At 41.7% G+C, this 144,179-nt stretch overlaps 1 protein-coding gene across 2 annotated transcripts; it reads right to left on the bottom strand.

Annotated features, from left to right (window-relative positions):
- Positions 1 to 23,411: 23,411 nt before the first annotated feature.
- MYRFL (myelin regulatory factor like) lies at positions 23,412 to 139,231 on the bottom strand. Of its 2 annotated transcripts, XM_036920979.2 has the most exons (25): positions 138,699 to 139,226; positions 118,190 to 118,280; positions 102,013 to 102,080; positions 101,668 to 101,914; positions 100,776 to 100,867; positions 94,822 to 94,972; positions 91,260 to 91,455; positions 89,122 to 89,198; positions 87,848 to 87,958; positions 86,097 to 86,187; positions 76,613 to 76,813; positions 63,557 to 63,665; positions 62,859 to 62,968; positions 45,291 to 45,454; positions 44,619 to 44,682; positions 40,168 to 40,253; positions 37,593 to 37,667; positions 37,463 to 37,509; positions 37,162 to 37,341; positions 30,505 to 30,567; positions 29,744 to 29,831; positions 27,773 to 27,847; positions 25,179 to 25,299; positions 24,778 to 24,852; positions 23,412 to 24,645 (listed from the first exon to the last, which is right to left on the bottom strand). In XM_036920979.2, exons 1-25 carry the CDS (start codon positions 138,742 to 138,744, stop codon positions 24,559 to 24,561), a joined length of 2,715 nt encoding a protein of 904 aa, XP_036776874.2. In that variant the 5' UTR covers positions 138,745 to 139,226; the 3' UTR covers positions 23,412 to 24,558. The 2 variants fall into 2 exon arrangements, 1 of the variants encoding a protein (XP_036776874.2); XR_005031893.2 differs by lacking the exons at positions 23,412 to 24,645; positions 29,744 to 29,831 and having other exon boundaries at positions 24,779 to 24,852; positions 138,699 to 139,231.
- Positions 139,232 to 144,179: the final 4,948 nt, after the last annotated feature.

The raw sequence follows: 144,179 nt of genomic DNA, 5'->3' as shown, positions 1-144,179 counted from the left end.
GTTCAAGAGTTTTTTGCCATGTTCTCTTCTAAGAGTTTTACAGTTTCATATCTTATATTTAGATCTTTAATACTTTTCATGTTTACTTTTGTGTATGGTGTTAGGGAGTAATCTAGTTTCATTCTCTTGCCTGTAGCTGCCCAGTTTCCCAATACCAGTTATTGAAGAGACTGTCTTTTCCCCATTTTATATTCTTGCCTTCTTTGTCATATATTAATTGACCATATATGCATGGGTTTATTTCTGGACTCTCTATTCTGTTCCATTAATCAGCATGTCTGTTCTTGTGCCAGTACCATACTGTTTTGATTATTGTAGCTTTGTAGTATAGCTTGAAGAAAGCAAGTGTGATATCCCCCAGCTTTTTCTTCTTTCTCAAGATTGCTTTTATTCAGGGTATTTTGTGGTTCCATATAAATTTTATAATTATTTGCTCTAGTTCATTGCAAAATGCCATTGGTATTTTGATAGGGATTGCATTGAGTCTGTAAATTGCTTTGGGTAGGATGGCCATTTTGGCAATATTAATTCTTCCTATGAGCATGCGATAGATTCCCATTGATTTCTGTCTTCTTCAATTTTGTCAGCATCTTATAGTTTTCAGAGTACAGCACTTTCACCTCCTTGGTTAGGTTTATTCTTAGGTATTTTATTCTTTTTGATGCAATTGTAAATGAAATTGTTTTCTTGATTTCTCTTTCTGCACATTCATTGTTAGTGTATAGGATATAACACATTTCTGCATATTAATTTTGTATCTTGAATCCTGTTATTAGTTCTAATAGTTTTTTGGTGAAGTCTTTAAGGTTTTCTTTCTTTTTTCTTTTTTTTTAAAATTTATTAATGTATCACTGATATACAAACTTTTGTTGGTTTCAATTATACAACACAGTGGTTCAACAGTTTCCCATATCATTAAATCCTCACCCCTTCTAGTGTGGTCACTAGCTATCAATGTAGAAAGATGTTATAGAATCATTAATTGTATTCTCTGTGCTGTACCACCATCCCTGTGACCAACTTTTATTGTGATTGCAAATTATTGTGCCCCTTTATCCCCATATATGAAGCCTGGCCTCTGAAATGTTTGTATGTTTTATTCCTGTTTTAAGTATCACATATATGAAGATCTGTTATGCTCCCTTTAGGTCTGTAATTTTAAGAATCTGTTACCAAAAAGAGTTTATGAATACCAACATGTCTCTGAGAGCAGTAATTATTAGGGGGTCTGATATGTTTATATTCCTCTCTCTCCTGTATTTTTTAGGATACATGTGCTATTCATGGTAGTCTAACTGCTGAAATAAACAAGACTGAACTCTCACAATGGCTTAAGACAATAAAAGGAGGGTTTTTCTGCACCCATGTCATAGTCCAATGAGAGTTAATTGGGAGTGATTTACTACACACAAGCAGGACCCAGGTTCTTCCATCTTGTGATTTCCTCATCTCCTAGGTGTTCTGAATCTTCCACTAGTTTATCGGTATTTGGCTGGTAGATTAGGGAAAATAGAGCCCAAGGAGGATTGTGAAGGAGGTTTCTACAGGTTAGGTCTAGAAGTGACATACATCATTTCCTCCCATGTTCTGCTGGCCCTGCAAATATTTTGGAAACCTGGAGCTCCTAAATCTCCTCCATTCTGCTGATGCCCGATCAGAGTTATGACATAAGATATAATCTCAGTGACTGAATCCTTTCTAGATTCTGGGAAGAGCTAGTGCTTAAAAACAGATAAAGTTTGCTCCAATGATCTACTTGACTGCAAATGATTCATTCTGCAGAAAAACAATGTAAGTTCTATTCCTTGGCTACTAAAAAAAATCAGTTCCAAATCTGTACTGTTTTGCCTTTGCTTTCTTGAGTGGCTGTCTGAAGGGTTAAATGTTGACAAAAAAACCTCATTCAAGTGAACAGACTCTGAAGAGTTTGTGGAAAGAATATTAAATCCAGATGTTCTACTAAGATGTCCTTGAGCTAATGGAAAAATAAAAAACAATATAATTTAACAGAGTCAAAATCCATATAAACAGAGAACAGAAAGGATTAAAGACTTTTAGACAATAGCCTGGGTTGTGGTCTCATTTATGCCACTTAATAAATACATGACCATACTAGGAAGGCCTACAGAATATGAGTCTTCTGATGAGAAGGAGGGCAAAATGACAACGCATGACTTCAAAGGTAGATCTACAAATAGGCTGTCTTCATAAGGGATGAGCTGACAAGATGGTAGCCTAAAGGGAAATGGCTCAAGCCAAAGATCTTTGCCTTGAACCCCCTATATTCTATTAGGGAAAATATGACACAGCCAGTAGGTGTTATATCCAGGATTGCAATGCAGGCAATCTAGCTCCAGAGTTCCCAGGCACTTCATGGCCCAAGGCATACTTGGTAAGGATTAAGAGGAGACAGTTGAGTACTAAGTGGGGGGCGGGAGGAGGGAGAGAGGCAAGCAGACACCATTCTGCCTGGAGGGCATAAGGACAGCTCAGAGAATAAGGAAGGCTTCACAGAGAGATACATTTGAGATGGGCTTAGATAATGGGAAAAATTTCAGTAGATGGAGAATAGAATGTGAATGATAGAAAAACCCTGCCTAAAATGGTTTAGGCAAAACAAAAACATTCTGGCTTACATGTCTGGAAAACCTAGGGATAGCTCTGGCTTTGAGCTCAGATTGGTCAGGGCTCTCTATTAGCACTGTAGGGAAGGAAAAGAAAGTTTTTCCCTCTATCCTCCTAGGTTCTCTAGCTGGATCCCTACAAATTAGAGTGACAAAAAAAACAGATTAACAAGAGAAAAACAAGCAGAGTTTATTAACATGTGCAGCATGCATTTACATAGGACAAACTCAGTGATGAGTAGCTTAAAGTAGTGGTTAGAACTTGGGGCTTATACAGCATCTTAACAAAGGGCAATAAATTTGTAGATAAGCGACAAGACAAAGGAAGAGGTTTTAGACCTCCAAGGGCAGCAAACTGGGAGAGTAAATACATGGGGAAAACTAACAGAGGAAGGTTTGTTTGTGCAGGTCCATCTCAGTGCCAACTCCCCATCTTCTTCATGGCCATAAAACTTACGCAGGAGAGGAGATTCACTGCAGGCCTCATTTCTTAGAAGTTTCTGTGTTTAGTTAGATAAGGGAAGCTCCAAGATGGCTTCTTTCTGCATCTGTTGATTCTTGTTTTCCTTCAACTCAAAATAATCTTTGTGGCAAAGTGGCATATTTTGGGGTGGCATATTTTGATCCCTTTACAGCATCTTCAGCACCTGGTTTCTCACTCTCTTACCTCTGCTCTCCTCCTAGTAGCAAGATGGCTGCAGCCATCCAATGGCCAGGCAGGCTGTCTTCAGAACAGCATTCTTAACCATTGCGCCAGACTTCCTCCCGTATAAAGGAGCTTAGAGTTTATCTGGAGGAAAGAAGTTTTTGTGTGGAAATAGTAAATCAATTGCGTGTGTGTTTCTGCACCCCAGTATTAGAATCTCTATATCAATTGGTCTGAATTTACCTTCATGTTTGCTCCATCCCCAAGCTACTTTGGCCCATACTCAGGTGTATGGATAGGCAGGGACTGAACCTATTTGACCAGGCATGGTTCCACAAGTGGTTCATCAACCCAGAATGGTTCCAGAGCTCCATTCCGCAAGAGGAAACCACTGGACCTGTCAGTGAATTCTGGAGGTCACTTAGTAGCAAAAGACAAGCCAAGTAATCCAAACTTGTGATAAATTTGCAGACAAATAACAGGGCCAATTGTTGGAGGATTGAATTTGATGAGTTGAAGTTAAGCTTTGGGAACTGAGATTAATACAGTTAAAAAAATAACCAAAACAAAAAGAAAACCTGTGAATGGCAGGATTCTGTAACTAGTTTCTATTTACTCATTTTGCACACACTGATTACCTAATAAAGTGAGATTACTCCACTCTGAAGGATTTTAATGGCCCTAATTGTTTTTTTCACAGTTGTGTAGAATTCTTTTTGCCTGTTCTACAGAAAGGAGCACCAATGTGTCATATTTTTCTCATTCCACAGACAGGGAGCCACCTAAATGCATCAGGACTCTTCCAAGTGCTAAAGACATAGTCCCTGACCTCCAGTGGGAACAAACCAAGGAGAAAAGAATGACTGGTCACTGTGGAACCACGGAAAGGATGATTTCAGAGGCTTAATTCAGAATTTCAGAACACACCTCCCTTCTTCCTGTAGTAAGAGTCTGTCATCTGGCATTATTTGATCAATTCCTTTAAATGATAACCAAACAGAGTCCAGGGCCCAACTCCTGAGCAAACAGTTTTCCCCCTCATCTAACAATTAGAACTAGAACTTTTTTGTAATCCTGGCTGTTTCAGGATCTCCACTACTGCTGTGTCCACAGAGAGCTTCAGGGAGAGTGATGGCTGAGGGTGCTAAGTCTGGCTTTGATTCCCAGTTCTACCACTTACCAGCTGTGTAATCATGTTAAATATCTTACCTCCTTAGACCTCAGTTTACACAAATATGAAATGGAGATTACAGTAGTGCCCAATTTATAGTGTACTGTGTGAAAGTTATTAAATAATATGAAGGTTATAAGAATTTTCCACCCAAAATACCCCACTTCAGCACAAGGATTATTTTGAGCTGAAGGCAATTGAGAAACAATAGATGCAGAACAAAGATCTCTACCTTCACCATAATTTGCCTAAAAGCAGAGCATATATTTCCCTTTGTGAAGGTATCCCCCTGCCCTGCACTCATACCAAGAAGGCAGAATGATTCTTGATCACCAGAGACAGCTCTAGACTTTTATCAGCCCAGGGATAACACTAAGAGGACTCTTCATTACAAACTTTACTATAATGAACAATCCTTACCTTCCATTAGTTTCCCCCACATATTTATGCCCACTATTTACTGCCCCTACAAGCTCAAATTCTTTTCATCTGTCATTTCTCCACATTTATTGCTTTTTGTTAAAAAGGTATGCAAGTCTCCAGATCTGATTACCTCTTCGGCATTTTCACATCATTTCTGTGAGACCTTCCATATTCACATGAAATAAACCTTTCTCTTCTGCTAATCTGTCTTTTATCAGTTTATTTTATTTTTCAAGGCCTCAGCCACTGAACCTAATAGGATAGAGAAAAAAGTTTCTTTCCCCCCAACAAATATTACATATTCAAAAAGTTTTGCTTATATCATAGCATGGTACATGCTCAATAAATGTTAGCAGTTTCTTCATGCTCAAGACATACAAAATGTTGGAAATTAGAAGCATCATCCTTGATTCATTAGCTAGAGCTAATGCCATTTTTTTCCTAAAGGTGGACTCTACATTAGCTTTAGCAACCTATGAGCCAAATTATTTTTTTTCATAACATTATTCATATTTAACCTTTATTGGGAGCTTAGTATGTGCCGAGCCCTAGTGTAACCTAAGCACCATTACTCTCCCTATTTTACAGTGGAAGAAACCAAGACTCAGAAATATGAAATAACTTCCTCAAGGTTACATGGCCTGCATGTTATGTTATACTACTTCCCTGGGATGGAGTTGAAGATGGAAAGTAGAAGATAGGAAAGGAGGCAAAGGAACAGAATACGTAGAAATGGTCTCTAGTTGAACAACACCTTGTATTTGGCCAGTGCTTAAATATTTGCTGAAGGAATGATTGATGTGAAATAAAATTAAATGAACAGCCAAGCAAGCCAGTCCTTCAGGTCATAGCTCTTTAGCCATTTCAGTATTATCAGAAAGGGCCAATTGTTCAACCCATCCAGATCTTTGTAATATTGATTTTCTATCCATTCACCTTGAAGGCATCTTCTATCAGGTAATCATATGAAATTGCTCTGTGTGTCCCATTAGGTTTTATGTCTTTCTCTGCCTCCTCCCCCTGTATAATCTAGATGATAGACCAGCTGGCTAAGTAGATTAAAATCATTTCCTGCTTCACTCTTAATGCAGCTCCGTGGCTTTGCTCTATCAGCAAGACTGGATGGAATGTTTGTGAAACAGCAGTGAAATCTCTTGGAACAAAATGCAGTCTCTTTTGCAATCATTCTGCCCCAAAGCACATTAATAAGCAAGTAAATTCCACGCTGTTCCTTTCAAATTCCTGCCTCCATCAGCCAAGCTCAGAGCTCTGGAAGATTAAACTATTTTAAAACTATTTGAACGTCATGTGCTGACATTAATGTGCTAATTTCCCTGGGCCAGATGGTCCAGGATCATTCAGATTAAAAACTTCCATTATAAATTAAGTAAAGTCTTCTCTGTTTTGACCCTATAATTAAGACAGATTAGGCTGTAACCCTGAATTGCATTTCTAGATAGGTCAGAATGCAGTCTGATTGCCTGAGGAACCTCTACAAATGTTAACAGAGAACCCCAAAGTTTCTTCCATTCTCTGGAGAGCAATTTCAACCAAGATATGACATTGCTCATGGTCCACAGGCTTGAGTCAGATCCTCTGTAGGCCACAGTCTGGCAAATGACATTCTATTACGTAGCACTGCAGTTTTAGAGAACTGAAATAGAGAGGTCATCCCAAGAGGTCATGTGGTCACCTCTGAATGTCCTCAGCATAGGGAAAAGGATGCTCATGTGGTCAGTATCACTCTGAGAACTGAGCAACTAGTCTCCTGCCCTGGGAACCACTCTGGCCTTTACTCTGGGACAACCCCTTTCCACACAGTGTAATAGCAGTGAAATCTCTTGGAACAAAATGCAATCACTTTTGCAACCATTCTGCCCCAAAGCATACTTATAAGCAAGTAAATTTCATGTTGTTCCTTTCAAATTCTGTAAAGCCAAGGAGACATGTCTGCCCCGAAGTCAGCCCCTCACCCCAAGTCCATCCTTGGCAAATGGCAGGTCCTGCTTGGGCCTCTTCCTTGGATCTGTCCTCCCAAAGGTAGTCATTGACATATACGCTCCCCTGGGCCAGTGGAGTGGCTGCTGGGCAGGTAGGGAGGGACAGACCTTGGACGTGGTGACTGAAGTGTCCTCATGGACACTCACTTAGCCCCTGGGTGAAGGTTAGAGTTGTTAGTGGGCAGAAAAAGGGGTAAGACCCAGGCTTGGGTCCTCCATTTGTACTCATACCTGGGCCTGGGCAAATGGCAGGAAGAGGCCTGTAGCGGGGAAAGGGAGTGAGATAGTTGTATCAGCTCACACTTGCAGGCTGATCAGTTTGATTTTGTTAGAACACCATAGCACACAGCTCTCAGGTAATCAGGCTTATACAAACTCACCTCTCAAGCAAGCGGTGCATAAACGAAAGACCAGTTCATTTGCATTGAGAACCAAGGCTGCCAGGCCAACTGGGATGTTTGTGCCAGTTGATCAAATATTTGCTACTTATAGGAAACTCTATATGGACAGCCATGTTATAGTCGTATATGTTCCTGGCAAATATAGAGTCTGAAGAGGGGAGTTCAAAGCAAGGCCCATGCTTCAGGTTGATATCCTCAGACACCCACCTCCAGGTGTGGTGTTGCACCTGCTCAGTAGACCCAGTGCTCACAATGCCAGCACCTCAGCGGCTCCTCTGAGAACAACGCTAAACACTCTCTGGCAATTTTTTGACCATTGGATTCTTTGTCAACCACCCCCATTTGGTTTATCACAAATTCTGCCTTCACACATATTAATTCCAACGATTAGTCAAACATTTCTTTTTACACAACCAGACTTTGTTTTTCCTGCTTGGAATTTGTGCCTTTTAAAGTGAAAGTTTCAGAAAGAAAATCTGTGTGTCATATTGGACTCAATACTGGTAAAAAGCATAAAAGAAAGTCTAGAAGGATCCACTGGCCATGAAAAGACCGACAGCTTTACAAATCTTATGAAGTTACTCCCATTCGTAGCAGGGACAGGAAACAGAGAAACTAATACAGAGACATTTTCAGTTTTTATTAAAATTACTTACCAGCATTTTTCTTTTCATTTCCTTGACTTAAAAACTGGAGTAACTTGCACCGATTATTATAAAGGATTATCTATATCCTGGGTTTGAAAGCAAAAATGCAAGCTTCCTGTCATCCCCTCCCTGCCAATTCCTCCATCTATTTATTACTTTTTCTATTTCTCTACCACAAAGAACCAGAAGAAAAGGCATTCTGGAGTGGTTCTCATCCTCATAGACAAGAATAAAAATAAAGCGAGGCACAGAATTTTTATCGTGTGATGTTTCCTCATACATGCCCATCTCAAAGTTTCACGTGTGTTCTGATGCATGTACTCAAGGCCCTAAAAGAAACAGAAAAGATTAACTAGAAGATCAATGTGCGTGTGTGGACATGCCCACAGGCATTGCATGTTTTCATTCCCTTTGGGCCTGTTACATGGGGGATGAGCATCAGTGCATGCACACCCGTGTGTGGTGGTGCAGGCACTGATTTCCTGCATGCTTGGGACTTCTGGGGATCTGCGATAGAGGCTGGAATGCAACTGCAAGCAGAGGCTTGTCTTTTCTCAACTAGTGATGAGAAAAAGAGGCAGGGGAGAGCACAGCCGAGAGGGGCCTGATGGTAACACACGGGGTGAGTGATTCCAAGTTTTGTGAGCCAAATAATCTATTTCTGAGTGAAATAGATTTTAAGGCATGACATATTTTTGAAGAGAACAGAAAACCCCCTTTGTGATTCTAAAGCTATCCCCTGACTTGTTATCCATACTCACACTGTGGTCAGATTTTACAGCACATGGCATCCAAAGAGCCCGGAAAACTCATTCTAGACAATGCCATGCTCAAGATCGCCTCTTGCCTTTATTCACATTGTTCTGTCTGTCTGCCATCTCTAAATTCTACTTAAGAATCTCAAGCCATGGTGGGGCCTCACATTTTGCTGCTCAGGGAGGTTGGGCAGAAGCCAGAAGGAATCAATCTAGATAAATGTGCTTCCTGAAGAAGTGCTGGTAAGCTGAGATATCTATCGACCACAGGGCCCAGCAAATTCTGGTTGTTGGCCTAAAGAACTAAGGGACGAGTGTGCCTGATGGAAAATGTCCCAACAGCAGGAAACAGAGCCCAGAAAACAACGACATTCACAGAACAGCAAACATTTAAGGAAAATACAATCGTCCTAGACTAAGCAATGAAAGACATTTGCATTCAGAACAATGAAAACACAGAATATGAACTGATGTAAAGTTCTGATATAAATACATTGCACGGTGGAGTAGAAGATAGGAGAGCTAACATCTTCGTTGACTTCAATGTCTGAAATTGATGAATGGTAGCAGAGTATACATAGTCTTTACAAACAAGATGGACCCTGTCCGGGAGCAGGACTCGAAAGAACAGGGAACATGGCTGTCTCCGGAGAGCAGAATGGGTGTGCATGGCAGAACTGCAACTTCCGCAGTAAGCTGACTAGTCTCACTCCACTTCTGAAATCCCATGCATGTGTTACTGTGATAAAACAACATTTTAAAAAAATTGAACTCTGTCTAATTCCACAAATCAATGCATTGAGAAGTCCATATTCCTAAGTCCTCATTCCCTGTGTAAGGGTCAAGGATCACAGCATCTCCCATTTTACACATTCCTCACTTTGAAGCCCTTTATCCTGTGCAACCCCCAAACACTGTAACTGGGACAGTGAATCCCCTGGGCTAGAGTGACTATGAAGGTCTATTTTCAACATTTCTGGGTTTTCTGCCCACATAGGCTTCATATACAGGAGATGTTGTTGATGGTATTGCTGAAGGAGGAACTATTTGGTAACATTGAAATAATTTGCAATGAGGCAAACATTTGCAATAAGAGGCTTAACTTTTAAGGGAATGTAACCCTTAAATTGTCATCAGGGGCCATAAATTTGTGTTCTAAATGAAGAGGAAAACAAAGTAGTGAAATGCTAAGCAACTCTTGGTCTGGAAGGATGGGTAATATCCCCTTAGGAGTTTATACAGTTCCTCTCTGGAATTCATTTGCACTTCTTCATTGTTTATTTGCACATACCTGGCTTCACACAAGTAATAAAAGAATTTTCTTTTTTCCTGTACTTATCCCTTAGTTACACACCAGATGGACGCCTTCCCTGAAACTTGAAGACAGGGGAGAGGCTGCCCCAAACAAAAGTACCAAAGCTCAGAGCCAGAGAGTTCTCTGGAGACAAAGACTTTTAAATCCAGTTGAAACAGAGAACTGAAAAATGCGGCAGGGGGTTTAGCTTCAAACCAGGGCCTGCCTCCCAGCCCAGGGTAACCAGATTCCCTACCAGCCATGGGGGAAGACATTCCAATAGCACTGACTTCAGCCAGGTAAACCATGCTGGTTCTGAAACCAACAATCTCTAGGCAGAGTTGGAAATGTTCCCTGGGAAGAACAGTACCAAGCACGGCTTCACGAGTATTCCTGACCCTGCCAGGCTGCCCTTCAGCTGGTGCAGGGGAACCTGCGGTGGGGCCCAGCCTCCTAATCTTCCAGTCCAAGCCCCCAGGCTCCTCCAGGCCAAGAGGACAAGGGAAGCAGGAAGGCACAGTTCACAGGCTGCTGCAGTCAGCGCCATCCACACTGCCTGTGCAACTGTTTGAAATAGCGAACAACTGTTACAGATGCAGTGTGGCAGGGAGGGTGGGAGCATACACTCACATTCATCATCACAGAAGACAGACCAGAGGGTGGGCACATACACTCATATTCGTCATCACAGAAGACAGCTCCACTACTTCCTGTATTATGCTTAATCCTCGACTAGTAAATGTCTGCTACATATAAATGCTCCATAAGTGTTTATTAAAGAATGTTGAGATCATTTAAGCTTCTGAGGCCTCTGTGGCTCTATATTGAAAATAAGGAGGTTGGCATGATTGGTAATAATGATGCTCACTAATATTTATTGAGCACTTACCATGTTATGGGCACTGCTGTGAAGTGATTCTTTTAGTTGCTGCAAAAACCATATTATCTCCTTCCAACATACAAGGAAATCAAAGCACAGAGAGGTTATGTAACTGACCTGAAATTACTTGATAAGAGGGTCAAACCAGGATTCAAAACTCCCAAGCCCATGTGTTCACCCATTTCTCTTTTGTCAACATCTAACTTAAATTAGTATTTGCTTTCTCCTTGTCTTCAGGAAGATGTTTACTCTCTTCCTCCACTAGTGTATGTACGCCCTTTCTGCTTCTCCTGCACTGGTCCCCTGTGTACTCATCACTACTTGAGCCTCCAAACACACTGAAAAGCCTGTTTTTATAACTCAAATATGAGAAACAAGGATTTTTATACCAATGTGTGGCTGAAGTATGAAGTGGAGAGGGATACTAAGTACATTGGACCGCGGGCTTGCCAGCCAAAACACGCTAGGAAGCAACGTAAGGGAGCAGATCTGGTCTAACAAGACTACAAGGGCCAGGAAACCAATGGCCGCATGCTGCCGACCCAGCCCTCGGACCTCAAAAGCCCAGCGTGCAAGTGCCCTGAGTGACATCCGGGGCCAAGGGCTCATGTTTGCAGAGAGCTGCTGTCACGTGGATGAAAAGCATAGGTCCTGGATTCAGAGGGCCCAAGGCAAGCCTGTTTCCCTCGCTGAACTCTTGTCCACTTCTGTGAAATCGGGATGTGCCAAGCAGCTCACTAGCTTGTTGTGAGGACTGAATGGGATGACAGGAAACCACCTGGCAAACTCTAAAGACGCCGCTCAAGGTCGGTCACCAGACCAGCATCAGCGTCATGCTGGAGTGTATAGAAAGGCCATTCCCAGGCCCCACCCAGAGACTTACTGGATCAGAACCTGCCCAACAGCAGGATCCCACACTAGCTGTATGCACATCAAAGTTTGAGAAGCCCTGCTTTAGGGCCCTAAACAAACTCAGCCTGTTGTAATTTTGTGTTTTCCTTTTACATACTGCCGGCAAAATAGAACATAGCCAAGCATAAAGGACTGGGCCCTCTTAGAGGTTTCCATGTCGTCCTTGCCTGGGCCTGAGTTCGACAGGTGAGGCTGAGCAGGGTCTTCCTGGGAGCAGTTCTCTTTGCTCAGGAAAGGACTGCTTGAGAGAGGCATTGCCTTATAAAACCCTTGGCCATTTCTGAGGTAGGAGAATCAGTAAAATGCAAACCCATGTATTCATTACTGTCTCAGCCCTGGGAAAGATTGTTGAATATGAGACTGAATGTAAGCAGCAGCCAAAGTAGACTTGAAGTGAATTTTAATCTTTCCCACCAGAGCCCTGAGCAATAGTGAAAGGAAGCAACTCCGAGTGATAAGGCTACTTGTCACAAATTTGTCCTTTACCAGATCCCTGTTGTGTATGAGAGACACACAGTAAGTGCTTCACAAATACCTGTTCAACTGGGCTCAGTTATCTGTCAGCTTCCTAATTGTTAAAATTCTTTAACACAATTGCAAACCTGTCAGGACACCAGGGATTGGATAAATAGAACACAAGGACCCCTTGAGGTTTGGCTAGTGATGGTGTTCAGGATGTGCAATCCCAAAAGATGGCATCTTGGATATTGAATATTTTATTTTTTCCCTTCCTTTTTTTTGTTGAGATATAATTGACATATAACACTGTATGAGTTTCAGGTGTACAATGTAATGATTTGATATTTATATATATATATATATATATATATATATGGTGAAAAGATCACCACAATAAGTCTAGTCAACATATGTCAGCCCACATAGTTACAGATTATTTTTCTTATGATGAGAACTTTTAAGATTTACTCTTTCAGCAACTTTCCAATGTGCAATATGGTATTACTAACAATAGTGCCGTGCTGTACATTCTATCCCATGGCTTATTTGTTTTATAACTGGAAGTTTGTGGCTTTGACTCTCTTCAAACATTTTGCCCAACCTCTACCCCCACCCTGCCCCCCTCCTCTGGCAACTACCAATCTGTTCTCTGTATCCTTGAACTTGTTTTTGGATTTTTTTCCTTTTTTCTTTTTTAGAGTGCACATATAAGTGAGATCACATGGTATTTGTCTTTGTCTGACTTATTTCATTCAGCATAACAGCCTCAAGGTCCATTTATGTTGTTGCAAATGACAAGACTTCATTCTGTTTTGTGGCTGAAAAATATTCTAATATTTCTTGGTCCATTCATCTGTTGATGGAAATTTAGGTTGCTCGCATAGCTTGGCTATTTGGAATAATGCAGCAGTAAATATGGGAGTGCATATATCTTTTCAAATTAGTGTTTTTGTTGTCTTTGGATAAATACCCCAAATTGGAATTGCTGGATCCTATCACAATTTTATTTTTAATCTTTTGGAGAACCTCCATACTGTTTTCCATGGTGGCTACACCAATTTATATTACCACCAACAAAATAGAAATGTTCCCTTTTCTCCACATTTGTGCCAACACTTGTTATTTCTTGTCTTTTTGATAATAGTCGTTCTAACAGCAAGAGAGGTGATGTCTCACTGTGGTTTTGATTTGCATTTCCTGGATGATTAGCGATGCTGAGTATCTTTTCATGGACCAGCTGGACATCTTTAGAAAAAATGTGTATTCATAGCCTCTGTCCATTTTTTCATTGGACTATTTGGGTTTTTTTGCTATTAAGTTGTATGAGTTCTTCAAATATTTTGGGTATTCACCCCTTTTCAGATATATGACTTGCAGTTATTCCCTTCCATTCAGTAGGTTGTCTTTTCATTTTATTGATGCTTTCATTAAGGTTTTCTTTCTGAGGATTTTTCTTGTTCTTTCATTTGGAACATATTCTTCTGTTTCTTCATTTTCCTTGACTCTCTGTGTTTGTTTTTATGCATTAGGTCAAACAACCAGTTCTCACAGACTACAAAGGTTGGCCTTAGTAGGACTTGAACCTTACTGTTCTACCCTGCCCTCACTTTTTTTGTGACTGACCAAGCAGCCTATTTTATTTTTAATAGCTTTCAGTGGTTGTGGGTATGCCAAGAGCAGTCAGGGGCTCGCAAGGGAAGATCTCGGGGAGCCCTTAGATTCAGGCTGATTGGAAGCCAAAGCCTCAGGCAACAGGAAATTCTTTCCTCGAGGGGGATACCAGAGGCGTCTTCTAATATTATAAGCAACATAAGGGGGGCCCTGGGCAGTAGGGACTATTAATCTATTTTACTTTGCTGTTTCATAGAACTTTCTTGGGAGAATGGGTTTTTCCAATGGCCCAGGTTCCCATAAATCCTTCTCTGCCAATATTCTAAAGAAGTCCTTGTTAATCATGTTTAAATTGTTACAAAAGGGAGGACAAACTCCATCTAGTTTTAAGAGAGGCCTGGGTTGTTCTTCCCCACTTATTTGTGTCAATATGCCTGGAACAGTTGGTCTCATAACACTGCTTTCATTTCCGTAATTGCTGCTTTGATAAAAATTTTGGATTATGTTATTTACTAAAGATGAATCAATCTTAGATACATAAGATTTCCCATATATGAGCCCAATCACCAACATCATAACTGCAAAAATAAGTGCGGGAATTAGCAGGGACCAGTTATGAGGTTTCCTGTTTTCAGGATTCCTCCTCGTGCCTGGACCTTGTCAAACAGCATGAGCAGCATGGCCTGCACCAGACCACTGACTGTTTCTTTAAAACATTGAGTTTGTGCTATTAAGCAAATCCTTGAAAATCAAGATGAGATAGAATCGTGATGCTCAAGATAGTGAGAAAAAAGGTGCTGTGGAAACAACTTGGGGTCTGAAATGACAAGTCTTAGGTTTAAGGGAAAAGACAGCTTCTTCAACAATTAACTGGTGTTAGCAAAACTGGACAGCTACATGTAAGAGAAAATTGGATTACTGTCTAACTCCGTACACAAAAGTAAACTTGAAATGTATAAAAGACCAGAATGTAAGTCATGAAACCAAGAAATTCTTACAAGAAAACATAGGCAAAAATCTCTTGAAAAAAACATGAACAACTTTTTCCTTAACACATCTCCTCGGGCAGGGGAAACAAAAGCAAGAATGAACAAGTGGGACTACATCAAACTAAAAAGCTTCTGCACAGCAAAGGACACCACCAGCAGAACAAAATGGCATCCTACAGTATGGGAGAATATATTTGTAAATGACATATCTGACAAGGGGTTAACATGCAAAATACATTAAGAACTTATAATACACCTCAACACCCAAAAAAACAAATAACCTGATTTTAAAAATGGGTGGAGGACCTGAACAGACACTTCTCCAAAGAATAAATTCAGATGGCCAACAGACACATGAAAAGATGCTCCACATCGCTAATCATCAGGGAAATGCAAATTAAAACCACAATGAGGTATCACCTCACACCAGTAAGGATGACCAACATCCAAAAGACAAGAAACTACAAATGCTGGTGAGGATGCAGAGAAAGGGGAATCCTCCTACTCTGTTGGTGGGAATATAAATTAGTTCAACCACTGTGGACAGCAATATGGAGGTTCCTCAAAAAACTAAAAATAGAAATACTATTTGACCCAGTCATTCCACTCCTAGGACTTTACCTTGAGAAAACAAGATCCCAGATTCAAAAAGACATATGCACCCCATGTATATTGCAGCACTATTTACAGTAGCCAAGATATGGAAGCAACCTAAGTGTCCATCAGTAGATGAATGGATAAAGAAGATGCGGCACATATGTACAATGGAATATTATTCAGCCATAAAAATAAAAGAAATCCTGCCATTTGCAAGAACATAGATGGATCTAGAAGATATTATGCTCAGTGAAATAAGCCAGGCAGAGAAAGACAAGTACCAAATGACTTCACTCATTGTGGAGAATAAAAACAAAGCAAAACTGAAGGAACAAAACAGGAGCAGACTCACAGACTTTGGGAAGGGACTAGCAGTTACCAAAGGGAAGGGGTTGGGGAAGGTGGGTGGGGAGGGAGGAAGAAGGGGATTAATGGGCACTATACTTGGCAATCACAATATAGGTACGTCACTGGAAAGGCAGTACAGCATGGATAAGACAAGTTATGACCCTATAGCATCTTACTATGCTAATGGACAGTGACTGCAGTGGGGTGTGGGGGGGACTTGATAATATGGGTGAATGTTGAAACCACAATGTTGCTCATGTGAAACTTTCAGGAGATTGTATATCAATAATACTTTAATTAAAAAAAAGTCTTGGATTTAAGATTTCACATCTATCACATACTAGTTGCATTGTCTCAGACTTACCCTAAATCTTACATGAAATGGGAATAATAATCTGTTCTGCCTTCTAGAAATATAGGCATCAAATGAGATTAAGATGCAATATTGAAGACGCTTATAGTTTCTTTCTCTCCCACATTCCCTGCTTAGAGAGTCTATGTGCCACTATCCCCAGCATGACAAGGGCAGTCATACAACCACACAGCCCTCATAGGACCTCAGCTGATTAAACCCCAGGGGGTGGCTGAGCCAGACTAGACCAGTCAGACACCCCTTTGCAGAAATTTGAGATTTGAGAGACTGAGTCATTTAACCCAGGAGAACCAAGTTGGACGCTGATGGAGGCTTGGGGTCCAAGACAATATTTTGGGGTAGCTATGATGGGTACAAGCAAATGAGTGAACAGAGAAGTTGGTCTGCAGAAAGGAGAACAGTGACCTTGAAGAGAGAAGCAGGCAAGAAGCCATGTGGTCCTCAAAAGAGAAAGAGAGATGGCAGGAGAAACATTTGGTAACTCCCCAGCTCTTGGTGCAAATGTACTTACTACATTCAGCATGTAATTCTTCCATATAGTAAACCCACTGCTCTTAAGTAAGCTTTTGTTCCTGGTTGAAGAAAATAGGAGGAGAGAAATAATCATAAGATTATAAAATGGGAAGTGCTGTACAAATATGAGACTCGATTTGTCTTTGTCACGTAGAGCGTAGCAGACTTAGAGAAAGGAGGACTGGGTAAACAGCTCCAGATATCACCTTCCAAACACTGAATAGTGACCAACACCCTCCGAAGTAAGATATCAGGATCTGAAGTCAGCCAGTTGAGTATCCTGTGTGGAAATGTTCAAAGATTCTTGAGAAGGGCTAGTGTTTATCAGAATTCTTTTGGCTATGTGGCAGAATCCAAAATCAATCTAGCTAAAGCAGAATGGAAATGTATTGGCCCACCTGGATGCCAAGTCTGGTTTGGAAATCTGTCCTCCTCACATCTTAGCTCCACCTTTGTGTTAGCTTCATTTTCAAGCAGCCAGTCCACCGTGATGGGCAGATGGCCCCCAGTCACTCCAGGCTTACTTCTACCAGTCTAGTAACTCCCAGAGAGAATATATCTTTGCTTATAGTTCCAGTCAAATTCCAAGAGACAGTTCTGATTGACCTGGTTTGTATATATGCTCACCCCTAAACAAATCACTGTTGCCAAAGGCAGGCAGGATTTTCTTTGCTCAGGCCTGGTTTACTTGCTCTTCTCTGGAGTGAGTGGTTGGTACCAACCTTACCTGTTTCATAGTGACTGAGAGCTGGGACAAGATAGTTTGCCAGATGAAAATCAGGGGGTGCTATTAGCAAAAGAAGGGGGAAAGCATGCTGGGAGCATGTTTAAGAGATCCTCCCAGGTCTTCCCATCATGAACACTGGAGACTTAAAAATGAAGTAAACTTTTTTTCGAAAGGAAAACCTGTTATTTCAAAATGGACAGTGTGACCAAAAGACTTGGAGGCATATGCATACCCAGCTGGCTCTTGCCGGCGTAAATATTTATCAAGCCCCCACCAGAGAAAGCAGGACCTGCTGGTGAGTCAGCCACTGTCCTGAGGCGCATCCTCCCCACCCATGACCTCACAGCAAGTTCCCTGAGTCACCCCATGCCCCACCCAATGTGTTTTGCTCTTCCCAGTTTCCTTGAATTGCCTGGGACTGATGGCCCATTCTTGGAGCTGAGGAACAGAAAGGGTGTCTTTCAGAAACAGGTGTGCCTCTCTAAGTAAAGCCAGCTGAAGAACTGGCTCAGGTGGGTGGGGGTGGTAATTATTCATTTTGCAGTTCAGGGTGCACTTAAAAGCAGATTCTTTCTTACAATGAATAGATTCATATGTAACTTCAACTTTTTTCCATTTCTCTGCTTAAAAACAAAACACAAAACTGAAAAACACTTACCATCCTTTTAGCCCCAGATAGCTCAGCTATCTCTTCTTGCTTGAAGCCTCCCCTTATCCCCCTTCCATCCTCTTCCTCACTTACCCAAGAGGCAGGAGGCACCACCCCTCCCGGTACTCTCAGCGCACTGTCAGTGCCACAGCTGAGACAGTTTCCCTACTGCGGGATAGTCACTGTGGGGCTGACTGGTTGGTCCCCAGCTGGGGGCTGCTGCAGAAAGATCAGGAATGAGGCCATGCCTCTCTGGTACCCTGGCACCATCTAGAGAGTCAGGCACATAGAAAAGCCTTCCACAAATGTCTGAGTGTGAGAGGGAGTGCAAAGCTTGGGGAGTGAAGATGTGAAAGATCATCAGTATTGGTGTGTTTTCTCAGAGGTAAAGGGGCCCTCCATTAAGTAAGAGCCTTTTTCTTACTTAAAATCTTGAGGAACTTCTTTACTGCAGGTAATTTCAGAGACTGTTCCTAAGAGCCAAGAATCTCCACACTGAAAGGAAATGTTTCTCAGTAGTTATATAGGATGACAGGCCTGAAGTCTCACAACTCACTTGAGGGGGAAACCAGAACAGCCTAATTACTGTCACAATGCCTTCCATGTTTGGATGTAATATGAAACACTCACTAAGTGCTTTACAGTTAATCTACAATTAATTTAGATATGCAGTTGTTCTGTATAGAATAACATTCAGCAGTATAAATGTAAATGATTAATAACAAGCTGTAGCTGACTATCAGGGGCTGGAATCCTGCAACAGGCAATAGGCTATTTGATTTTGCAGTTTTATTGGAAGTCATGTAGAGGTATTTTAAATGTGCTTGGAGAAGAGAATCACAACATCCTGTTATTCCAAATAATAGCAATAAAAATATGTGAGAGAGGATTTCAAAACTTTTAATATGGCATCTTGCCATGCTCCCTGGTTAAAAAAAAAAAGAGGAACTGTTTTTATTTACCCACTTTGCACTTAATAAACATCGACTGAACATCTTTTGTGTGCTCGGCATGTTTTGCAGGTGAGGAAGATCGTGAATGGAAAGGCAAGTAACTCAGCCTAAGCGTAATGGACTTGAACTCATTAAAAGAAGTGAGTTTTTAACTTCTTATTTACTCATTCAAAAGGATGTCTTCCCAGGGACCCTCTTAACGATTCTGTATTCAGGCAGCCCCTTCCACTTTACAAAGAGATTTCACATAAATATCTCATGTTGTTCACAATAACCCTGAGCACAGGCAGGACTAGTACGTATCCAGTTACACACCCAGGAAATTGAGGTGAAGTACCGGAGTGAACCAGGAGCACTGTGTTTCCTGGCTCCGAGTCTGGTCCTTATTTAGTTATTCTGCATTTTAGCAGGAGGTGAGACTGGTGCAGCTAAAAATGGCTTGATAACTCAACCCAGGTGGAGACACGTTATCCGACATCTTTCTCTTAGCATTTATATTTGGCGGTGGGATGGGGCATAAAGAAAGCAAAAGAGTGAGACTCTGATCTTAGGCACCCATCCTCTCCTCCAGTTATATGTCCTAAGAACTGACAAAGACTTTCTCCATTCACACAATCCAACCAAGAGAAGATGGAGTTGCACGTGGAACACTGCTGGTAACTGGAGATCTCTGAAGCTGCATTTCTATGAGCTTTAAACAACTACTCACCAAAAATGCACTAGATTCTAAATCCTTGGATACTCAAGAGCTCAACTGGCTCTTTAGAATCAGACACAAAAATCAATGACACAGGTCCTTGAAGAAATGGAAGCCAAAACACATTTAGCTCTGCCAAGGGAAGGTTTCCCTTGGTTCCTCAGAGTGAGGTTGATATTCATGCTTGAGTGAGCTGTTAAGCCCGGGTGCAATATAAATAGATGTAATTTACTGGCTGTTGACAGGAGATTCCACTCATCTTTGTCCCTCTGCCCTCTCTCCATTCTGAATCATGACTAAATGGCCTCTAATAAGTCCTTTCAGCTTACACAGCCTGGTAAGTGTAAATATCACTTACCAGAGCCATTAACGTGTTAATGCCTTTTTGGTGGATCAATACCTGAGTCTGTGGTCTTTTGCAAATTCTAAATTGTAAAGAAGGGAAAAACTTTCCAAAGGGTAAGCGATGTAATGGTATGGGCTACATTACCTCCCCTTCAAATTCCTGTGTTGAAGCCCTGGTCACCAGAGTATAGTAATTAGAGGCAGGGCCTTCGGGAGGTAATTAGTTTAGATGAAGGCATGAGGATAGCGCCCTCATGATGGGATTAGTGCCCTTATGAAAAGAGACATTCAGAGAGCTTGATTCCTTCCTCTCTCTCTCCTCCATCTGCCCGCACTGAGGAAAGGCCGCGTGCCGATACAGCGAGGGCGCAGCTGAGGCGCAGAGCCCTTACCAGACGCTGAGCCGGTCGCCAGCTTGATCTTGGACTTCCAGTCGCCAGACTGCGAGAAGTAAATTCCTGTTGTTTAGGTCACCTGGCCTTGAATTTTGTATGGCAGCCTGTGCTGAATAAATACATAGTCTAGTGGAAAGGGATGAAAATTAGCCCAGAAAACCTGGCTCACCTCTTATCCTTGCTTAGCCTTTTTTTGCCTCAGTTCCCTTATCTGTAAATGGGGAAATATGAACAACTCCCCTCACTCCGAACATCACAATGTTGTTGTGAGAATCAGTGAGAGGAGGGGTGTGAAAGTGCTTTGCAAACTGCCAACACAACTGACTTTTTGCTCTTCTCTTGAAGATCTTTGGTTTCATGACTCAATGTGTTGTTGGGAACCTGCCAGGAAAGTTGAAATCCAAGAATTGTGTATGAAAAGAAATATAAATAGAAATGGGAAAATAAATGGGTCATGAGCGCTACAAAATGCTGTTGTTTTAAAAGTGCTGGAGGGTGGGACCCTGCATGCTAATTATTTTAAGTGAATCTTTATGGTGTGGTTCATTAAAAAAAAAATCTGGCAGAGAGCTTTCACATCTTGGTGGAGTTCCTTTATTAGAACTTATGGGAAATTACTGTAATTCTTCTATTTGTTTATGTTATGCAAGTATTTATATTATATAGTATTTATGCTTTGTATTACATAGTATTCTCTATGACATTTGGGGGCAGCTGATCAAATTAAGATACAGAATCTGACAACTAATTGGCAAAGTAGGGAACTAAGATACGAATGACCTGAGATTTAAAATGGTACCCATTTTTCAGTACCTGAAAAATTATACTGTTTTCACAAATGGCACCAGTGGGCAGCATGCAATACTTCAGCCCAGCTCTTATGGACTTCTCTGACTTTATTTAAAATAATTTTTTTACTTTATAGCAGCTTTAGATTTACAGAAAAATTGTGAAGCTAGTACATAGAGTTCCCATAAACCCCATACCTTGTTTTCCCTATTATTAACATCTGTCATAATTCATGGGCCAATATTAATATATTAGTACTGGTTGATGTCCATAGTTTATTCAAATTTCCTCAGTTTTTATCTAATGTCCCTTTTCGCTTCCAGAGTCCCATCCAGGATATACATCACACTTAGTTATCATGTCTCTTTAAGCCCCTTGTAGCTGTGATCATTTCCCAGAATTCCCTTGGTTTTGAAAACCTTGACAGTCTTGTGGAATCAGTCAGGTGCTTTGTAGAGCATCCCTCAGTTGGGATTTGTCTGATGTTTTGCTCATGATTAGACTGGAGTTTTTTAGGCTTTTGAGAGGAAGGCCTTTATAGACAGTTTAATAACCTGAATTTTGGAGATGTTCCAGTAGAGAGTCAGATAATTCTCTGGAATAAGGACAAATCTAATGGCCTGAAGCAGCATGGTCTACAGTGGGCATCTCAAAACTGGGGAAGAGCTGCAAACACACAGTAAATCACCCAGCAAAGCCTCTTCTCCTACAGGCTTGCGTAACCCCAATGCACCACAGATCGCTGCAGGCGGGCTCACTACCCTAATCCTTTCTTTCGGAAGGCTTTCAACAATCTCCTGCAAGAAGCTCTCCCTGAGGAAAAGATTTTCAGCTTTTTAATGGAATTTAATGGGAAAACAGTATTCATTTTATAGAAATCTCCTTATAGGCAACATTACTGAACTACATTAGATATCTGAAACTCCCATATTGTCTCAAACATAAGTGCATGAATAAGAACATGAGGTTTATTGCCAAAAAGAACCCTTAGAACCCTACTGCTGACACGTCTTCTTCTATCAGTAGAAGGATCAAATTAAGAGTCTCTCCTTTACGGAGCACCTGGGATGCTATTAAAAAAATGGAGAGGCAAATACAGTATCTAGACATAGGTCATTCTGCGATGGGCTGATGATCCTGTAACTCAAGAGAACCAACTCTGAATCTAAGAAATTGGAGCAATCCTGAAATATTCCTCCCAAGAATTAACTACCTTATTTAATTTTCTCCAATGGCTATGCTGTTAGTAAAAGGGAAAACAATTTTCTAAATACAGAAATAATGTAAACATTATGTAAATACACAAATGCTCTATCTGCAGTTTGGTTTTTACAGCTGATGAAAATGCTTCAATGTACGTGTGAATGTTCAGTTACTCAATCCCTTTAAAATCCCACTGTAATCTTTATAATGATTCTGTTCTGTGCAGATATACCAATAATAGCTTATGTTTATTTAAAGCTCATCTATGCTTTACATGTTTTATCTCATGTAGTCTTATCTGTTGTAGATTCATTGTCCTCTTTTATAAATGAGGAAATTGAAGCTTAGGGAAGTTAACTAACTTGTCTAGATAAAGTTCACACAGATAAAGTTAGGATTTGAACTTTAGGCATGGACTGTTTGGCCCCAGAGTCTCCATTCCTACTGGACTGATCTACTTTTGTGTTAATAAATTTATTTCAAAATACTTTCTGTGAGAGCAAGGATGACGTCTTTTCTTAATAGTTGGGGTCTCACAATTAATTTCCAGCCCCATGGCGTGTATGTTTAATAATATTTGAAAATAAGGAAGGAGTATATGCTATTATTACTAACGATTATCACTGTCAAGGTACAAAATAAGACAAATTGTCTCATCCTAATTGACTCACAAGCCAATAGTAAGACAAAGTAAGGCCAGTCACTCCACAGCCCTATAACTACAGTGAGGGGCTTGAATCTTGCTGTTCCAAAATATAATCTATTTATAGAAAATTTGAGCTGTAGGTGGACCAACAGATCAGGAGACAATATCACCACCAAAAGGATAGTTCGTTAGAGCTCATAAAACCAAGGGGACATATCATGACTCGGGTCCACATTGGGAAACACTAGGGTCCATCAAGAGGCAGAGGGAGATGGAAAAATGGAGCAAGAGCCTTTATTGAAGTTTCTGCACAAAGAGGCAGGCAAACAGGCATTAGGACTGGTAAGATCACCAGGCTCTGGGTTACTGGGGCCTGGCTGTCGGTACCTGACCCTGGGGTGATTAGGGCAGAGGGTGCATGAGAATCTAACAAAGAAGGTGGTTTGGTACAGGATTTGGATTGATTGGCTTGTATTTGAAACCAACAATTTGAAGCTTGTGGGCAAGTTTACTGTCTCTAGGAACTGGCTAACCCTGGCGGGTAGTCCCACTAGCACCAGCGAGACTCTAAGATGTCAAAACATCAGAATGCAAAAAATAGAAGACATGGTTGCTATGTTCCAGCTAGAGGATTTCTGGCCATTCTAAGTTGGGAAAAGCACATAAATCTACCCCAAAGCCAGGCAGAAGTACCCAAAGCTCATTCAGCTATAAACTATGGAGACAGGTCTTAAAGCCCTGTAATAGAGAGGAAAAACAAAACAGCAAAAAATGAAAAAAGCAATGACAATGGAAAGATCAACTCTCTGGGCCTAGACTGTCTGGGTTAAAAGACTGCCACAAGCTAGTGCTTCACAAGAGGGCACAGAACATTTAGTTTAGTGTCCATCAAATATTCCAAAGTAGAATTGCTCTGTTTCTTTTAAATCCAATTCACTAGCAAGCTACATTTTATAGTGCAATGCATGTACAATGCGTGCACACATGTGCACACACACACTCCTGCAAGTACATTGTAACAGTTTGTCTAGATGTGAGCTCAGCATCAGACCCACCTACCCTGGCCCACAAGCACATGTCGTATCACACACTCCCCAGAGTCTATGGTAGGTCCCAGCTGACATCCCTGAACTGGGCCTTTTTGCTTTTTTCAAAAGCTTTGCAATACATGAAGACAAAGTTATGTTGGACCTGCCCACTTTGACCTCACAACTTCCTTAGTAGCAGAAGCAGTATTTTCAAATCCAATAGTGCTGTGTACTCCAGGAAATGTTTTCTTCACAGTTATGACAACACCAAATACCACATTATCTCAAGTTCCAGCAGACACTTTATTCTCCTCATTAATGTCTCAAAACTGTTGGATCCAAAGCCTGAAAAAGTCCTTTGCCAAAAAATGTGAATATTTTATTCACAAAAAGAAGAAAGAAGTTGCAAGAGGAAGAAAGTTTCCATCAAGCGTATTTCTTGGTATGTTTCTCTGGTAAATCCCCCACCCAAACTTGAATGAGTTAAACACAGTGCCGATGGAAGTAGAAGGAGTAATCTGTGAAGAATATTCCAGCAAAATAAGGGTCCGTTGAACAGTCCGCTAAGTCCTGTCAGAACCGAAGAAGAAAGAACAGTGTAAGAATCAACTGTAGGTCAGTGATTTGTTTATTTGTGTATTTATTTAATAGTCCATTTCTTTCTCACTAAACAGAAAAAGGAAAGAAAGAAAGCCAGCTCACCGGTGCAGCTACACGGAAGTGGTATGCACTATCAAAGAATGGGGCGACAGGGAGGCTCCAAATGTGCTGGTATCCCTAGTAATGAAGGAAAAAGACATCTGTTTCATAACCACATTTTAGACCCAATTGGAAAGAGCACAGCCTGAGAGAATATTTCCTTAACTATACTAGAAAATGACAAAAGGTGCCAACAGCTCTTGGCAGGGGGCCCTACAGTCTGCAGCTTCTGAAGAACACACAGAAGATGCTGAGCAAAGCCTTGTGACCAGGGTCAGCTAGCTAGGGGACACACTGGCATTCGGTTCGCAGCACCCGTCTTTTAGTAAGGAACTGAGGCATTGCACAATTCTAGATGCACTTCTGGAATAAGGATGGAAGGCCGAAGAGCTGGAAAACATTACCTGCGTCATCTCCTGGGAGACTTCTCCATGGCTTTGCATCCATTTGGCTTCCCTTTTGCTATGGAAACATATATTTCCAAGGGTGAATTTGCACTGGAAGACTATCAATGGTTCTGTTGTGCTTCAAGAGACAAGGGAAAGAAGGGGCAAATGGAAAAGCAGTTACCAGCTTGAACTAGGCTACACCTTGATAAGAAGAGACACTTATAGGCACCTGACTTGGAAATCCATTCCAAGTTCCAAATTTCATCACACAAAGCTCCCTGATGCCAAGATGCTAGCTCACATCTCATTACTACAAAAAGAGACTCAGTCTCAGGTGACTACTGTTCTGAACTGAAACTTCACATGTTGAAATCCTCCAACATGATGGTGTTAAGAGGGAACCTTTGGGAAGTGACGAGGTCTTGAGGATGGAGCCCTCGTGGGTGGATTACTGTCTGTATGAAAAGGACCCCAGAGAGCACTCTCTCTCCTTTTGTCACATGAGGACACAGCAAGAAGATGGTCCTCTACGAGCCAGAAAGCAGACCCTCACCAGACACCAAATCTGCCGGCACCTTGATGTTGGATTTCCCAATCTCCAGAACTATGAGAAATAAATGTTTGTTGTTTAAAACACCAGTCTACAGTATTTTTGTTATAGCAGCCCAAGTGACTAAAACAGCTATTGAAATAGCATATGAAAATCTTCGAAACCTAATATCATGACTTAAATCACCTCAACATCAGAATTTCTTATCTCTATAGATTTTAAAATAATTTTTGGATCTATCCCTTCTCTTTCCAGTGGCAGCTGAATTTGCATCCATCTGAAATTTCCAGGATTTAAGATTCTGCAAACTTCTGGTCTGGGTAGATACTGTTTGAAACAGTAAGGCAAACACAGGTAGGAATGGGGGTTGAGCCCATTCAAAACTGCCAGTCTTTAAAGCTATCAGGGAGGAAGGCCTGCCAGGAAGAAGGGCTCTTCTCTGTAGGTTGGCCCATTGATCACCATCAAGAGGATGAGATCCATCTCTCTTTGGAAATTATCTTTTTTTGCAAAAGTGGGACAACATACAATCTCAGTTGAGTGCATGTGCTATTTTTAAATCACCCATAGTAGAAAAATGGTTCTTAAACTCAAAAGACTGATTTAGTGGCTCAAGATGATCTTTTGCCACTTCAAGGGATGTGCTATTTAAGCTTATTTCCCTCCATCAAAGCTAGGAATGAATGAGGAAATGCTGTTCCAGGTTACTCAGGGAATGCTGGAGAAGGGTACATTTAGCTTTTGCTCTGCCTTGAAATATGCTGGGTTCTGAGTCATGAAATTTTAGCTGCTTGAAATAAACCTTTCCAAGGTGAGCAGGTGGGTTGAGCGTTATTTGCTCATTACAGAAGCCAAGTTGATGAGGGGAGTATGAAGCCTGGATGAAGGAGAGGAAGAGACAGAGCAGGAGACCAAGATGATGGAGGAAGAATAATGGAGCTGGGGAAGCACAGGGGGAGGGAGGTGGGCAGAGGGAAGAGCGAGAGAAGGAGAAGAGGAGAGACATGAAATAAAATCACCTATCTTCCTGGTGAGTAGCTCATTGCATAATTTTTGAGTGTAGAGGGTTGAAAGTCTTAAAATACAGTAATTATTTAAAATATCTGATAGGAATAGATTAGAATTTTGTGATTTTGGAGGAAAGGTAGGCATAATAAAAGATACCATTTATTGAGTGCCTACTAGGTGCCCAAAGGGGCAGTGGTCTCACATATCTCATCCCCCTGGGAAGGCAGAAAAGTGATGGTTGACAGGATGGGCTGAGTCTGAGGCCCAGCTCTAACACTTATTAGCTGTGAATTTGGGGACAGGTTTTTTAACCTCTCTAAACAAGTGTTCCCATCTGACAAATATACAGTAGAAAAAAAAAATCCCAGATTTACAGGGTTGTTGTGAAGATTGTATAATCCAGAGCTAAAGCGTAGCATGTCTGGCATATACTCAGAGCTCAGCAGATAGTAGTTATTAGTTTCACTGTTATTAACAGTGATTCCCACAGCAGCTCTATGTGTTCTGGTATAATGTCAAACTCACTATACAGGTAAATAGACAGCAGCTCAGACTCGATAATGGGGTTTCTCCAAAATTACAGAATTGGTAAATGACAGACAAAATTTGAACCCTGGTCTGCCCAACTCCAGACTCCCACTTCTTCTTTTAACTCCCTTGGGAAACGGGGTGGGGTCTGCATTAGCATTACTATCAGAGCTCACAAAAATGTGCAGCCCCATCCAGGGGCCACACTTGCTTGCTCTTTCTCTTATTCCCACCCCCATTCAAAGGGGCACAGCTAGGGCAATTTGCAGCTTGCATGCTTCAAACCATTTTGCAGGTGCGTATGGACAGCCTAGAGTCTCTCCACTCCACTGTGGGAGCCTGGAAGAGCCCAGCCTCCATGCTGAAAACCCCTCCCTCAAGCTGGCCCACTTCTCAACCCAACCATCACTAGTTAACATGGACAGGTAACCTCCTAACTAACGGATCAAACTGTGAAGTAAATTCAGACTTGCTATTCAAAGAACCACAAAAACAGAATTGTTTTGTACAGCTAGGTACTTACTTGATTTCCAGAGAGAATTTGACATTGGTGGGTGTGTGCTTATTAACAGGAATATTGTAATTGTAATTTCCAGACCTAATTATGGAAAAAAATAAAACTGCAAATCAAAATATGCAGCAAAGACTTCAAAAGGCTTTTTGCTACTGACTATATAATATGCAAACTGTGAAATATCATCTAATAAATCATAAATACAGAAAATACAGTCTAACACAGTATATAGTTTTATGCTTTTCAGAGACATACCTGTCATCATGCAGACCAATCTCTTTCAGGGCTTAATATAAAATATACCACAAAGAGTTACAGTTTGTTAGAACACACAGATGAAAGGATGGAGAGCCAAATCCCAGGTCAAACACATAAAACTAAACGCCCAGGAAGTGCTTCAGGTCCCCTCAAGGAGTTAACAGATTCCAGAAGACCAATGGAACAGAGGCTGAGAATTCACAATCTCTCAGGAAAGGGGGACTCGAAACGATAAATACAGCTTCTCTACCGTAAATTACTCCCTTGTAGGCTATAGTAGCAGGAAGTACCATGTACTTTCAGAACTTGAATCAACTAAAATTATTATAGTCCTAATTGCCATTTAGAAATGAAAAAAATTACAAGATGGCGATTTCCCCCCGACTCTTTAAGAAAGATATTTGGGGGGGAAGTGGGAGTTCATTTGATTCAGATTATAAGGAAAGCTCCAGCAAAAAGACATATTGTATCTAATACAAGTTCATGACCTGGACATCCCTTGGATTCTATGGAGAAACAATTTAAAACCAGATAAATGTGAAAGAGAGCCAGTCATTTTATATTCTCTTTAATGAATACTAACTAAATTGCTAAAAATGAAAAATCAGAAATCAGAAATAAAGGAAATAGATCTGAATTGGCATCAGAAAACTTTGTTCAACTGGAGGAAGCTTAGATTAATGGGACTGATTTCCTACTATGTGCCTCCCAACATCTGCTTGCTTCACAGCAACCCCACGCAGTAGACGGCATCCCCATTGCACAGAAAGGTCTGAAACGTGAACCTGAATCACCTTGATTTTCATCGTGTCACCCTACTATATTAGTTAATGTCTGTCTCTTTTACAAGCCCACTGAACCTCAGGTTCTTTAACAGAAAAATGAGGATAAATAATATGAACCTCATAGGGGTTTTGTGAGAATTCAATGAGATAATGAACGTAGAGGTCATAAAGAAATTACAAGGTGCCATACAGTTTATTTTTTAAATTCAGGACCATCAGCTTGAAGCTTAAGTTGTATCAGGTTGAAAAAGAAATAAGGCTGGAAATCTATAGGATTTGGGATACCAGTTCAAAATACAGGGCCTGGCCTTTAACCTGGTGGGTAAATATTTACCAAAGAAAGAAAAATAACTCTGCATTCATAATGCCTGCAACTTCTATTGTGCTTGCTTTAGTCTGTACTCTATGCTTCTGGGTGCATCTTTACCTCAATACAGGTGACGCAGCATACACTAGAGATGGATCTTGCTGAGAACTTGTGGAATACCCGGATTTTTTTCCTCCTAACTGAAAAAGCTAAGATAAGCTATATTCTTTCAGCAGCTAAAATAATGATATCCCTTGTTATTAAAATACACAAATGTGACTGGGAGCCATTGGTAACAATGTCTTTCTTCTCTATACAGTTAACTGGGAGCTTTGTGGCTATGGTCTGTGCCCTCAGAGTCAGCCACAGGGATGCCCCCTAAAGCTCTTTGCCTTGGACTCACCTATTCAGGAGACTGAAGTCACCAGAGCCATGGTTTATTGACATTTGCTAACATCAACTGTTTTATGATTCCCTCTTCCACCATGTGACAAATGTGTTTTCACTTAAGGAGCAATGCAAGCACATACTGATTTTACCACGTAGCTTCAGCTTTCACTCCAGGCTCAAGAACCCAGAGCCATGAGAAATTCCAGAAGCAATCAGGGTATAAAGGGGAGGCTTACCCACCTGCACTGGAGGCTTCTACTGCAATACCGACGATCTATTATTTGCTGGATTTCCATAATCTGAATAGAACTGATGGTTGTATCAATCCCTGAATTGAGAGACAATAGAGAAAAGAAAGTAAATTCTTCCACAGAGAGAAAAGTACTGTGCTCTTGTGCGGTCTCCCCATTGCAGAATGTAAAATAAGTTTCCTAGGTAAATGGATCCATTTGCATTCAAACAGAAAAAGGAGGAGAAGAAAGGGGAGAAGACTTTTGTGTCACTGTTATAGTAAATTTTAACAAAACTCATAAAAATCCAGGCTCCAACAGACAGCCCCATAACATCCAAAAGCATTTCTGGACCATGGAAGTCCTACTAAACTGAAATTTATTGAAAATGGAAAGTGCAGTGTGAAATGCTATCTGGTCAATAAAGAAAGCTTAAAAAAAAAGTCAGAAAACATAAAATGAAATAAAAATGTAGTCAGAATAGAAGAAGGAAGCAGTTCAAATAAATTATTAAAATCCATGGAGATCAACCATAACATAAAATCCATGGAGATCAAACCACAACCACAGCTTGGCTGGTAGTGAGTGATCATTTCTAATGCCTCTACATGGTTAGGCTGGTGTCAGTTAGAAAACCATAATCCCATGAGTGGCCGAGGCAGGCTGCAGCCTTTGTCCCCATCCCTCACTCCAGTGTTGCTTGTACAGCCTGCTCTTACTCTGCCTGGCCCCACAAAGCCAAAGAATAGAGTCACTTAAATGTAAACTTACAGTCGCTCCCCCAGTCTGGGCTGGACAGCACATCTCTCACCAGGAAGGATGGGCTTCCTTCTTCTGAAGAGGAAAAATGTCTGTCAGTCTTTAAGACTTGGTCAGGATGAGAAAAAAAACAGTGTGTGCCCTTGTTTTTCCCTGTCAGTTGGATGTTTCCCCACCTTGTCTCCCTGCTCCTTTCAATCCATCCAGTATCTATCCCAGTTCTCACAGACCAAGTGTATTCTCCTTCTCCAAGAAGCCATCTGGTTTGCACTGAACTGTGTCCTCCAAATCCTTATGCTGAAGCCTTAACCCCTTAGGATGTGACCATTTGGAGAGAGGGCTTTTAAAGAGGTAATTCAGTTAAATGAGGATGTTAGGGTGGGCTCTAGCCCAGGCTGACTGGGATGCTTAGAAGAGGAGGAGATTGGGACCCACGAAGGGCCACGAAGGTGTGCAGACAGAGAGGGGATAGACCTTGAAAGGTCCAGTGAGGAGGCAGCCTCTGTGAGCCAAGGAGACAGGCCTCAGAAGAAACCAACCCTGCTAACACTTTGATTTTGGACTTCTAGCCTCCAGCCCTGTGAGAAAATAAATTCCCATTGCTCAAGTCACCCAGCCTGTGCTCTTTTGTTAGGGCAGCCCTAGCAGATTAAGACACCATCCTAGATCCGATCCGTGGCACTCACAGCTCCCTCCTTTCCAGTGCTTTCCAGCAGAGTGTTTATCACGGAGTCTACGTGGTGACCACCTAGTGATACATCTGTCAGTATATCCAGGCATGTTATCTCTGTATTATTACTTAACTTTTCGTGTATTTTGGTCCTTTCTCAACAACTCCAGAATATGGAATATCTATTAAAATTCTTTGTGTCCTCTGTAACTCCTAGTATAAGACCACACAGGAAAAAAGCAAGCTTAAGGCCCAAGGTAAGGACTGACCTACAGTCAGCCAGAGAGAATTGCATCAGGGGTGTGGCCAGAACTTGCTTGTGGAAAGGAAGCTGGGAGAGTGGTTTTGCCCATCACAGCCAAAAAGGCATTTTAAAAGCAATTCTGAAAAAGGAACCATTCAGATGACTGGTGTGAAGGCTATGAAAAAAACTTGTAAGTTTTTAAAGTGGATAGTGAAAGCAGTCATTTAGTGGGTTGCTGAACAAATTTAACAAAAGAATTTGAAAGTTTTTGCAGCCATGATTTTGTCAATTTGCAGATAGTTTTCCAGTTTCTATACTCTTTATTGCATTTCTTCATTTGCATTAAACAATATACTATTTATATTTTTCAACACAGATGTGGAGAAAACACAAAGACATTAACCTCATTTAACAAGACAAGTTACTACAACGTATGCTGCTTTCATGGGAAGAAAAAGAGGCAAGATTTAAAGTAAGTTTCTGTTCAAGTTTCTGTATGGAGTTTTAGGACAGAGAGCAAAAGCAGCCGTGCGCATTGCTAGGGGACAGTCACCCCTCCATCTGTCCTGGTTAGGACTCCTCACACCAGGAGGAGGGGCTCCTTTACCTACGTGCAAACCTGACTGAGCTGGAAGGCAGCACGGCCTTCGCTGCCGTAGCCCCAGGTAAGGTGATGCCCGGCTCACTGAGGGGGCTTAGCAAGTATTTGTGCTGTTGTGGAAGGAAGAGAGGCAGGGAGAGAAGAAAGGCCCAGCACATACCCACTAGAAAAATGTTCCCTCTCACACACTCAAGGGGAAATCCGCGGTGCATGGGTGCAGAGGGTGCTGGCACGGATGGGGGAGCAGGATTCCTTCACCCGAATGGCAAACATGAATGAGACAGCACTTGAAGGACAGAAGAGTTTCCTGAGTGCATCCTGCCCAACATGATGCTTTCGGTTAAGGAGAAATGGATCTTGATAGGCGAGGATTTTCTAGACAATTGAATATTTATTTCTGTTTACATTAAGGATACATACGTATACACATACACATTTATATGTATATGTGATAACGTTGAAGCCCATCTCCTGTGAGATTTGCGTATGCTTGCTTCCACAGAAGGCTGTGATCACAAGGCCAGGGAGAGTCAAAGAGGAGGGGAAACCAGAACTTGCCTATCCTGGCTTTCTCCCCCTACCTTTTGTTCTACTTTCCTGCTGACTATGCAGGAAAAGGGCTCTTTATAAGTTCTGGCAACAGAACTACAGTGCTGCCTTCCCTCCACAGAAGCCTGTTCTCAGCTTCCTGGAGACACAGGACCCTGGGACAGGCTTTAGTACCGTGTGGGGCGAGTTTTTTTTTTTTTAAACAGTAATAGAAAGGTGAAGTTCAGAGAGAGAATCTGGCAGATTAGAATTACAAAAATGGCTTTTCAAAAGCAGGATTAGAAATAACAAATTTAAAATCTCCCATAAAACCCCTCCAATGTGTCTCTTCTCTAAGGCAAGACTATTCAATTTCATAAGGCCAGTCATTGGAAAACCATAAATTGTCCTGTAGTCATACGAGGCTGGCTCTCGTTTTACAAATGCCTTTCAGTAATATTCACTGTCAGTTCAATACATATTCCCAGTGGTTTTTCATTGTGAAGCTGGAGACATATTTCACAATCATTAGGTAAGATTTCCCAGTAAACAAAGTTAGAAACTTCTAGAGAGCAGAGATTTAAAACAGTGTCCAACCAAAGTACAGCCTGTTGTGGCAGAATGTGTACATTGCAGTACTTATAAACCTGTGCTGGAGGCTGAGTTCAAATACAGCATCTTGGATACCTTTTTATTTCCTGATTGAAATGCAAAAAAGAAAAAAAGACTCATGCCCAAAATAAGTCAACAAGCCCAACCAATGATTGAGAACCTTAAGATGGGGAACCGTTTTTTTGGCCGTTTGCTCTTCTCAGAGGTCTGAGCTCCAAAAAAATAAGCATGAATTTCAGATGCCTTTTGGCTTTGTGAAATCCTTTAAATCTTCACCCAGTCTCTAAAATCTGTAGAATTCCATATATTTTTTCCCACAAGCTCTTTGCTTTTTTAGAATCTAACTCTGCTGTCTATTCAAATCTTATTGGTTCCATAGACTAAAACCAAATTCATCACATTCAGTGGGCTCCTCAGAGTAGAAGTTCAAAACCTCCTAATACTCACCTTCTATTTCCTGATTAGTCTTACCCAAGCCTTTTCTTAAGTTGGGGAAGAGGGGTTAACCTTTCTGAGACACCTGACACAATCCGCTTAGGCTGAAAAGAAGCATAATGGCTCCACTTCAGTATGCCATGAAAATGCTGGTTTCTCTGTCCTTATTGTACTAGTAGTCTTACTTCTTAGGAAGCAGGCTTACAAATGTGTAGGGGTTTGGTGAACTTGGATATGATTATCCCACTGAGAGTTTTTCCAAGTTTTTTTTTTGTGTGTGATAAAAGATTGGCTTTTATTAAAAATATTTATTTCCCCAATTCTCAGATTACAATTCAGTGTCACCTGCCATCATGAAATCTATGTTGTTTACCTACCAGAGAGGACCCTTTGGTTCTGCTGTAGCGGAGCCTGACTATGACTCACCCTCACGACCAGAAGGACCAGAAGTCGAGTAGCTAGAGGACAGTTCTCAGTCCTGGTCAGACACTCCTGCTTCCTACCCGCCCTCCCAGTGACCTCAGGTGTTAGCCCAATGCACTGGCTTCATTTAGGGAGATCTGTTTGTGACTGTGTTCCTTCCATTTTAGATGTAAAGCCTACTTGGGGAACCCTGAGTCTTACTGAGAGAGCAAGTTTTTTTTTTTAACCCTTGAGTTTCCTTTGTATTTTTGTCCCTTTTTTGTTGGTCTTCAGTGCCTCAGAAACCTCTGCTTGGAAGGATATTTGCCTGGCTGCCTCCTCTTTGGAATTTACGAATCCCAGGGTTATACAATGCCCTGGACAGGGGGGAGGGATGGACGAGCAGCAGACGAGAAGGGCCTTTCCCTAGGCTCCTAGAAATATCCCATAATGGGGACAGCTCAGTGGCTCTAGGAAAACTTGGGAGGGGGCTGCTGAGGAGCTTTCCAGAACCATACAGTAAATACTTTCTGCATCTTCTAGAGTTAATTTCAGGTACATGTACACACTGCGCCCAAATAAATGGAGGCAGAATGGTAAATGGGAAAGAACCCAGGACAGGGAGACAGGAGACCCAGACTCCAATTCCAACTTTTCCAGTAACTCACTGCAGAACCTTCAGCAAGGTCCTCAGCCTCTACTTCACCAGCTGTAAAATGTTGGTATGAATCAGAGATTCTCCTGACCTGGGGACTCTGGAACCCAAGGTGATTACATAAAGGGGTCTGTGATGTTGCCTGCGGACTTGAAAAGTAACATCCCTCCCACAGATTTTTCAAGTGCTGCTGTTGGATTAACAAAAACAATTCAATGAAAAGCTTAACTGAGTTTACAATTACATTTTCCATGTATTTTCTCAACCAAATAATCATAAAGTAGAATGGATTAATAGTGGATTCTCAGGGTCAAGAAATCAGTGTGCCACCAGTATAGCTGGTCTCTGACATTCTGTGACTCTTAAATCCCCTGAAGTTTTCAGGCTTCCTGAAGGTGAAAGTACATAGCACATTTAAATCCTTTCCATTTTCTCCAAATGGAAGAGGGATGAGGGAACAACTTTCCCAGTATATCAGGGAACCTGGGAAGGCAGAACTTAAATTTCTATTTTTGGCCAAAGAAGCTGAAAATTGTATCTAAGACCCAGGCCCATGGAGCAGATCCTCTTCTTCAGGAGTCTTTACGGTGTCTCCCATAGTCACATAAACATAAGACACAGACCCCAGAGAACAGAGCAAGAAACCTGCACATGGTTCGGTGATGCTGCTCTCTTGATGGGAAGGGCTGGATGCTATGAGAATGAATTTGCTAAAGGGTCAAGAACCTTTCTGAAAATGAAGATTGGATCAACCTGTGACCTCTTTATGTACAGAGTCCTTGTTTCTCTCGCAGGTCTCCTCTGAGGACTGCTCTCAGGAAACGCTGCCAAGTTCTTCCACGGTGCACTCCCAGTGCAAGAAGAGGGTTCACCAGCCCCAGGGTTCCATGCGCTTTCACAGGGATGAAGGCTTTGCGGGTATTTGTGGCAGTAGTGGACTTTTCCATATTTAAAACTATGGAGACTATGATGACTGAAACTAATTCCTGTGTTCACTCAAACCTTTATCTTCACCCTTTAGTGAGGTTTCTGTTCCCAAGTTCAATCAAAAGTTGCTTTCATGAGAAAAACAGTGCAAGTATTGCCTCCTAGAGATGTGCGGGAATCTCTCTATGCCTCACCTTCCTCACTGAGAAAAATGGGGATAACAGTACCTGTCTTTTAGCCTTGTGAGGATTAAATGACTTATTCCTGTAGGCTACTTATGCCAGTGCTTTTGTGTACAATAAATGATGATGGGGATGGGGATTTGGAAAGATTGTATTTATTCAAGACTAGGATATGGAATAATACCAAAAGGAAAAAGAAATTACATTGCTATGCCAACACTTCAGCCACTGACCATCTTCTATGTGTCTGTCACTAAACCCTGTTGAAAATATTCTGGTTCATCTTCTTCCAGGTACCTGTTAGGTCTGCACTTCACCAATTGTTTTTATTTATTTGTTTTTTTGTTGGATTAAACAACAGAAATTTATTTTCTCATAGTTGGGAGGCCTGAAGTCAGAGATGAAGGTGTCAGTAGCTTCACCTACTCTTTTCAAGTTAGACATGACCAATGACACTTGCTTTGGCCAATAAAGTGCTAGCAGAAGTGACCTCTGTTACACCCCAGGGGAAGCTTTAAGCACACAATTTGCCTCCTCTTTTTCCACAACTACCAAGGTTGTGGACATATGTGTTGAGATGGCAACCCATCAGCTGGAGCATGAATGACACAAGAAGCAGGAGACCTCTTCTTACCCACATTTGATGTACAGAGAGTCAGAGTACATTTGTGCTATATGAAGCCACTGTGGTTTGGGAGTTGTTACCATAGCATACTAATGTACCTAAATACCACACCATACTAATATGCATGTATTCCTATTATTAGCATCATCGTCATTATTATTGTATATGCTTGTTAATACAAATACAAAAGGATATTTCTAAAAATAATTAGTACACATTTGGATGTATTATATTTGATCTTACAGAGGTAATCACACTTTTAGCCCTCAATCAGTGTCCATAATTTTTTCAATATGAAAATCCTGTTACTTAAAAAATGTGTGTATATGTAGGTGTATGTTTCTCCCTAAGAGGAAGAAGATAATCTGAAGTTGGATTGCTGACCTTGTATCTTTCATGGACATCCAGCTTACCCTGAACTCATTAGAGTTACCAAAGCCTTTTACATTTTGCCCTACATGGTTGGGGGAAAAGAGAGGATACTCCTTTGTTTTTTTAAGTTATAAGTGAGCCAAAAAATCTACCCATCATTCGTAATTACTTCACTTGGGCTACTATTACTATCTTCGTTAGCAGTGGACAAAGGAGACCCTTCCACTTGAATGAACCAAATTTCATACCTGGGCAGGAACTCAATTACAGATAACTGCAAGTTTGCATATTTGCGTTTTTAAAGATCCTGCCACCCCAAATAGAAGGGTGCAACCGAAGACAATGCAAGTAAATATTAACACAGAAAAGCCCCTCAGGTTTGAAGCCCTAGATGTTTCATTTGGAACATCCTTTACCTGCCCATGGCCTCTGATGCACTTCCTGCTCCCCCAACGGCCGTTGCCCAGGACTTGAGAGGACTCCTCTCTTTCCCCAGATGGGGCAGCAGTGAATCTCCTGACACGGCAGGATCTCACAGAAGGTGATTTCTGGTACTTGGAAGGAGGGCTGCGTGGTTGCCTGGGACATATTAGATGCTGCATAGCATTGGGCAGAGGGGAGAGAGGCAGCAAGGTTAACCTGAAAGGCTGGTTCTCCTGCTGACAATTCACGTGAAATGCAGGCTGGGTCTGAGGGTGAGGAATGTGAAGATCTTACCTGAGGGGGAGGCTGTGGTCGGGGGCTCCCGAGAGCATGTGACATTGCTGGAGGAGGAGATCGAAATGATTAATGAAGGGGGCCTTCAAAAACCCTTTTCCCCAGAGTAAAACAAGAACAGAACTCTCACCTCAGAGAGAGATTTGGGGCACGTTGGTCTTGACCTTTTAAGCTAAGTATGTAAAGGGAGACTATCGTCAAGGCACTGTTAAAAAAACACACAGGAAAAAAGCATTAGGGGGCAGATCTGAGTCCAGCTGTATCTCGCACAACCAGCTGGCCAGAGATACGCTCTCACAGGCCACATATATGGGAGAGGAGGGCAGGGGTGGCCATGGCTGACAGCGGCACCGTGGAAACCCGCACAGCTTCGCTTGGCTACCCTGGTGAGAAACAGCCCTCGGGGCTTCCCGGAGCTCGGAGGCCCCTGGGGCACTCTGCACTGACGGATTTTTCCACAGAGCAGCCCCCTGACCCCCGGCGAGCAGCCTCAGACGCATCCAGCACCGTGGAAGATTACAAGAGGAAGCATGTGAAGGGCCGGAGGAAAGAGTCCGAGCAGGGTCCACGTGGTGCTGGCGCAGGGCGTGGGCTAGACAGCTGTCCGTGTCATTCCCTGCAGCCGCGTCTCTGACGTCTCCAGCTGCCTGCCTTTTCAAAGCACGATACACCAAAATGGACAGAGGAAGGGGGCCTCTTGTTTTTGGTCTGTGTATTCACCTGGTGAAAGGGACATTCACCTAACCCTCAAAAAATGCTGTGTCAGTGTGGGAAAGGCCGCAATACAGCACCCATTTCCACAGCACGTGACTTCAAAATAACCAGTACGTACCTCCCCAGTTATCAGAACTTGGGTATTCAAATGGGAGCTATCCTGAAAGGACCTGCACTTAGGGAAGCCATTCCCAGCCATGCTCATGCATCCAAACCCTCAGCGTTCACTCCTTCAAGGGGTCCCTCACAAGCCCTCCGGCAGCTGATCCTCCACTGTATGCTGGGCCTGACGCAGGGTGACCTAACTTGACTTCCCACCAGCCTGACTTACTTCACCTGGCTCCCCATCAAAGGTGGTGGATTTACCATCATTAATACACACGTTCTGCCATATGTTTGAACTCCACTTATAAAGAAAGAATTCCCAGAGTGTCCTCAGCAGCAGCAGGCTACTGCCCAGCGGGCACAGTCCTGCCTGAGAAGAGTGGTGCTTTTCTGACAGAGATGCCACCAGACAGAATGTGTTGTGTCGCCCTGGTGCCCACTTGCTGCGGCCAGTCTCCCTTTGTGTTCCCATAGCCCCCACTTGCTAGCTCCCTGGTATCTTTGCATACACTTTCTGATTTGTCCCTGGAATCTGCTTTAATGCAGGGCCCAGAGAACTTATAGGATCATCGAATGAAATGGATGTCAGCTCCTTTCTTTGGGGAAAAGTCTGGTTTTGACCCTTCTCAGGTACACCACCGGCCAGAAACAAGATAATATGCCATGTATGGGCTTCACGGTCAACAGTATTGGAATTCATAAGGTCTACTAAGCATGTTTAAAAAGTAGTCTCTACATCAGAATTAGACTCCCTCTGCCTGTCTGTTGGGTGTTTGTAGGAATCTGTGTCCCTGGAGGATGTAAAGGTGGGTGCTCTGCTCTCCTGAATTGGCAGTTTCCGCAGAAGCCAAGCTCACCGAGGGGAGTGAGAAAAATGGCTCATCTTCTAATGGGAGTTCTGTGTAGTGGTGTCAGATACCCCGAGATCCTTCCTGGAGTGGGCAGTTAGAATGCAGACGGGAGAGAAGGGCACTGAGGGACCCACACTGTCAGCTGTAGCTGACAAGCTGCTTCAGATCAAGGAACTGGAAGCATCTTGACACCATCCTTTACTTTGCCTCTGAAAATGACTATCTGCCTGGAGACAAGGCCAGAAGCTGGCCTTTTCCACACTGACACAGCATTTTTTAAAGGTTAGGTGAATGTCCCTTTCACCAGGTGAATACACAGACCAAAAACAAGAGGGCCCAGAGGACACAGGCAAAATGACCAGAGCTCAATGGCTAAGGGGCCATCAGAGCAGCAGGAGTCAGAAGATCAGAAGCCTGGGGAACACCCCATCCCGGGAAGGGGTGACTCACCCCTCAGAGGAGGGGTGGTGGTGCAAAGTCACCCAGTGCCTGCATAGCAAATACTTGTGCCTTTACTGCAAGAGTTTGCTTGCTCTAAGTAAGTAAATTTGGCTACAATTTCAAATATACATTTTGGCATTACCTCATAGTCCCTTTGGTGTGAAGTCTCACTGAAGAACCCAGAAGAATCCTAATAAATAAGACTGTCCAAGGGATAGTAGATTGTATCTGATTGTTCTTCCTCTCCTTTCCCCAAGAAGACAGGAAGGAGAACAAAGAATTTGATAGTTATTTGCAAGACGGAAACACACACACACACACACACACAGACACGACAAGGCACAGTGAGCTACTTGGTTGAAAAAAGAATCATTCTTTCTCTCACATTTAAATACAAAAAGCCTGTGCCCTTTTGCTGAAAATATGAGTTTAAAAAGGGCTCTTCCATCTCTAAGCTATTCAGAAGGTCAATGTCCAGTTTAAAGAGCTCCTTGTCTTCAAAGGAAATAGGTCAGTCCCCGGTTCATATGTAAGAAAAAGAAGATGGGAAGAAAAAAGGGCTTTTGGCAAAGCATAACACCGAGGTTTTCTTACCAAAATGCCATCACAGCAATGAGAGTTATAACCAGAGTCTGGAAAACCCAGTTAGGACACAGTCGTTTTCTTCCTGAAAAATAAACCTATAAAAAGATTCAGGAATGAGCAGTGATCAATCAGTGATGCTAGCCGCGAGAAGGACTCCTGGAGACCGGCGCCCAGTGGGGACCTTCGCAGCTCCCTGGGGGTGCTGGTGTTCTCTCATCCACCTGCATCTCCCCCTCCTCTCTGCCTCGAGCAATGACGTTCTCCCAAAGCATCCTTCAAGTGCCTCCCGTTCCTTGACACTCCAGGCTATAGTAACCTCTCTGTTCCCTGACATCCTGCAGGACAGTTGTCTGTGCCATTCATTTAGCGCCTATTCTTGACATTTAATGAGAGAGGAGGACCAACTGGACGAGATACTGGAAGAACCTAGATGTCTGTCTCTTTCAACAGGATACTTTTGAAAATCAAAAGGTCTTTAAGACATGATGGAATAAATCCTAAAGGAAGAATTTCAAGCAGCATGACAAACCACGGAGAAGATTTCTGCAGCATAAAATACTACTAAGTTACTCCTTAAGTTGTACATGTTGGCATCCAATTCTGCTACCTATGTTGCAGGACAGTTCTGGGCCCCTGTCTTATTTATTCTTACATCCATTTAACAAATATTCATTAAGAACTACTATGCATAACATTATAGGGGATCTAAAAATATGTAAATTACAGTCTCTGGGAAATGAATGAGAAAGTTTTAGGACTGATACATCTTGGCATGAAAGCCTGCATGCATATGAGGAATGGGTCAAGAACTCTAAGATAGGCAGCTGTGCAGCTGGTGGGGAATCCAGTCAAAGAGACAGGAGAGGTTTGCTGCCCACTTACATAAGGTGCTTCTTAAATATGAGTTTTCCTACTAATGCATAGGGAGTATTTTATTTTGCTTCCTCTTGGGGATAAAGAGAAGGACCATGCCTTTGGTCAGAAGGGAAATGGAGGGTGCAGGTAGTTAAGAAATAGTTTCATACTGGTCTTTGAATGTCTTGGGCTGGTTGTCTGAATAAAAAACTGTTCTGCAGTGTTATATTGGAGAATGGGGGGTGTGTTTGGGGGATTAAACATACCCTTTCCAGTAAGTACATAAACCTTAGGGCTATTGTGACTGAGTCATCCGTAGGTGCAGCTGGAAGCCACTCTGAATACCAAGAAGTAAATGGTTTTTACCACTCCTACATCTCACTGGAACTGCTCTGAGGATGTCCTGATAACGTGCTGTGCAGAGAAGGGACTCAGTGACGTTTGTTGGGTTGTTTGGAATTAAGAAGCATTAGTCTCAGGACAAGAGCTTCCCCTCTAAGCTCCTCCCCTCAGAGGCTGGATGGTTTTAAACCTCCTGCTCTTACTTCAAATCCTTTGACCTACTGTAGGAAAGTAGACTAAAACCTAGAGTCAGACTTGGAGTTGAGTCCTGAACAAGTCATTTAAATGTCATTGATCCTCGTTTTCTTTATCAATAAAATAGGAATGATAAAATAATACCAGCCTACCATTCAGAGTTACTGGGTGAATCCCATTAACACGTAATGGTTCCCAAATCCAGTTTAACACGATAATGACTCTGGAGCCTGTGGAAAACCTAGATGCCCCGGAAAATTCTGATTCAGAAGGTTTTCACTTGGGGTGGGGTGGGGGCTGGGAATCTGTAAAAAGTGGGGTAATGGAAAGTATCTGTGTTTCTTCCTTCTCTCTCCCTGTCCCCCACATACTCAGTAAACTCTTACTTGAACCCTGAAAGCCTTCCAACCTCACCCCACCTACCAACACAGGGCAGGAATCCCCCACCTACCTCTGAGAGGTAGAAAAAGAGAAGGAAGAGGAACACTATGGACTGGATGACAGACCAGGAGACCTTGTCTTCTTCCAGAACAAGCCCCATCTCGGCCAGCATTGGCAGCTGTGCGGAAGTTGAGGCAGGGCCCAGCCCAGCTTCTGTCTAGTAAGGACTACCATGAGCTCACAGCCAACACTGTGCTCATGAATGCATCCACCCACCCAAGATTAGTACTCTGCCCCCACATATGCTTCAGTGACCCAAGGATCTTGAGGCTCTGGGGAACAGAGGCTACCTGGGGGGTTGGTGGCATGGAAGGGGAAAAACATCAGAGAAACAGCCAAGACCTCCTACGAAGAGCACAGAGGAGGCAAAACACCCTCATTATTCATACTTAATCAAGCTGCCTGGAAGACTGATGTATGGCAAAGTAGAGAACCACTCAAATAGTGGGTTTGAAAAATACTACTACTAATAAACACTTCCATAGCACTTCCTGTGTGCCATACTCTGAGTGTTTTACATATATTAATTTATTTAATCCTCAGCAACACTGTGAGGCAGGTATTGTCATCACCTACATTTCATAGAAAAGAGAAAACTGAAGCCCAAGAAGGCTAAGTTCCTCACCCAAGATCACACGGTTAGTAAATCACAGAGCCAGGATCTGAACCAAAAAAACATTTGGCTGCAGAATCTGTGCCCCTAACCACAGTGCTATGCTGCCTCCCTTTTTATGTCTACAAAAAAAAGGAAATACTGTACATGTTTGATGTACATTTTTGTTATTACTCAAAAGGTCTTCATGGCTTACCAAATGAACTCCTGGTGGTCCAGTAAATCTGAGCCTAAGCAATATTTTCAGCCTTATTTTCTACTCTCCTCCCTAACCCACACCCACCTAATCCTCCAATGAGGCCGGCTCCCAGGCCTGTGTTCATACCATTTCATCTGAAACCGCTCCTACAGCTCCTGTTACTACCTCGCCAAAGCTTACTCCTCCTTGAAGGGCTCGCTCCCCCAATACTCCTGCACCTTTGTCTGCCCCCCACAGGCATAGGACAGTGACCGCAAGAGGTCTCCAAGCCGATGGGTGCTCTCTGATGCCTACAGAAGTCCTTTCTCCTGTGTCCACACCCAACCCTCCCACCCGAGACACTGAACCACTAAATGTTTTTAATTTAGATTGTGAGCCTTCAGAGAATATTTTCAGACAGAGCCCTGTATTCATTTGACAAGTATTTCTTGAGTGTCTACTATGTGCCAGTCCCTGGGAACACAGAGTGAGCGAGGCAGACATGGAGCCTGCTGTCATAGCCATGCATTCTAGTTCATATTCTGAGATAACTGCAAAAATAGATTGTTTGGATGCAAGATGGGAGCTACAGAGGCTGCGTGTGGCCAGACTGCACCCATCAGGGCTGCTATGGAGGCAGCTACCACTCCCTCTGTCCCACTGCAAACAGGTCAGAACAAAGGGCACCCTCCCTCACACTGTTTGTAATGTTTTGTGTTTACTAACCAACCTGCTATGTGCTGGGCACTGTGCCTAAGGGTTTTAGCTCATTTAATCCTATCAATAATCTTTGTAAGGTAGATGCTATGATTATCTCTATTTCTCAGTGCAACTAAGTATCTTGCCCATGAACACTTCTATATATATATATTTTATGAATGTACTTCTGTTTATTAGTACACAGAGAAGCTTGTCAGCAGCATAGCATTTTAGTAGTTTTTAGTAGAACATTAAACTCTTCTGAATCTTTTTAGAACAGCTCCATGCAGTATAACATGAGGAGTAGATAGTAAACTGGGGAAATTGCCCAAACATCAGGTCAGCCCTTAAGAGGCTATAGATTCAAGGTTATGAACATCTTCTCCCGCAAAGGGCCCTTGGAAACACTGGTGGTTCAGAAGGAGCAAACTGAGTTTCACAGCTCTCTCTGAGTTGCAGCTGGGAAGGGAACACTGCAGTTTTTCCCTCCGCATGGAGGAGGGTATCCTTTAAGTTGTAAATGATTAACCTTCACTTTTTACCATAAATATTACCCTCCTTGATGAAAGTTCTCTTCATTCATTAATAAAACCATCACATTTTAACTTTTGCAAGCAAGTAAATATCTCTTTTTCCATTTGCATATACAGTACAAAAAATTAAAGTGAAAAGAGGGCTTTGGGGATTAGCTGATGTCCCTCAGGGACCTTCTGAAGCTGAGGATAAGGAAGTGGGGTGAGGGGAGCCATGCACACAGGTCTTGCAGCCCAGTGCCCTGTGGGTGTGGAGGCTGATGAATTTCACCTGATGGGGACAATGTACACACAAACTGGCAGAACAGTTTTTCTGAAATGAATATGTTCTGTGAATATACTGAAATGAATATATTCTGAAAGAAATATTTTCTGAAATGAATATGAGTATTTAGAGAAATACTCATTTCTCTAAATTTCCCTTTGAAACACCAGTTAGTATCTACTTAAGGGACAGTTCTTAAATGCCTGAAATTCATAAGGATGCAAATCAGGGTCTCTATTAACACATAAATGAAGAAAAACATTCTTGATCAATTTCTCTAAAGGCTTAAAAAAAAAAAAGAAAATATCATCTGTTCATCATAAAGTGAAGTCTACTTACCTTGTTGCTTTTTTGGGGAATGTCCTTTTTTGGAGAAGATGCACTAAGAGCTCTGCTAAATTTGCTTTAAAAAAAGAGAAAATTAATTACTACTCAAATGCATCTCCAGGGGTTACATGACAAAGGCCCAGGCTACCACTAACACAGCAGTATAACTTTTTTTTTTATAATACAGCAGTAACTTTAAAAAGGAAAAGTCAAGGCATTTGAAAGTTCCTTTGGGGAAAAGAACCTTAGTAAGCATAAATGAATGCATTAAATATTACATTTCTCTTTTCCTCAAAATTAGAACCCAGGAAATGTGCACTTACCTCATTAAGTAATAAAAAAAATTTTTTTTCCAGTTTTTCCCTGAGAACCAAACATGGTATGCTAAATTTAGAAATCCCTTGTTAAAGGAGAAGCCACCATTTTGCTAAAATGCAGCATTTCTTATAACAACTGCTCTTAAGCAGATGATTCATGTTTTATTTCATTTTTAAAGCACCAGCAGAAGAAAATAAGAAAATTATCAAGTAAGACAGCTGTGTTCCAAAACACTAAACGAAGAATAGAGACTTCATTATCAGAAAGTAATGGTTGCTGCTCAATCAGAAAGGCACCTTAGATTGATCTAGTTAGGGAGAGACCCCACTCTCCTTTCTCCAAAGTTCTGTGGCAACCCTGATATACCTGGTTGAACTTGTTTCACTGGCAGAGGACTTCAAACTGCTGAGCCGCTTTAGCCTGGCCAGCTTTCTGTTCCATATTTCTAACTCTTCTATTCTTTCTTCAAGGTTGTTGGTTAATTTGCAGAGCTGCTTCACTGCACCTACATTTTCCATAAAAATCTGGTCCTAAAAATGAAAATAATACAGAATGCATAAATTTACAGTTTGGGACCACTATGGAATGGTCTCCAGCCCATTCAAAGACAGCTGAAACACACCACTGAAAATGGTTATAGACACACACAACATCAAGACAAAGCTGGAAAGGTCTTGCTAAATTGCTGGCTGTGTAGTAAAATTGCTTATGTTCAATTTGCAATAAAATGGAATATGTCCTTGTAACCCAAGAGAAAGAATGGAGCCGAAGGACATTGTCAGGTTTGGAATCCAAAGATTTATTTTCAGTGGCCATTATGCTATATTTGAAACTCATAAAAAGAAAGTCAGAACAGGCTTATGAATGCTGATTTGTGTGTGCATCATGATATCTCGTAAGAAAAGACTCCAGTTCTCCCTGGTAAAGTGCACATCAAATTGCTCAAGAAGCAAAGGAGGGAGGAATGAAGACCCAGGCTTTTCTCTGAGTTCTGCCACTTACTGGATGTGAGACCCCAGGTAAAACACAACTTCTCTAAGCTTCAGTTTCTTCATGTGTAAATCAGAGGATAATTCTTGAGTTTTTAATTTCTGCTTTAACATACCTTGAGCTATTAATGTACAATTTATATTCTAGCCGAACTCCCAAGTAGAATTTAAAACAACAAAACACTTAATTCTCCCTGTTCAAAGAAAGTCACTGGCATGCTAGAAAGAGCAAAAAGGGGAAACCAACCACAGTCAGCATGCCAGGCAACCATTCCCACACCCACACCCTTCAGTCATCACAACAACATGTGTGTCTACCTCTCAGCCATAACAAAAACCTTGGAAAGCTCTCTTCAACTCTTACCCTGCTCCTATGGCCTCTCTGCCTTTCCCCCTCTGCTTACAAGGTCAGAACACCATAGCACTTTTGGGGGTCCATAGAGGCTGGTCTGCTATAATAAAGTGATAAGCTTGAGGCCAAAAAAGAAAGACTGTTTTGTGGTTGGGGGAAATCAAACTGAGGGGAGTGTGTCTTTGAAATTCTCATCATGCAAAATGAAGCCTTAAGAGTTTCAAACACTGTAAAAACAACCACTCAGAAAGGACTTAAAAGATGAACAATACAGATTTAAGGCTCAGTACATGCAGTTTAAAGACAAACACTCCTATAAATAAACAAACTTAAAAGGCAACCTACAGAATGGGAGAAAATATTTGGAAATCATGTATCTCATAGAGATGAACATTCAAAATATATAAAGAACTCATACGACTCAATAAGAAAAAAACAATATGATGTTAAAATGCACAGAGGACATGAATATTTTTCCAAAGAAGACATACAAATGACCAAAAAGTACATCAAAAGATACTCAACACCACAAATCATCAGGGAAACACAAATCAAAACCACAATGAGGCATCACCTCATACCTGTTAAAATGGCTATTATCAAAAAGACAAGAGATAAGTATCGGTAAGTGTATGGAGAGAAGGGAACCCTTGTGCACTCTTGGTTGGGAATGTAAAGTGCTACAGGCACTATGGAAAACAGTGTGGAGGTGTCTAAAAAAATTAAAATAGAACTACTAAGTGATTCAGCAATCCCATTTCTGGGTATATAGTTGAAGGAAATGAAATCACTATGTCAAAGAGAGAGACATCTCCACCCTTTTATTCACAGCAGCATTACTCACAATAGCCAAGATATATAAACAACCTAAGTGCCTATTGATGGATGAAGAGAGAAAACTGAATTATATATATATATATATACACATACATATAATGGAATATTATTCAGCAATAATAAAGAAGGAAATCCTGATATTTGTAGCAACATGGACAGACCTTGAGGGCATTATGCTAAGTGAAGTAAGTGAGACAGAGAAAGATAAATACTGTAAGATATCATTTATATGTGGAAACTAAACCTGATGAACTGATAGGAACAAAGAGTAGATAGATGGTTGCCAGAGGCTGAGGAAATAGGAGAAATGAGATGCTGGTAAAAGTTACATATACTTCCAGATATAAGATGAATATGTTCTGGGGATCTAATGTATAGCACAGTGACTATAGTTAACAATATTGTTTTATATACTTGGAAGTTGCTAAGAGAGTAGATCTTAAAATTCTTAGCACCCAAAAAAAGGTAATTATGTAAGATGATGGATGTGTTAACTAACCTTGTGGTAACTATTTTGCAATATATCTGTGTATCAAATCGTTATGTTGTGTATCTTAAACTTATACAGTGTTGTATGTCAACTATATCTCAATAAAGCTGAAAAACATACAGTTAGGAATATAGTTGGGGGATTTAAATAAAAATCAAATGCAAATTGATAACTGGAAATTGAAATATACATTTTTTCTCTTTAATTTTGTTTGAAATTTTTCATTAAAATATTAAAAAATAAATCACAAAACAACAAAATCAAAAGAAAAAGTCTCCTGTAAAACGCTTTTCTGAATATTCTAATTCTCCCCACAAACACATGGAGGCTAAACAACATGCTTCAATAATCAGTGGATATTCAAAATAATCAGTGTATCAATGAACAAATTAAAAGGGAAAACAAAAATTCAACAATCCAAAATATGCAGAATGCTGCAAAAGCAGTTATAAAGGTGATATACACAGCAGTACAGGCCTTTCTCAAGAAACAAGAGCAATCCCAAATAAACAGTCTAAACTCACAATTAAAGAAACTAGGAAAAGAAGAACAAATGAAACCCAAAGTTAGTGGAAGAAGGGACATAATACAGATCAGAGCAGAAATAAATAACATAGAGAAGAATAAAACAATAGAAAAAAATCAATGAAACCAACAGCTGGTTCTTTGAGAAAATAAACAAAATAGGTAAACCCCTAGCCAGACTTACCCAGAAAGAAAAATATACACACATAAACAAAATCAGAACTGAAGAAGGAATAGCCACAATGGATACCACAGAAATACAAAGAATTATTAGAGAATACTATGAAAAATTGTACGCCAATAAATTGGACAACCTAGAAGAAGTGGACAAATTCCTATAAAAATACAACCTTCCAATACTGATCCAGGAAGAAAACAGAAAATCTGAACAGATTATGTACCAGCAATGAATTTGAATTGGTGATCAAAAAAATCCCAAAAGAATCCCAATGAACAAAATCTCAACAAACAAAATCTCAACAAACAAAATTCCAGGACCAGATGTCTTCACAGCCAAATTCTACCAAACATTTAAAGAAGAGCTAATACCCACCCTTCTTAAAGTACTCCAAAAAGTAGAAGAGGAGGGAATACTTACAAACTCATTCTATGAGGTCAGCATCTCTCTAATACCAAAATAAGGCAGACACCACAAAAAAGAAAATTACAGACCAATACCCCTGATGAACACAGATGCAAAAATCCTCAACAAAATATGAGCAAACTGAATTCAAAAATACATCAAACAGATCATCCATCACAACCAAGTGGGATTTATCCCAGGAGTGCAAGTATGATATTGTATTCATAAGTCAATCAATATCATATACCACATTAACAAAAAGAAGGATAAAAACATACAATCATCTCAACAGATGCTGACAAAGCACTTGACAAAATTCAACATCATTCATGATAAAAACTCTCAACAAAATGGGTATAGAGGGTAAGTACCTCAACATAATAAAGGTACAACAAACCCACAGCTAACATCATACTGAATGGTAAAAACCTGAAAGCTTTTCCTCCAAGATCAGGAACAAAACAAGGATGTCCATTCTCACTTTTAGTCAACATAGTATTGGAGGTCCTCACCATGGCAGTCAGGCAAAACCAAGAGATGAAAGGCATCCAAATTGGTAAGGAGTAAGTTAAACTGTCACTATTTGCAAATGACATAGAAAACCCTAAAGACTCTACCAAAAACTGTTGGAAATAGTAAGTAGATACAGCAAAGTTGCAAGACACAAAATTGATACACTGAAATCTGATGTGTTCCTATATACTAACAATAAAATGTCAGAAAGAGAAATCAGGAAGATAATTCCATTTACAATTGCATCAAAATGAATAAAATACCTAGGAATAAACCTAACCAAGGAGGTGGGAGACCTATACCCTGAAAATTACAAGACACTCATGAGGGAAATTAAAGACACCAATAAATGGAAATATATCCCATGCTCATGGATAGGAAGAATTAATATTGTCAAAATGGCCATCCTGCCTAAAGCAATCTACAGATTCAATGCAATCCCTATCAAAATACCAACAGCATTCTTCAACGAACTAGAATAGTTCTAAAATTCATATGGAACCAAAAAGACTCCAAATAGCCAAAGAAATCCTGAGAAGGAAGAACAAAGCTGGGAGGATTAACACTCCCCAGCTTCAAGCTCTACTACAAAGCTACAGTAATCAAAACAGTATGGCACTGGCACAAGAACAGACCCACAGGTCAATGGAACAGACTAGAGAGACCAGATAGAAACCCACACATATATGGTCAATTAACATATGATAAAAGAACCATGAATATACGATGGGGAAAAATACAGCCTCTTCAATAACTGGTGTTGGAAAAACTGGACAGCTATTGCAAGAAAATGGATACTGCCTAACTCCATACATAAAAGTAAACTCAAAATGGATCAAAGACCTAAATGTAAGACATGAAACCATAAAACACTTAGAAGAAAACAGGCAAAAATCTCATGAATCTAAGTATAAGCCATTTTTCCCTGGACCCATCTCCTTGGGCAAGGGAAACAAAATATAAAATGAACAGTGGGACCCCATCAAACTAAAAAGCTCTTTACAGCAAAGGACACCCTCAGTAGAACAAAAAGGCAACCTAGAGCACAGGAGACTATATTCATAAACAACTCATCCAATAAGGGCTTAACATCCAAAATGTATAAAGAACTCAGACCTCAACACCATAAAAACAAATAACCTGATTCAAAAATGGGTGGAGGACCTGAACAAACACTTCTCCAAAGAAATAATGGCCAACAGGCACATGAGAAGATGCTTCACATTGCTAATCATCAGGGAAATTCAAATCAAAACTATAGGATATCACCTGTAGGGAAAATGGAATTTCCATGGCCAGGATACTCAACTGATCCTAATCTACTTGCCCATTGTGTAAGTGCAATGATGTAATACTTGGGCTACTGAGCAGGCACAGGCTTGTATATCCATTGGCAATAAGCCATCATTGCTGGTGTTGCTATATTGAGAGTTCCACCCAATGCTAAAGGGCAAGCAAGAGAGCAAGACAGCAGGAGAGTAGAAGCCGGTAGTGGAGATGAAGCCTGGAGCAGAGGCAGAGACAGAGACTTGCTGCTTGCAGACAGCTGGGTACAGATGTGATTCTAACACTCCATCTACTATCATGAGAATAAAGCTTATAATGAGCCCCTTTTTATCCCCAAAGTTCCATTGTCATTATTTGGTCTCACTGAATCCAGAGTGAACTTGCCCAGAGCTGAAATACCCTTCAGCCCAGAGCTACACATCTCACACGAGTTAGAATGGCCACTATCCAAAAGACAAAAAATAGCAAGTGTTGACAAGGATGTGGAGAAAAGGGAACTCTCCTACACTGTTGATGGGAATGTCAATTGGTACAACCATTGTGGAAAGCAGTATGGAGGGTCCTAAAAAAACTAAAAATAGAAATACCATATGACTCAGTAATTCCACTTCTAGGAATTTACCTGAAGAAAACAAAACCCCTGATTCGAAACGATATATGTACCCCTATGTTTATCACTGTATTATCTACAATAGCCAAGATATGGAAGCAACCTAAGTATCCACCAATAGATGAATAAAGAAGATGCTATGCACAATGGAATGTTATACGGCCATAAAAAGAAAAGAAACCCTGTCATTTTCAATAACATGGATGGATCTTGAAGGTATTATGCTCAGTGAAATAAGCCAGATGAAGAGAGACAAATACCAAATGATTTCACTTATTTGTGGAGTATAAAAACAAAGCAAAACAGAATGAACAAAACAGCTGTAGACTCAGAGACACTGAGAAATAACTAGTGGTTACCATGGGGGAAGGGTTAGGTTGGGTGGTAGGGGAAGAACGGGCACAAAAATTCTCAATCATAATATAAGTTGGTCACAGGGATAGTAGTACAGCATGGAGAATATAGCCAATGATTCTGTAACATCTTCCTATGTAGACAGATAGTAATTGCACTAGTGGGGGGGAGGATTTAATTATATGGGTAACTGTTGAACCAATCTGTTGTATATTTGAAATCAACAAAAGATTGTTTATTGATAATACTTCAATATAATGAAAAAAAATTTCAGATTAAAAAAAAGATTCTAGTTCTGGTACAGATTTCCCTTACTTCTAAATTTGTTTTAAATTAAAGTAAGGCAGAAATAATGAAGCTAGTAATATTCTACGGTTCTAAATCATAGTAAATGTCATATGACTACTTGGTATGTTTACACTATAAAAAGCTTTATACTATAATTATAATGATATTATTTATAGTGGATGAAATGGTTATTTGACGTCTACTGAGCAGTCTAAAAAAGGTTTCTCTGATTCTTTCACCTGTATTGCTCCTCCACAGGCAATCCATCATGCAGTGTTGTCAGTTCAATGACCTGAATCTCCTGAATCTACCCACTCCTCTCCACCCTCACCGGCACTACCATATCTAATGTTCTTTTTTCTATTTTTATTGGCAACTGACTTTCAAAGCAGATCATGGAGAATGATGCTAAGCTCCCCTTAAAGTCACAATAAATTTTTTCTGCAGTGTCTCCCCAGTGAGACTTTTAATGCTGCCTCATGAGATATGAGCAATGGATTCAATTGTCCAATTACTTGTCAGTAATGATAAAGAGCCAGCTCTGATTTCTCCAACTCAAACTTGCCAGCACCATACATCTTCCAGGTAGACCAAATAGGCAAGAAGATAATTCATGTGTTCTCCTATTTAGAGGAAATAAAGGTGGAGAGGGAATTTACTACTACTTTCCTGGTTATAATGATGGCCCTGATTTTACGGATTCAATGGAAAATTAGTAAAAAAAAATTAAATTTCTAGGACATGTTATGGGATTCGGTCTTACTAAAATACTTCTGACTTCTTCCCTCTATCATTAAAGTGAAGTGAGTATAAATATGTTCAAAAAGAAACAATCTACAATTTTCTGAAAATGTCCTTTTCTATGCAGTGACAAGTCTCCATGAATTTGATTTAACCATGAATGTGCACTTAGATGCCTGGGGAACTTTTCCTAAATAAACACATCCTAGGTCCCATGAAGAGGTTTGTATTAATTAGGACTGAGATGGGCTTAAATTGGCAGCATTTTGCAAAGCTTGCTTATCTGATGCCCATTGATGGCTGAGAACTATTTTGTGATTGAATCTAATTTTATTATTCAGCTATCCATTCACTAACCATGGTAAACGGGACCCACTACCTCAGCTGAAACATAGCTTTACAACTATGATACAAAAATGATTAAACCAGCTTGCCACCAAAAATTGCTCATGAGATTGTGGAGAAAAAGTAGAAATGCTTCAAATCACACATGGGTCTTTTTTACCCACTGTTTAGGACTTGTTTTGGGGTGATGCATGAATGTATTTTCTGAAAGGACACATGGGGCAGCTGGGCAAGTGCACATGGAAACAGCAGGAGGCATTGTGAAGTGAGAGCCATTATCTAGCTTAAAGCAAGTGCCTTACTGAAGCTTTGCCTTTAACCCCAACCCCTTCACCCTCTGCACGACAACATATGGAACCACTTCTGCTAAGCATACCATACTCTCGCTAGTCTCTGGAGCTAGCTCAGGCTGCTCCTGTTCTTGAGCCATCAGTCCTCCCTCTCTGCCCACCTTTCTTACATGTGATGTCATATTTACCTGCATTATAAGCCCCTGGAATCAGGGCCTGCATCCTGTCCACAGTTGATTCTCCAGCACAGGGCAGTAACTCAGTATATATCTGATGATTAAATCAATGAATATTCTTACAGTGGTGGCTCATGGCATGAGGCATTGAGAGGCATACCACTGCTCTCAGGGCCAAACCTCCAGTTCATTCTTTTAGCTGAGATTTCTCTCAGAAAAGCAAAAATACTAAGGTCCAAATTCCCTTTCCATGCTAGGAAATGTTCATGGGAATTTGGGGTGAATTCAGCAGAGAAACACTAGCGTTTGTCATCCTCAGTGCCATGGGCAAATTGCTGGACTATACCCAGCAAACTGGTTTCCTCTCTGGTGAGGCCCTTTCCACGTTGGGAGGGAATGGTCTCAGGAAATAGAAGTTTTTTCAGTACCCCTCACTCCCTAGGAAACCCTGGCTCTATAGCACACAGTTTCCAAGCTCCTGGAACTCTTGCAGGTCTGATGCTATGTGAGCCCACAGCACTTGGAGCAGCCAGGCAGTGGGCTGATCTCCCCTCTCCAGGAATTCTAACTTGTCCTCTGTCTAAACAACACTGAGTAAGGCTAACTAAGCCCGAACACAAAGAAAGCTTTCAGAAATTGAAATAGGCTCTTATTTCTTTCCCAGTGGAGCCATAGACTTGAGATTTTCTCCTTCTGCTATCGATGTTGGATGGGCTGATGTTTTGTAATAAATCATGGGAATAAAACAGCCTGTAATTGAGCATTGTGAAAATGATTGCCAATGGGAGAAAACTGTCTGTAGCCAATGGGTGTGCCTGGCAATTGCTTGGGCTGTGGATAAGTTCAGCGTTAGATCTTTGTCCAAGAGTTTATTTTGTGGATAGCACCAGGCCTTGACATGGATTTAAAAACACAGGCTCCCTAAACCAGAAAAGAAGGCTGCTGAGGTGTATGGAAGCTCAGACTTCCAGCTAAATTTCTAAAAGGTCTTTGGAGAAGAGATTTCCCCCTCATGCATGTTTGTCTTCGAAGAGGACAACTCCTGGGCTCATTTCCCTGGATGTTGTGTTTTGACCTCTGCCTTACATGGAAAGAGTATGAGCATAAAACTGTTTAAAATTCTGTGTTTTACTGTTGCCTATTGTTTCTTTGCTTTAGAATTCTTGCTTAGTTTCTGTCATCTCTGTTGAAGCACAAACCTTTCCATGGAAGACTTGAGCCCTTTGACTGAGGTAAGTCTCCATGTGCACCAGCACACGCCAGTTTGTTGTCAGTCTTAGGTTTCTTGTCTTTCTTGGGTGACCGATGAGTTCCTTTTGAGGGCAGTCACTATCTTGTGACTCACCAGGGCCAACTCAGTACCCAGAGCAGCTCAATATTCAATCAATGAACAGAACCCAACAGCTCTTTATCAAGCACCTATGATGTGCTAACCACTCTCCTAATGCAGGGATGAAACAATTTCATAAGGCATGCAGGGCCTTTGCCCCCACACAGCATATTTTCAAGTGGGAGAGACTGACCAATGAGTAAACCACAAATAAACAATATAGTTTTAAGTTGAAATTAGCCCTGTGGGGAGGCCAACAAGGTATTGAAATAAAAAAATAATTGACACTATCTTAAGCCACTTTTGTAGATTTGGTCTATTTGTTTTTTTCTTTTTTTTTTCAAGAGCATCAGGGAGGAATAAAATAATAAAATTATACTCTCATCCTGGAAAACACAGGTAACCCAGTGGGCCAGTGGACCAAAGAATTCACAGGAGGAGAAATCTGAATAGCTAACGTAAAGAAGACATGCGTGACTTTATTAATCATCAGAGAAAAGCAAATGAAAACAATAAGATATCACTTTATCCCAATCAGAAGTGCAAATTTTAGAAAATCTGATGTCAGGTGTTGATGAAGATACAGAGAAACAGTAAGTCTTGTGCACCGCTCTTAGGAGTTAGAGCTGCCTAGCCATTTGGCAGTAAAATTAAGGTTATGTGTATCCTATACCTCACTCTGTGTGCTATACCTCTCTCCTAGCATAGGTCCCAGAGAACACCTTCCACAGATTCACAGGGGAGCCTGTGTGAGAACGTTCATCACTGCAGAGCCTGTTGTCAGCAGAGTGAGAGGGGTCCACCACCCGAGAACATAAAGATGCATGGCAAGGAATTCCAAGCATTGGACTATGAGCAGATGGGCATACTTCAAACAAATTTAAAGCAGATTTTAAAAACAACACTAATGGTATTACAGAAAGCCCAAATATCCAAGGATATATATGAAACACATTAGAGTGGCTGCTGTTGTTATGTGGGGTTTGACGTAAGTGATGAGGATGGAGAGGGGAAAGTGCTTTAGTGAAGGAAAAGAGCAGAAAAATGAGGAGAGGGGTGGTAGGTACATCAACTCTAAAGTTCCAAGAATAAAGACAAGGGGCACAAACTTCTAGAGGAAAAAAATGAAAGGGATTTTACATCTTGAGAGACACCACTCTACTTCAGAGTTTCTTTACTCTTCTGCTCTCTTACACACTTAAGTAGCTTGAAGGTCCAGTGACAGACTCCAAATTGGTGAGACAGAGCTCAACAATGGGGTGCTTTGTGGGTAAAGCCCAAGCAAGCTGCCCCTACAGGGAGAATGTGACTGACTTTGGAGCCAGAGTTCACAGCAAAGAAAAGTTAGCATTACTCAGAAAGGGACTGAATTCTACTTAAGGACTCTACGTCTTTCAATAGTACTCAAAAATATCTCCGTGAAAACTCTGGCATATATTCAGCTGTTTTAGCTAAGTTACACTTTAGTAAAAAAAGTGTGAAATTCCAGTACCAACCATTGTTGGCTTGAATAAACAGGCCTGATTTTCAAAGCGTTGTCACCACCTGCAGACACAATATTTAAATTGCAGTTTTAGGTATCTGGAACAATGACTTCTTTGACTATTTTATTACAAAAATTTATAAGCTTGCAGAAAAACTGTACAGTAAACACCCATATACTCCCCACTTACATTCCACAACTAGTATATTGCTCTAATATAATATTCCTTTATCCTGTATCTCTTCATCTATCCAACCATTAATCTGTCTTGTTTAAATGCATTTGTTAAAATAAAAAATGAATGGGGACCAGCCTGGAAAATTCCCCAAGCAGACAAACCCAGTTTAGTTTATGCTCTGGAAATCATAAGCAAAAGTTGAACTGTTGCCCAAGGTAGATATGAAGTAACCACTGACCACTTCCCTAATATTTAAGAAAATTCTAATATTATAACCAATCTTTCTGAAGAGTAAACAGTCCCACATTTCTCACTAAATGAGTTGCTGTGTAACAAAATACCCTGAGTGTCATTCCGAGTTTTCGTTTGAGCACTTCTGCTCTGCAAACTGTCTCTCTGGTGTGTGACAGGAAACTTCCTAAGTACTACTTGAGTGATACATTAGTTTTACTTCTGTTATTTCTGAACTTTTGGCACAGGAAACAAAATAATTAAGTGAATGACAACTTTTTAAAAGAAGACATGGCTGCAAAAGGAAATTTCCCAAGAAAACAATAAATGTCCTAGTTCCCTCTAAAATTTTTATCAGAAACAAGGGAATTTTCTTCCTGCTTTCAGTGTGAGGAGCTCCTAGGAAAGAACATGATCTACAAACAGATGATCAGTTGTTAAAATATCCAGGGTTGGTTGTAATAACATTAACTCTAAAGTAGTCATTCAGCTTGGAGCAAAATCAATCATGTTGACTTACCACACCAACGAATGAATTCTACTTCCTCTGTTGATGAGAAAAGAGTGGACTTTTTAAAGAGCTAATTGTTGAGTAGGATATTTAAAAGGCCCCATTTAGATTTGGGGCTAGCTATACAAACTTAAACTAAAATAATTTTTGTAGAACTCAGTTTTTTCTATATTTAAAAATGAAAAATAATGTGTCCCTCTATTTAAAAAAATCACTTCAAAGACACCTGAGGTGGTGGCATGTCGGAAAAATTTATTAAGAGCCATTTATTAGGTTGTACTATATTGTAGACCTAAAAGTTGTGGTCCAAGAAAAGTTGCATTAATAAAAGTCATTTATAAAAGCAATTGCTTAGGTGGGAAAAAAAGTGACTGGGTTGGAATTTCAACTCGCCGTACTGAAGTAATTCTTATTGCAGAACTGTAAAGAATAAACTAGCTTGTTTTGTTTAGCTGTCAAAGTGACCTTACAATCCCCAAAACTTGCTCAGCCAAGTTGTGGACAAAGTTTCATCTGGGGCTGAAATTCATACTCTTAACCCTATGCCGTATATTTTCGGTGATTTTTCAATCATCAAAACCAATGATATTTTGGAAATGTTCATTTTCCTCATGTCCTCTCTTTCCTCCCCCTGCTCATCGCACCATCTCCTCCTGCTTTTGCCGTCCTCTCAGCCTTCCCAGGGGCTTTCCTTCCTCTGTGGGCCCTGAGTGGAAACGTTCTGCTGCTTTTAGTCCCCTTAGCTTCTCATCCTACATGACCGTGAAAGCCCACAGCGTCAGGCAGGGAACAGGAAGCAGTGATGGGAGGGCACAGGAAGCTCTTCTAGGGGGCCTCTCCTCAGCACCATGTCATTAATCTGATACCTCAAGGGAGCCAGAAATCTGGAATTTGTGTGAAGATATCCTAACTTTTAAAGAAAGGCAACAAATTTGAAAATTCTTGAACCATGATGATGGCGGGAAAAAATCAGTAGGCCAGCGTAGACCACAGGCTCCCAATCTGTGATGTGCATCCATAACCTTTCCCCTATTAAATAATATCATCACCCATGTCTGCAGCTTCCCCGTGACCCCCACCTGCTCTCTCAAGTTCCACACTCCCCATCACCTCTGGACATTTTCATCTGAATATTCAGCTGACACCTCAAACTCATAATGAACCTCATCTTTTCCCCTGGAAGAACATTTCTCCTTCAGACTGCCTTATGTGAGTAGAACCATTTCTTTCCTTGCACTGAGATTCAAAACTTCAGGCATTAACACAAACCAAGTCTTACTAAGGGCCCATGATTGTCAGATACTGTAATAAACAACACAAGAAGTGATGAGACACTTTCTCCAACCTTAAGATGCACCTAGTGCAGTGGAGACACATCATGGAGAGTGAATGACAACACAGAGGGATAAATACTCTAGAAGATGTAGGTGTGGAGGCCTAAGATGGTATAGAATGAGGTTCAGTCAAGGCACTACAGATTTCATTGATTCATTGAACCAGTATTTGTTGAATGCCTACAGTAGTCTAAGGCCTGGGGTTAAAGCCACAAATAAAGTATTGGAGAGAATTTTGAAAAACTTAGATTTTTGCTCTCACACAACTAACTGGAAAGATTTGCAAAGAACAAATAGGCAAATAACAAGATAATTTCCGTTGGGGACACAGCTCTCCAGGCCACTATGAGCACATGTGCAGTGTGTCCCCTGCACAGAGGCCCGGCTGAGGGGGTGGGAGGAGTCGGCACCAGCCAGTGGGCGCATCTTTTTCTAATTACAGCAAAGGCTCTATACACCCTCGCAGGGACCCTGAATCTTTCAAAGTGAAACGGGGTGACGTGGAGGCTGTTTTAGATGAGGTAGGCAGGGGAGGTCTTGGTGCTGAGATCCAAATGATGAGATCATCTAAGGGCAGGGTCTTCAGGGCAGAGAAAGCTCAACGGAAAAGCTGTGAGGCAGAAACAGACTCGGCCGTGAGGACCGGAAGAAAAGGCTGGAGGGGGAGGAGCTGGCAAACCGGAGGGGCCTGCACATGCACACAGGTCACACTCTGAAGGGTCGCAGCTAAGTCGAAAGGTGTTTGGGGCCAGGCATGAGTGTTAGGAAACGACTTAGAAAGAGTGGATTCCATCCAGACTGTAGAAGGTTCTAATAATAAGCCAATGAAGAGCCAAAGTGGGAGAGATTGTACGATTAGAGATTTTTTCAGTTTGTTCTTTGTTTTTAAGGAAGGTAAGTCTACTGGTGGCTCATAGGTCAGTTAGGAAGCCTTATAATGAGAGAAATGGAAAGCAGAAAGAGAACAGAGAAGATGATAGACAAAAAACAAGAACAAAGCCAGAACAATAGGACTTGGTGGCTAATCAGACACTGAGGATGGGAAGGAAGGTTTGAGAGGCTACCTGTGGTGCCCCCCACCCCACCACACACCCACACCACACCCCACACCCCCACCACACCTCAGCCTCCTGACCACCAATATCTTCTTTCATGTCTCTCAGTCTCCACCACTTCCTTCCCTCCATGGACCCCTGCCTAGTGCCAGAGACCCTCTCTCCTTCCTCTGAATTGATGTGGCTCTTTCTTTATGGATGCCAGAGGACGCCCTGTGCTGTCACTTAAAGCTTTATTACCCATGCCCCTGCCTTATCACCCTGTCTAGACTGTAAGCTACTTGAAGACAGGAACTGAGTGTTACTGATCTTTTCAGACAATCCCTGTCACATTACAGTTGGAGGAAAAATAGAATCAATGAGTAAAAAGTAGCCACATGTTAAGATATAGTGTGGTTTATAACATGCAATCTTCACACACACACACACACACACACAATTATTCCAGGACTAATTATTCACAAGATGAATCTATCTTTATATAGACTCACTTGTGAGTTCATGGAAGGTAGTTCTTACATTTATTGGGGTCACTTTTCTTACATTAAGTATACCTAATGATAATGCTCAATAAATGGCACCACCTGCTACCAAATATCATAGAAACAAATAAGGTTGCCAGGTAAAGACACAGATGAACAAGCCAAAAGGCAAAGCCCACAGGGGTCTAATGCAGGGTTAAACTCTAGTGGTTTGCTTGGCCGCCTCGCTCTCAGGATCAGCCCGGAGCCCCCCACCCCACCTCTCATCACTGAGCTTTCACGGGGGCACATGAACCATGAGGAATTTATGAGAAGAAGCAAATTACCCCAGGTGAGAGATGCATATCTTGCAAAGTAATCTCTCCTGTTAAAAAGAGAAAGAAAAGTGATTTCTGCCAACTTGGATTGACAGCACCTTCTCTCCTCCACCTTTGGTTGTATGGACAGTCTGTAAAGATCCAGCCATTTTTCCCCCCATTTTGGCATAAAGCTACAGAGTACACATGGAAATGGTAGAGCAATCATGGGGCACAACATTTCAACATTTTCATGTGCATTTCCAGTTTGCATTTTTGCGTCAGTGAAAATTTCTTTATAAAAAAAGGACATTAGGTGGAAAAGAAATGAAGGGCAGAGGGAGATGCTGTATCTTAATCTGATCTCCACCTATTACTACAGCACATGAAGCCCAGGAGGTCCTACCGAAGTTCCTTAAAACAAGTAACCCTGGATGTTGCGATCAAAGCCACCACGGTGCCCAGGTGGATGGGTAGAAAGCCAGGAAACAAGAGGCTCTCTGTACGTCTTGTATATTGTACAACTAACAGGAGCCCGGGACAACAGGCGCCACCTTCCCTGGATTCTTAATGAGCAAAAATAAAGGAGACACTCTGCAAAGTACTTACAATGGAGAGAGGGATATTCCACAGGGTTGACAATTAAACAGGCAATTGAAGTCTGTCCTCAGAAGAACCAGAAGAGAAAGCAAGGCTTCAGAGGGCAGAGGTGGTTTGCTTGGCTGCCTCACTCTCAGGACCAGCCTGGAGCCCACCTGCTGTTAGTGTTATGTGGTGTATAAATGAGTGTGGCCTTAGTGATGTCTCCATAGATGATATCACTACAAGGTCCTGTTACTAAGAGGATTGAACTGTTGCATTTGGGACCCCTGCTTCACTTGTTATAAACCAAATGCCACTTTGGCATGGATTGCTCTTCAGGAGACGAACGGGCCTGGCTGCCTGGAACAGGACTGCCACCCTCTACTTTCCCAGAGCAGGGGACTTGCCTTCCTAGGAATGGAGATGGGTTGTAGGCACTCCTGGGAACTCCTGTTCCAAATAATCCTTCCTGTTACTAGTTCAACTCAACAGAGGGGGAAGATCCTGAGCCAGAAAGAGAATGGATTATTTTGCTGAACAGTGACAGTCATGTGGCCTTATGCATGTTACCTACACAGAGAACACAGATCTTTCCTAGGTGTTCTGGGGGGGCCACAGCCAGGAATGACAGACTGCTGCCAGGTGAGCAATGCCAGGAGTTTGGTGGCACACTCCCGGGGCTGTGCTGACACTCTTTTCTCTCAGCCTTGGTAGCTTATGAAAGTGCAAGACAGAGAGGGTCACTTTGGAATAGGAATACCTCTATATATCCCTTATCTTATTTCTTTAAGTAAACAATTGGAAAACTTCAGTACTTTATTATTAGAAATCAATTTCTCATGATACACCCCTCAAGGGTTGTGATAGTCTAGGTCTGAGAGAGACCAAAGGTGATCTCTTCCGTCCAAGCGGTTGTCCTGGGAAGCAGGAGGAAGTAACTTGACTTCAGCCCTTGCAGCCCAGACCTGTTATCTAAGTATTTGTCCACAAGCCTGCAGGTAGCTGACCGTGGAAAAGTACCCTCTACCCTGCTACTCCAAGCGTGGCTTGCTGACCAGCAGGACAGGCAAAATGGGCGTCACCTGGAGGCTGGTTAGAAATGCAGAATCTTAGGTCTCATCCCATTCTTGCTGAATCAGAATCTGCCTTTTAATGAGATCGCCCAGTGATTCCTGTACACTCTGAGTGTGAGAAGCACTGCCCCTGTGAATCGGCAAATTACAAATTACAAAACAAACACCTCTCCCTACTAGCTATAAAATCCCCATGTCAATCAGTCTCTCCTCCAGCATCAAATATAACTGCAACATAACCAAATTAGCAGCGGGGAGAGTTTGTAAACATTGCAACAGCTGCAGGAGTTCACAGAATTAACAGATGTGACCTTGGAGAACTACTCAAATCCCACACAAAGCAGCAGCCAGCGAGGAAACGGCAGGCCAAAAGCCTTTAACATTTGTAGGGGAGCTAATATGTAAGGATGGTGACATTCCTTCAAAGGAGAATGATTTGAATATCAAAGAATTAAGGCATGCCTTTGGGAAAAATGACAAGTCTCATGAATATCTTCGTACAAATGACCCACTTTATGATTGTGCCATGAAAGTCAATTACACAGTTTTGTTGAAAAACTATGCTCAAAAAAATTCAACACTTCATTCAACGTGTAATCGTTTGAAACAGCACATTGTTTTGAAAACTTAAATGATACCACGAGATAAATTACACCTTCATAAGGTTTCTGGTCCATTTTTAAACACAAAGTCTAATCAAGGTTGTCGCTATGGCTTATGATGTTCAGTTCTTGTTCTATGAGCTCCCCATAAGGGGACTTTCCCAGGGCCGGTTTTCCTCCAACAAGAACCCCCACTGAACTCTCACGCTTGCTGCTGCAAAACCCGTTTTCTTTCTCCCTAGTGGGACTTCTTTCTGGTACCTTTGACCTGTGCGCCGTGACTGACGCCAGCTCCCCCGACAGCTCGGAGGAATTCTGCTCCCTGTCCTGTCCCGCTGGCTGTGTGCACCGTGCCGCCTAGCGGGGGCGCCCCGTGCGGGTGCCTTTCCGCAATTACCTTATCGACCATGAGGAAGCTCTCCAGCGTCTCTCCGTTTTCACACGTGACGTCTCCGGCCTCTCTCACGGCTCTAGGCAGGACCTCTCGAACCTCCTGGGCAATCATGCCTAGTCACAGACGTGCAAACAGGTTTAGTTAGGGAAAGACCTTTCTGGAGTGTCATTTTCTCCACTTTTCCTTGAGACTTTGGGCCAAATGTTGGGGAGAGTGAGTAAATACCTTAAAATTCCTATACATGGACGTAGGGTGGGGCATTAGTTTGACTGCCTTTCTTTTCCTGCCGGAGGACTTTGCTGCCTAGCCGGCCTTTCTTTAGGACACCTGGGTTGGCGTATAAATACCACTTTGCCCCTTCTCTGATGCAGACCCACGTACCCTGCCACGTTGTCTCTCCAATGCCAGGACTGACGGTGCTGCCGCCGAGTCCTCAGCCCATGAGCAACAGGACTCCAGGAAAGAGAGACAATACATTCAGAATACTCCACGTATGATGGGTTGCGGGAGTGGGGAAGGGGGTTTGAGAACAGATGACCCAGTGATTTAACCTTTCCTGTTCTCATGACTATAGGTTTCACACCGAATGTTAGGCCAACAAGATTTGCCAAATGCCACAGTCCACAACGTCCAGATAAAAGAAGAAATTGAATTTTTAATAGTTGACAATACAAAATGTAAAATGGAATCTGTGTGTGTACCTGTCTGATGGGCAGTGTTTATGCCCATCACAGATGCGAACTCGGGCTTGTAGTCATATTCAACGATCCTCATCTGGGCTATTCTTCTCAGCTGTTCATTTGTGTCAACCTAATTTAATTAAAGAAGAGCAGATTTCACCTGCCTTAGATATTTGCTGTTCAACACCTAAAGTGACCCAGAGAGATTAGGAATGTTGACAGTGGGACTGTCCTTTTCTCTTGCCCAAACCTTTTTAAGAGAAATTTAGGTTTTTCCTCTCGGGGAAGCCAAAGTTTCAAGGTTTATGTGAGTGACTTCCATCCCCTGACAAAGAACCCGCGGCAGAGCTGGTATGTCGAAGTTACAGGGAGAAGGCGCCCTCATCCATTGCTCTCGCCTTCTCTCCTCTGAGAGGAACCCGCCTTCTGAGAACAGAGGTTGCTCGCTTGGGAGGAAGTACTCGCTGTTCACGACTGCAAGGGATCGTTTCCAAATGAACACACAGTAGAAACACCAGACAAGTACAGGCAGTCCTTGTATTTGTCAGCTGAAAATGTGACACTTAGTTCAAGGAACCGCCTTTGAGAAGTAGGTATATTCTTGATCTTCGAATTGCTTTTGGACACCTTGCTGGAGAAATGTCCTCAAACGGCCGATGGCAAGCCCAGACTGCCCACCTACCGGACCTTCAAGACCCAGACACTGGCTTCCCCCCAGACCACTCTGGTTGGGACAGTGTGCTCCTCTGAGTTCACTTCTTACAGGTTGTTAAAGGCACTCCCAACTGTCATTGCAGATTGCTCAAAATAACTTCACTGGGGCCCAGCAAAATGATAACAATGAAGACAGAGTGAATTTTTCCTAAAGCTAAATGCATTTGATTGATGCATGATTTCCCCCTTTCATTTGAGGGTTTGTTTGAAGGAGTTATAATAGCAAGATCAAATTTTTTAATGACCTTATTCAACAAGTGAAATGTTAGCAGCCCTATGTGGGCTCCCTAAATTTTCTTCTTAGGGTATAACTGGATTATGAAACCAGTGGTCCCTTGACAATTAAAATTACACTACCTGGACAGTCATCCCTGTGCCAGAACAACCAAAAAGGCTTTAATGTTGTCGTTTTAAGAAAATGCCTGCATGGCCCTCAACTCCTCCCTTGACCCACTCGGCCAGGTGAGTGGGAACCTCCTCCAGTATTATTACAGGCTCTCTCTCTTTCACTCTGGTTGATTGGGAGAGGTTGTGGCCTGGAACTTACCTGGCTAAATGGACTAGCTTCACTTCGGGTAAAGCTCATGGTTTAATTTGGTTCAATTCATTCATTCATTGTTTTATTTTCATTTACCAATTGCTTTCAACATACTGTGCACTACACTAAGCTGAACATCCAAATGTCCAGATTTGGCCAGCGGGAGCCCCTTCAAGTTGGCTCCTGGGTCCTCCTGACACCAAACATGATTGCCTTTTAAAAGTCTGTGTTCCAGACAAGAAGGCAGACTCATCACATATGATTTTATTAACACCATGAGAATGCGGAGTATGATGGAATTATGAGCAGAGGATCATGGCAGCTCCGAGGATGCACCTGAAATATTCCTGGGGAGCATAACGGAGGCTTCCTGGAACTGATGAAGCCCAACCAAGATCTTGGCTTACTTCAGCTCTCCAACCAGTTCTGTTCCCACCATTTCAGGACCCTTGCTCCAGAACGATTCCTTGCACATAGTTGGTGCTCAACTGGTTATTTGTTAAAGAAATTAATAACCTTAAGATAGGAGTTAGTCAAGGAAGTATGTAGAGTAGGGAGAAGGGGTGGAAAGGGTTAGACTAAGACAGGGATGCTAGACAGAAAGAATACTGTGAGCCGAGATCCAAGGGAATCAATGTCCTGAACGAGGTCCGCAGAACCAAGGCAGGGTTGGGCATACGAGACCATAAAGATGAAGGGGGCCAGGGAGGGCCTGGCAAGCCATGCTAGGAAGGAGCAGTTCCAATGTCATATTGCCCTGTGCAAAATCTATCACCATGAGCTCCTTCGTTTGTTCAACAAATATTTAATGAACAGCTACTATGTGCCAGATACTCTCCTAGGCACTGGCGAGTCAATGAGCATTTCTTATTTGGAGCTTAAATTTTAAGAAAAGTTCTATTCTTAAGGATAAGACCTCTGTAAAGTTTCTCTTGGGACCTCAGGACAGTGCCTAGCAAAGTGTCTGACATACAATAGCAGTGTAGGGGCCAAGGGCAGACCGCCCTAAGGTATGCTGTTGCAGCAGGCAGATTAGGTCAGAGCTGTAAGCAGTCAAGGGCCAAAGGCTTGGAGAGAAATTTTGACCTATGCGAGTTAACTGCATAAAAAGAAGGCAGATGGAAGAATGGCCCAGGAAGAGAGGTATCACCACAGATAACCACATTATAATATGAGCTAGGTGCAGTAGACAGGGATGAATGTGGCAAAAACCTGTTAAAATCCCTTTCTGTGGCCCATTGTTTCTGTGTGGCTCATTAAGCATTTGTTTAGCAAACACTCTTTCATATCCTGTGAATTGCTTCCCTTTCCCTTTGAAGTCCCAGGCCCCTCCCCCCTTCATATATACCTCATAACAGATATACCTCATATGCACTGTCCTTGGAATCTCACAGCGGTGGACTCCCTGAATGCGCATAATCAAACTTTGTTTTTTTCTCCTGTTAATCTACCTCACATCAATTGGATTCTTAGGCCAGCTAGAAGAACCTTGAAGGGTAGAGGGAAATCCTTCCTCCCCAATGGCACCTAGAACCATCCATGAAGAAAAGGAGGAATGGAAGAATGAAGGCAGTCAGGTGGCAGAACACTCCCGATGCTGACAGAATTGAAGACAGCTCGATCAGCAGCCAGCCGGGCTGGCCCTGCACTAGCCGGGCCCTACCCTGATCCCCGTTCCTTGCACCGTGAGAGCCCTGTGCCCACTTTGCCTGCTTCCCACCATCCCCATGGCCCCCGCAAGAGCCTCATCAGTGACAAACGGGAAGTAGTGGTGGTTCCTTTGCTGCTGCTGATAAGCAGAGGAAGATGTGCATCCGCTCAGGATGTCCAGGCTAGATGGAGGGAAAATGAACCCTGATGACTACTTCGGGCCCTTGAATTCATTTTCCCCAAAGACATATTGCTAGATCCAGCAATCAGATTCCACAGAACTATTACCATTGTATTTCAGACAGATTTTTAGCCAAAGAAAAATTTGAGGGTTGGCTTGGGGATCTAAACACCATCTATAACAATGCTTCTTTAAGAAAATGCTCTTCTAATTTCCAGTGCCAGCTTGTACATGTTCCAAAGCTAAATAGAAACTGCCTGCATTGCATGTTCCCTATGCAGTTGGGAACTCGGCCTAGCAAAAGCCCTCAAGGCAAGGGCTGTGTCTTCTTGGAATTGTCTGGAGCCTACACAGGCCAGCACACACCACCACGCCTTGCTCACCAATGTATTAACCCACTGTGAGAAGCTAGGAACTGAATTCCAGTGCCTGATTGATCTTGCCCACGGGAGTTTGGCAAAGTTTTGACTATGAATGCAAATGGCTGTCACCTGTCATGTTGCCTCCTGCCCAAGGTTTCTAAATCCTTAACTCAAGATTGCACCACAGCAAAAAGATGTTCCAGCTGGTGGAACTCCAGTTCCCTCAGGGAGGGAGGTCCCTTATTCATCGGTTGGCTGTGGCCCAGAGCCCAGTTATCAACCGCGCATCAGAAGCAGCTTGGGTGGCACTGGCTCCCCCTGAGCAGAGGAACCTCGGCATCTGGATCATGGCCCTGAGGGGAGGCTTGCTCAAGCTCTTCACACTTGCATGTTTCACTAGCATGCTGCTGCTGCGGTTCAAACAATAATTGGGCATTTCATCTGAACTGATTTCTTTTCTGGCTTTTATTTTTGAGTCTTGCAGCCTTATTTTTGGCCTTCACTGCAGAATTTGATTGACATGTTCAACTTTCCACTTCCTCATTCTTTTTGCCTTGATGCTGCTGTGCTTCACGCTCTGATTTTCAGCACATCCCTTCTACCATAATTTGGCCCAGTTTCCTCTGAAAGAGCTGCATGGCCTTCTCCAGCTGCAGTCACATAAGTAAACCTAATACCGCTGTCTGGGTATGTGAAGCTGCTCTTCATGTAGGCTAAGCTCATTTTCCCAGAGCTTCAGTTTCACAGGCTTCAGTCATATCTGCTTTATCTTCTTCATGTCTTGCATTTATGTCCTGATGAATACCAGGATCTCCTCCACCAGGACTTCATGCAAAGTGCTTGCGAGCTTACTATCCACAAAACAAACTACGTCACCTTAAGGGAGGAGACACAGAGCCAGGCGAAGCAGCCACCTGCATTCATTCTCCCCAGTCACAGCACAGCGCACCAGGTTTGGCCACTACATTTTATAACAGCTCATCCAGAAGCCGGTTCTGGTGACCATGCATCCTGAGAGACTGGGACATTGCCACCAGTCCTCTGCTTGCAGTCAGATCAGCCAAGGGTCCACTTCCCAGAGCATTTGGAAGAATGGCCCTTTCTTTAAAAGCTGGAAACAACTGAGGCAGGGCGAGGTGAAGATGACATTCACAGTCTGTCAGGACCATCAGCACCATCATCTCTCTTGTCTGCAATGGTGAATGGGACAGACAAGATTTCTAGCAACATGCATTTCATGAATGTGGAAGGCCTACTAAGAATGAATATATTAATATAAAATAATTTAATAAATGAATCACACATAATTTGCATTTTATACAAGTAAATAATGATAATATCTATTTGCTTAGCCTGGCGTGGTGAAAAAGTCCTTCACATATAAAGGCTTAGAAAAAGCCCTTTCCAGAGGTAAAATGGGTATGAGCGTTCCTTGGTCATGGAAGAACAAACAGAGGCACAGGGCAGCTCTGGGCCAGCGGGTGCCAGAAGCAGGACTACAACGCCAGCCTTCCCCTGGAGGGCAGGCTTCTCTGCATTCCCTCAGGCCACTGTGAGCAGGAAGGCAGTATAGGGCTCCCACACTTGGAGCTTGGATTGCCATGACATTTCATTTACATGGAGAGGGCTCCCTAGAAGGGGCTGTGGGAGTTCTCTGGAAGCTTGCTACTTTAGAGCAATGTTTTCTTCAAACCAAGGAGCATCACTGAAGACATCTGGTAAATGAAGTTTTGGGTAGGAGGAGGGGTTGTGGAGGACTCTCCACTTGCCATCTTCCTTTTACAGCTGACCCTTGAACAGTGTGAGGTTAGGGGCACCAGCCCTCACTGCAGTGGAAAATCCCCATATAACTTTTGATGCTCCCAAAACCTAACTATTAATTACCTACTGTTGACTGGAAGCCTTACCTGTCACATAAATGTTTGAGTAACACATATTTTGTATGTTATATATATTATACATATATATTCTTACAATTAAATAAGCCAGGGACAAAAGAGTTTTTTCAAATTGCCACGAATCTTCGAAATTTTTTTAATTTTTTGAAAAAAAATTTATTGAAAAAAATCCACATATAAGTGGACCCACATAGTTCAAACCCATGTGTTCAAAGCCAATTGCATGTTTAGATAAGACCTGGTAGGGAATTGTACAGCCAGTTTCAAGTTGCTGTGATCTGAAAAGCACACAGTTTCTCTCAAAGTCAAAGGCACAATATCTAGGACTGTGATCTGAAAATGTATGTGAGAACTTTCCAGCCCTAAGAGTTCCCTTCCGGCTAGTAGGCCACAGCTCTCCTAACATGAACCACAGCTTCACAATCAGTATAAAAGTCTACAATTACAACCATTCTCTGGAATCCTCTCAGCAAAGGAGGACATTCCTTGGTTGGTTTAGAAAAACCATGCACTGGGAAAGAAATGCAGTCCAGAAGAATGGCCAATGATTTACAGATTAAGTCTCCTATTAACTGCAAAAAGAATACAAAAAGGAGGTTTAAAAACAATTCTGCCAGAACCTCAAAAATGCTTATGGGAGAAGCAGTGTGAAGGAGAAGGTGGGGAGGTGGTTGGAGCAGGGAATGGGAAACAGAACTAAACGGCAAAGAGCTGGAGCCAGGAGTGGCCTGGTGAAGGGAGCCCTTATCCCTTAGGTCTTCATGGCAGTGTGACTTTCCAAGACAATATAGTACTTATTATTTCAAAGGTTAAAAAATATAAAACCTTGACAGAGGAGGAGCCATGATGGCAGCATGAGTAGGACAGCGGAAATCTCCTCCCAAAAACATATATATTTTTGAAAATTCAATAAATACAACTATCCTAAAAGAGAGACCAGAAGATACAGGACAACAGCCAGACTACATCTACACCTGCGAGAACCCAGCACCTCATGAAGGGGATAAGATTAAAGCCGCAGCCTGGCGGGACCTGAGCACTCACCTCACCCCAGCTCCCAGCAGGAGGAGAGGAGTCAGAGCAGGGAGGGAGAGGGAGCCCAGGACTGCTAAACACCCAGCCCTAGTCATCCGCACAGGGAGCGCAGACACACAGTGTGTGGTGTGCTGGATACTAGGGAAACGGAACAGTAAAACATGCAAGTGGGTCCCCACAGCCAGCACCCCTGGGACAAAAGAAAAGTAAGTGCTTTTGAAATTCTTAAAGGGACAGGGACCCCACAGCTGGATGAAAGCATCCCGGCACACTCAGCCCAGAAGCTGGGAATCCCAGGGAACTCCAGGCACCCTAACCCTCTGGGTGGCAGGGCAGCTCTGAGGACCCTCATGGCGATAAACAGCCCCCTGCCCGTTCCCCATCCGGCACGGCCCCGCCATAGCAGAGCAGCAGCCACGCCCACAGCAGCCACGCAGAGCTTACTCCACGGCAGCCCCAGCAAGAATCAGAGACCCCATGTGGGCGCAGCTCCCCAGCACACACCACTAGGGGTCGCCATTATCCCAGGAAAGAAAGGCCAGGAGTAAGTGGAAGGGGACTTGGTTCTCCCAGCTGACACATGTGCCAACTACCTACGACTACCTCTATCACCATGAAAAGGCAGAATAATTTGATACAGACCAGACTAACCCAAACATCCTCCCCTAAGAAGGAATCTGGGGAGATAAATTTAACCAATCTTCCTGAAAAAGAATTCAAAAAAAGGTCATACCCATGCTGATGGACTTGCAGAGAAATATGCAAGAGCTAAGGAGGGAGAATACAGAAATAAAACAATCTCTGGAAGGACTTAAAAGCAGAATGGACGGGATGCAAGAGGCCATTAATGAAATAGAAATCAGAGAACAGGGACACAGAGAAGCTAATGCAGAGAGAGATAAAAGGATCTCCGGGAATGAAAGAATATTAAGAGAACTGTGTGACCAATAGAAATGGAAAAATATCTGCATTATAGGGGTACCAGAAGAAGAAGAGAGAGAAAAAGTGATAGAAAGTGTCTTTGAATAAATAATTGCTGAAAATTTCCCCAAACTGGGGGAGGAAATAGCCCTTCAGACCACAGAGGTACACAGAACTCCCAACACAAGGGACCCAAGGAGGACAACAGCAAGACACATAATAATTAAAATGGCAAAGATCAAAGACAAGGACAGAGTACTAAAGGCAGACAGAGAGAGATAAAAGGTCACCTACAAAGGAAAACCCATCGGGCTATCATCAGACTTCTCAACAGAAACCTTACAGACAAGAAGAGAATGGCATGATATATTTAATGCAATGAAGCAGAAGGGCCTTAAACCAACAATACTGTACCCAGCACGATTATCATTTAAAATGAAGAAGGGATTAAATAATTCCCAGACAAGCAAAAGTTGAGGGTATTTGCCTCCCACAAACCACCTCTACAGGGTATTTTAGAAGGACTGCTCTAGATGGAAACACTACTAAGGCTAAACAGATGTTACCAGAGAAATAAAATCACAGCAAAGAAAGCAGAACAATCAAATACTAACTAATGGCAAAAAATAAAATCAACTACCCACAAAAGCAGTCAAGGAAACACAAAAGAGCATACATACACACACAAAAAAAACCTAACATACAAAGAATGGAGGAGGAACAATAAGAAGGGAGAGAAATAAAGAATCATCACACTGTGTTTATAATAGCTCAATAAGTGAGTTCAGTTAGACAGTAAGACAGTAAAGAAGCTAACCTTGAACATTTGGTAACCACAAACCTAAAGCCTGCAATGGCAATAAGGACATATCTTTCAATAATCACCCTAAATGTAAATGGACTGAATGCACCAATCAAAAGACACAGAGTAATAGAATGGATGAAAAAGCAAGACCCATTGATATGCTGCTTATAAGAGACTCACCTCAAACCCAAAGACATACACAGACTAAAAGTGAAGGAATGGAAAAAGGTATTTCATGCAAACAACAAGGAGAAAAAAGCAGGTGTTGCAGTACTAGTATCAGACAAAATAGACTTCAAAACAAAGAAAGTCACAAGAGATAAAGAAGGACATTACATAATGATAAAGGGCTCAGTCCAACAAAAGGCTATAACCATTATAAATATATATGCACCCAATACAGAAGCACCAACATATGTGAAACAAATACTAACAGAATTAAAGGAGGAATAGAATGCAATGCATTGATTTTAGGAGACTTCAACACAACACTCACTCCAAAGGACAGATCCACCACACAAAAAATAAGTAAGGACACGGAGGCACTGAACAACACACTAGAACAGATGGACCTAATAGACATCTATAGAACTCTACATCCAAAAGCAACAGAATACACATTCTTCTCAAAGGCACATGGAACATTCTCCAGAATAGACCACATACTGGGCCACAAAAAGAGCCTCAGTAAATTCAAAAAGATGGAAATCCTACCAACCAACTTCTCAGACCACAAAGGCATAAAACTAGAAATAAATTGTACAAAGAAAGCAAAAAGGCTCACAAACGCATGGAGGCTTAACAACATGCTCCTAAATAATCAATGGATCAACAACCAAATCAAAATAGAGATCAAGCAATATATGGAAACAAATGACAAAAACAACACAAAGCCCCAGCTTCTGTGGGATGCAGTGCAAGCGGTTTTAAGAGGAAGGTATATAGCAATCCAGGCCTATTTAAAGAAGGAAGAACAATCCCAAATGAATAGTCTAAAGATACAATTATCGAAATTGGAAAAAGAAGAACAAATGAGGCCTAAAGTCAGCAGAAGGAGGGACATAATAAAGATCAGAGAAGAAATAAATAAAATGGAGAAGAATAAAACAATAGACAAAATCAATGCAAGAGCTGATTCTTTGAGAAAATAAACAAAATAGATAAGCCCCTAGCCAGACTTATAAAAAGAAAAAGAGAATCTACACACATCAACAAATTCAGAAATGAGAAAGGAAAAATCATGACAGACCCCACAGAAATACAAAGAATTATTAGAGAATACAAAAAAACGATATGCTAACAAGCTTGAAAACCTAGAAGAAATGGACAACTTCCTAGAAAAATACAACCTTCCAAGACTGACCAAGAAAGAAATAGAAAATTTAAAGAGACCAATTACCAGCAAAGAAATTGAATCGGTAATCAAAAAACTACCCGAGAGCAAAACTCCCGGGCCAGATGGATTTACTGCGGAATTTTATCAGACACACAGAGAAGACATAATACTCATTCTCCTTAAAGTTTTCTAAAAAATAGAAGAAGAGGGAATACTCCCAGACTCATTCTATGAAGCCAGCATCACCTTAATACCAAAACCAGGCAACGACCCCACCAAAAAAGAAATTTACAGACCAATATTCCTGATAAACATAGATGTAAAAATACTCAACAAAATATTAGCAAACCGAATTCAAAAGTACATTGAGAGGATGATACACCATGATCAAGTGGGATTCATCCCAGGGATGCAAAGATGGTACAACATTCAAAAACCCATCAACATCATCCACCACATCAACAAAAAGAAGGACAAAAACCACATGATCATCTCCATAGACGCTGAAAAAGCATTCCACAAAATTCAACATCCATTCATGATAAAAACTATCAGCAAAATGGGTATAAAGGGCAAGTACCTCAACATAATAAAGGCCATATATGAAAAACCCACAGCCAACATCATACTGAACAGCGGGAAGCTGAAAGCATTTCCTCTAAGATCGGGAAAAAGACAGGGATGCCCACTCTCCCCACTGTTATTCAACATAGTACTGGAGGTCCTAGCCATGGCAATCAGACAAAACAAAGAAATACAAGGAATCCAGATTGGTAAAGAAGAAGTCAAATTGTCACTATTTGCAGATGATATGATATTGTACATAAAAAACCCTAAACACTCCACTCCAAAACTACTAGAACTGATATCGGAATACAGCAAAGTTACAGGATACAAAATTAATACACAGAAATCTGAGGCTTTCCTATACACTAACAATGTACTAATAGAAAGAGAAACCAGGAAAACAATTCCATTCACAATTACATAAAAAAAACCTAAAATACCTAGGAATAAACCTAATCAAGGAAGTGAAAGACCTATACCCGGAAAACTACAAGACATTCTTAAGAGAAATTAAAGAGGTCACTAACAAATGGAAACTAATCTCATGCTCCTGGCTAGGAAGAATTAATATTGTCAAAATGGTCATCCTGCCCAAAACAATCTACACATTCAATGCAATCCCTATCAAATTACCAACACCATTCTTCAATGAACTGGAACAAATAGTTGTAAAGTTTGAAGGGCCAAAGCAATCCTGAGAAGGAAGAATAAAGTGGGAGGGATCTCACTCTCCAACTTCAAGCTCTACTACAAAGCCACAGTAATCAAGACAATATGGTACTAGCACAAGAACAGAGTCACAGACCAGTGGAACAGAATAGATCCAGACATTAACCCAAACATATGTGATCAATTAATATATGATAAAGGAGCCATGGATATACAATGGGCAAATGATAGCCTCTTCAACAGCTGGTGTTGGCAAAACTGGACAGCTACATGTAAGAGAATGAAACTGAATCACTGTCTAACCCCATACATAAAAGTAAATTTGAAATGGATCAAAGACCTGAATGTAAGCCATGAAACCATAAAACTCTTAGAAAAAAACAGAGGCAAAAATCTATTAGACATAAACATGAGTGACTTTTTCATGAACATATCTCCCTGGGCAAGGGAAACAAAAGTAAAAATGAACAAGTGGGACTATATCAAGTTGAAAAGCTTCTGTACAGCAAAGTACACCACCAAGAGAACAAAAAGGCATCCTACAGTATGGGAGAATATATTCATAAATGACAGATCCAATAAAGGGTTGACGTCCAAAACATATAAAGAGCTCAAGCACCTCAAAAAAACAAGAAGTGAACAATCCAATTAAAAAATGGACTGAGGAGCTGAACAGACAGTTCTCCAAAGAAGAAATTCAGATGGCCAACAGACACATGAAAAGATGTTCCACATCACTAATCATCAGAGAAATGCAAATTAAAACCACAATAAGATATCACCTCACACCAGTAAGGATGGCTACCATCCAAAAGACAAACAACAACAAATGTTTGTGAGGTTGTGGACAAAGGGGAACCCTCCTACACTGCTGGTGGGAATGTAAATTAGTTCAACCATTGTGGAAAGCAATATGGAGGTTCCTCAAAAAGCTCAAAATAGAAATACCATTTGACCCAGGAATCCCACGTCTAGGAATTTACCCTAAGAACACAGCAATCAAGTTTGAGAAAGACAGATGCACCCCTATGTTTATCGCAGGACTATTTACAATAGCCACTAAATGGAAGCAACCTAAGTGTCCACCAGTAGATGAATGGATAAAGAAGATGTGGTACATATACACAGTGGAACACTATTCAGCCACCAGAAGAAAACAAATCCTACCATTTTCAACAACATGGATGGAGCTAGAGGGTATTATGCTCGGTGAAATAAGCCAGGAGGAGAAAGACAAATACCAAATGATTTCACTCATATGTGGAATATAAGAATAAAGGAAAAACTGAAGGAACAAAACAGCAGCAGAATCACAGAACCCAAGAAAGGACTAACAGTTACCATAGGGAAAGGGACAGGGGAGGATGGGTGGGAAGGGAGGGATAAGGGTGGGGAAAAAGAAAGGGGACATTACGATTAGTATGTATAATGTAGGGGGGGAATGGTGAGGGCTGTGCAACACAGAGAAGACAAGTAGTGATTTTACAGCATCTTACTATGCTGATGGACAGTGAGTAAGGGGTTACGTGGGGGGAACTTGGTGAAGGGGCGAGTCTAGTAAACATAATGTTCCTCAAGTAATTGTAGATTAGTGATACCAAAGGAAAAAAAAAGCTAAACAGAAGGAACAACAACAAATATATATATATATATATATTTATTATATATATATATATATAAAACCTTGGTGGGATCTGGAAGAGGCACCATTTCCATCTATAGGGGCAGATACTGAGTCTGGGTGAGGCTGAGCATTTTATCGAGGGTCAGACAGCTGAGGGGAACGCAAAGCAGAGGAGCAGCGTCCTGATTTCTAGGCCTGATTTCTGACTTCCACTAGGTGACTGACTCTCCACAGAGGGAGAAGGTCTTGGCCCGGAGCCCTGTGCAATGGGATTGACCAAGTGAGGGCTGAGGAGCTTCTCTAACTGCTCCTGAGAGATGGGTGCTGAGTGGCCCAAGCAATGGCTGGCAGGGTGGAGCCAGGGACCCGGGGAAGAAGAGGTGGGAGAGGTCCAGGAAAAATATGGGCAGAAATGGTACTGAGATAGTGCTCAGAAGATGAACAGGGAGATGGAAGGGAACAGGCAAGCTCCAGCGGTCAACAGTGCTTGGAAGTGGGGGGGGCGCTGCCTTGTGGAAAATAACTCAGAGACTTCCAGCTTGTGAGGCCGGGGTTACGCTGTCACTGCCCGCTGCTCCTGTCAGGTAAATCCACTCTCTGGGGTAGGAGCTGCTTTACAGTTTCGACAGTGATGCCTATCAGCTCCAGCATTCGTAACTGTAAAGCATCACGCTCGTCTCACACCAACAGGTGATGCGGAGCAATGCCCTGTGTGAGGTGTGTCAGGAGGCCGGCGCACCTGACCCAGGAGATGCCCCAGGCTTGCCCTGTGCTCACCTCCTGGATGTTCTCCTTTGCCCGGCTGTCAGAGGGATGCATAATTGTCCCCATCACTTTCATGTTGCCACAGACAACCAGAGCTTCATCCGGTGCCTCTGTGTTTATTCCCACTCGACCATGACAGACAACAGCGTCTGGGACTTGGCCTCGCTGCCATAATGCATCACTGTCATTCTCAAACTGCCCAGGGTTAGAGGCCTGGAAAAAATACATAAATATGTTACACTTAAAGTCACACTAGCAGGAATAGATCATCACTTTATTCCTCGGAGCAAAGGAAAACAGAATGTTATCTCAGTCTTTCACCTGAGAATCATAGGTGGCGTGGCACATTCTGACATATCTAAATAACTGTGTGGCCAGGAGACCAGAGGGTTTCCTTAACTGCTGTGCATCCATAGCAGGAGCTCAGTATACCATGGCTTGGAACACCCAGTCTTTATTGCATCTATTTGAATGAGAATGTGTCAGTTATCCGGGTGGATGATAAGGAAAAAGGGAATTTAAATTACTATCTTTTCAGGGATGATTATTTAAAACCAGAAGTTTACACCAGAACAATATTGCAAGATTATTAAAGCCCAGATAAATAAAAATACCTTGCATTTAGCTAGCTCTTTTATACTTCAAAGCACTTTCATATGCAATTGACAAGCTAATGACAATACAAACATATTAAACATACTTCAACTATTTCCTACACACAGATGATACCAAAAGATGAGTAACAGCTCCATCTGTTGTGAACTAATCCACACCCAGTTCTATGAGATATGTACTGTCATTTTCATTTTATTGATACTGAGACTCTCAAAAGCAGAACAAATTGCTCAAGGCCACAAACCATAAAAATTTGAAGCTGGAATTATACTTCCTTTCATTATTAAGTAATGGTTCTAACTTTGTTTATGAGAAGTAGCCCTGGCCGACTGTGAGTCTTCAAAGAAAATTCAAGTGAAGCTATAGACTAGACAAAGTCCTGGAGATTTTACTCTGAAATAAAACTCTTTGCCAAAGAATTTTCCATGTACTACCTTCTCCCCTCACCACTTCCTGCAGCTACTGAACGTATTTCCAAGTATCTTCAAGTAGGGATCTCTGAATCTCTCAAAATCCTCACAACAAAATTAATCTGTTTTCAGTATGGTCTACCCTTCGACATCCGATTTTGTGTGAGGCAGGTTGTCACAAACTGAGATAAACAGTAGGGCCCTTGATCGCCTGAGAAATTGGCGCTAAAGCAGTGTCTTTGTTTTTCGCCTTTCTGGCAGTACACAGACACTGCGAAGGCAGCCCTTGAAGATGCATCATCTCCAGAGAATATCAAGAAACCAATGCTAATGGTTTCCTCAAGGGTGGGAACTGGGAGATGCACAAACTGGGGTGGGAGGGAGGGTCACTGTGCACTATCTACTCTCTTGGTATTGTTTGAATGTTTTTCCTATGTGCTACAAAATTTAAAGGAATAAAAGAAACCACAAAATTTAGTCCTTAGTTTGGGTTCAATTAAAGAGCATTTAGGTATCTTCAACTTCCTCTTTCATGCCCACCTATATGAACCCTGAGCAACTTGGAAGACTCAACCATTGACCTCTGAGAGACAAAAGCAGTTCAAGAGTATAAAGTAACAATGTTGAACATTGTTTTGCATTCATTTCAACAAGAGCTTTGCTGTAAATCCTCAGAGCCGCCTTGGTGGTGAATGTTAACTTGGTTCTGACTCAAATCCTTTCATGGGGAGCAATCAACTAAGTTCAAAGGAACACCATATAAAAGGTATTTTACCTACTCTGAGCATAATGAGCCACTTCAAGGAAACAAAACAGGACAGTGATGGATTTTCTTTTGTTTTCTTATGAGCTTTGTGGGTAATTACAACATGTTGGTAACTTGATAGGTTGGAACAGCAGATACAAGTAGATTTAATTTTTTGAAAAAATGCAACAATCTCAGTTGACTTTCATCAGATGAAAACTCAGATCCCTAAAATATGTTCAAATCATTTTGGAAAGGGCCACAGATCTACTATTTTCTAAGCATATAGCCCTATTGGGGGGTCGTCCTCATCAGTAGTGCGAAATGGTATTATAAAGTCTGTGAACTTTTTTCCCTTCTCTGGTATCCCCAATCTTAAGGTGTCAAAGCAAAGTGCAGTATACTATCTCCTTCTGGACTTATGCACATGTATTCCCATGTGGCCTAATAATGGTCTCTTGGTAGCAAACACCAAAATGAATTAAAGTTTCTGAAATATTTGTATTATTTATTCCACTGCCTCATATATTTAGGGAAGACTTGAACATTTTAGGCTGTGTTATGACACAAACAGGCTTAACCTTTCTTTCGGTACCAGTTTTCCTCTGAAAATAGAGATGACAATGACTTCTTTGCCTTTCTCACAGGGTTGTGGGCATTTAGTGAGATCACGTATGTAGGAGCATTTTGCAAAAACAAAAACGAATAGTCTCCAACTTATCGTCAGCACACACTCTTCTGTGCATAGCAACCTTGCAGCCTGTAATAGATTCATCTGCTCTCCTCAGCAAGACCCCTGCAGGGCTGCATGGTTCTGGGGGAAATTCCATTCACCAAGAATACAGTGTAAATGGTGCCCCCTGCAGGCGCCTGGAAATAGGAACCGACAATTCATAGTAATTTGATGCTTGCTCCAAGTTTGGAAAGCAAAGCTAGAATTTCTTTGCTTTACCGGTGTTCAGGCATCTCTACCATAGGAAAGCCGGAGGGGAGGAAGGCAGCTTATAAGAAATCAGCTTTTGCACCTTGTGAAAGGGCCGTGGACAATGGGCCCAGAAATGTTCTGTACCAGTGCTGCTCAAAGTGTGGTCCAAAGGTCAGCAGTATCTGCATCTCCTGGAAGCTTGTTAGAAATGCACATTCCTGAGCATCTCCAACCTACTGAATCAAAAAATGTGGGGATGGGACCCAGGTATCTGTGTTTTTACAAACTCTCCAGGGGATTCCTTATGCCATATGCACCTGGCATGAATTACTCCTTCTACAGTTGACAGAAGGTTCTGCTGAATCCCAGTTGCAGAATGAAACAAACATTGCTCCATGCACTGCTTCCTCTGGATAAATAAAAATTCATCTGAACTCCCAAAGAGGTGCGTGTGTGCGTGTGTGTGTGTGTGCTGGGGATGAAAGGGGAGGTGTGTGGTCAGAAATGGACAAGGGCCAGTGAAAATGGAGATGGTCCCTGGGATGGCTTTGCTCTACCCCCGTCCCTCACCATCCTTGGGACTGCATTATTTCTTTTGTCTTCCCTGCCCTGGATGTGGTTTCCCACTCACTGGCACACAGTAAAGGAGGAGTTACTGGGGACGTGCCCATTTCTATGATGCTGGAAAAGAAACTGGAATAATTTATTAGTTCTCAAAACTAAGAACCTTGGTGTGTCTCTGAAAGGCAGACAAAAATGTCACCCCTCCTGCATGTAACACAGCACTTCACACCAGACTTAGTCGTGTGTTTCCCGAGGAAGTGCTGCTAAGGAGACCTAGTCATTAACAAGGACAGTCTGAAGAGACTCCCCTGGAGAATGCTCCAAAAACAGGACCTGAAAAATAAACGTTCTTTTAAGTAAACCTTAATATCCATTAAATTGGTCAATTTACACTACAGAACCATATTTCTAAACTATTTTGATTGACAGCCCATAACAATTACTGGGTCTTGCCCATCATGCTCTCTCCAAAGAAAATTCTGACAAGCTTGGTATCCTGAATCCCCTCTGGGGGGCCTCAAACACATCTAGCTCAATCCTCATATAATTGCCCTTATGTGAATTTCTGCTACTTGAGAAGAATAATTCTTAGGCCTCAAAATGAACCTGGATTTGCTAAATGTAATTTTCAGTTCTCCATGTAACGCAGTCAGGTCCTGTAGTGTCTTTTCTTGCCCACTGTTTTGTCTTTCAGTTTGGAATTCAAACTAACAGACCCAGGCCATAGCCCAAGAGGGCACGTCTGACTGTTTTGTAGAACGTACGCTGGCCGACCCCTGCCCCACCCATGATGCACGTACCTCCACAGAGCCCTCTAGAACCTCAGCAGCAAGAAATTTCTGTGGACATTTAAAAAACTCACTGATTCAAACAATATCACCATTTCTGAAACCTAGTCTTTCTCTCGGTTGGTTTAAACTGTCAATGATTAAATAGATTCAAAAGTCTGCATTCATTTTCACTGCTGCATGTGGGTAAACTTGGAGTATTTCCAGAATCTCTCTCCTGGCTTTAGTGCATCTCCATAAATAGGTGTTTCCAGGGGGTGGAGAGGAGTAGCCCATCTCCTTATGAACAGGTAATTACAAAGGTGAGCAAGGGCTTATCTGGACTGGAGAGGTTGGGTGGGGGCTCTTCTTCTGCAGCTTGGTCACGAGACACATCAGGGAACAGAAGTGGAAGATTGGTTGTAAGAAATAAACTTTATTTCTCCCTTTGACTGATTTCGGTTTCAATGGTATTTGCCTGGGATTTTCCCCCCGGAGTCACATGCATTTTGCAGTTAGAATGAAATAATAGCAATAAGATAGCTCCAATTTGGGGGACAGGGAGAAGGCTAGTGCTGTTATCGCTACTACTCCTCCCATCGTTTGGATAACCCTGTGTTAGCCAGCACACCTACAGAATAGGGCATTCTCTTTAAACAAAAATTAGGGCTAGAAGAAAGCAATCAAATCACTTTTTAAAAATAAAAACTTAGTAACATGACATCCAAGCTATACAGAGTAAAATGTAATGTTTTTAGTATTCATACTTAATATGAATTGCAAAATTTTTCAACTTCTCCTTATGCTACCATTATGAGTGAAGTTATCATTTTGTTTTGGGTTTGAGGAGGTGCTAATTAACAGAGTTCTGGTAACAGAACGTTAACCGGTGGAGCTCTCCCACATTGCCCTGGTGTGCACTTACAGCAGCCTGACAACTGCCCAGCAGGAGCTGCCAGAGGAAATGCAGAAACCTGACACCAGGTGAATGATTCAAAGCATCCCTGTGACTAGCAGGCTGCCAGACGCCAGCATCAGTTACTCAGCTCAGAGCAGCACGTTCATATCTAATCTGGTAACTCTGAGAAGAATGGCATCATCTACCTTTATTCCTTCCTACAAGAAATCAGAAACAAAAAGCAACCTAGGTTTCCAGACTTTTCTTAAATCACATTTACTAGTGCAGCAAAAGCAGTCCCCAGTGGCATCGATGAGGTGTCCAAGGCCGCCCTAAACCTGCTGACGGATGGACAGGAACCTCTGCCCTTGGCTTGTGGCCGAAGGAGAAGGCCCCACTTGCCTCCACCCCAGAAGAGCCTCGTTTGCCACAGGTTAGATCAGGCCCCACAAAATGCAGCCTGTGGCTTGCCTGCTAGCAAGCACGTAGCCCAGCCCACGCCCTGGACATCTGAACACAGTGTTTTATCTCATTGTCAACATTACTTCACCTCCACTAAAACTTTGAGATGCACTTTAAGGATTTCTACTAATAGGTGGCTTATTATTTTTAACTGATTAAAAGAATTACACACAGGGCCCTTTGTTTCAGTAGCTCAAGGCAAGCAAAGAAAGACTCACTTCCTCAAATGGAAAGATCCTGTCCCCAGGCCTGAGGTTAACAGCCATATACATGGGCATGAACAATTTTCCCTATTGGAGTTAGCATGTCCTTTGCCACTTCAAAGACCCAGGGCGACACGGCCCCTCCCAGGGCTGCCCAGCCCATGGTTACCTGTTACCTCATGCCCCCAGCATTCTCGGCGGTGGCCAGCCTGCCTCACACAGCTGCAGTCCCAGCTGCCAACAGCTTTATATTTTCGTGGCTGCCAAGACTCCCGTCCACAGCTGTGACCAATCATTCATTCAGCGAAGTGTGCTGAGCCGTTACTGTGTGAGAGGCAGGGGCCCCTATGTCCTTGGGTCCTGATCACGTTTGGGCATGGAGGCCTTCTCACCACTTCCCCTGCTCTGTGAGCTTCGGGGTCTGTGAGAACTGGGCTGTAACCCAGGCTCCATGATCTACAAGCTGTGTGACCATGGATGAGTTTCCACTCTCTTGCGCCTCAGCAGTTCTGGATGTAAAGAACGTAATTAAATGTGACACACTGGGATGCTCACCTCTGGAGTGTATACTTTGTCTTATTAAACTACTCTGCCTGTACCTGCTCGACCCGCTCATGAATTCTTTCTCTATCCGAGTCAGGGTTGAGGTCTTACCAAGCGCACAGGGAGATCTCCCCACACTGGATTGCCCGACAGCAGTTTTATAGTTTCTTGATCTCCAGATTCCCTTCCCCTTTCACAGATTCTGAATTTCTTTCCTCTTTTAGCAACCAGACTTCCAGGTTCTTCTTTTCTTTTCTCTCTGCACTCAGGCTCCGCCTCCTGTCACTGAAGGCGTTTGTGCAGGGACAGATCTTTACACAGGATGACATCATGGGAAAAAACTCTTGCTTTCAGTGGAAGTCTGGAGTAAATACCCTTTAAGAATCCCAAGCAGATGAGATACCACGGAAGGAAAGCTGCACAAGAAAGGCACAGAACTACCAGCCACATTTCAAGGGACAAACAACACTTGGAGCATCTTTATTTGCTCCCCTGGTTGTTGTTTCAAAAATCAGTTTCTTACATGTTTGGCAGAGTTTAAGTTCTTTACCACAACATAGTAGTATGGTTAATATCATCCCATACTTTGCTTTCAATATTTATATTTCAAGCAGTAGACATCATTTTAAAGTACAATTTTAATTGTGTCTTGAGAGCACCATATTTCATCTTTGGAAAATAATTTCCAAACTTGTATTGAAAATCAAAGCAAGAGCCATGAAAAAATGGGCGGAGGATATGAACAGACACTTCTCCAAAGAAGAAATTCAGATGGCCAACAGGCACCCAAAAAGATGCTCCATATTGCTAATTATCATGGAAATGCAAATTAAAACCACTTTGAGATATAATCTCACACCAGTTAGGATGGCCAACATACAAAAGACTAGGAACAACAAATGCTGGTGAGGATGTGGAGAAAGGGGAACCCTCCTACACTGCTGGTGGGAATGTAAATTAGTTCAACCACTGTGGAAAGCAATATGGAGGTTCCTCAAAAAACTAAAAATAGAAGTACTATTTGACCTGGGAATTCCACTCTTAGGAATTTACCCAAAGAAAACAAGTTCTCAGATTCAAAAAGACATATGCACCCCTATGTTTATCGCAGCACTATTTACAATAGCCAAGCTATGGAAGCAACCTGAGTGTCCCTCAGTAGATGAATGGATAAAGAAGATGTGATACATATACACAATGGAATACTATTCAGCCATAAGAAGAAAACAAATCCTACCATTTGCAACAACATGGATGGTGCTAAAGGCTATAATAAGTGACATAAGCCAGGTGGAGAAAGACAGGTCCCAAATGATTTTCCTCATTTGTGGGGTGTAACAATGAAGCAAAACTGAAGGAATGAAACAGTAGCAGACTCACAGACTCCAAGAAGGGACTAGCGGTTACCAAAGGGGAGGGGTTTGGGAGGGTGGGTGGGGAGGGAGAAGGGGATTGAGGGGTATTATGATTAGTACAGATCGTGTGGGGGAGGTTCACAGGGAAGAAAGTGTAGAACAGAGAAGACAAGTAGTGACTCTGTGGCATCTTACTACACTGATGGACAGTGACTTCATTGGGGTATGGGGGGGACTTGATAATATGGGTGAATATCGTAACCACAATGTTTTTCATGTGAAACCTTCATAAGAGTGTATATCAATGGTATCTTAATTTAAAAAAAGATATTAAAAAAAAAAGAAAATCAAAGCAATATGGATTTAGTTTACAGGAATTCCATCCATTTATGGGAACTTACCAGAAAAAAGTGAAGCAGGTGTAGCAATATTACACTTAGCAAAAAGGAAAAGAGAAGTTAAAGCATAAGCAACAAAACTCAAAGAAATTGTGGAACGCAAACACAATTAAAGTACTGATAACTTTTAGGCAATTTTAATAGAAGTAGGAAAATCTTATGAAGCTGATATTGCAAAGAAGCTGGAATAGGAGCTCAGTCCACTCTCCCACAATGTCTCTCAGGAGAGCGTGTGCCTTAGAAACCAGCATATAAACTGGGGCTGAAATTAATGCCTTTATGCAGGTCCCCACATCTTCCTTCATTCACTAAAATCCCAGTTTCTAAAACTCCTTTACGGGTGACTCTTACAGAAGGAAACATTTGAAGTTCTTAACTCAGTTCAACTGGACAATTATTGGAAAACGTTTCCCATGCTTCAAGGAGAGTCAACAAAGAGCAAAACTTGACTGCTGACCTCTAAGAGTCTGACACTGAGCAGAGGAAGTCACATGCTGGGCACGGAGAGCAGTGACAGAAGGATACTGGTGAGAACCGCCGTGGGAGCCCTCAGAGGGGCCCTTGGAGCCTTGGGAAGAGCACTGAGGCTTGGGGCTGACTCCAGGGAAGCTGTGTGTTGAAGTGTTTATGGAACGTTTTCTATCATACAAGCAAATTGTCATTATCGTGTATTTGGAAAACACAGGAAAGTAGTAAGTAAATTAGAGCGTATTAAACCCTAGGTCATTGTGATGGTTAATTTTATGTGTCCTAGACCACAGTACCCAGATATTTGGTCAAACATTATTCTAGGTGTTTCTGTGAAGGCGTTTTTTAGATGAGATTAACATTTAAATCAGTAGACATTGAGTAAAGCAGATTACCCTCCCTAATGTGGATGGGCCTCTTTCAATCCCTTGAAGGCCCTAACAGAAAAGACTGACCGCCCCTAAGGAATAGAGTTCTGCCTCCAGATCGCCTCCGGACTTGGACTGCCACACCAACTTCCCCGAAGCTCCAGCCTGCCAGCCTACCCTGCAAATTTTGGACTTGTCAGCCTCCAAAACTGTGTGGGCCTATTCCTTAACCTTAAATCTCTCTCCCCAACCTCCTCTTTCTCTCTTTCATATGTAGCTCCATCCTATTGGTTCTGTTTCTCTGGAGAAGCATGAATAATACAATCATGGTTCATTAACAAACATTTTTTCTACTCAAAAAAAAAAGTGACACAATATAAAATGATATCACATATAAATTATTTAGTCCAGCGCCTAGAACACAGTGTGAAAACCAGGGTTTCTCAATGGCAGCACTATAGACATTTTAGGCAGGGTACTTCTTCATTGTGAGTCTGTCCTGCGCACTGTCTGGTGTTGAGCAGCATTCCTCACCTCTACCCACTGGATGCCGGGAGCACCCCCAGTCGTGACAACCAAAAGTGTCTGCAGACATTACCAAATGACCTTTGGGGGACCCAGGTTCTTCTGGTTGAGAGCCACTGAGTGAGAACTAGAATAATGATATCCATGGCTATCATCATCCATTGAGAAACAGCATACTTCAAGCACATCATGGAAAATGCATATGGAGAAAAGCATACGGAATCCAGAAGAGTCAAAGAACTGAGCTTACCCTCACGATGATCCGTTCAGAGATGTGGGCAGCCAACAGGTGGAACTGGTCTTGCACAGCAGCATACAGTCCAACCACCAACATGAAGTACCTGATTCAGAAACAACAGAAGATGTCAACACAGCAGGGGACAAAGACACAATCTGTGCAATCAGACACCACCCAAAAGCTAATCAATAGTGAACTGACCTAGATGGGTTTGCATGATTAAAAATTACATCTTCAAAGATTTTCCATTCTGCTCTAAGTGACTGCTCTTGGGAAATGAGAGACCAGTTGATTCAGTCGCTACTGCTCGGGTTCTGCCCTTTCCCCAATTTGAGGTATGTGTGAGCTGGTTTATAGGCCCCAAAGCAGGGGGGACCTGCTGGTTGGGTCCTGTGTCCAGCCCATCTGTGCTGACTGGGCGCTGGCCTCACCCGCTGCACACCTGGGCCCTCAACATAGCACTGCTTACAAACATGGAACAACAGAAAGCCCCTCTAGAGGTCCCTTTGCTGGGTTAACCGATGCCACACAGCCTAGGCCTTGGGAAGACAACCTAGCAGGGCTCACCCAGCCACACCGGGTCCTCCTCAGCCTGATCTGCTCCCGGCCATGTGCCCTGCACCTCCTGCATCCTCTCGCCAGGACTTTAGTCAAAGACCTGGACCCTCCCCTCCGGCTGCTCCCAAAGCAATTTCATCACTGTTATTTCATTCCTTCTTCATATGTAGCATTCATGAGACATTTTTAAAATCAGACCATTTCTTAAAACTCAAAATAAAAACTATTCCTATTAGAGAAGCTTTTGCTTTAAGAACTGCATGAAAAAACTTTGCCAACTTCCTCTATAACACTCCATAGATTTTCCAGTCATCAGAGTACAAGAGTTCTCCCTGAATAGTAATAATCATTATCATCATTATTATTGGCTATCATCTCTCAGTGCTGAAAATGTGTCACATGCTGGACTCAGCAGTTCATCTACATCATTTCTTTGGGAACCACAAAACAGCCCTATTAGAGTACGATACGGATATTGTCCCCATTCTACAGAATGGGCAAATGAGTGTCTGAGAATTACATTATGTGCTTAAGGTCACCCTGCTAGTAAATGGCAGTATTAAATTTCAAACTCAGTTTTGTCCAACTCCAAAACCTGTGTTCTAAAGCCAGACTTGAGCGTGCATCAGAGACATCTGGAGGGCTTGTTAAAATACATATTTCTGGGCTCTACCCTCAAATTACTGATTCATCAGGCCTTCAGTGAGGCCTGAGAACCTGCGTGTCTAGGAAATGCGTAGGTGGTGCTGTCTCTGCTAGTTCGTGGACACTGTGAGAACCAAAGGTCTAACTCATTAATGCAAACTTATTTTCTTCTTTAATCAAAAGAGGCCGTAACAGAGCTGCAGGACTCAGGGCCTTAAACTTATGACCAGCAAAAGTTGGAGCAATGCAGCCAATTCTCAATCCTCAGACAGGAACAAGACATAAACATATGGTCACTCCAGAGAATCACGGAGGGAAGCAAGGCAAGCGGACTTGGAGAGAGGTCGTTGTGGGGAGTAGGACGGAGGGGAAAGATGCCTGGGAGTAAGTGAGATGTGTTAATGAACTGAAAGAGTCAGAGACAGGAGGGGAGCATCTGGGGGAGGCCCAGCATGCCCGCTGGCAGGGCCCAGAGGATCAAGGGGCTCTGGACAGCTCTGCCAGTCAGTTGGAGCACCCAGCCCCCCGGGGCATGCGGGCATGTGCAGGGAGGCCAGGACCTCTGCTCAGGATTCGGTTTTCCCTTCTTCCTCATGTTATTGGCAGTGGTTTCGCTGAAGTGTAACCGGCCCAGAGTTACTTTGGAGGCCTGGTTGGCCAGCAGGTCGATTCTGAAACAAACAGAAGAAATACCAAGAGACTGTAAAAGAGACATAGAATCACTGATCGTATCTAACTCATACTTAGATTGTCAAGTATGCTCAGTCCCTGTTCTCATCACACTGTGGAGGACAGTTTATTCCTGTCACTGATTTTTAATAAACTATCCAAAGCACGGTCAGGAATGGCTGCCAGGGAAGGCCATAAAATAACTTCCGAACAGTAAGAAATGCTCAGTCAGCAGAAGTTCAGAGTTTCTGACTCATATGAGCTGTTTGCTCTGGCTACCCATGTGAGTTGTCTTACCACCGCATTTCATTCGTGCCTCTGCCAGGGTTGCTGGCATACTGGCTCCTGACTGAAGCAACTTCTCTAGACTCCTCATGACCCCGTTCCCTTCTCCTCCCCACGTCTGCTCTCTCCTGGTCTGCCTGCGGGCGCAGCTGGCATCTCAGGAGGACCACACCCAGCCTGCCGGGGTGAGGAGCACCTGGTGCGCCAAGCAGGTTTTGTGCTGGGTTTGTGCATGTGGCTCTGATTGAACGTTGGGCTGAGCTCCTTTCTGCTCTGTCAGGGCTAAAGGACCAGCTTCTTCCCAGTGCAGATGGGATTGACTCACGGTCAAAACATCTCAACTGCATCCCAGTCAAAACAGCTGAAAAGCTATAATCTCCCTCCAGGTCACTCTGCAGTGTGAATGCTCACTCTGGATGGCCATACTGGTGCGGGTAACCCCAGTCCTGTACTCTTTCTAGTTTGGAACCCATTAGGCAGTCTATCAGCATAGCTTTAAAAAATAATAAAAAACTAATTGTAAGCACACCATGCATCCAGAACCTTGAAATTAATTCAATCAGCATTGTGCCAATTTAAATGAAAAATTAAAAGGAAGATCTAACTATATTCTATCTCAAGGAACCAAAGTTGTTAGCAAGGTTGTAATAAACGATTATAAAACTAATGATGACTTTAAAATGGGAACTTTCTGTAAGGAATTTTTTTGTGCAATTATTTCAATGCATATTTTTGTTGATAAGCATATGTTCATAATATTCACATATTATTACTAATTTAGTTTCTGTAGTGGGATTCATTTTAAATAAGTAAAATAAATTGGGAAATAGGTCTTCTTCTCAAATACACTCACAAAGGAATTCAGTAAAGAATTTCTTACTTAACAGGATTGAAAATCTTTTTGCTTCTATCTGCTTGGGACTGTTCAATAGCAATTATTTGATTGGTGGCTTCTACCTGTGTGGAACAGCAAAAAGTAAATTAACCACTGAGTAAATAATTTATTAATTAAAGATGTTCATTAGTAAATAATGTTCAAGCACTTAAAATGTTTTTCAGGGCATCATAACACTGGGCAGGAGGGGCAAGTGATTGAAAGGCATGTAAGACAGTGGCCCTGACCTTAAAGCAGTGTGCTCTCCATGAGAAAGAAACACCTATAAACCTAAGCAATGAAAACACAAGGCAACAGAGTATTTCAGGGAAGCAGTGACCATAGAGTGGGCTTATAGATGACTGAAGCATCAGGAGTAAAACACAGCAGCAAAGCTCAAAGGATACATCAGTTCATTCATTCATTTATTCATCCTTTCTACAAATACTCACTGAGCACATGTTGTGCTCCAAGCATTTCTTGAAGAATTAGAGATGGGGAGTAGACAAAATTAATAGAAATCCTAGCCCTTGCAGAGCTTACATTATAATAAGAAAACACCAGTAAGCAATAAAAATAAAGTGCAGGAAATGACATTTATTCAGCACTTTCTACAAACTTTTCTTGTTGTTAGTGAACAGTGGCAAGAGTATGGTGAGACCTGACCTGTCATAGGACTTGTGGGTATTAGCAAAGTAACAATCTTTCTGGAAAGGACCTGGGCAACCTACATCAAGAGTTTTAATAATAGTCATATCTTTGATTCGTGAATTCCTCTTCTGGAATTCATCCTCATGCAAAGTTGGGTATACATGGTTGTTTCCTGCAGTTTTATGAACTACAATAAAAACTTGGAAATAAACAAAACAATAATACAGGAATTAATATGATATATCTATAAATAGAAAACTGTGTCATCTTTATAAGCAATATTTTATAGAGACTTTATTAATATCATATGATGTTATTTTCACATCATAGTAATGTTATAATATTAACAGTATGAGATTAACTTTAATAACAGAAAAAATAAGGAAAGTTAGGCTACCAAATAGTGGATCCCAAATATGAACAAATTTTATCTCTTCTTCATAACTTTTCTGTTTTGTTCCAAAGTTTTCACAATGGGTGCATATTACTTCCATAATCAGAAAAATGTTTTGTTGTTGTTTGTTTGTGTTTTATATTTGCTTTAATTTTGGTTTGGTTTGGTTTGACTTAAGAGCTCAGTTTAGAGCAAGGGCAGCAGATATGATCAGTGGTCAAGCCCCATTTTGGGAGATTCAATGCCTAAGACCAGGTTAATGATCAGAATAAAATACGCAGATCATTGACATTCCTCCCCTTTAGAAGCTGGATCTGAGGTAATAATTTAATAAGTACTTCCTGACCACACAGAAGTCATCCTGCCTGCATTCAAACCCAGCTCTACCATTTCCTACCTCAAATAAATTGTGTAACTGCACTGGGATTTGGTCTCCCTTCCATTACACTGGGAAAGAGGGGATATTCACTAGCTTAGTGGCTCCTTGGCTTTTTAAAGTCAGAGATCTCATTGAGAATTTGGTAAAAGCTATGAATTTACTGCATATAAAAATGTAGCAGCATCAAAAATAATTAAATAACTACATTTACAAAAAATTTGCAGTATTTATATACTGAAAACTTGAAACTATAGTTTGAAGGGATGTTGTGGCAGTTTGCACCAGGCTTAAGAAATTGGCAGATTCTACTTCTTATGTGTTGGAACATTTATTCTACAAATCCATCCACCACACTGTGAGGAAGCATCGGCTGACCCACAGAGAGGTCCACATGATGGAGAGCCAAGGCTTGCCAGCTACAGTCCCATTTATGCTGCTGGCCAATGGCCAGTCCAAGTTTGACAGATGTGTGAATGAGCCGTCTTGGAAACTGGACCCTGACTCAGTAGAGTTGCCCCATCTGATGACCTGAACGGAGATGAGCCATCAGAGCCAACCCCTAACCAAGCTGCAGATTTATGACCGAAATAGATACTTATTATTTTAAGTTGCCAAGTCTTTGGGAGATTTAGTTATATAGCAACAGACAGTTGGAAAACTTGATAAACATTGGTTGAATTGATAAACTATTACTTGAACATTGCTAAATAAAAGACTTACCTTAATCCCAAAAGCTTTCAAGTAAAACATCTCTATTGGCTTTAGGCCCATGTGGGTTTTGATAAATTTTGGACTTCCCCAAACTTGGATATGGACGGTTATCTGAAAATGGTTCTTCTTTTGGCAAACAAAAGCTTCATCTGCTGGTGAAAAATTAAATCCCTTATCTGTGACAACTCGGTAGCCTATATCAGGTCTATGAAAAGAGGGATCAAGAAACTGGTTTAGCAAATATTTCCTACACATTTAATTTAATTCACAATATTAACTGTATAAACATTTCTGGAAAATGTATTGTGTAAAGTGACTTTTGCTATATTTAGTCAATTTAGTGAATTTTTACTGAGGAAAAGAAAATGACATTTCAAAACACAGCTGGTTCTCTCACAGCTTTTTATATTCTCACGAGGAAGAAGCACAGCTCTTGCCAAGTGGAAGCACTGTTTCCTCAGACTGCCTCTCCACTCTGTGCTCTCCGGAGCTCTAATGTGACTCCAACATACGATGGGAAGATGTAGATTAGAAGTTGAAAAGTCACCACTTTACTTGCCCTTCAGAAATATCTGGGATAGAATTCATCTTTCCTCCTTTAAAACAAAAAAAAAAGTCTCTAAATTTCATCAGCAACACCTCATTCAAACAGTCACTCCGATGAAGGAACATTCAGCCTATTAGTGGTCAAATGAAAAAAACACACTGGTAAGAAATACCAGGAATGGTTTTAAACCAGATTAACCAGAGCCACTCAGACTACTAATTAAAAACCTCTTTTCACTAGAGTATGTTCATTTCCTTTATACCTTCCTGATCTGATAATAGTGCTGAAAACCTGCTAAGCCAGGTACTTCTGCAAAAAGGAGTGAGATAGTGGTGGTGCCTAATGAGCCTCTTGCTTTATTTGTTTTATCGAATCATCTTCAGTAGCAATGCTTTGTGTATGACATGTTTAATTAAATACTTTCAAACCATAACAAAAATAAAAACACTAAATGGGTAACATTATCAAGTAGAGAATATAAAAGTTGAAAATTCCTTTAGTGAGTTTTTCCCATACATGGTGTATATATGGAACATGACTTAATTCATCAAGGTTCTTAAATGTGAATTTTCCCTCAGGAAAGAAGCTCCTCTCCAAGACCACACATGGAGGAGAGCTACTGAGCTTGCTCTCTGCTGTGGTGTGGATCTTTGCTTCCTGGGGTCTCAGTGTGGATGGCTGCTACTATAATGAACAGCATGGAGTTTCTCAACTTTCCTCTAATTCCAGAGACAGAACATACGAGTGGGTCTCTTGGGGAAGAGTGTTCATGTTCTTTGAGAGTTAAGCACCTTCCCAGTGGGTCAGGCGTGGGTTCATTGATTACCCTCTGGTAGGCGATCAATCAGTCAAAGACTCTGCTACCACAGTGCCCACCAGCAGCAAAAGGAAAATCCACTGAATGAAGGATTTGGTAAGGATCACATGTCTTCTGCCATCTGGGAACTTTGCATTTGATCAGGTTTCTGGAACTAATCTGCTAATTTAGTCATCTAAATGTTAGATGAATTGAATTGCATAGATTTTACTGCAGAGGGTAACTGTCTTGGTTGGAAAAAGGGAAATAGTCTTTTGTGATCCTCCATGTTTCACTATCAAAATCTCTGAAAGATGAAGGTAAGGTTTACAGCTCAGTTTTGAACATTAGCCTGAAATTTAAGGTCAGCTATAAGCAGAAACTGAATCAACCAACAACTATTGAAGATTATTCTGAATTTTAAACACTAATCTCTGGTCACAGAAATCTATTTCACTAAGAATAGCACTTCTGTCTTTGATAGCAGACATTGTATAAAAAAGTCAACTAACCTGGCTTTTTAAAAACTCTTTTCAATATAGGTTTTAAAATATCATTCAGAACAAAAAAGGTATGATAAAATTTCAATCCCCTAACTTTATTGCTTTTAGGTAGCTTAGGAAACAATATTCTTGTCACAAATTAGACATAATAATCTAAGAAGCAATAAGTCATTTTCTGTCTCAGTGAAATGGCAGTGAAATCAAAACAGCTTGACTTCTAATCCAGATGAATACTGACTTCCTTTGTTGCTTAAGTAAAATGAATTATGGCTAAGCATTCAAAATAAATCTGCCTCTACACCTCTGAGTTGATACCATCTGTGTTACGTGTTCTCCTTTTTTTTTTTTTCCAGATCAGTGATGCATAGATTGGCTATTTAAATAAACTTAAAAAAAAAAAAACTACTGAAGTAAGAAGAGAGATGACAGTTATCTCAAAAGCTTGATAAGCTCAAATGCATGGAGACTAGAATGCATTAAAGGTTTCAATTAAAATACCGTGTATGAATGTGACAGTGTTATACCTTGGTCCTCTTATTTAAGATAGACTATGAAATACTCCTCAGAAAATAAAATGAAGTCTAAGACTCAAAACCAAGACTTAGGAACCCTTCCTTCCTTTTCCTAATTGTCCACAGTGGCAAAGATGCAAAGCTGCGACCTTTTAATGATAAAATTTTTTATTTGCTTCTTTCTGTCTCCTCTTAAACACACCAATTCCCAAAATCTGTTTAACTCCTTAAATTGTGTTTTAAGGAAAATATTTCTCCTTCTAGTTCATCCAACATAAAAGTCACAGTGATAAATTTTGCTCTTAGAGAAGCTATATTTGAATTTGGAAAATACCATGAAGTTTGGGACCCAGTGTTTCTCATTTCATGTTACATTTGTTGTTTGAAACTCCTATTCTTTAACCATTGACTTTTTTTAGTGTTTCAAGACAGCATTTATAGTCAACGAAAATTCTAGAAAACACCTGGGAATTGACAGGTGTTGGGCAGCAGGAGATATGTCACTAGCCCTATTTTCTCACCTATAAAAAAAGCAGCTTGGGGTCTTAATTACACCCTAAATTATATCCTAAGGAATAAAGAGAAGGTTTGAAGAACATTTAAGAACAATAATGCATAAGCCCACATTTATTTCTTGGAACTATAATGTCATAAGAATATCATGAAAATTTTCCAGTTTAAGGATATTTGTGTGGTTTGATTTCAGTCTCAATACAAACCACCAGTGACTATGATTGCTGTAGTGTAAACTGACAATGAACTTGACAACACTGAGTCACAGCAGAGATGCTGGGTGACGGGGACTGTCACTAGGTAACAGTTTAATGTGGCACCCCAAAAAAGTATTTAATGGAATTTTAAATTAACTGCAGGATTAAATGTTAGTGATTTGGGAAATCTCCATTCCCCAGCTTTTAGTTTAAACCAGGCATGTGATCTCAGAAAGATTCCCTCTCCCTCTGTCCCTTAGTGAGCAAATCATGACAACTTAGAATTACAGTCTCTGTATTCTTGAAGGCCAGAAACCTATGTTGCGATGAGTCATCAATTAGAATGCAAAACGTGGGGAGTAAGACCCACTTGCTCATTGACCCGTCCCATTTATTTGATCAGGGGTGACAGCAAAGCCCAAATCCTTGTAGACTTGAGAATTAGTCCAGCTTTTCTCTCCTCATTCTCCAGTTCACCACAAGGGGTTCCTAAGGCCACTTACAGTTTTTCGTAATGACCGTTGAATAAACTATGCCAAGGAAGACTCTGGTAGGGCTGCCACTTCAGAGGAGGAGGGCACTGGTCCGCAAGCATCACATTCTGTCCCTCACTATCATGGTCCTGCACTTCACTGTTGTGATTCCTACTTGACACTGCAAAGAAATAAGTATGTTAGATCCTTTCTCCAAGGCTGTCTTTCCTAGACTCACATACCACTGCATGGAACAAATGAAGAGGCCACATAGACCATCTGTGAGAAATGACAGGTGGGGAACAGGAGATATGTCGCTAGCCCTATTTTCTCACCTATAAAAAAAGCAGCTTAGTGTCAATGATCACTAAAGTGCCATAGTGAGGACTTGGAAACTTTGCTCTCAGTTTCTATCTGCCCTACTTACTGCGTAGCATCTCCTCACTTTCAGTCTGAGTGACTGCAGGCAAGCCTGCTCCCAGCCTGAGGAGGTAAGGGACCAGGCTCGATCAAGCAAAGCTCAGCATTCACCAGTTGCATCAATTCTTGTATCACATAGACGGATGGCCTAATCCAATCCAAGCAGAGTGGGTCTCAGCACTTCAGGAAATGCGGGTTCAAAGATGCTGACTCTTCTCCATGAGTGAGAATCTGAGAGAGAAATCCCCAAGAGCTGCTGGCCCTATTTTGGGACATGAAGGAAAAGACTATCTGGGAATGAGACCAGGACAGCAGAAGGCAGAGTTGAGAATGAAGGGCACCCAGTCCTGATGGCAGGATTTGAGTTCTGGGACCCAATCCTGAACTCTTGGCTTCCAGGATCCAGTAAATCCCCCGATTTTGTTTCATTTGTTTTTTTAAGCTTAAAGCAGTTTGAGGTTTTTGTTTCATCCTTTGTTTCTTTTTGCTTTTGTTAATTGCAACCAATACATTCTAATGTGTTACAGATTCCTGGTGGCACTAAGATTCTGTGGTCCAACTAGCTTTTTGAACTTAGATGAGTTATTTATCCACTTAGTGTCTTACTTTCCTCAACTCAAACTGGAAGTTAAAACAGATGTCCTGCCCATCTTGCAATATTACACAGGCAGAGAGACGACCGAACACAAGACAACACTTTCAGAAGCTGAAACCACAACAAAGTAACAGAAAATACCCTGTTAGTAAGTAGTATTAACTATATGATACTGCTACTTTTGTATGTCAAAAATGGTCAAATAACAACAATTTTGCATGTGCAAGCTACTATTTTTGAATAATCTATGCAAGATGTTTGTCTTAATTTGAGTACACCTCCAAAATGTACAATTCAACCACAGATAATTTTTATGTAAATTCTGTTGGTACATTTGCTGTTACCCTTTTCTTTTAAGCCCCTGACCATCACTCATGCATGACATCAGGAGAGAAAGGGAAATAATGGGTGTTCATAAGAATCAGCACTAGCTATAAGCAACAGCACAGAAATATGACATTAGCTCCTACAGAGTTTACACTTAGTGCACAGCTTGGAAAACTGCAGGAGACATGGCTGGGTTTTCTTTAATTCATCTAACATGGAGAACTTCCTAAAATAAATAAGTAACAGAGCTGCTTCCAGTTGCTTCTGATGCCAAATGTCACAGAAAATGTGTTTTTCTTGGGGTATCACTGTTACATGTCACCAAAGCGAAACATCAGTTTAGTTTTTGTGAACAACCATTTTGGAAAGATTCTCAAAATCCTGAAAGACTTCTTCCCAGCTAGAACACAGGAGGTCGGCAATGCCAGGAGCCCTTCATGCACTCACTCTTCCAAAAGTTACAATGTGGCCTAAACACTTCTCAAAAAAAAAGCAAAACCCTTCCCTGGCTCTCCTGCTTATACCAAATTCAGAGAAAGGGAGAAACTAGTTCCTCCATCTTTCCTTCCTCTCTCCTCCAAGGAGAGAGGTCCAGGAAGTTCAAGAGCTCGGAGTCTGGAATCAGACGGAACTGCATTTGAATCACAGCTCTGCGCCTGATGGCTGTACACTCTTAGGGAAATTCCTTAAGGTCTCTGAGCTTCAGTATCTTCATCTGTCAGATGGGAGCAACAGTCTGAAACCTCCCAGGACTGTTGAAGAGATTCAGTGAGTAATGCCTGTAAGTGCTTAGCACCAAGTCTGCCACCAGCAGGAGCTAGAACAATGTGTCTTTAGTTAGCACTGTTGGCACTGTCATTGTCACATCTACTTGTTTCAGCTTAGGTGGCTCCATTACTCCTGAGAAGCCTTGGCAAGCACCTCTGTTCTTGGCCTCTGTGGTAACTCTACCTGATGTAAAATAACTAACACTCGGCCTGAGTGAATCCCAGTGAACTTAGGCCCTTTCCTACTCAAAGCCCATGGCCAGGTCATGGTGCCAGGGAGGCAGCCAAAGGCCAGTTCCACTTGTCCAGGTGCTGGCAGGGTGTGTGGGCAGGGGGCATTGTCCTCAAGGGCAATGGCATCTCGTTCCCTTTCCTGTTGCACAACAAGGATATCAGGGCAGCCATCCTGGGGCTGACAGAGCTGTGGCTTCCCTGGGGCTGGCTATCAGGGATGGGAATCTGGGACCACAAGACCACACTGAAATTCCAGGCACCCTGAGGCCAATACCGGGACTTATTATTATTAACACTAATAATAAGATCTACTACTCCCATGTGCTTTCTGTACCACAGGCACTCTCCCAGACACTTGATAGTTTCTCATCAACATAGTGACTCATCTTCCAGGTTAGGATTCCTTTTTTTCAATAAACTTTCTTTAATGAAGTATAATATACATGAAGAAGAGTACACAGATCCTTATTACACAATTTGATACTATTCTTAAAAAGTGAATTATACTGGGTAACTGCCACTAGATCAAGAAATAGGACACCTCCAGCATCCCAGAAGACACACTCCTGCCCCTTTCCAGTTAACAGAGTAACATGACACCTACGCTTATGTATTGGCTTCTTTTGCCCACCATTAGAGTTATGAGATTCACTCATTATTGTTGCAAACAGCAGTCATTTGTTCATTTTCATTGCTGTATAGTACTCCATTGTATAAATAAGCTACAGTTCCCCTGCCCTGGTGGCCATTTGGCTTCTTTTCAGTTTGTGGTTACTATAAGCAATGCTGGATATTTTTGTGCATGTCTTTTAGTGGACATATGTACACATCTCTGGTAGGTGTAATCCCAGGAGTGGAGTCACTAGGTCATAGGATATGCTTTGGTAGACGCAGTCTAACAGATTTATAAAGTGGCCATGAGGTAAGGATTCTTAATCTCATTTAACAAATGTGAAAACTGGGATTCAAAGCCCTAAAATAACTAGCTCGGGTGTCACAGCTGTTAAGGGGAAGACACGGGACTCAAACCTCCCTCTTCCCTTCATACTGCACTTAGGATTTCTTGAGAAAATGCAACAGAAAAGAGAACTACAAGTGTGAAGGCAGCTAACCACCCAGGTCCCACCTTCTGGAGAAAGCCGATAACTTACATTTGAATGTCTTTCAAAATATTTCTTCATACATTACTTTAAAAACATCTGAAAAATGGGGCTAAGTAGAAATTATTATTCTCATTTGATAATCAAGAAAAGTTAGGCTCCAGTTACTGGAGAGAGGAGACAGATAATTTTTCTGACTCTACAGTATAAATTCAGCCAGTGCACCTCTTACTGGGAACCCAAGGCCACAACTCCAGGACTGAAAAATCCCTGTGTATTTGAGGTTCTAACCATATGAGGCCATGAGTCCTCTTATACTTGGGGTTCAGATCAGGTGGAACCAGGAACTCACTCACATTTGGGGTCCAGACCACATAGGGCTGGAACCAGCTAGCAGGGCCCTGTCAACCAGCTGCTTTCTCTCTAAGCTAGATTTTACATATGCTCACAGCAACCCAGCAATTCTATATTGTGAGCCCTAAAATGGGGGTCTTTGAACCCTTAAAGTGAACTACTTGGGAGAAGGTCACCAGAGAAACCTTACTGATTGACTTACAACACCTTTTTCCCACAAAAATCCTGCCTATAAGACTAGTATATGCTCTTCCTTTCTCTACCCATGTGCCATCTCCCCAGGGCTTTGGTAAAAACTGTCAGCCTCTGCAACAGCAAATAGTTCTCCACTAGAAAATCTCTGCTGAAAATATAAACTATAATGAAAACATAGTTTTCTTTTTCTTTCCCCCCTGGGAACTTGCTCATTTTCATTCTGGAACAGTTGTCTGAAGTCAATTATCTTTAACCAGCTTTTCAGTGACCTTTGAATAGGACTTAAAGAGGGATTCAGGATTTTCTGTCTGTTGGGACATTTTAGTTACTCTTCAAGGGCTGTTCTTTGGAGATGGTGAAAAAGTCCAATGCGTCTCCGGGGTCAGGCAGCCAAAAATCTTCACGGGATGGAGCTTAACTCTGAAATGTCTGGGATGACCTGAGCAGCAATGTGGTCCCACGGGGAAGCTCGTGGAAGGTCTGGGTGGCTTGCCCAGTGTTTCCAGTGAGCTGGTGCATCTGTGGGAGGGTGAACATGTGGTTCCCTCATCTGGGTGGGCATTTACTCAGCCTTTTGTGTTTGAAAATCATAAAGAAGCTGGTTATAGGATTCCTGAAGAAATTAGAGTAGCCTTGCATAGGAAAGGGGATGGCAAGCCCTATATTATCAAGAGAGGGGGCTCTAATTAGCATTTTGTGTCTCTGCGGTTGAATAAGAAAAATTGAGCAACTGTTGGCCATGGTACATTCATGTAAATGCAAAGAAGGCTATAAGAGGTTTGGTTGGTACAAGGGCTGGATGCCCAGCACACTTCTGCCACAGCACTCCCGGGGGAAAGCAACGTGTGGGCCTTGGCTGGGAGGTTGGAGGCATCACCCATGGCCCATGGTGGAGCTCAGACCCGATGTCCCTGGGAGGGCTCCATGGGGCACAGAGTACCAGCTGTTATCATATAGCTGTGAAAGGCAAAAGAGGAACTCAAGCAGGTGTGAAAGCCACGTGCATATCTTTTCAGGGCAGTAGAAACTTGTGGAGTTTGGGGACAGTAGGGGAAGGGGGAGCCACCAAGAGGGCAATCTTGGACTTCTTGCCAAGCTGATGTGTGGGTATGAAAGAGATGTGAGTTGGTACCCTTGATTTGGGGTGCTGTTCACACAGCCTGCATTTGACTATTCACAATGGCTAATAGAATTGGCATATCCTTCCCCTGGTAAGTACCATGGGCTTCAATCAGAAAACTCTGAAGTACAAGGCTTCAGATTAAAAAACTTGAGTTTGTTCACAACTTAATCAGATTTCTGAGCTCAAAACATGGTGTGTCCTGTATTATATAAAACAAAGAACAAGGTAGTTTGACCACTTGGGCACTGTATGATTCTGCTGAAAGACTTCTAAAATGATTTTACAAAACTTCAAAGATCTACTGGGAACCTGCTAACTTGAAGTGAGTGCTAGGGAAGTTGAACTTTCTGCCTTTCTGCTCCACTGGAGAAACCTTTCAAAGTGTTGCTTCTCAGAGTACCTTCCAGGAGACAGCAGCAGAGGTCCCACCTGGGAGCTGGTCGGGAAGACAGAATCTCTGATCCCGTCTCAGGCTCCCTGAACCAGAATCTGCATTTTACCCAGATCTGCATGTTATCTGTGTGCACATGGAAATTGAGGAGGAGTGCACAAACACATTAAGCACACCAGCAGGCTCTTGAAGATGCTGCCAGGTTGTGCAGCTTCCCCAGCCTGGAGCTTGCGTCCTCCAAAACAACTGAAAGGACCGACATTCCATTTCCGCCAGAGAGAATGGCATCTCTTCTAGGAGCATCTGTGTAACCCTAAGACTGCATGAAACACTATGTCAAGGGGGAAGAAATAAACTCTCAGAGCCTATCACTACTCTTCTATGAGACAGAAAATAATTTTGTAGGGCTACTTCAAGGCTGGAAAAAAAAATCCCTGATTTAACAGCGAAGGCAGCGACAGGCCCCAGGGTGGCTCACTTGGTCTGGAGCGGTGGGTCCACACTTGAGAGTTCCTGGAGTCCTCCAGCCCCTGCGTGCACTTTCTCTTCTTGGATGGTGGCCATGAGGCTCTACAATCAAGAAGCCAAGGTGAAGGTTAGGGTTCTTCTTTGCTCTCTATGTTACATTAAGTCAATTCTGATTTCCTAGGTCTCTGCTCTTGGCCGTCCTATGACTAATTCTACTTTGTTAACTTTCCTTAAGCCCCAGTTAGTCTGCAAATACCAGGTCAGTGGATGGAACGGGTAGAGCAAGTGCCTATTCCATCATCCCTACTAGTCTGATACTTAGTTTCCAATATCAATAGATATCCAATAGATCTGGGATTCTCCTATTTGAAAAATGAGCTGACATTTCCAAAGGCACTGAGACAGAGAAGATAGGGACTTAAAATATAAGCGTATATTTTACACCTGCAAATTTTTTCACATGGAATTTTACCACATTTTCTGATGGACTTTACTCTTTTCCCCATCCTCTAGATCCAGAAGGAGGAATGAAAGAGAGAAAAGAAGGAGAGGAAGGAAAAGAATATTAGTTACTACTTGACTGGCAGATACTTTTCTGAGAGCTCATTCCCAAATCATTTGAGTAGTCCAGTTGAGGAGCAAATGTAAACACTGCTTTCTCCATCACCCGGAATCTCCCTATATATTTCTGCATTTTAACTTTCCATAGAATGAGGACCTTGAGTTTAGTGGTTTTTTAATTAAAAGATTGTCTAAAGCCAGGAGCACTGGGGCCTCGCCGTGTCTGATATATGTCTCAACACTGCCATCTCCTGGAGAGGACTCCACCATTCGGGATTTGCCGGCTTGGCCAGGGGCTGGCTGCCCTGAGGTCTTTCATTACTAAATGTCTTGCCCTTTACCCAGGGCTGTGGCATAGAGGCTGCTGATGGTAAGAATGGCTTATTCCCAGATGGGAGGGCATGGATTGGTTCAGATGACTGGTGTCTGGGTAGCAGTTGTGAAAGCCACAGTGGATACGGCCAAAGTCACTCATTTCAGGCGAGCTCTGGAACAGGTGCGCAGGTCGCATCCCAGGTGTGGCTGTGGTGTGGAGAGAAGGATCTGGAGTCCTCACATCTGTAGGTCTCGGGGGCGGACAACATGCACCTGTGGGAACACACAGGTGAGAAGGGCCTGTCTTTTTCACCACCCAGAGTCCAAGAAGAGGAGCAGCACAAGGTGTTCAAGAGGCAGACTGCACTCACCTTTGACCTGTGGAGGAGAGCAGGAGTCTGATGCAGAATCAGGTGGGGTGTCTGGGAGCTGGCGTTGCCTGAGGATCGGAGACACACATTGCTTCTGTTGTTTAACTCACTCCATTACTGTATTTTTATCACAAATGGGAGGCAGCCCTCTGTGTCCAGCACCCCCAGGTATGGTTCCAGGTGCTCCAGGGGGGCCAAAGCCCACCAGCCCATGCCCAGTGACATGTGTTAAGTGAGTGGGCTTTGAGTCAGACAAACTTGGGTTTGGGTCCCAGCTCTGCCACTTCCTAAATGTGTATCCAGGAACAAGTACTTAGCCTCTCCAGGCCACTTTTTCTTTACCTACAATATGGAAATAATCATCATGCCTTCCTTATAGCATCATTGTGAGAATTAAATGAGATGCTGAGCACAAAGCCTATAATATAATGCCGCTACACAGAATGTGTGCTCAAAAAAGTTTAATTAATATTATTGTTGCTACGTAACACTCTCAAAGCAGTTATATCAGAGGGATGGTTGTATATACTGTTTGGGCAAAAGCACTATAAAATGGCACCACTAAAGCAAATGGTTTTTCATCTGTGCTTTGGAGAATCCCAAGGTTTTTAGGAGGAGCTCAGGGGTTTTAAAAAAAGAGAAATTTTAAGTGCCTGGGTAAAAAAGAATCGTAACTTTTTTCTGCTGTATATTGAGGTGCAAGTACATTTTCATTTTAAAATAATAAATACCATCACTGAAAAAGCATGAAAATTTCTGTTCCAAAAACCTACAAGTCCCTTATGGCTTAAACTCTATGATTCTGAGCCATTCACATGTACCACTACCTTCCACCCCATTCTTTCACTGGAGTGTAAACTATAATGTTTTTCTTGGTGGACTAAGATTTCAACTTCATAAAGTGCTTTTATATAATATGTTTTCTCCTCAGATTGGTCTTTTATAATGCATTCACTTCTATTAATAAGGGAAGAGAGAACCTTCTTCCAAAGACCCCACCCAAATGAAAATAAAGGAATAAAGAGGCACAAACACAAAAGAACATAGTGCATCTGAGCAGAGACTACAGTAGACTATATTTCAAATGAATTAACAAAATAGAAAAAGAAAAAACAAGACAATATGGGGATTGTGGAGGGCAACAGAACCAACAAATTTATCCAAGTGCAATACAAAGCCCAACACATTAGAGCCTCTGAACTCAGGAGTAAGGTGGAGCTGATGACTTAAAGTTTGATTAAGGAGCAATTGGACGCTTAGATCAGCTTCCCCAACCTGGACTGCCAGGCAACAACCTCCATCACTCCCACCGACGTTGGAAAGGTTTATTCTCTGGAGAAACAGATTCAGGGAGACTGTGGAGCTACCAGGTTAAAAATGGAAGGATTAATTAAAAGTCTAAATGCTGAACTGTGAGATCCTTCCTCAAATTGGCTTTGCAGGCATCCAAGCAGATTTTTCACAGTAAGAATTTGGAAGATGTTCCCAAGAAAAAGTAAATGTCTTCAGGGGGGAAAAAGATATCTAAAGCCTCCCAAGGAGATGGCCAGTCCTTGCCTAGTCACTCCACCATGAAACTCATCCTTTGAAAGTAATGGCTTACAAGCAGAAACAATGAAGGATCAGACATTTTCAGAAAGCCCCTAACATTAAAGACAGAGAACAAACAACTAGACAGATAAGGAATGCAAAAGAGTCACAAAGAGCTCTTCTGATTTCATTATGGCTGGTAAGCTCTTACCAGACCTGACCCTATGAATGTGAAAAATTAATTTTAAAAAATCTACCCCAAAACACTGGAAAGTGGACAAAAGCAAAAAGATTCTGGAGGGTCATTAAAACCTGGACAAAGGTAATGGCATAATGTGAGTATGTGAGTTACCTGTTTACAGCTTTTAGCCTTAGAGTCACTTGAATTCAGAACCACAGGACAACTAAACTCCAATAGAAATCCACAATGTTTCTGGCCCAGGGATCCAGAGAACAGAGCTTAGGGTAAACATAGCTGCTAAAAGGGAAAAGAGAATCCTGGGAAACAGAGATGTACAAAGGGAAACCCAGATTCTGTGTATTAACTCTGGCCACGTGTATGGCTAACTCCTGAGCCATCAATGTGTGGGGGTGACTACATGCAGCCCCAACTGAATAAAAATGACTGTACTGAAATTTAAGCTATAGGCCCAAAAGACGGTTTGCAATTTGAGTGCAAGCAAAGTAACTGCCTGGTAAACAAAAGTATGCTTTTTAGAGGAATACAATAGATCCCATTCACAGTGTCCAGGATATAATTAACAATTAGTCAACAAACAAAGAACCAAGAAAATATGGCCTAGAATTAAAGAATTAAATAGAAATTCTATGATTAAAAACAATTAAAAATGAAAATTAAAAAAATAAAAATAAATCACTGGGTGATATAACAGAACTTGAGAATGAATCAGTAGATATCGTTCAATCTAAAGTATAGAGAGGAAAAATGAATTTAAAAAGAGGAAGAGGGAAAAAGACTCATGAACCTGTGGAGAGGATGGAGCAGAAAAATAATTAAGGATATGAGTGCCCAAAACTTGCCAAATTTGGTAAAAGACATAAATTTATAGGTTCAAGAAGCTCAGCAAATTCCAAGTAAGATAGGTATAGAGAAAACCACACCTAGGTCATCAAAGTTAAATCACTATAAACCAAAAATAAAGAGAAACTCTCAAAAGCAGCGAGAGAAAAACAACACACTACATATATGGTAATAGTGATTCAAATGATCAGAAACTTCTCATCAAAATCTCCAGATGTACAGACAGTGCAACAATATCTTTAAAGTGCTAAAGAAAATCAAAACTGACAATCTGGAATTTTTTACCCAATGAAAATATCCTTCAAGAATGAAGACGAAGTAAACACATTTTCAGATAAAAAACGTTTTAAGTGAGACCATGAACAGACATGTACAACAAGAAATGTTAAAGGCATTATTCGGTCTAAAGGGAAATGATATGAGATGGAAACATGAAACTTTAGGAAGGAATGCAGAGAATAAAATATGGTATATATCTGAGTGCAAATTTCTTTTTCTTTTAATTCCTTTAAAATACATAGGATTGTTGAAAGCAAAAATTATGACATCATGTAGAGTTTATAATGTATGTAGGTATAATACTTATGACAACTATAGCACAGAGGATGGAGGTGGGGATAAATGGAACTATACAGTTAAAGGTGTCTACATTTTATGTAAAGTAGAACAATATTAACTCGTTAACTCTAAGTGGACTATAAAAAGTTAGATAATGCAAAGAAATGCAGCTAAAATCAAGAGATAAAGTGGAATTCTTTATTGAATCATATTAAAATGATTCAAGATGGGGAAAAGGATTAAAGATGGCGGTGTGAGAGGAGAGACAGAGGCTTCCCCCTAAAACTGGATACAATCAGAAAATATAGTTGGCGCAACTAATCCTGAGAGAGCAACAGGAAAGAGGATAGCACCAGACTACACACACCTGGAGTAAAGAGCAGACCTCAGCGACCGGGGTAACGTACCAGAGCTGTGGCTCCGCGGGACCCGAGCCCCTCCCCCACCCCAGCTCACCGGCGGGAGGAAGAGAAACGGAGCAGGGAGGGAGTGGAAGGCTTGGGACTGCTGAATACCTAGCTCCAGAGATCTGCGCTGGGAGCACAAACCTACATTTCATGGTGCTTTCATCATACTCTTCTGATTACGGGGTTGGAAAGCTGGTACAGGCAGAGTTCCTGGGGAGACTGGGATTCTGGCCACTTGTGGAAAGCAGGGATCCATATCCGGCTGTTCTGGGACAAAAACTTATACCTGTGTGACCAGCCCACTGGCTGAGGCAGTGGAGACAGGCACAGCAGCCGGGAAACGGGGAACAGCTCTTTCCTACCCCCAGGCACCAGTACTGCTCCCCTGTGACCCCCGACATTGCTTCAGGGGCTGAGCAGCTCCAGAATAGAGCTTCTGGACACTAGAGGACACCATATACAAACATGAAACGCCAAAGGAACCTGGTACAGAGTAAAATTGTTAATACAACTCCCAAGAAATATTTAAATGATATGGACCTCGTGACTCTTCCTGAAAGGGAGTTCAAAATAAAAATCAGCAACATGCTAATGGAGGTACGGAAAGACATCCAAGAAATCAGGAATGAATTCAGGTCAGAGATCCAATTGTTGAAGAGCATGATGGAGGGTATTAAAAGCAGATTGGATATGGTGGAGGAGACAATAAATGAAATAGAAACGAGAGAAGAGGAATACAAAGACGTTGAGGCACAGAGAGAAAAAAGTATCTCTAAGAATGAAAGAATATTGAGAGAACTGTGTGACCAATCCAAATGGAACAATATTTGCATTATAGGGACACCAGAAGAAGAAGAAGAGAGAGAGAAATGGATAGAAAGTGTCTTTGAGGAGGTAGTTGCTGAAAACTTCCCCAATCTGGGAAGGAGATAGTCTCTCAGGCCATGGAGACCTACAGATCTCCCAACACAAGGGAACCAAGGAAGACAACACCAAGACACATAGTAATTAAAATGGAAAAGATCAAGGATAAGAACAGACTGTTAAAAGCAGCCAGAGGCAGAAATAAGATCACATACAAAGGAAAGCCCATCAGGCTAACATCAGACTTCTCAGCAGAAACTTTACAGGCCAGAAGGGAGTGGCATGATGTATTTAATGCCATGAAGCAGAAGGGCCTGGAACCAAGATTACTTTATCTGGCAAGATTATCATTTAAATTTAAAGGAGGGATTAAACAATTTCCAGATAAGCAAAAGCTGAGAGAATTTACCTCCCACAAACCATCTCTACAGTCTATTTTGGAGGGACTTCTATAGATGGAATTGTTCCTAAGGTTGAATAGCTGTCACCAGAGGTAACAAAACCACAGTAAAGAAAGTAGAACAGCTAATTACTAAGCAAATGCAAAATTAAATTGACTATCCCCAAAGTCAATCAAGGGATAGACAAAAAGTACAGAATATGATACCTAATATATAAAGAATAGAGGAGGATAAACAGAAAAGAACCTTTAGATTGTGTTTGTAACAGCATACTAAGTGAGTTAAGTTAGACTCTTAGATAGTAAGGAAATTAACCTTGAACCTTTGGTAAGCACGAATCTAAAGCCTGCAATAGCAATAAGTACATACCTATCAATAATCACCCTAAATGTAAATGAACTGAATGCACCAATCAAAAGACATAGAGTCACTGAATGGATAAAAAAAACAAGACCCATCTATATGCTGCTTACAAGAGACTCACCTCAGACCCAAAGACATGAACAGACTAAAAGTCAAGGGATGGAAAAAACAGGGAGAAAAAAAGCAGGTGATGCAGTTTCATGCAAAAAACAGGGAGAAAAAAAGCAGGTGTTGCAGTACTAGTATGAGACAAAATAGACTTCAAAACAAAGAAAGTCACAAGAGATAAAGAAGGACATTACATAATGATAAAGGGCTCAGTCCAACAAGAGGATATAACCATTATAAATATATATGCACCCAACACAGGAGCACCAGCATGTGTGAAACATATACTAACAGAACTAAAGGAGGAAATAGAATGCAATGCATTCATTTTAGGAGACTTCAACACACCATTCACTCCAAAGGACAGATCCACCAGACAGAAAATAAGTAAGGACACAGAGGCACTGAACAACACACTAAAACAGATGGACCTAATAGACATCTACAGAACTCTACATCCAAAAGCAACAGGATACACATTCTTCTCAAGTGCACATGGAACATTCTCCAGAACAGACAACATACTAGGCCACAAAAAGAGCCTCAGTAAATTCAAAAAGATTGAAATTCTACCAACCAACTTTTTAGACCACAAATGTATAAAGCTAGAATTAAATTGTACAAAGAAAGCAAAAAGGTCCACAAACACATGGAGGCTTAACAACATGCTCCTAAATAATCAGTGGATCAACTACCAAATTAAAATAGAGATCAAGCAATATATGGAAACAAATGACAACAACAACACAAAGCCCCAGCTTCTGTGGGATGCAGCAAAAGCAGTCTTAAGAGGAAAGTATATAGCAATCCAGGCAAATTTAAAGAAGGAAGAATAAACCTAAATGAATAGTCTAAAGTCACAATTATTAAAATTGGAAAAAGAAGAACAAATGAGGCCTAAAGTCAGCAGAAGGAGGGACATAATAAAGATCAGAGAAGAAATAAATAAATGAGAAGAATAAAGCAATAGAAAAAAATCAATGAAACCAAGAGCTGGTTCTTTGAGAAAATAAACAAAATAGAGAAGCCTCTAGCCAGACTTATTAAGAGAAAAAGAGAATCAACACATATCAACAGAATCAGAAATGAGAAAGGAAACATCACGACGGACCCTACAGAAATACAAAGAATTATTAGAGACTACTATGAAAACCTATATGCTAAGAAGCTGGAAAACCAAGAAGAAATGGACAACTTCTTAGAAAAATACAACCTTCCAAGACTGACCAAGGAAGAAACAAAATCTAAACAAACCAATTACCAGCAAAGAAATTGAAGCGGTCATCAAAAAACTACCCAAGAACAAAACCCCTGGACCAGATGGATTTACCTTGGAATTTAATCAGATATACAGAGAAGATATAATACCCATTCTCCTTAAAGTTTTCCAAAAAATAGAAGAGGAGGGAATACTCCTAAACTCATTCTATGAAGCCAACATCACCCTAATACCAAAACCAGGCAAAGACCCCACCAAAAAAGAAAAATTATAGACCACTATCCCTGATGAACATAGATGCAAAAATACTCAACAAAATATTAGCAAACCGAATTCAAAAGTACATCAAGAGGATCACACACCATGGCCAAGTGGGATTCACTCCAGGGATGCAAGGATGGTACAACATTTGAAAATCCATCAACATCATCTACCACATCAACAAAAAGAAGGACAAAAACCACATGATCATCTCCATAGATGCTGAAAAAACATTTGACAAAATTCAACATCCATTCATGATAAAAACTCTCAACAAAATGGGCATAGAGGGCAGGTACCTCAACATAATAAAGGCCATATATGACAAACCCACAGCCAACATCATACTGAACAGTGAGAAGCTGAAAGCTTTTCCTCTGAGATCAGGAACAAGACAGGGATGCCCACTCTCCCCACTGTTATTCATTGTAGTACTGGAGGTCCTAGCCGCAGCAATTAGACAAAACAAAGAAATACCAGGAATCCAAATTGGTAAAGAAGAAGTTAAACTGTCACTATTTGCAGATGACATGATATGTACATTAAAAAATCCTAAAGACTCCACTCCAAAACTACTAGAACTGATATCAGAATACAGCAAAGTTGCAGGATACAAAATTAACACACAGAAAACCGCAGCTTTCCTATACACTAACAATGAACTAATAGAAAGAGAAATCAGGAAAACAATTCCATTCACAATTGCATCAAAAAAAAAAATACCTAGGAATAAACCTAACCAAGGAAGTGAAAGACCTATACCCTGAAAACTACTCAAGAGAAATTAAAGAGGACACTAACAAATGGAAACTCATCCCATGCTCTTGGCTAGGAAGAATTAATATAATCAAAATGGCCATCCTGACCAAAGTAATATACAAATTTGATGCAATCCCTATCAAATTTCCAACAGCATTCTTTAACGAACTGGAACAAATAGTTCAAAAATTCATATGGAAACACCAAAGACCCCGAAGAGCCAAAGCAATCCTGAGAAGGAAGAATAAAGTGGGGGGGATCTCGCTCCCCAACTTCAAGCTCTACTACAAAGCCACAGTAATCAAGACAGTTTGGTACTGGCACAAGAACAGAGCCACAGACCAGTGAAACAGAATAGAGATTCCAGACATTAACTCAAACATATATGGTCAATTAATATACGATAAAGGAGCCATGGACATACAATGGGGAAATGACAGTCTCTTCAACAGATGGTGCTGGCAAAACTGGACAGCTACATGTAAGAGAATGAAACTGGATCACTGTCTAACCCCATACACAAAAGTAAATTCAAAATGGATCAAAGACCTGAATATAAGTCATGAAACCATAAAACTCTTAGAGAAAAACACAGGCAAAAATCTCTTGGACATAAACATGAGCAAATTCTTCATGAACATATCTCCCCGGGCAAGGGAAACAAAAGTAAAAATGAACAAGTGGGACTATATCAAGCTGAAAAGCTTCTGTACAACAAAGGACACCATCAATAGAACAGAAAGGTACCCTACAGTATGGGAGAATATATTCATAAATGACATATCAGATAAAGAGTTGACATCCAAAATATATAAAGAGTTCATGCACCTCAACAAACAAAAAGCAAATAATCCAATTAAAAAATAGGCAGAGGAGCTGAACAGATAGTTCTCCAAAGAAGAAATTCAGATGGCCAACAGACACATGAAAAGATGCTCCACATCACTAGTCATCAGTGAAATGCAAATTAAAACCACAATGATATATCACCTCACACCAGAAAGGATCACCACCATCCAAAAGACAAACAACAACAAATGTTGGCTAGGTTGTGGAGAAAGGGGAACCCTCCTACACTGCTGGTGGGAATGTAAATTAGTTCAACCATTGTGGAAAGCAGTATGGAGGTTCCTCAAAAAGCTCAAAATAGAAATACCATTTGACCCAGGAATTCCACTTCTAGAAATTTACCCTAAGAATGCAGCAGCCCAGTTTGAGAAAGACAGATGCACCCCTATGTTTATTGCAGCACTGTTTACAATAGCCAAGAAATGGAAGCAACTTAAGTGTCCATCAGTAGATGAATGGATAAAGAAGATGTGGTACATGTACACAATGGAATATTATTCAGCCATAAGAAGAAAACAAATCCTACCATTTGCAACAACATGGATGGAGCTGGAGGGTATTATGCTCAGTGAAATAAGCCAGGTGGAGAAAGACAAGTACCAAATGATTTCACTCATCTGTGGAGTATAAGAACAAAGAAAAACTGAAGGAACAAAACAGCAGCAGAATCACAGAACCCAAGAATGGACTAACAGTTACCAAAGGGAAAGGGACTGGGGAGGATGGGTGGGAATGGAGGGATAAAGGTGGGGAAAAAGAAAGGGGGCCTTACGATTAGCATGTATAATGTGGGGGGGTGCATAGGGAGGGCTGTGCAACACAGAGAAGACAAGTAGTGATTCTACAGCATCTTACTATGCTAATAGACAGTGACTGTAATGGGGTTTGTTGGGCGGACTTGGTGAAGGGGGGAGTCTAGTAAACATAATGTACTTCATGTAATTGTAGATGAATGATAACAAAATGAATTTTAAAAAATAAATAAATAAGTAAATGATTCAAATAATATAAGACAAACCAGGAATGGAGTTACAGAGAAATAAGAATAAAAAGGATAAAAAGAAAATAAAATGGCAGAATTAAATATAATAATTACATTAAACATTAATGGACTGAACGCTCCAGTTAAAAAGAAAAGAATGCAATAATGGATTTTTTTTAAAGCAAGACATAACTGTATATGGCCTAAAAGAAAACACTTGAAATATAAAGTCTCAGATAAATTGAACATTAATAGAGAAAAAAAATGTGTATGAGCAGGTGAGATTTCTTTGTATGCAGTAGTACACAGCAATAATAGTTCAACTCCTTTCAGGTTCCCAGACCCAATTCCAGTGTATATGTGTGTGGGAGGGGTTCTTTTCATGCACACCACCAAGCAATTATCAAACAACATCAGGGGTCTGAGAGCTCAACTCAATTCTGATGCTATCTGCCCAGAGACAGCACCAGATTCCCCAGGTTAAGGGCTCTGTCTTACAAGACTGCCTTCCACCCTGCACTTCAGACACAGGTTAAGAGTCCCAGGCAGTGCTTCTGACCAACCAGCTACAGATTGGAGGTTCTAAGAACCTCCCCCTTAGATTCAATTAGTTTGCTAGAACTGCTCACAGAACTCAGAGAAACACTTACATTTAACAGTTTAATAAAGGATATTATAAAAGATAAAAGTTAACAACCAGATGAAGAGATACATAGGGCAAGGTCCCAAATAAAGGAGCTTCCATTCTTGTGGAGCTTGGGGCCTGGCTCAGTGGCACGTGGAAGCGTTCTGGTTCCCCAAACATGGAAGCTCTCTCCAACAAAGAAGCAGGATGCAAGAGAAAGATATGCTCTTCTCATGGGGTTTTGTGAAGGCTTCATTGCATAGTCATGATTGACTAAATCATTGGCCATTGGCTGATTCAGCCTCTAGCCCTTGCCCCTGGGGGGTCCAAAAGTTTCTCATTAATATGACAAGACATCCATTTCACCTTTAAGGCTCTGCATTTTTTTCAGGAACTGTGGATGAAGACCAAATATACCTGGGAAGTATATATTTGGTCATATGAATGAGCAAATATGTATTTCTTATGACTCATTACATTGCAGAAGGCAGAAATGATTTCATGAATATTAGCTACATATGGCCATAAATATGTTTATGCACACACAAACACACACATATGTCAAGAGAGGGTTTTCCTGACCACCCAATATAAAATGGGAGGCTTCCCCACCCCTCACTTCAACTCTCTTACTTTATGCTTACTTTTCTTCATCTTACTGAATGACTATACCATATGCCATTGTCTTTCCCCCCAGCACTAGAGTGGCAGGACCCTGGTGGAGTACCAGGAGTAAAGGGATGGGAATGACTCACCCCAGGAACAGGCAATAAGGAAATACAGTGTGTGATGAGAATTTAAAAACAATCTTTAAACATTCAAAAAGTCAGTGTGCTTTTATTACCATGTACCACTAACTCAGAAAAAAATGCCTGGGTGCCCTGCCAGGACAGACTGCTTCCCACCACACCGCCCTGAACCCTGAAACTATCAGCTGGAATTTCATCTGTTTTGTTCACTGTTGTATCCTATCACCCAACTATAAAAATAGTAGCTATTGAAAGTATTTTCTCTAATATTTATTGTGTATGATTTATCCTCCCACATAGACAGTCACATTAAGAGCCTTAATGTGACTTAATACCGTGTGTGTGTGTGTGTGTGTGTGAGAGAGAGAGAGAGAGAGAGATGCACAGTGCCCCAGTGGTGAGTATGTGGTAGGCACTCAATAAATACTTGAATAAGCTTGAATGGGGTTTGGACCCACCATGTAGAAATCGGGATGGGGGAGGGTCTTGGCAGAAATGTCATCAATGGATAAGGGAGCCCAAGAAAACCATTTCATGACAGGGCAGCAGAAGCAAGAACAGTCAAGACGCCTCTCTTCCCTTCCAGTCCTATGCTGGCAATCCGCAAGGACCCTGAGCCTCTCACCACCCACCTCTGTGGCTTTAGAAGCAGATAATCTCTATGGAGAACCTACTCTAATCCAGGCCCAGAGCTAACCTTTTGCATGCATTGTCTTGTCTAATTTCTACTATCACCGTGTGAAAAGGTGCTGTTATTGCCCCTATCCCACAGGCAATGAGACTGATGAGATTGATTAATTTACTAGTGATTATTCACCCAACAGCTAATCAAGCTGGAGTCACTGGTCTGCCACCAGAGTTCATGCTCTGAAGACACAGATTTAAATATATACAATGCTAATCAAATTAATTACTATAAGTTATTTCATTTTCCACAAATATCTTTTCAACTGAGAAGTAGCCAGTAATTTTTCAGCCTAGGATTCTGTTTAGCTTTCCTTCTACTCCATCAGTTTGAATCCAGTAATCAAACTGGTCAATGAACTCAAACAGCCTTTAACAAGCTCTTCTCAGAGAACCACAGGAGTTACCTCACTCCCTTTTGCAACATCACAGTAAAGAGCTTATCAGCTCCACTCTACCAGTGACAGACTAAAACGTGCAGCTGGTCATTGACCCAAGACTCGTTATGGCTTCCAGCCCTAAACCAAGTCCTAAGTAAAACCCAGAATATTAGACACAAGCTCATCCATTAGAATGAAATGAAATGAAACCTGGTGTTGATTCCTCTTGGATGGAGTGTTTCTCTGAGGCCCCTCTGCTATAAAGTCACCCATTCAAACCTGTGAATTGGTGTCACCTCAGTGCCCTCAGCTAGTTCCCTTCTACCCCATAGTAGGTCCTCAATGCCAGCCTAAAGCTCGGTATGATATCTACCCCCACTGGACACACTTATCCCATCCAAACTGTATTCATTATTTGGCTTGGGAGGTGGGGGGAAGGGGACATGTTTATGTGACCTGAAGCAGAGCTTCTCAAACTGTAATGTGCATGTGATGCCCACAGGGCTTCTGCTAAAAAAGCAGGTTCTGCTCAGCATGTCTGAGTGAGGCCCAAGACACTACAATTCCAGCTCCCAGGGGTGCTGATGGTGTGGCTCCCTGACCCACACTTTGAGTAACGGAAGGAAGCAAGTGAATCTGCAGGCAGTTTTGAAGCAAACAAAGCCTGTTTTGAAGCTGCACTAGCCTCTTTCCAGAGTCTTCCTTCCTCTACAAGCACACACACTTCTTGGGCTTTTTCACAGCAACCTCCAGGGTTTTATGCTATCCAGTGACTATGTAACCTCCTTCCTGCCGAGCAGCTCTTCATACCTAGACATTTCCCAATGTGTCCAAACACCACAGCTCACCTGTGCTCCTGGTAGGTACCTGGCTGGCTATCCTTGGAAATCAGAGAGGACTTCAGCCCACCTCTCCTGGCAGACAGCTGCCCTGGATTCTACCGCACAAGGGAATCAGGGGTTAAGGGCAATTTCAGAAAACTTCACATGTTGACAAGACTGCCCCCAGCTCAATATACCAATTAGATTCACATAGAAAGATGAGAAAGTCCTGAGCAGCATATCCCAATGCTCATATGTGAGTACATGCCTCCCTCCTAAAAAAGATCCATGGCCAAGTAAGCTTGAGGAATACTGCATACCATTTCCCTTCCTCAGTTGCATATTAGCACATCAAAGGCTCTGAGAAGTCCTGCAATAAAGAAGTTTATTTAATTTTGTTTAAGCCAGCGAGTCATAAGCTTATTTATTGATATGGAGGGTTTTTTTTTCCCTGCAGCATTTCATGGGACCAATTTTCTGTGGAGTATTTAGGCCCATCTGTTTTATAGGGCTAATAATCCCATTGTTTGATATGTTTGAGATTTGAGAATCTGACTATGAGATTCAAACTGGCTCCCAGAAATTTGCAGCCTACTAATCTCTTAGATCATTTTGATAGGATCTGTCACTGACAATTTTTTAAATTAAAGTATCATTGTTCACTCATATTATTAAGTCCTCACCCCCCACCCCCCACGGTGCAGTTACTGTCTATGAGCAAAGTAAGATGCTGTATGTCACTGACATTTATTAAAAGCACAATTCACAGACAATATGGCAGAGTGGAAGTAACAGGATTTGTACTAAACTCAGGTATGAATCCCAACTCTGCTATGATTTAGCTGCGACCCCCAAGAGAAAACCTACATCTCAGGGCTGTTGTGAGGCATGCAAATAACCTGCAAAAAAAAAAGAGAACTCCAGTATTTAGAAGTACTCAACACTTGCAGCATTTGAATAGGCTGTACAGATGTGATCACTGAAGCAGCCCAACAACCCATAGTCATGAACTGGACCTGTTTCCACTTGTTCTCACTCAGATTTTTATTGCAGCCCCACTTAAACTGCATGCACCTGAGCAGGTTTTATCAAGCAATGAGTAGGGTAGCTGATCACAGGACTTCTCTTTAATGGGTGTGAACTCTGCCCATCTTTGTAAACTGTGGCCCAGATCCATCCTGAGTCATACCTTTCGGCAGATAATTTTAGACACATTTAATGTATTTCCATGAAGTCCACATTCCTCAAAAATATCACCTAAACTATCAATTAATCTAAAACCTACATGTAGGACAAAGGGCATGTTTTCTGGGGACGGGCACATTTTAATCCCATCTTTGCCACTTATTGACCTGTGGAGAGTTACTTAACCTCTTTATACCTCAGCCTCCTTATCTGTAAAATATAGATAGTATTGTGCCCATGTGGCACAGTTGTTAAGAGAATGAAATGTGTAAAATCAAATATGCAATTAAATAAGTGAATATGTCAAGTGCAAAGCATAGCACCCAACACTGGTTAAGTGCTCAACAATATTAACACCATCCTCCACTTCCATCCCCTACCCACCCTCAGAGGCAGAGAGTGAATCCTGCTGGGCAAACCAACACCAGTAGCCTATTGGGAGATACCTCTGGCTGCAGAGGAAGGGCCATGCATATCACAGAGACTAAAGTCATTCGGCAGATTTCAGGCCTCCCAGGTATGAAGACAGCTCTTCAAATAAGACTTTTGTCCACTTTCCCTGACAAACAGTTGAAGTACTTTCTGCAAGTTATAAAAGTGATCCAGATGGTTAAACAGAACCCTAGTGGAGTCAGCTATACCTTCTCTTGAGAAGGTCATGTAGGGGAAAGAGACTAGACATCTTCTGGCGGATTGTTTCCAGGCCAAAGATGTTAAGAATACATCTGTGGCACCCACTTCCCAGAGCAGTTCATGCCAGCAGCTTGGATGGAGTGAGAGGAATGTGAGGGCAGGGACAGGGGCAATTAGGGTCTGGGTTCAGCCCATTCAGTGCCTGGAGCAGAACAGCTGGCTCAGAGTGTGAGAGTCTTGGCTCAGACATTTGGCAACCCACTAGCTGTGTGTGCATGCGTGCGTGCGTGCGTGCGTGTGTGTGTGTGTGTGTGTGTAACTAGCTTGCAAAATGTTGAGCCTCCCTTCTTCCCTTGATCATTTGGCAGGAATATTTTTGTTGGCAAATAGCAGCAAAGACCAGGTACCAAAAATATCCACAGTAAACTTCCCTACTACTATTTAGATTCAGGCCCATTTTTACTTTCATTGGGGAGCAGTGGGAGGCCATTTACAGTCATGCCAGAGTGGGCTTAACATTAGAATGGCTATAAAAAATTCTTTTAAACTGACAATACCAAGGACTGGCAAAGACAAGAAGCAGCATCGCTAGTAGTAATGCAGAATAGGATAGCCCCTCTGGAAAATCTGGCAATTTTTGTAAAGTTAAGCTTACACTTACAATATGACCCAGCAGTCTTTATTCTAAATACTATCCTAGGGAAATTAAAATTCTTGACCACATGAAAACTGCATGAGTATTTATAGAAGCTTTTCATGATTGCCAAAAATGGAAAATAATCCAACTGTCCTTGAATGGGTAATTGGATAAACAGAGTTATAATCATTCAACATTTTCTTACAACCAAAAGGAATGAACTATTGACCAAAGGCATTGTGCTTAGTCGAGGAAGCCAGACTCAAAATATTATACACTGTATGACTTCACGTATGTGATGTTCCAGAGAAAGCAAAACTATAGGGACAGAGAACAAATAAGTTGTCACCAAAGGCTCTGGGTGGGTGGATGGTTTGACTAAAAAGAGAAGCATACAAAATGTTTCAGGTGAGGAAACTAACTTGTGTGCAGATCATGGTGGTAGTACAGGACTCAGGACTATCAATTTGTTAAAATTTAAAAAACAATATACAGGATAGGATTTTACTTTCAATTTAAGTTGAAATTTAAAAAATGAAAGCTGCAGTGGCTATATTAAAATCAGAATATAAAAGCAGAAATCAATGCAATAAAAAACAGAAAAACAATTGTGAATATAATTAACTAAAAGCTGGTTCTTTAAAAGGTTAAAAAAAAACTGATAAACCTCTTGCCAGGCTAATCAAGAAGAATAAAGACACAAATTACTGACATCAAGAACAACAAAAGGATCATCACTATAGATTTTGTAGACATAAAGAGCATATAAAAACACTATTTAGTAAGGAAATATGAACAACTTTATGCCAATGAATTTGACAGCTTAGATGAAATTCATTGAAAAATTCATCAAAAGACATAAACTGCCTGATAACTTCCAGTAGATAACCTGCATAGCCCACATCTATTAAAGATACTGACTTGGAAGGGGAGAACCTTCATATAAAGAAAACTTCAGGCCTAGTTGGCTTGACTGGTGCAAATTGCCAAAGATTTATAGAAGAAACATTACCAACTCAAGAGATCTGGAAATAGAAGAGGAGGGAATACTTTCCAACTCATTTAATTATTTCATATTTTTTTTAAACATCAAACAGAAAGCAGTGCTCTCATTACTTACAAGGTCCCCAGATCGAAATCATTGCCCAGTAACTCCTCCAGCAGACTCGTATCCAGGGCCGGATTCCCCAGAGGGCCATCAGTCCCCTGAGCTGCAAAGACAAATTTAAAATCCTAAGATTCATGAAGACTTTAGAATGACTAATGGCTAAAAACACAGACAAAGCAACTAAATGGCATAAGGCATGTATTGAGAGTTGAGGTCTTTCCTCTATTCAAATACTTCCTCCAGAAATCTCTTTTGATGTCACACTCCTCCAGCAGCCTTCCTGGGCACCTTTAGGTGCCCCTCTTTATGTGTGTCCATTAACACCATGTGCTTTGCCCTAGACACTATTATAATGCTTGCTTTTGTGTTTGTTTCTCTATCTGAAGTCTTTTAGGGCAAGGACTGTGTCTTTCTTATTGTAGCCACAAAAATCTATGGTATAAAAAAGGCAGCAATAAACATCTGCTGGATGGATTTATTGGATGGATGGATAAGTGGATTGGTGGTTGGTTTGTTGGTTGGACAGATTATTTCCAACAAGAAGTTGAGTAACTTTCTTCACCTTTTTTGTTAGACTTCCCAAAGGTTAACACAATATTTCTGACCTTTCTCCTGGTTTAAAAAATGAAAATAAATTTCCTGTTTTCTTTCTGGTCATAATAAAAATGTTAGAATTTTAAAAGAACATAAAATATAGGAATATATAATAAAGAAGATAAAACAATACTTACTTGTGGATAAAATGACTATACCTAGCAAATGCAAGCGGAGCATCTAACAACAATTAGAAATGATCAGAAAATTCAATAGTCATTGCTTAAAATTAAATATTAAACTAATTAGGTCCTTATATGCAAAAAATAACCAGTAAACCTCTCAGATAAATATAATGGGAAAAAAAATGAGGTTCTATTCAAAATAACAAAAATATAAAATATCTAATACATACATATATTTAGGGACAAAATCTTTTTAGAAAGCTAAAAAAAACCTCTATGAAAGGTCATAAGAAGTTTGAATAAATGAAAAGACCTACATTGTTCTTAGACTAAAAGACTCAATATTTTAAAACTTTTACTAGACATTATTTAGGATGTCTGCCAAGCCCATATATTCATTTTCTGAGAACTTCCCCCTTAGAAGCCATATTTTTAACACATAACCTCTCCAGGCACCTGAAGCAGGAAGAACCAATCCATTGCTTAGCCAGTGACCAATTCAATTATTTCTTCCAAGAATTTGAACTAGACTTTGCAGCTGATGGTTGAGATTAAGTCAGGTTATAACTAAGGCATGGACTGGAGTGATAGTCTAAACATTTGCTGAGGTCCTTCTTGACTCTATCCTTTCTGAGGCCTGGTTTTTCCACTTCTACTCCAATCGTATGACAAACTTTGGTATACACCCAACAAACCCTTTTTAACTGGGTTGTATGTTATCTGAAATTAAATAGTCAACAAGTTAAAATGTCTGGAAATTCTTCTGGAAGAATAAATACCCCAAAATCACCAAGAAAACTAGGGAGAAAGGAGGTAAATCAGTGCTGAGAAACAAATGGACACATGAAAGGAACACAAAAAAATCTGGAATATATCAAGAAATATTACACATATAGGGAATATATAAGGACTGACTTTTAGTGCATAATAATCATATACTTTGACAGAAGCAGTGAGAAAGATTAAATATTTAATAAAAGTTGTGGGGAAAATTGGTCAGACATTTAGGAGAAAGAGACCTGGATCATTTTCCTACTTTTATACCAAAATTCCAGATAGATTGAATATTTCAACATAAACAAGTGAACCCATAGAAAGAACACATGTGTGAATATTCTTGTGATCTTGATATAAAGAAGGCTTTGCGAGCATGGCATAACAAATAAAAACTATAAAGAAAAATATTGATAAATTTCACTTTATACATTTTTTGAGGGGGAAGAATTTTTCACATTTCATTTTGAAATAATTTCAAACCCTAAAGAACATCTTCAGGAATACAAAGGAACTCACTTATACCCGTTACTCATAATTCACCAATTATTAACTTTATTGGGTTTTTTCTGGGTACAATTTAAATAGGTAATACTTGGAACCTCCGTCCCCCACACCAACGTCCTTCCTGTAACCCAGCGCCTTGCCTTCCCCCGGGGAACAGGCCCCTTCACGTCCAGATCACCGCACTAGTTACAGGAGGGCCATTTTATGCTTAGCTTTTGGGTTGCTATCTCTTCCAAGTGCACTAAAATAAAACTGTAAAAATCTTGAGCACCTCCCAACTGTGAACATTTGACGGGTGCCAGAAAGGGGAAAGGGAGAAGGAAAGAAAGAAAAGGGAAGGGAAAGAGGAGAGAGAATGCCAAGTCTTTCAGTGGCAGGAACAAAGAGGGAAGTGGATGGAAGCCAGTCCTCAAAGCTGGGGTGCTCAGAAATGACCTCACAGCGGGTTCAGTCTTGAGCTTGACTCTGAAGAACACATAGGGTGGAGGTGAGTGGGTAGAAGACACATTCATGCTTTCACTGATTCAACTAATATTTATCAAACATCTGCCATGTGTATGCCAAGCACTGTACACGGTTCTAGAACATAGCAGTGGGGGAGGAAAAAAAAAACAAGACCCGTTCGTGGGGGAGGGGGTGCCCTATATTCTAGGGGAGGGAAAGGCGGCAACAGTGGGGGTGGAAGAAGACATACATAACACAGGAGCCCAGGAGCCCAGGAGTCCAGGAGCCCAGGAACCCAGGAGCCCAGGAACCCAGGAGCCCAGGAGCACAGGCAGGACAGGTGGTCAGAGCACGGGAGGCCTTTGGAAAGTGACCTGATGTGTTTTACATTTCTACACGGTCACTCTGATTGCTTTGTGGGAAAGGATTCTAAGGGGACATGAAGAGAGGCAGGGAGATCAGTGGGTTAGTATCTCAGTTGTCCGGGGACATTCAGAGGTAGTTTGGAGTTCTCACTCTGGGCCAACCAGAAGGAGGAGCATTTTACCTGGCCTCACGAATCTTCATAATAGCCCGAGGAGAGGGACATTAATATTATCCTGTTTCCAGAGAAGGCAGAGTGATTACACAGGCTAATTAGCTTTCCCAGGGTCACACAGGCAGTAAGTGACACACGGGGTAGCCCGACGGGCCTACCCCAATTCCTGGGTGTGCTCTCACCGCCACCCCGACCCCAGGCTTCCTCAGGCCCCCAACAGGCCAGCCACCTGTAGAGATGGCTGGCTTGCTTCTGCCACTGCCCTATACTTGGATGAAGCCTATTGCTAAAAGAAGCAGATGGAAAGAGGGATCCATTTAGCTTCCTACTAGCCCCTGCTGGTGTCCCATCTGCTCTGTACAGCACACACAAACACAAACACACACACATACAAAATTCCCAGGCACAAACAGGATGTGGCCCTTGGATGCTAAGACATGACCGATGCTCCACTTGCTTTATATCGCCTGCCCTCCCCTCCTTTCATCCCAGGTAGAAATAGGAGCTGGTCCCTATATCCCAGGACCTGCCCTGGTGGCTGGTCCAAACACCTTAAAGAAAAAGGGGAAGTGTTTCCCAGAGTAGCCAGCTTTCTCTAAGGCTCCAAAATCACATCTGTGCCTTCCAGACCCAGAGGAAATCACTCAACAAGATAAATCTGTATGTCAGACAAAACTGTTTGCAGGAGGCTTTACACACACAGGGTAGCTCTCAAATGGCTCTTAAAATAAATCTTAGGCTTTTAGAAATAATTACTTTGCTCTACATGTCTTAAACACTTGTTTATAACACCCAAACCTGCAGAGACTGCATCGTTGGGCATCTCTCCTTCAGGGAAGGTCAGTTTCAAACATTGATTCCACTCTTTTCTACATTTGTCTTTTGTGACTGAGAAGAGCCGCCGCAGCCCTGCTCCCAAGAGGAGCAGCTGCCCAGGCCTCCTGGGAACGCCGGAGAGCTGCCCAGCTCGCTGCTCTTGGGAAACAAAGCCCATCCCCCATCCCCATCCTGGTTCCCTGCCTCCCTTCCAGGCACAGTGACAGCTGCAGCCCAGTAAACTGTCCTGTGGCCTTGGTCTTGGCAGACAAGAAAAAAGCACATGGTGATAAGGATCAGCCCACCAAGGAGCACCAAGGCATATCCAAGTTGCACCCACAGGATCTGCTGGCAGACTCACACATGCCTTTGGGAAACAGTGCTTCTTCGGAGGTATGAGTAGAGCGCTCACAGCAAGGACTTCCTGTCAGTACTCCCCGCCTCCTCCGCCCACCTGCACAGGCACCTCCCACCAGCCCTTGCTTGCCTCCATCTGATAGGCTCCCAATCCCTTTCCTCAATCTAGATGCCCCCGGTCCTTCCTTTGTCTGCTCTTTCATCCTTTGTCCCACAACAATACCCAGAGTATTCAGACAATAGGCAAGATGGCAAAATGTGTCTGTTATCACAATTGTACATTTTGAAAATATTCTAAAAAGCAACAATGAGGATCCCCTAAATGGTTTCCCTTTGGATTTAGACGTAAAGACAGCTCCCTCTGATAGACCAGTGTTCTTGAGAAATGTCAGTGGATATTCCAAAGGAGAAGTGGTGGGAAAAGAGGAATGGGGGAGATACTCTCCTTCTCTGATTGCCAAAGGGATACTTTTGTCTTGACGAGCCACTGAAAATAAAGCTGGATTTCAAATCTAACGATGTTTCGAGCCATAGCCATTCAGAGTTAATGAGTAAGGTAACATTGCCAACCATTAATTGACTGTTTCATTCATTTATTCAACATTTGCTCATCATCCACTATGTATCGAGGAATAAAATCAGCTCAGTGAGAGGTACAGGAAAATCAGCTGCAGGAGGACCTGGTGTTAGGGTGGCTGTGGACATGGGTACATCCTAGAGAAGACTTGCCATCAGACAGGCTGGGGTGCGCCAAGGACTGCCTGCAGGTGACACTGGAGGGCGATTCTTAAGGATAAGTAGAGGGTGATAAAAAAATATTCTAGAAACAGAAGAGAGCACTGGCAAATGAATTCAATCAGTAGCAGGGCTCTGTGGGAATGTGTCCGTAGTCTGGCCAGAGCTGGAGGCAGGTGCAGAACATGGCAGACTGAGAACAGTGCCTTTCACAGACACCACTGCAAGCTGTATGTACTTTTATTTCAACCACTGTAGCAATTATGGAGTGTCTATCTCTCTGTACTGAACTCTAAGCCTGCTAGGGTAAAAACTGCCTCTTTTTGTACACATGCTAAGCACCCAAAACAAGGTCTGGAACATGGTAGTCACTAAATATTGAATTTTTTGAATGAGTAATAAAATTACAATGAATAAATGTGATTATGAATGGTGGAAGGTGTATCTAGAGAAGCTGGTATACATGAGATAATGACAGTTCATAGGTATCAAGGTAAGGAATTAATATTGAAAGTTATGGAGACATTGAAAAATTTTCACCAAAGGAAAGACATGATCAGGTTTATACTTTTGAAAGAGCACTATGCCTGCTGGAGGGAGACTGGACTGAAGCTGGCAAGACTAGAACAAAGGGACTAAATGAAGGGCCCCCACCCATAAGATGGCGAACCTCCTGCTTCTCTTCCGGGTCCTCAGTTCCCGCCGGTGCCACCTGAAGCCCAATCACCCCTCGCCCCCCTAATCCCAGCACCTAGCCAATAGCCACCAGCCCCGTAGAAGTAACACCACAATCACCCCATGCCCCTTCCTATATAACCCAGCACCTTTCCCTAATAAAGCGGAATTCTCCGGTGAATTGCTGCTGTGTGTCGCTCCTTTCCTTTCACTAAAGATGCTGCCAACAGTAGTTTCCCTCAGTAAATCATACAAACACAATCAAAGGGCACCTGCTATGGACAGGGACATGCCAAGTGCTAGAAATACACAGACAAAGGAGCCTTAGTAGTTAAGGGTCCTGATTCCATAATCAGGCATGGGGTCAAATCTGGCTTGATTTGTACAACCAACTGTGGAACCTTAGACCACTTCTCAAGCCTCTCTGTGCCTCAGTTTCCTTATCTATAAAATGAGAGCATCTATTCCATACAGCTATGAGGATTAAGTGAGATAAAGGGGCTTAGCATAGTTCCCAGCTCAATAAATAACTACCCTTTGCCATTACCATCAGTTTCTGTGTTCAAGAGGTTCAAAGACTAGCGAAAAAGACTGACATAATAACATACCCTAGCAATGGGATGTGACCATAGAGATGTACACAGGGTATTATGGGATGCTGAAAGGACTCAACTGGAGCAAAAGGGGGACAGGAAAAGCTTCTGAAATAGAGAACAGAGGTGCATGAGGTTGGACCTGTCTGTGGGGGCAGATCTTCAACCCCTAAATGTTATGAGACTCTGATTTAGTCAGTGGATGAGGCATCAGGAAAGTGGATAGTTGAGGCAGCATGCTGAAGCCAGCTTGTGCAAGCTGCTTGTGCACATCAACTCCATATTTAGTGTCTTCATTTTAGTAGCTTGAAGTCAATCATAGTGGAAGGATTTACAGCATGGAAACTGGCAAACACTACAAACCAGGGAATTTTTTTACCCCCAAAGAGTTGGCTGTTAAACACTTAACAGCTCACCACTGGATGTAAGTAATATTTGAGAAACACACTGGACTTTGTGACTGACTGGAAGGAACCCAGGAGAGTCTCTAGTCCGTTTGGTGACTGGGTTGGGGGTTGTGCTGGAGCCTTCAGACTAGGAGAGAGTTGGGTGAGGAACCTGGTAAGGAGCTTGAGCTTATCTGCTCAGGGCCATGTCCATCAATCCTATTTTTGCACTCTTGGAGACAGAAGTGAGTGGCAGGTTACTGCCCTCAAGAAAACTCCACCCACTGACCTGGAATCCTGAGAGACTCCCAGTCTTCCTTGTACAGGGAGCCCTGCCATCCATCCAGGAAGAATCTAATCAGTTCTTTCAATCAGGGTTAACATGACCCATTGTTGCAAACAGTGAACAAATTAAAAGACTCTCTGGACTTTAGCATGATATGAGTCACTGGAAATGTATGTGCCCAATAATCAAAAGATAAAATTTAAATTAACTTCATTCAACTTGAGTTAATAAATAGTTCAAGCATATTGTGTAACAGGATGGCAACACCCACATGGGTTTCCTATGACTGTCACAGAGGCAAAATTCTAGAAAGGTTTGCTAAAAACTTGCCTGTTGGAATCTAGTAACAGCTGAAGACATGGTGGAGCCAGCATATGCCAACCAAGAACCAACTGTGTGAATGGACTTTATTTTTCTTCCAGTTCAGCTACTTGAGTAGAAGATTAGTAGAGTCTCTCTGGAAATGCATATCTTGACTTCAACTAGACACTTAACAGAATTTTTCACTCGTTTATTCAACATTCAATAAGTATTTAATGTAGTGTGTGTATGCTAGACACCAGGAGTATAAGAGTGAGCAACACTCAATCTTACACTCGAGTGGGGGAGGGCAGTATACCAAAGTGTGAAAACTCACACCCAAGGAGACACATGGGCAGCTTCTACTCTGATTTGGGGGACGAGGGTGGGCAGTCAAGGATGGCTGTATTTGTAGCTAAGGTGAAGAATGGTAGAGGAAATCACATTAGAGTTAGGTAAACTTACACATGGGAGAACAACTGTACCCCAAAATGGTAACCTGGAGAAAACCCTAAAATTCAGTATAAAATGATTCTGCTCTCATCCTTCTCAGTAATGTTATTGTGACTTAAGTAGGTGTAGAGAGGGCAAAATGTCCCAATATGCAGACAGCCTGAAGGAAGTGGGCCAGGTGCAACAGAGTATGAGAGTCCGGTCTTACCTGGGCTGACGGCAAGATGGCTGACTCTGACAAGAAGAAATTTAGTAAATACGTTTGGCTCTACATCAACTTTTAAAATTATGTATATGTGTGATGAGGAAACTTGGTTTATGAGTGAAGAGATAATAAAGACAAGTCTTTATGTTGTGTCATCATGAGGAAGTATTGGGAAGACATAGAAACGAATACAGGTAGAGTTATACTAATAAAATCATTGAGTGCAGAGCTAGAAGGGGAGGTCCCTGGTCCTCTCTGCACAGGTCTAACCTTGAAGAGCTGGGCCCGAGACCTGAAGGGGAATATTGACAAGCAGTAGGGTGCCTGGAGGAGATACAACAGACTGCAAAAGAATCACAGGTCAAGCCACATGAGAGACAATCAGTGGAGAATAGTAATCATAATAACAATACTTGGTTGAGCACTTTTTATGGACCAATACGGTGCTATGAATTTTATATTTACTTTCTCATTTAATCCTCATGATAATTTTTTTCCACCAGTTAGGTATTATTATCCCCATTTTTCAGAAAAGCTAGTAGCCTCAGCAAACTTAAGTAGCCTGCTCAAGTTGTAACAGCAGTTACTGTTAGCAGGAAAGAAGGGGGGTGCACTGCCATCGGACAGGCAGCTGATGGCATCTGCCACATATAGGCTGAAGATGTAGATCCAGGTCCTTTCAGCATTAGCGTCACTACACTTCCATATGACTGTGTCCTCTATTGCTTTTTCACAAACTCAGGAGCCGCATGGTGTAAATAATAAATGATTGCTGATTAGCTCAACACCTTTGGAGAGCTGTCTTTGTAGCATCTGACCAGCTTCCCAGTGAATAATTGAACAATTCAGATGGGTTTTAAAGTACAAAGGGGAACTGGTCAGTCCATTGCATCATGTAACCTCAATTTTCATGAAGGTATTTCAGTGTCTTCACTAGCTGATTATAGATTCACGTTCCTTCTCCTTTTGAATTCATGATTTTAAATACAAATTAAGTAAGATCCTCTGGCCTTTCTGGAAGTCTGGGAACTAATTTTCTGAGAGTTTTAGAACCTTACAGCTGAGCTTCCTCCCAGCCCTTCAACATGAGGATTTAGCTTTCATGCTTTGTCCATTTTCTGTTCAATAACACATAACACATACTGTTAATATGTACAGGAATAAACACCAAAAGATAAATGAAACACACTCAACTGCATGTTAACCAATATTATTTTTTAACCTTGAAAGATACATGTAGAAAACAGAAGCTAGCAACATTTCCTTTAAATGGTATAGGAATATATGAAGGAATCTCATTTATTTTATGTCCAAGGTTTTGAAGAATTATTGTTTGGTTTGGTCTACTAGAAAATCTTATTTTGCCAAGGGCCAAAAATGAGAAGAAAGAGGAGGAAGAGGAAAGCATGAAGAGAAAGGCATCCCAAAGGAGGGACAGCTGAAGTGGGGGTACCCACCCACAGGCTTTACAGGAGATTTGGCCCATGTGGAGTGTACAGTGTTCAATATTAAACCAGTGCCCCTTGGGCAGACCCTGCAGGGCACAAATTCAGGAAAGCCTATGGCTTTCAGCAGTGACTGTCCTGCCTCAGCATGCCTTCCTGTCCTGCCAAGCCAGGCAGACTGGGAGGACACAGCTCAGCAGAGCACTGGCTGGGGGCTGAGTCTCCAGCCAGGTGTAAGACAGGGACTCAGGTCTTCTTAGATGCAAGAAATAAAGGAGGGAAATCCAAAAGACATGGAATCCTAGAAAACACCTGGAATCCTAGAAAAAAACCAGGCTTGGAGTTTATTTATTGATTCAACAAATATGTTTGAGTGCCTACTCTGGGCCAGTTCCTAGAGGCTACCAGAATGAACGAGGCATAGTCCCTTCCTTCTGGTTGTCCACAGGAGACACACAGAAAAAGGCAATACATGCTTTGAAAGATGAAGTGCAAAGCAGCCCACAGACCCAGGAGCCCTGAGGGGACCCACAGCTAACCTCAAGAGCAAATGGCAGTTAGTCTGATCAACAAGGGAGAGGAAGGCATTCCAGAAGGAGGGAGCCCCGTGTGACCCAGAGTCAGGAAAAGCATGAGATGTGGGCAACTACAAGTCAGGCAGAACTTGGGCAAATCCCAGCTCTGATGAACCTCTCTGGGACTGTTTCTTTCTGTGGAAAAAAAGGAGCTGGGTTTTATCAACTTACAGTGTTGTCTGCAGACTAAGTGTGATAATATATTTAATCCACTTACTGAGAGATTTTCTCCTAGATCAAACTCTACTCAGGCCCCCTTGAACTTTTCAGTGATGTCTCCTTTCTTCCATGTTTCCCTCTGCATTGTCCAATTTTAGCAAGAACCTGATAAATCAGTTTAGCCAGAATCCCCACCCTCCATATCTGATCAGCGTTGCTCTCTGGCTGGGCTCCTCATCCTCCACCATGCCCCAGGTGATGGCTAGTCATCCCCGCCTTCTTTCAGCAAGAATTCTGTTAAGTTGGTTTAGCCAGAATCCTCCCTTACCCTGCTCCTTGGCTAGAAATTCCCACTTGCCAGCACTGGTACTCAGAGTTGAGCCCACTCGTCCCCAGCTGCAAAATTCCATCCGGGTGGTCATTATACCTATGGTGATATCCCTCCCTTGAATAATGTCATCCTCACCATGCTTTGACAATGTCATTGAATTGTTTTTCTTTAACACTATGATTGCTTAGCACATTATAAATGTTCATTCCTTCCTTACTCCTTCTCTGCTCCACACCTCACCCCACCCCACCCCAACACAGGGTACAGAACAATAAACCAGTTGCTGATGTTGGGGCAGATCTGCTTCAACAAAGCAGGGAGTTAATGAAGGCCTAAAAGATAGGAACCCGCTGGCTTTGTTCTGGGGAGTAGTGGTGGGTGGGTGCCAGTGGAGCAGGGAGCCAGTGGTCAGTCTGTGAGGGATTAATGGGGTGTCTCAAGTTAAGTGCAGGACGGGAGGATAAAAGGGAGGAGTTGCTTCCAAAGACCAACCATGTTTACTTACATATTTTTCTGACATCTAGCCCTCCAGTATGGAAGCTGACAAGCCAGTACACATCTTCACCTTTTTCCCCTTTGGGAAGGCAGAGAGCTATGCAGATGGGAGGAGCCTTGGATGTGAAATGAGAAGACAAAGGTTTTGTCACCCACCCTGACAGCTGCCTGTGTGATGGTATCAACTTCTTTGAGGTCCATTTCTTTTAACTGTAAAATGCCTTCCTCTTGGGGTCATGTGAGGGAACAATGACTTGATGGGAATGAAAGAGTTTGTAAAATGTCAAACTCTATATAAATAGGCATAATACAAATGGAAGAGTGAGAAGAAAACTGAAGAACTAGGAATGAAGGGGAAAAATAAGAAAATGTAAAAATCGGTGGCTGTGTATGGATTTTGGTTTTTTCCAACATCTCCATAAACATCCAGCAAAGGGAAGAATGAGCCCTGAGCAGGGTTTCCAGGCCTGACAGCCTCACCCCCAGGAAAGGTCAATTAAGATATTCAATGGAAGCCTGCTTCTCCCAGGGAGGGGAACAGATTTTTTGTCTGTCTCATCCCCATGCAGATAAAAAGAGGAAATGGTAATTCTCCAAATGTTTCTGATGGCACACTTCTTGAGTCATGTGGCTAATAGATTTTAAAGTGCCCCTCTAACTGGAGTTAGCCTAGTCACGGTAGCAGCTAGATCTTACTCTTTTACATTCAAAGACAGAAGTCATCCTAAAGCTCATGTACTTTCAGCAGAAGAGCCTTGGTTAGCTCTTCCCTCATAGTATTAATAAGAAATCTCTTGTAGGTGTCCTTTCTGCCTCTTCCTGCATATAAAGCCTCTTCGCAGATTTGTTTCAAAGCAACAAGCTTCCCTCACCCAACGAGGGAAGAAAAGAAAGAGGACCGTTGTGCCTGCTCCTTGCATGTATAGAATCCCTCGGCACATGTAGAATGCATATGGGACAAGCAGAGTAAAATTCCAATCAAGACACTCTGATCTGCTTTTGTGTTGAAATACACACAATTAGAGAGGCAACTTTGCTGATTAAAAAAATATTTCTATACATGCTTTTATGAACTCTTAAAAATGTAAGTTGTACTGGGGTACTTTATAGGATGTTAAATGTCATACATTCTTTCAATTATTTTTGAATTTTCAACCTGTACTTACTTATTTTTATCCATAGACAAAAACAACAGAAGTAATTAAAAGCTTTGATACCTTTCAAAGAAGTAGAGAATTTAGCTTAGTTACGTGCTTCAGAACCAGCTTCCCTGAACGCTGGCCATGTATGGTTGAATGACCTGTTCCAGGTCTGTGATTACCCAGGTCAGCAGATAGCATTTTCTCACATGCATTTTACACCACCCCAGCCTTTTCCCCAAAGAAAATTGACAGATAAAAGAACTAGCTCCCTTACAGTGAGAGTGTCACAGAACAGGGAAAATGAAACAAGTTCTCTTCTTAAACTGAATTTGCTGTCTCCCAACTTCAGAAGTTCTTACAGCTTTACTGTAAAATTAGCATAAAATGTTTTAGACTATTTAAGAACAGACAATTATAATAATGTATTCCTTCAGCTGTGATTCTATCCCCAAACAAGGAATACCCGCTAAACCTTGGAAATATCTTACATTTCACTGTTCTGTCTTTTCTAAAAATGTTCATTTCAAGACCAACATGGAAAAGCTGAACCTTTAGCAATAAAAGGAAATACTCAGTACTTTGTCCTTTGTTGCTTGGCAACTAAGGGCTATAAATGGATTTTATGATTATAAAAGTACTGGAATTAATGTGAACATGTAAAAGTCGTAATAACTCCCTGGAGACAGGAGTGTTTCTTTGAAAATGAAATATATGAAGATATATGTGTGTGTGTGTGTGTGTGTATATATATATATATATATACATATAACTTGTACCCATTTTTTCAAAATAAATAAAGCAAGCAATGTGGTTCCTTCACACTTGCAAATGCTATAATAGATATCAATAACTTATTTATTTTATCATTTTGACATTTCATCATTAATCCTCACAACCCTTAAGAGGTAGATGTTATCATCCCCATTTTACAGATGGAGAAAACTGAAACTTAAAAAGTGTTAAGCAATGGGCCCAAGGTCACACAAAGGAACAGAGGAACCAGACCTGACACCCAGGCCTGCCTGAGCCTAGGCCCACACCACCAACCGCACACCGTGGAGATTCATAGGAAGCATATTTCTCAGCTCTTCACATTTGAGAATATTGATCGCTTCCACCCTATGGAAGTGACACTTTTTCCAACTATCAAATCATATGATGTTCTCCTTAAAACACATGACTCCCACTGGTACACACGATCATTATTTGTTACGGTGCTAACAGCAGGGTATCAAATATCAGGGTCCCACCTTGCTGGACTTTTTGTCCTGAGTTTCATTACCAAACCGGACAAGGTTGAGAGTTAATATCTTCTACTACATTCCTGAGCAAACCCAGCCACCTCAATTCCCTCCGTGGAGTTCTGTCGGCATGAAGCAGTAGCACAGGCCAGCGCCGGTGTTCTTGTGGCTTTGCCTTCTAATGAGTAGTCCTGTCATTTGAGTTTCTGTAGCTGCCTGCTCTATGAACATAAACCATTATCTTTTTACCACTAACACATCTATGGAGCTAGAGATGGACTTTGCCAAAAAATGACAGATGGCACTAACATACCAACCACATGCACCCCAGAATAATTTCATCTACAGAATGGAATTACATGCAAATTGTCACACACACACACACACAAAGCCCTGGTTATTTGAACAGGGTCCCTAAGTTCCATAGCAAACTCTACAGGGGTTCCTTGCAACCTGTTCAAAAGACACTGTGCACAGTGGCTGGGCAATCAGGCCTTCAGAAAAAGACAGTGTCTGCCCAGCTCCAGACTCTGACACATAATAGCTGTGTTACCTTGGGCAAGAGAAACTGCTGAATCTGTTTCCTGACCTCTAAAATGGTGATAACATTGTCTGCCAGCTCCTTTTGTTGTGCAAATTAAGAACGAACATAGCTAAAGGTCATAGCACAACGTCTAAACAAAGTCAAGTGTTCATTAAATAGTAGTGGTTTTCCCACAGGCTGCTTCAGGGAGTACCTTTAAAAGAATAAACATTTTTCTTCATTACAGAATACTCATAACACTACTTCATTGAGCAGTAATTGTGTGTCAGGTACTATGCTAAGTACTTCACATACATCATCTGAATTCTCATTCCTCTCCTACAAAGTAATGGCTAATTCATTTGACAGATGAGGCAACAGCATCAGAGAGGCCGTCATTTGCCAGTGCAGCACAGTAGAGGTGGGATTTGAACCCAGGGCGATTTGGACATACTAACTTCTATGTCACTCATCACCACATGCTCAGGTAAGGGTCAGGAGCTCAGGGTTAGTGTGTATAATTTGTAATGGTGCCCAATTTCCAGAGCAGATGTGGGTGGCCTGTGAGATGTGGGAAAGATGCTGTAATCAGACAATTCCCAAGATCATTCCTACAACCCTATGTTTCCTAGTGCCTGGACCTTTATTTTGTTAAGGACTGCAGCTCTCACTCCTCTGTTTGACTCCTAACGTCTCCTAGTAACTTCTAAGTATTGATTCAGATTCTCAGCTCACAACTCAATTTGACTTATAGCCTGAACCTCTCACCTAGTGACTTGGATGTAGAATCCTCTCCATCCCCAGTTAGCACCTCTGCCCTGTTTCCTACTGAGCACCACATCACCTCCATTCCCTCCTGCTAATAAAGAGTTCCCTTTAGGGGAAACAAAGTTACCACACTAAAGGAAGATCACTACTACAGGCCATAGATCCAAGAGCAAGTTACATCAAAAACCTTGGTGAGGAGCTGTGACTTCCTCCCCAGAGCTGATTCTGATATTAAAGTATCTGTAAGAAAAGAAGCATAAACCAGACTACTATGTACAATGCAATAAATTGTATACCCTGCTTTTCCATCAGAATTTTGGTCAAGAACCCCTATTCATTTAGCACATATTTAACAAAAATGTTTTGAGTAACTGCTACATGCAAGACACTAAGCCTGCAAAAATGAATGAGATAAAGGCAAGGACATACTCACTGTCGTCTGGGGACACAGACAGGCGAACACATAAACGGAACTTTGATGTGGAGGGTGCACACCCAGAGGCATGGGCAAAGTGCTGGAGAAGCATGGAGAGTTTTGCTTTAACTGTCCCCGGGGAACTTTGTTGATGCAGTAAGAAAGCGCATTCTGGGCAGAAGGCACAAAGACCCCGTGTTATGAAACGGCAGGGTATATTCAAAGATGGTGGTTCAAAAAAGCCACATAATGCCCTGACTAGTTGGTTATAGAGAACAGCAAGAACAATATTGAAGATAATAATAGTAATAACAAACCCAGAGCAATCCAGGCACTGTTCTGAGCCTCATGGATACTGAATTCGAGAGGTACCAGTAATATCCCGGTTTCACAGATACATACTCGAGGCACTGAGGCATGAAGTAACTTGACAAAGATCACGTGGCTAGCAAGGAGCAGGGGCACAATGAGAGCTCTGGCCACGGAACATCCTCCTAACCACTTACACCAGATGTGAGCAGGGGGTGTCCTGGGAGACAAGGATGACTGGGACGTTACATCGGGCCATTCTGCTAAGCTCAGGCAATGGAGATGCAACAGAAATGTGTAAGTAGTGCATTACTTCTCATGAGCCAAGGCAAAGTGGGAGGTATCTCCACAGGGACAGAAGTTAGGAGGTGATAGAATCCGGAGAGGGGTACTGCCTTTTTGAATAAGCCCAGCCACCATCCCAGAAAGACTTAGGTTTCATCTTACCTGCGCTACAAGCATTCTTCAGAGGACACGTCAGTAAACTACAAGCCCACCTTTTCCCTGACCCCTCCCCTCAAAAAGCCTGCCAAAAAAACCTGGCCATAAAAAAGGCTCTTCGCCTGTAAGAGACACCTTCTTTGTTCTGCTCGCCAGAACAGGGAGGTCCCTCTCTGGTTCAGCAATAACTAAAGGTTTAGCTTGGACTGTGGAGTTCGCATTCCCCTCTTTTCCTTTCTGGAGGCTCTTGCAAGAGATAAACGTCCAAAGGGGAGATTGCAGCTGAAAGACAATTCTCAGGTTGAAGGAACAGAATCTGGTCAAGGATTAGCTGTAGGGTGTAGGAGGAGCTGCCAGGGGAGACACCCTGGCTTCTAGTCTCGGGGAGCTCTGTTGGAGAGTGGGGGGAATACAGGAGGCGGCCGAGACTGAAACCACGGACGGGGAAGAGAACAAGCTCCACTTTGAATGTATTGATTTGGGAAAACTAAGGGACACCCGTGCACATACATGTGTAAATGAAACAGTTGTAAATATAGGCCAAATCAAACAGGAGCGAGTTTCCATGAATGAACAATGGGGGACAGTGACAAACCCCAGGGAGAACGCCAGGAGGATGAGTGCTGGAGGTTTGTAATGCAACCTAGCAGTTAGGAGAAAATTCAGAAGAGTCAGAGCAGAAGCCAGAAGAAATTAGGTTGAAAAGTGAGTGGGATGTGAAGAATGAAGAGTGTGGGGCTTTTTCAAGAGTTGGGTGAAAAAAGGGAAGAGAAAGGTGAGTGTTTGGAAGAAGGATGGAGTTGTGGGAGGGATTTGAATCTCCTTGCTGACTACTGATACCTCTCTTTTCCCTCGTACTGACCTTTTCCCAGAATCTTTTTAGAAGCAGGCTAGGCATAAACAATAAATGCTGTTCCCCGGCCAGGGGCTTCCTCCCAGCAGGCTGGAGCCCTGCAAGCATCTTGTCCAGGACCTCGTGCACAGCCCCTGAGGTCAGGAGGAAGCTCCATGCACAGGAAATAATCACCTTTTTCTGGTCAGGTCAACTGCTCAGGGAGAAATCACCTGGTGTTCTAGACCCACCAGTAAAACTGAGAGCAGACTTTTAAGAATTCACTCCCTTTTTGGTTACAGTATCATTTGTGTGTAAGTGTTTCTTTTTACAACTCAGAATACAGAGATGAAATTTTAGTGTTTCATCACTGCTTTTAATCATGTTATCAAATCTCCCTTTCCCATCTCTGAACATCTGGAGTAGAATCTAGAAGTTTCTAGAGTATTTGATTGCTGAAACATGCCCGGTGCAGGATCTTCTGCCTGATTCAGAGTGCACCTCCCCGCTGTGGGCTGCTCCAGGCTCTGGCCCATCCGGGAAGGTGGGGGAGAGAAGGGGCTGAGAGCTTGCGCCTGGAGCAGGGGCTCCTAACCTCTTCTGGGAGTCTGATGGAAACTATGGAGCCTTTCCCTGTAAGTATAAGCCTTTGCAAATACATATTTCCACCCAATCTCAAACAGTTCAAGTTTCCCCTTCCCCAGTCCTATCCCAAGTGAAGAACTCTAAGCATAGAGTCATTTTTTAGTCAAAAAGTGAAAATAGCAGTGGTAGGGACAGTCTGCAGATCGATTAAACTTCTTAGCAGATAATTTGGCAGCACTTACCAAAGAGCTAATTTTTAAAGAAAATTCTCTCTGCCAAGAATTCTATTTTGGGGAGATTCATATAAAGTAAATAACTAAGGCTTTGGGGTGGGGAGGGATTATCACAGTACATGTATAATAGGTAAAAATCAAGAACAAGCTTACATGTCCAACAATAAGAACTGGCTAAAGATGAAACATCTCAAATTAGAGGTTCTCTCATGTGGCCCTGGGGCCTGAAAATGTGAGAGGTGCTCTCCTGTTCTTTGTTGCTGTTTCAAAGCAGTTTTCTTCACAAGCTTCAGCTCATTTTAAGCATAGACCAAACGCCACCTCCTGGCAGCACACCTACCGACTTCCTGGTCACTGTCCCTTTCCCACTGAGCGTTCAGCATCTGAGTCCCCCTCTTCCTCTCTCCAGCCCTGCTCTCGCCCACGTTCCTTCCGGTTGCTTCAGCAGGAATCCAGTGATACCCCAGCCTCCCAGGTCCCGAAGCTCCTCAGCTCTTACTGCCTTTCTCCACCTCACCCCAGTCACCTCCTCTCATGACCTCACCAATAACTATGCCAATCTCTGAAATACAAGTATATTGTATATAATAATTTGTAATCCACTTATCCCCTTTATATAATAAACATTTTCCTTAGCAACATCGTTTTCAACAAATGTAAAGTATTTCATCATGTGAGAAAAAACAGAATTTAATTAATCCACCACTATTAGAAATTTAGGTTTGCCAATTTGGGGTTATTTTAAGTAAAATAACATGCCTCTTGTTTGACAGCCTTTCTCTCACAGTGGTACCAGCATGGTTGAAAAAGTCAAACATTTCACATAGTGTCTGGGTTTCCAGGGGAATGTTGGGATCCCTAGGGTGCCTGATCTGCCCCTTCCGCATTAGCTCATGGGTCCACCTATTGCATGGGCGGCAGACAGCGGATCTGAATTAAAACTAGAATAGACGGCCCCCTGGAATCCTCTTTGTTCTTGTTTTCCTGAGGCACACCATAAAGATTTAGGCCTGTACGACAGTTGAAAATAAAAAAATAAGAGTCATGAGCTTCGACTCTCAAGGCCATTTCATTCAAGATGGTATTGTCAATACAGATACTTCTTATTACAAACCTCTTCATTAGGAAAAGTACATTTATTTAGGGCCTGGTTTCTAAGAATGAAGAGTCTGAGGAAACAGAAAAATAGCTTTCATGTGGGTAACAAATTGCCAAAACTTTTCTTGATTTTCAGATCTTGAATTTTTATATGAAATCACATTTAATTAGAACTAACACATCAGCAGGAACATGACATGCAACAACTGGCCCTCCTCATTTGAACATTACATCCTCATTCTAAGGAATATTTGGGAGAGGAAATCACTAAAAATCTAAGGGAAAGAATTTAAATCCCTACAAGCTACCATTTAAAGGTGGCTGTTGGACTGGGAACACAGTAGGTGTTCGAATATTTCCTGAATAGTGGAGGTAATAACAAATTGATAACTAGCTATGAGATTTTCAGGGGGTAAGAAATCATTTAATCTGTATTTCCAACTTTTATTTCTAAAATCTATCATCTTTTCTATCTATTCATTGAAAGACAATGTAAGAAAAATACTAACCATTTTATTCTCTTTCCATGAAGAAATGAATCGTCCCTCATGAAAAAGCCTTCAAACGAAGTAACAGAGATTGGTTTGGGCTAAGAAGATGTTATTATGAAAATAATCAAATACTTATAACAGGCTGCAGAGGGGACTCGTGAAAACGACACCCACAGAGACTTCTGAAAACAGTACAGAGACAGTTTCAGGATCCTATAGCTATAATATCATTCCCCACCCCCCAAAAAAAACCAGAAGGTAGACCAGATTAACTTTTCAGATCTTCTCCAGCTACTGGAAGGAAATCAAGTAGACTTTTTGCATTTATAAAATGAATTGGCTTTTTAAAAAATAAAGCGAATATAACTAGAGCTTGGAGCTTGCAAACTACTGCTGGAATTGAAGTCACATAAAATGTAAAATCAGGCAGTAACAATCGAGCAACATCAGTGTGCCTCTGTGGGCCAAGCATGAGCCAGTGGGTGCACTGCCTGGGCCACTGCCAGTCAGGACACCTGGTGGGATGGGTCTGATGGCTGAGATAACATAATCCTTCCCTTGGTCTCTTACTCCTTCTTGCCACTTCTGTCAAAACCCAAGCCACAGAAACTATCGCATTGTTTTGAATCCTTCTGTGAGTGACCTGGAATCTATTTCTTTAGCGTGACCACCCTTTAGTGTCCAGAACTGTTGGGTGTCGGCTGAATTCCATTCAACCTCCAAGCATCTAGCATTTGTAGGCTCTAAGCATGAGAAATGCCAAAAGCTCTTTCTCAGTATGCTGGGAACTGCCCTTTGGGTCCTGTGAGTGAGAAGGTATGCCCTCACTTTTCCTACTCACTCCTGGAAAAATACCTTGAAATGTGTAAAAGTTGTGGCCACGTATCCCTTCCCATGGAAGTCTGAGCACGGCTAACCAAAAGGAACCAGACTTCCCGGATGAGGAGCTCCCCATGGCACACCCAAGAGGTGCCACGAGGTGGCAAGTCCTTGCCAAACTTTTCAACAGACCCATCATTAAAATGTCAACCAGAAGTAAATATGAGAAGCTGTACTGCTGTGTTAGGTTTTTCGAAAGACAAAAATATGGGTAACAACATCCTGCAGTATGCTTCTCCCTTAGGGAAAAAGATTCATTAACTTCAAAAATAAATTATTATCCAGTTTCACTGTTCTGATAAATGAAGATGGGAATGGGGGAAGAGGTGTTCCTTTGTTGTTTTAGGCCATTTTGTATTTAACTACACTATGAGAAAGACTATCTTAAGCAAACTCTTAGATTTTCCTTGTACTATATTCAATAATTTGAGAGATATGACATCTGTAATTTTTGAAATGTAGGGAATTAGAAGAAATAAAATCTAGCAGAAGACAGGGACAAATACTAGTAACACAGGTATGCTGATTCCTGGGTTCTTTTAACAACCATGCTCTAAGATGGAAATCTGTACTTTTTCAAATCACTACCTATACCACTGATTAGGGCTACAAATGTAGCAAATAAACCTCCACTTCTGATTTCAGGACAGTCAGTAGGATGGCCTTCCTTCCAAGGCCAAGTTTAAGTGAATTCCAGGAAGGAGAAAGAGTGACAGTGAGTAGTGGCGGATCTCAGAAGCAGTAACTTCATGGTGGAAATAGTCCTCTTACCTTCGAAGAACTGCTGCAGGGCCTCATTTTCGCCTACCACGTCCATGGTGCTGTGGGCCCAGGGATACCTCCTCACAGCGCAAGGGCTATCAGACCCCAGGAGGTGTGTGCGGTCCTCCTGACTTGAAGCCTATGAATGCTCTTGAAAAGTCTTCATTTTCTTTTTATTGGAGTGGAGCACATCTTCAGCCATCTAATTGTACCCAGAAAGATAGTTAAGTTTTCATAATGATTTTAAAACCAGGATCGGCAAACCATACAGAAAAAAAAATTCATGAAAAGGGAAGTGGTAGCAAATCCATCTATCTGATTATCAGGAAGTGTGTCTACTCTGCCTTCGTCTTTGTTTCAAGGACCTTTGTCCTTAGTGACACATGTAATTACATAAATAGGCAATAAATAGTCTTATCTCTGATTTGGCCTTCTTTGCCAACATATTTATATCTCCCCCTCTATCAACTGGATGGATTTAGCCACAATCATGCAAAGATACAGGTTTTTGCTTTTCTTTTTTCCCACCTAGAGAAAGGGGGCAAATCAATAGAATCACATGTATGGATACCTTGAATAGCAGATAATTTAAACAAGCTTGTGATAATGAAGTTAGGATTTGTTAAATATTTCCAAATTAACTCACAGTGGAGACAAAATCTTCAATACACACCTAGTCTATTTCTTCCAGTTTATTTTCTTTGGGAGTATAAAATAGGAGATGTCCCTTTAATGAGCAATGAAACTGCATTTCTGATTCAATAATTCTTAACCACCAAGTATGTGGTTCATTACTTGCTGGTTTTGCTCCTAAATATAAAGCCATATGCAAATATGTTTTGTTTTCACTGCTCAGCAACTAATTTCATAATAGCCTAAGAAGAATACAATTAGGAAGTTAAGCCAATTCTTTTAGCCCCTTCCTTTTCTTTTTTTCCCCCTACTTTAAATGTTTTTACTTAAAAAAAATCATCTTTTTATTTTGAAAAAGTTTGTAACCTATAGAAAAACTGAAAATATAGTACCGTGAAATACTCACATACCTCTTCATCTAGATTTACTCATTACCAGTATTTTCCCACTTTTGCTTTTTATTTCTTGATGTAAATAAACTTTTTTGGCTGAGCCATTTGAAAATAAGTTGCTGACATCCTGCCATTTCACTCAGAAGTATTTCTGTATACTTCCCCAACAAATAAGGGCATTCTCCCACATACTCACCATGTTATTATTATACCCAAGAAATATAATGGTAACTTAATAGTATCTCATATATCAATTTCCACCATTGCCACAAAAATATGACTTTTTTTTTACTGATCAAGATGCAATGAGTGTTTATGCATTGCCTTTGGTTATGTCTTTTAAAAAATATAGAACACACTTCTTGTCATTTTGGTTAGTTGGCTTTGTATGACATGACACATTTTTATCAGTTCAGTCCTATTGTCTGACAGAATTTCCCACATTCTGAATTTGTCTGGTTGTTTCATTACTGTTAGAATTAATACAGATGATGTAGTATACTTCCTAATAGGTATTTTAACCCTTCACACATATAAACTGTTCCCTAAAAAAAAGCAAACTCATTTTGTCTTGAAAAAGAAGCTTAGAATTCTATTTTGAAAGTCATGTTGGGACCCAGATCTTTAAGGACAAGTCATCAAGTTGCTTTAAAAAAATGAATGTTCTATCTGTTTCAATTCAACTTGTGCTAAGCAGCTGGGTACAGAAAATAAAAAGATGAGCAAAAAATGGTCCCTGTCTTCTGTAGGTTCAAGTCTAGGGCATGAGAAAAACCTGAGTGATTATACTCAAGGGAGACAGATAAGAGCAGGTGAAAACTCCCAAGAGAACAGAGGAAATAAAGATTAATTTAATCTGGGAGGATCTGGAGAGGTGTCACAAAGAGCTGGAATGTGAAGAGACTTAATCCCTATGTCTTTTAAAACATGAACAGTGTCTTGGTGGGGAGAGAACACAGGTGCAGAGACTGGTGTTACATGTGGGCTCAGCAGAGTGAGAGAAAAGGTGGGATACAGACTGAAGAAGGATTTGGGTAGATTTTGAATGTTAGGCTAAATCTGAATTTGACTGCATGCATATTCATTCTAAGTATATCATTGGTTTCTATTTAGGTAGTTGTGGTGCATTATGTGATTAGATCTAATTCAGAAAGATAGCTGTACTGTAATGTGTTGGTTAGAGCAGTTACTAAAGAAGCTATTGCAAGAATCCAGGTAGGTGGTAATAAAGCCTGAAGACAATATGGAACCCAGAAGAACTGGCTACTGCTCGGAAATGGGGAGCAAGGGAGTCAAGTGTGATTTTTAAAAGGACTTATATGCCTTTAGGTACAATATGAATTAAGATGCCTAAAACATGCAGTCTATGTCTAAATATAGACTCCAAGACAAGTTCCTAGCCAAATCTTCTGGAGGCTGTTGGAAGTAAGTCATCACACTATATTCACTGCCAAATGAGGATTTGGGATCCTATCCAGCAGTCCACCCAGACACTTCATATTCTCAGCAGCAGGGTAATGAGTGATAGGGAACACCACAGAGAAAGAAATTAGATTCCGGTTAATGGGCTGAGAAGCAAATGTTAGAACTGGGGTCTCAAGCTCAAATACTTATGGGACCAGGCAGATAAGGGAGTAAAATAGATCAAAATAAGCAGAAACCAGCCATGCAAGTATACTGATAACTGACAACTGACCCTTAGTCTTGGTGTCAGAGAGCAGAAGTAGCAGATGATTGAGCAAACCAGAGGGTGTGTGTCCTGCCAAGGGTGGAGCCACCCAACAGGTGGAGTCGCTCCACTTCCTCCAAGAATGTGGGCTCAGTATTGAAAAAAATGGCCCATTTTAAAAGAGAAGCTGGAAAGGCAAATTTCAGTTTTAAATCTCATTTTAAAATGTTGCAACCAATTTGTATAAGAACACAACAAACAGAAAAATAAACTAAGACATTGGGTCAGGGACAAATAGCACATGTGTGAACACAATTCAGCTTGCAGGCCTGCACATTGCAGCACTGGGTTAAAGACTAGATTATAATAACCAGCAGGGTTTGAGGAAAGTAAAGACAATTTAAAAGAGAGTTGTTGGAAGGGCTGGAAAAATGTATCTGTATTAATAAATGAGTCCAGAGCACACAGCTGAGGGCATAGTCCAGCTGGGGGCAACTAGGAGTTAGGTTGGAAGTCTCTCCCTGTCAGAGAAAAACAAGTACTACCCATATTTCCTTGATTATGGTCTTTAAATCTCTAAAGTTTTAACCATATTGAGTATCCCCATTTTGCACAGATTTAGGGAAGAGTCATTCTCTTTAATAGTGATCTAATGTAGCTGTGATTTTTGGATTTGGTATTGACATTTCCTAGAGAATTCCAACAGATAAATGGATAAAAGCTGAGCTGCTGTGGTTAAATATGGGCATGTGGCTAGAGTTGGAGATGTAATGATGGGAACTTTGTCTTTCTTGAGATTGTCCCTGAGACCTACAGCTTCAGAATTCTAGTATTCATATCACAGGCCTTCCTCTTGAAGTTAGACTATATGTGAATTTATACTTCCTGAAAGCTGCCTGTAGGAAGGGTTTCCACTCTTTTCCGTATGTTGTCAAGTCTGTTTCTGTGGTATTGCATTTCTTTTTGCTTTTAGTTTTAGATAAATTCATGCACTGTTTTCAAAGCTGAATTTTATTATTTGTTTGTTAACAACTATCACTATGAAAACTTGAGGAAGATTTCCTGTCGAGTTTGGATTTTTTTTTTCTAAATGCATTGGAAAGCCACTTGAGGACTTTAAGCAGGGAAGTGACATTACCTGATTTTTGTTTTTAAAACATCACGTTGGCTGTTGTGTCAATGATTGTAGAAGAGCAGGAGTGGGAAACAAGGATACCAAGTAGGACATTACTGCAGGAGCCCAGGGACAAGGTGGTGTTGGCTCCGACTGAGAGGTGGTAATGGATATGGCGGCGTCTTGCCAATGGGTTTCAGTCCCGGGCAAGTTCACCATGGATTCAATAAGACTGAAAAAATGACAATGGAAAGGCCTTGGGGTGAAAGGGTTTATACCCAACTTTATTCCCACAGTGGCAGGTCAGTCACTAGGATCCCATCCACTCAGAGTGAGTCTGCATGCAGCAAGCCAGTCTCTGTCTCCGGACCTCTCTGCCCCCGCAGCCATCTCAGTCTCTGTCCTCAGTGCTGCTGCCACTCCAGCCCCTGCTCTCCTGCAGCCGTGCAGCCCAGAGCACTGGGTGGAGCTCTTTATATAGAGTCAATAACAATGTATTGACCACACGTGTGTAGTGATCAAGCCAATCAGGGCCAGGTGAGAATCCTGGGCATAGGAACCTTGACTTTCTCCACACTCCACCCCTTTAGGATTCTCGCCTCTCAATCTCTGCACCCTCAAATCTTCTGCAATGGTCCCCATGCAAGAAAGCTGGAACATTGTAATCATTCCACAATAACAAAAGAACAAAAATTAGACAAATTATAATAACCCTCAAGCCTGAGGAGATCCATTGCTACCAAGTGGTCATCCTGGCTGTATTCAAACCAGTTCTACTCAGATGAGTTAACCAAAAGGACCATGGGTGGGCCTTACAATACCCACCTTCTCCAGCCTCCAGCAGGAAGTCTTACAGACACACAGGCTAGTCTTGTCACTTTGTCTCTGACTCCTGCTTCATCCTCAGCGGCCAGAACCCCTGATTAGGTTTCAACTGTTGCCACAACTCCAGTAAGATCCTATTTGACTTTCCATTCAGTTTCTTTCTGCTCCTGCCTTTATCAAATCAACCCACATCTGGGTCCTCCTGACTTTCACAGGGACCTTTAAATTCTTCCTTTGAGTGAGAAGACTGTATCTCTTTTTGTGCTTTCATTGCTTGAGCCTGAGGATAGAAGCAGAGCGTGGAGAGGCTCCACGATCTGGGGTGGGGGCTGCACCTCTCCTGGAAGAACCCACGGTTGCCAAATCTTTATTTCCTTTCAGGCTTCCCACCAGCTTTCAACCGGGTGGGGTTTCAACCGAGGAGGGGCTGATGTCACTGGCACTGCAAGGCCTCCACCCCCGCCTGTTCATCAAACTCGGCTCCTCCATTTCTGGGGCTGATGGCTCCACTGCATCCTTCACCTGCCTCACAGCACCTGGCAGCCTGCACTCTCGGGCTGCTGCTTCTCTGGCTACCACAACATCCCTTACCATTTCCATAGCACCTGGTAGTGACACCATTTCAGTCATCAACAAATTTTTTACCTCCTCTAAGGCACCTCACAGCTCATGTTCTCATGCTGCCTCTTCTCATGCTTCCTGCAGGAGGACATCTTTCTTCCTTATGACCTTTCTTAATATTGTGAGGAAAAAAAACTCTGCACAGTTCCCACTGCCTCACAGGCACTCTGTTTCTCTAAGGAATTCCCTATTTTGCTGAGGGCCAATTTTACTGCCTTAGGTGTGGCCTCCACCCA

This window comes from Manis pentadactyla, chromosome 10 (genome assembly GCF_030020395.1).
Source record: "Manis pentadactyla isolate mManPen7 chromosome 10, mManPen7.hap1, whole genome shotgun sequence".
Classification (NCBI taxonomy): Eukaryota; Metazoa; Chordata; class Mammalia; order Pholidota; family Manidae; genus Manis; species Manis pentadactyla.
This window is presented reverse-complemented; position numbering and strand designations above follow the sequence as displayed.

Bases quoted from the DNA above. Each gene is read 5' to 3' on its own strand.
- MYRFL (XM_036920979.2), bottom strand. From the start codon at position 138,744: ATGGACGTGGTAGGCGAAAATGAGGCCCTGCAGCAGTTCTTCGAAG. The intron at 87,959-89,121 runs GTAAGAAATTCT...TGTTTGTTTCAG, and splicing joins AAGATTTTCAATCCTGTTAA to AATCGACCTGCTGGCCAACC. The intron at 62,969-63,556 runs GTACACACACAG...GTCTGTGACTAG, and splicing joins AAACACTGCCCATCAGACAG to GCATGATTGCCCAGGAGGTT.